At 36.7% G+C, this 144,179-nt stretch overlaps 2 protein-coding genes across 2 annotated transcripts; both read right to left on the reverse strand.

Annotated features, from left to right (window-relative positions):
• Positions 1-21,433: 21,433 nt before the first annotated feature.
• Positions 21,434-92,267, reverse strand: IQUB (IQ motif and ubiquitin domain containing). The gene is made up of 12 exons (XM_049779376.1): positions 91,766-92,267; positions 88,591-88,725; positions 84,435-84,596; positions 84,169-84,341; positions 83,823-83,978; positions 73,627-73,837; positions 62,656-62,831; positions 60,953-61,123; positions 55,521-55,697; positions 32,697-32,945; positions 26,032-26,217; positions 21,434-21,619 (listed from the first exon to the last, which is right to left on the reverse strand). Exons 1-12 carry the CDS (start codon positions 92,265-92,267, stop codon positions 21,434-21,436), a joined length of 2,484 nt encoding a protein of 827 aa, XP_049635333.1.
• Positions 92,268-100,895: 8,628 nt separating this feature from the next.
• On the reverse strand, positions 100,896-114,397 carry NDUFA5 (NADH:ubiquinone oxidoreductase subunit A5). The gene is made up of 5 exons (XM_049771071.1): positions 114,283-114,397; positions 113,933-113,977; positions 108,528-108,644; positions 106,521-106,586; positions 100,896-101,060 (listed from the first exon to the last, which is right to left on the reverse strand). The coding sequence occupies exons 1-5, from the start codon at positions 114,301-114,303 to the stop codon at positions 100,959-100,961; spliced, it is 351 nt and encodes a 116-aa protein (XP_049627028.1). The 5' UTR covers positions 114,304-114,397; the 3' UTR covers positions 100,896-100,958.
• Between the last annotated feature and the right edge of the window lie 29,782 nt (positions 114,398-144,179).

A 144,179-nucleotide genomic window follows, 5' to 3' on the forward strand; every position in this document is an offset into this window, starting at 1 on the left:
TGAAAAAAGAGTAAGTGCAGGTTTCACGTAATTCTAAGAAAGTAATTTTCCAATCTATACTTTGGGGGTCTTTAATAGGTTCAATCTGGGTTTTCATAATACCCTTGTTTCTTTCTCTTTAGTAATGCTTAACCAGCTTAGCAAGTTTTTTATTTGCTTTATGACGCTAATCTTTTGTTATTTATTCAGTAAGCACCAGTTAGGTCTCCCACATCTGAGTCTCTGCCATAATAACAAATCCTCAGATCTTTTATGCCTATTTTTATTGTTTATCTGTCATTGTCCACTTGGGTTGTAAGCCCCTGTGAACAGTAATGGATCATCAGATACCCTTTTTATGCTGTTCTGGCCTTTGATGGGTGACAGACGACCTGCAGTCACATGGGCAGGACCATATTTGATCATAACAGTTGGTGACTTGAGCTTCCTGATTGGGTGTCTAGAGAGGCTTTTGAAAGGGTCAGGTTTTCTTCTAGGAGACAGGATTTCCAGGGGCTGATGCTGCTGGAATTTTCAAAGCCTGGTATAGCTACTGGTATGGACTGTTCATATCTTTGTAGTTCATCCATGAACTTTCTATGGGTCCCATCTGACCTAAAAACTTTTGTAAATATTTTGAATGTGGAATTCCCCTATTATATCACTATTAGGGTCTCCTAAGCCCTTAAGCCCAAACATAGAGACCACACTCATAACGCAGCATGTAATTATACAAAGCCCTAGAGATGGAGGGCGAGATGACATTGTCTTGTTCTGAAAGAACATTTCTTGAATGCCCTTCCACAATTCATGGACCTTGTCATACAACAGGACTTACCAGCATGAGGCTTAATAGAATCTGCAGGGAAAGTACAAGCATATTTATGAAGTAGAAAAGTTGCTCTTTGCTTCATCAGTGAAGATCCTGTTTTAAGAGCTCCCATGTATAGTTTTCTTTAATATTTTGCCTTTCAAATTCCTGAACCCTCATTTAACCTTTCTGTTCTCCCTCTATCTCAAAACAAAGAAACACAAAATCATATAGTTCTCTCTTTTTTTTTTTAAAGCACTATCCTTGACTTTTATGTTTTAGTTGATCAGACATCTGCCATTCATACCCAAAACTTAGATTCCACTTTTGGAACTGGCATATTTTTTGCACCAGCACCAGGAACTGAACCACTATTATGGAGGCCCTTAAACTGCCCTGGCACCAACTTGCTCCAGAGTGAGTTATTATGACTCCCGGATAACTTGTAAACAGCAGCCTAACATTGAGATGAAACCTGGAGCCTGAGAGATAGCACAGTGGTAGGGTGTTTGCCTTGCATGTGGCAGACCTGGGAGGAACCCAGTTTGATTCCTGGCATTCCTTAGGTCCTCCAGCCTGCTTGGGGGGGAGGGATTTCTGAGTGCAGAGCCTGGAGTAACCCCTGAGCCTGAGTAACTCTGAGTAACTGGGTGTGGCCCCCCAAAAAGTCAACAAATAAAGTTTAAAAAAAGAGAGATGAAACCAAAAGACACTGTGATACTTTGACTTCAACATAGAATCTGTGCAAAAACCAAGATTTCTAATTACAGAAGCCTGACAAAAATAACCATGACTGAGGAGAACTTTTACTGGGACCATGAAAAAAGGCTGGGGTTAGACAACTTAGTATGCCTAGCAGCTGTATATGGTCTTATGGCAGGATGCTTCATGGATAGGGTCTTTCTGTTTTATGCCAAATGTTTTTCCTATTTTCCGCACTTTTGCTGTTCCTATGAAAAAATTGCAACCCCTTTTATAATTTTTATCATTTAAATAGGGGCACTGCCTTTATAGTAGAAAGTAGAAACACAAATTGCTTTGTTTTAGCTCATATTTTTGCATTTTTATATAAAATTAAGAAGAAAAAATGAAGGAAGGCGAAGGACCAGGATCGCAGATGGTGGAGAAAAAAAAGGACAGAACTAAATATCCAAGCAAAAGTTACAACAATAATATCAAGAGACCTACATTTTAACAATTTAAACTATCTAAATAGGACAGGGGACAAGTGTGGTGATATGGGATGTAATCTGGGAACATTGGTGGAGGGAGGTCGACACAGGTGATGAGACTGGCCCTGACTCACTGTATGTCTGAAAATCAACTATAAAGGATTTTGTAGATCACAATGTTTTCAATAAAATAATTTTTTTTAAAATAACAAAGTCCTGGAAAAACTATCAAAGAATTTACCAGACAATAAAGGCCAGGAAAAAATACTATCTTTTTTTTTGGGGGGGGGGCCACACCCGGCAGTGCTCAGGGGTTAGTCCTGGCTGTCTGCTCAGAAATAGCTCCTGGCAGGCACGGGGGACCATATGGGACACCGGGATTCGAACCAACCACCTTTGGTCCTGGATTGGCTGCTAGCAAGGCAAACGCCGCAGTGCTATCTCTCTGGGCCCCACTATCTTTCTCTTATTATAAAACTACTGAAGTTTTAAAAATGTTTACATGTCTATTGTCCTGTTTCTAAGTCCTCACATCATGTTTCTAGCTTCCTGTATCTTTAAGGTATCTTGTAAAGGTGCAATATACATATGTCATACAAATGACACATTGTTCAAGTGTCTCCAGATTTCACAAAATTCTATACCAGAAAATCTGGTTGAGTAAGACTAGAAAAAGATTAGAATTTATTTATTTTACATTTCCTTAGAATTACATTGGACCCTCTATTTGTGATCAAGGGTCAATATATGTTTCAGAGTGAAGTCAGAATTCACCCGAATGTACACCAAAATCCTAAACAAATGTCTCACCCAACTAAGAACTTTTATGGTAAAGTCTACAACTTTCAGTGTTCAAGGAACCATGCAATGAGGATCAAACCCGAGACTCCTATATGTTTGCATGTATTCCAGCCCTTTGAGCTACATCTCTCACCTTTCAACAAAGGACATGGTTTTTGATTTTTGTTTTGGGGGCACACAGAGTGATGATCAAGGGTTACTCTGGAATTTGCACTTAGAATCACTCATGACAGAACCCTCTCAGAACTGAATGGGATACTGGAGATCAAACTTGGGTAGGCCATGTGCAAGGCAAGTTATCTACTCGCTCTACTCACTATCTCTCCAGTCCATCAACCATGAAACTTAATGAATATTATGTTTTCTTATATTTGGTTCATATTTTTAAAGATAGCACTAATTCTTTAAGTATATGTGTATAATTTCCTCTTTTTCTCTGTATATCTATCTATATGTATCTTCCTTTTTCCTCATTAGCTCTTCCTGCAATTCTTTCTACTTCCCCTAAATGTAATATAAATTTATAAATTCAATATAATTTAAAATAACAGAATTTAAGTCAGTGGTAGTTCTAGAATTTGTATAAAAGAGAAACTAAAATCTAGCATCATGTAGAAAAAAGGCAAAGTCAAAAATGTTCACTTGAAAAAGGCTTGATTCTGGGAAAAGGAGAACACAGAGGACTTTCAAGGAATATATATATATATATATATATATATATATATATATATATATATATATATATATATATATATATATAAAGAACATTTAAAAAATAAATATTCTATACTGTCAACATAAATTTATAAGTTTTTCTTATATCTTAAAATCAGATATATTCTAGGAATGAGTAATAGCACAAACTTTTCGCACAGGGAGCTCTGACACTTCATGGTCCCCCAGCACCACTAGGAACAACCCCTAAACTGGAAATAACAGAACTAAAAATAATCCCAGAGAAGCACCAAGTATCTCAAATATTTTTCTCTTTTTCTCTTTCTCTTTTCTTATTCTTTCTTGCTCTCTCTCACACACAGATGATAATGTAACCCACCAGTAAAGCATTGACTTGTATGGTATGGTGAGGCCCTGAGTTCCACCTCTATTATGCCCACTACAAAAATGCAAATAGGTCCTATTTTTACATATCCCTCCCTACAAATCCATCCTTTTTCCATAAACTATACCCATAGTCCAAAGGGATTTTACAATGGTAGAAAGTTCCAAAAGGTAATGAATTGCAAATTAACAAATTAAATATAAAGAAATGTAAAAGTAATTATTACAGAACCCAATTTAATGAATAAGCACATCAAACCTATTTTAATAAAGTTCCTAATTTTGTAAGTCATATGAATTTGAGGTAATAAAATAATTTAACATTTATAAAGATCTATTGAATGGAAATGATGATTTTCTATTTATAATTTAATTCTTTCATTCCTAAACTACACCAAAAATTTTCCTCAAGGATATGCAAGTAAAACAAATGACATAAAATGTATATGTACATAAGTATAAGCATTTCTTTTCCATGTTTTTGTATTCAATACAAAAGTATGACTATACAGTAGAATGAAAAGCACTTTCAAGCAAGTCAAGATTAAGAAGTACTGTCATTCTAATTTACAATAAATAGGGGCAAAGGAGATAGAACAGTAGGCAGGGTGCATGACTTGCACATAGTCAGCCCCTTCATTGCATCTAAACCCCACCAGGAGTGATATCTGAGCACAGAGTCAGGAGTAGGGCCTGAGCACCTCTGGATTTGGCCTTCCCCATTTTTTAACAAAGAAATACATTACATTAAATGAAACCCAAAGATACAAACTCACTGTGATAATTTTTGATAGTTAAGGCATATTTAAAAACAACAAACAATTAAGGGGCTGGAGAGATAAGCCAAAAAGGCTAGCACACTTGCTCTGCTGACACCAGGTTTGATTCCCAGCACCATATGAACCTTTGAGTGCCCCTGCATGTAGTACTGATGGTCTGAAGTCTGTGCATAAGCAGCAATACATCACATCACTAGTATGATGATGGCATCGAGCCATCCAGCTCTTAATACAGTCTGGACAGGTATCAATAAATGTGACCTTTGGGTGCCCCCTGAGCAACATTTTGGAGGAACCCACAAAACACAATTAAGAATGACAAGTCTGGATATGGTTAAATGACTAAGGTGATTGCTTTGAAATTGTGAGATTAGTATCGTATCTATTATTTCTATCCTAGTACATGCTCATATCATCATCTTAGCAGGTGTCTGTGCTTCGTGATTCTATAAAGTCATTTTAGGTTGCACTAAAGACAGGTGTGAGTGAGCAGGGTAGAACCCCTGCAAAGACTAAGTACTGCAGCCAGATGTGTGTCAATTACTTTTCCATAAGCATGTGTCTTGAGTACCACAACCAATTGAATGCAACAAACAAGCACGTTTGTGCTCCCTCCAACAGCAGTTTTTACATCATCTTAATTGAGGAAAGGGAAGGAGAAAAAAATAAAATCATTAGAAACTTATGTTGTCAAATTGCATAATAAAATGTATATAGATATAGAAGATATAGTTCATAGATTATGTAATAAAATATTCATTAAAGCATGTTCCATTTTCACTGTTTAATAAAAAGGTTTATTTATTCTTATCTATTATCAATACATATTAAATAGAAACTGGTTGACCATTAGTTTTTAACAATATAATATGCACCTCATTTATTACTACTTAAGAAAAATGTAATCATAATATCTAATTAAATTAATGGATATATTGAGATTTCTGACTTTTCATTTATAATTTCTTTTAAATTATTCCTACAGTCTAATATATGCATGTATACCCATTTATTCTAGGAATTTTATGCCCTTTGGCATCCTCTTTGGTCCTGAATAAATTATAATTTTAGCCACTCATATAATACATTATTTATTAAACTTTAAGTAATGAATAATACAATTAATTTACTTGTTTTTATAATCCCCTGAAAAGGTAATTACATTAGTTACATTAATATTAATTATATTAGCTCCTATATTATTTAATCTTGAATTAACTATCTTAAATAATCTTTTTCTGAAAAACATTCCATAATTCAACTAGAGTAATTTTATTATATTCTAAAAAGTTAATTGAACATATCTCTAACTTTTTTACAGAAATAAAAGCTAATTTGATGATTGGTTAGACCTATAATATTTTCAAGTTAATTAGTTTATATTGCAAACATTATCCAGAAATTTCTATTAGTTCAGGTCATCCAAGGAGCATATACCAAAACAAGATTAAATATACAAGAAGGGTATTAAGAAGATAGTTGAAAATCAAGTAAGGGCTTACCTTGCATGTAGCAAACATGAGTTCATTCCCTAACACAATATATGAGCCACTGAGTTCCACCAATAATAATCCCTGAACACAGAGAGATAAGTAATCCTTGAGAAAAGCCATGTGTAAACCAACTCCCTCCTTTAAACATACATGATGTACTAAAGAAAAAAAACGGTAGAGAATAAATTGGAAGAGATGGAGATCCTCTTATTACCATGTTATCTATTTATATTTAAAATCAAATTATGCCAAACCATCCTTGATCTGAAATAATAAATTGTATAAGAAAATTGATCTTGGGGCCAGAGAGATAGCATGGAGGTAAGGCATTTGCCTTGCATGCAGGACTGTGGTTCAAATTCTGGCATCCCATATGGTCCCCCGAGTCTGCAGGAGCTATTTCTGACCATAGAGGCAGGAGTAACCCCTGAGAGTCACTGGGTGTGACCCAAAATAAAAAAAAATGATCTTAACTGTTTAGTTTTCAATTTGGTGTATAAATTTAGATTATTTCAAGACTTATAATCCTCAAAAGTAAAGCTATCATACACAACCATAAACAAAAATAAAATGTAGAAGACTAAGAAACTATAAACTTTTTAATTTTCTTTTCCCCCATATACTCTATAGCTTAGTGGTTGTCAATTAGGTAAACTACCAACTCCAAAATAAAATTCAATAGCTTTAAAATCTAAAACATTTAGTTATATAATATTTACATCTTTGAGCTTTATATCCAAAGCAAATGATATATTACACGTATTATTACATATGAGAAAAACTTCCTCAAGCTTTTCATTTCAGAAATGTCTTTATATGTAAATCAGAGAAATTCATAAAAACAGTATCAAATACTCAAAATGCATGTGTCTATACTTATCTTGGAATAGATAAATTTAATATAAAGAAAACATAATTTTAAATTTTATAAAATAAAGTGATACTTAAAATTCAGCATTTTTAATGGTTTAGGTTTAGGAACCACAGCCAGCATTATTAAAGGGTTACTCCTTGATGATTCCTGGGATAATATGTGGTGCTGGGGATTAAACCCAGGTCTGCTGTATACAAGCATGAGTCTTACCAACTATACTACCTCTCTGACTCCAAAGTATTAAATTTTTTAAGTAAAAACAGGCTTTTATTTGAAATTCTCAGGAAGAGGAGGAAAAGAGAGAGTAACTCAATTTGGCTTCTTTCTTCTTTAAAGGTGGAGAGAGCCATAGTACACATTCCAGTGTGAAAGTATTTAAGTACATATCTTAAAAGGAGATGCAGTCATCATTTTGGTACCATGTAAGTAAGCAACACACAAGCACCAATGTATTAGATGTTTAATGTCTAAAGTACTTCTTTGAGGAAAATTTATATCAGTAAAGGTTTATATAAGAAAAATGTGTAAATTTTCTCAATTTCTCTTCATAGAACAATTTGTTAGGATTTTTCAAAAGATAAGGAAATTAACATAAAATAAGGAGAAATGCTAATTTAATAAGAGCATATACAATGAAATAGACAACAAGCAATAGAAAAAATAAATTAGGTTACTGAAACAAAAAGGAAAATAAATTATTTTAAGGTCAGCATTACTCAAAGGGCAGAACGAATGCTTTGCAGGCTTCTGATTTCAATTCTGGACACTGTAGGAGATCCCAAGCATTATTATTGTGACCTAGGTGACTCCAGAAACCTTCAGACTATACTCTGAACCAGAAGTGCCTATAGTTCCAAATACTGCTAGGGCATATATATACTCCCTAGTATGTATACTGCTAGGGAGTTATACGCTACAATAACTTTTAAAATTTAAATTTATTTATAGTAAATTTTAAAATATAAAATTTAATAACTTTTAAAATTTGTTTTCAAAATATGGTACAATAACAACTAGATGTCCAAACTAAAAACAAACAGGTTAATCCATACTTTGATCAATATTATCTCATCTAATAGAGAGAAATTAAAGATGGTAATACAATAGATATTCAAACTAAAAGAAAACTTTAGTCAATTCAACCTTTGGAGGTCAATATTATCTCACAGAATACTGAAATTACCTCAAGGTCATGGAGTAAAGATGGCTTCTTAAAAAAATGGTGCTAGGAATACTGGTTAACTACATGTAAGAAATTAAAGCTCTATCCATATCTCACACTTTACACAAGTCAACTCAAAGTGGATCAAAGATCTTGAAATCTAGCCAAACATTTAATAGTACACTGGGAAAAAGAGAGGCAGAATGCTCCAAGATTTGACCCTCAAAGGTGTCATCAATGATATGATACTATTGGCAAAGGCACTAAAATAAAAAATAAACAATGAGACATCAAATAAAAGAGTTCCTATATGGAGTACTTACAGAAGTCCTGTCAGTCGAAATCATGCCCTTTAAACGCAATTGCCACGTCTCCATCTGCCCAGCTCCGTAGTCTCAATTTATTCTCAAAAGAGATGTAAACCAAGCCATAAAAATTTATGGGTACACGGCAATGCAGCTGAAAGTTGACGGCTTTGGGAGGAGATGAAAGCCAACTTCCCACATTGCCAATACCAGACCAGCTACACTCACCTCCTACAATCGCCATTTTGCCAATGACCCAGATTTACCACTCACCTATGGCTCTCTGCAGAAGCAACAATCTGATAAAAACTCCAGGTATGCCAGTATTTGGGTCGATCACTAGGGCTGTGATTACCTTCCTCCTGTGTTCTAATACTTCCAGATAGCATGAAAACCTAAATATGACCCATGAAAGCCACAGTATCAGAGAGTGCTTGGAATTTCTGGGCAATTCTAAATCTTTTAATACTGCTATCTTAGTAGTAATATAATGACTTGGATGCTAACATGTATTTGAAGCCAACTAAGGTTCAGAAACAAAAGAACTAAATGAAAGATTCAACTAAAATTTAAGTTGATCTAAATTGACCTAAGATCAACTAAGTTCTTTAGCAATAAGATCTTAGTAAACCTTCTGATGTCTTAATGAACTCGCTGCAAGATACAATTATTTTCACACGCTTATTGCTATATGCTTCTTTCTTCTTTCTTTCTTTCTTTTTCTTTCTTTCTTTCTTTCTTTCTTTCTTTCTTTCTTTCTTTCTTTCTTTCTTTTCTTTCTTTCTTTCTTTCTTTTTCTTTCTTTCTTTTTCTTTCTTTCTTTCTTTCTTTCTTTCTTTCTCTTTCTTTCTTTTTCTTTCTCTTTCTTTCTTTCTTTCTTTCTTTCTTTCTTCCTTCCTTGCTTTCTTTTTCTTTCTTTTTCTTTCTTTTTCTTTCTTCTTTCTTTCTTTCTTTTCTTTTCTTTCTTTCTTTCTTCTTTCTTTCTTTCTTTCTTTCTTTCTTTCTTTCTTTCTTTCTTTCTTTCTTTCTTTCTTTCTTTCTTTCTTTCTTTTTTTTCTTTTTTTCTAAAAAATAAGTTTGCTCCCAGGACTTGGAAACAAATGCATTGTGTTCAACTATGTAATACATGATCTATAAATCAAGTAAATTATATATTAAAATTTTAGAACATTTCTATGTGGCATATGAAACATGAACCAAAACTAAAATACAGCCTTAGATAAAGGTTTGATATTCAGTATTTATAAAGTATTCAAGAAGATCAACAATATTTAAAAATCTTATCAAAATGGAAAAAGGAAGACAAGTAGATCACTAATATGCTGGCACCTAAAATAGTGCTCAGCATTAATTATCACTAGGAAAATTCAAATCAAGATAAAATATCATCTCAAATCATTGGTAAATGCATATATCAAAAATATAGGAATAATATGCTGGTGAGTCTGTGGTGAAAAACAAATTTTCATCAACTGCTGGTGGGAATGTTGCCTGCTTCAACCCCTATGGAAAATGGGTATGGAGAGTCCTCAGAAAACTTAGAATTGAGGTGCTACAGGACCCAAAAATTTCACTTTTGGGTATCTACCCCAAGGACTTAAAAACATTCATTCAAAAGATATATGCCCATCACTACTCACTGCTGCATTTTGTACAATAGCTAAAATATAGAATCAACCTATATGTCCAAATACAAATGAATATATTATGAGGATGCAGCATATACATGATGGAGTACTATGAAGTTGCAAGGAATAATGAAATCATGCAATTTGTTGCAACCTGGTTGGAACTGGAAGATACTGAGTGAAGTAAGCCAGGATTAGAAAGATGAACACAGAATGATTTCACTTACCTATGGGATATAGAATAACTGGATCTCCTACATCCATTAGGAATGATTCCTGAGGACAAAGCTAAGAGTAACCACTGTGCACTGACTGGTATGGTCTCAAAACAAAACAAAAACTAGAAAATGAGATACAAAAGAAGGCATGATGGAGTTGAGGGAATCCTTGGCAATGAGTTCTTGGTAACAGAATCAAGATGTGATTTGAAAAGGTTACTCTGTCACTAAACTTAAAACAGGTAGAGCATTATGGTTAGATTTTTGTGGACACAGAAACAGAGATCTAATAAGACTCTTACTGATACCAGTCCAGCTCAGAAAAAAACTGACCCCACCACCACCCTCCGTCCCTTTCCAGCTGAACTGCTGCCTCCAGGGACTGGCAGAAGGTCTGTCCAAGGAGGCAGCATGGTGAGGCCTGAACCATGCAGAGGCTCACCACAGAGTTCTTTCATATCCAGATTTCCTATATGCCTGAGATGAGTAGAAAAGGTTATAGATATAGAGTTCCTTCAAGGCTGCTATTTCTTTCTTTCACATGTGAAATTAGCTACATGGGAAAACCTGCTTCTTTGCTAATGGGAATCAACTTCTCCCATTGACAAGAGAATCACATTCCCAGAAAATTACTGGATAAAAGTAAGTGATAGCAGCATTTTATGATAGTAAAATATAACAAATGGGAAAAACTAGAAATAATTCAAGAGAAATATCCTATTACTTAACAAAAAAAAAACACATTAACAGATGATGCTCCTAACAAAATATATTAATCTTGAAAATAATATATTGAATAAAAATTGTGATTAAGAAAAAATTAACTATATAAAAAACTTAGCAACTATTAAATATTTTGTTAAAATATCAATTTTGGGGCGGAGTGATTGCACAAGCAGTAAGGCGTCTGTCTGCCTTGCCCTGCGCTAGCCTGGGACTGACCGCGGGTCAATTTCCCGGTGTCCCATATGGTCCCTCAAGACGGGAGTAAATTCTGAATGTATAGCCAGGAGTAACCCCTGAGCATCACTGGGTGTGGCTCAAAAATCAAAAAATAAATAATTATCAATATTTTTCTCAATAATAGACATTACTAAAGTATCATTAACATAAAACAGATGACACGTCTATTTAGCAAGAAATAATTTGTTCATTTATTTAGTTGTTTATTTATTTAGTAAGGAAAAAGTTTATTCAGGGGAACTTAAAAATATTTTTTCCAACACAAGGGTCTTTCTTGGCTACTTGCTGTGCATATTAGAGATTAATAATAATGCCTATGATTTTATATATAACAAGGTAAAACATGTAAAGGAAACATAACTATGAAAATATATGATGATATCTAATAATTTATATTTATAAAACTTGCACATTTTTTGAGAATATTTGTAAAATAGTAGAGGCCAAACATTTATTACCATATACAACAATTCATTATTTTAAAACCAAATCTGTCTTCTAAAGGTGGATAGTATATAAGCTTTATAAGTTAGAAAATAAAGAATTAGTGAGTTGCTATCTTCCTATAATTTTCCAACTGCCTCTAATTTTGGAAAGATAAATGCAGGTTAGAAAGACCATTGGAAGCTGAAAAACATGAAATTAGAAGGATGACATGCTGAGTGGGAGGAGATAGATCAAATAATACATTTTCAGATCAAGTGCTTGCAAAGTAAGAAAAGTTTTGGGAATTTTACTTAAAAAACTTTCCCCAAGAAAGTGCCACAGAAACAACATAACAACTTGAACCCTTGGGATAACTTCAGAACTGTAAAATATCAATAGTGGCAGTTTACACTTTATCCCTGGAATCTGCTTCTTTATAAAGCAGAATTTTGTCTCTTGAATCAAAGAAAATAGGAAGGTAAAAGATAAATATTGGGTAGATTAGGAATCTGTGGCTGTTGAAAAAAATCCTCATTGTGCCATAAAATTCTTCTACAGTGAATGACCACCTAGGTCACTAAGAAGTGACCAGTCATCATAGTATAAACCTAATTATGCATGTCTTCCTCCAACATATTTCTTTCTTTTTGTTTTGTTTTGTTTTTGAGCCACACCCGGTGATGCTCAGGGGTTACTCCTGGCCATGCGCTCAAAAAATGCTCCTTGCTTGGGGGACCATAAGGGATGCCGGGGGATCGAACTGCAATTCGTCCTAGGCTAGCTCAGGCAAGGCAAACACCTTACACCTTGCACCACCTCTCCAGCCCCTCCAACATATTTCTTATAAAAAGTTAAATTGAGCTATCTAAATAAAACTAAAGTGAGCAAACATCAATTTGTCATTTAAAAAACACTTCTTATGTTCCACATATTTTATATATCACTATAATTTGGCATAACAGTGGCCATACCCACAGTGCTAAGGGTTTAGTCCTGGTTCTGTACACATTGGTAACTCCTAATGGTGTTTGGGATAACACGTGATAAGGCAGGGAGTAAATTAGGATCATAGACAAAGAGGCTTCATGCAAGGCAAATGCCTTACTTCCTGTACAGTCTCTGGCTATCAATTTTTAATGATCCTCTACCTCACATTAGAGCATTACACAACATCTCATTAGAGATGAAGACAATGAAAGATTGCAGTTATCTGTCTGTACACATGGGCTTCTCAAGGATATGAAAGTGTTTTGGATTGTATTTGCATGACATAGCAACTGGTTTATATTAAACTCAAATAGCTGTGTTGAGTATATGAGTAAAGGAATGAATGAAGTCTAATTGAGCTAACCTTGAAAATTATATGGGAGTGGAATTATCAAAAGAGAAAAAAGGAAAACAAGCACATACATAATACGTGAAATACATATTACAAAGAAAACTAGAATTATAAGCATATGTGATAACAATCTGAAGAACTATTGGGGGAAATAATCCAATTTTCAAATACTACTTGTTTTTTGTTTGTTTGAGGGTCACACACAGACGTACTCAGGGCTGACTTCTGGCTCTGTGCATAGGGATCACAATGCTATCTATTATAGAGTGCTAGGGATCAAACCTGGGACAGTCAAGTATAAGCAAGCACCCTACCTGATAGGCTCTCAGTCTAACCCCTATTACCTCTGCTTATTACTAATTCAAGTCACAAATCCACTGTAAACATGAAAAAACTCAATATGTTATTTTGTTCTTAAGAGTTATTTGTTATTAAGAGTTGAAAAATATAATTTGACTGGCGAGATATTACAATAAATAAGCCTTACAAAGGGTCAACCTGGGTTCAATACCTGTCACCCCATATGGTTCCGAAGCCCAACAGGAGTAGTAATTTCTTAATGCAAAACCAGAAGTAAGCCCAGAGCATGATCAAATTAAACTGAGTCAGAGAAATATGATTCTGATTTATGCTCCCCTGTATCCTTTACACCAAATCATTTGAAACAGCAATGATTAAATGTTATAAATTTGATGTTCTATTAATTTTAACATGATTCAAAATGTCAATTTTGTATAATCTGAAAACAATATTTTTTAGCATGCAGTATTGAAACTGTAAATTAAGTCTACATTGAATGTGGGGAGAAAATTCTAATTTAGTTAGTATTTTATATCTTATGGCAATCAGTGCTTAAAAGATGCTGTAAAAAGTAGATGTTACCCAATCTACAATAAGCTATACACAGAAGGGAGCAGTTAACACTGGCAGACCCGGGGGGCAAGAGAGGGAGATATGGGATGCATGCTGGGAATAGCGGTGGAGGGAGGACTACAGTGGTGGTGGGAATGACCCTGGTTTATTGTCACAATGTATCTTAAAATATTACTGTTATTGTGAAAGATTTGTAATTCACTTTGGTCACAATAAAAATTATTTTTAAAAAAGTACCATATTTTCCTATATATAAGATGACTTTTTAACCCATAAAGAGCTTCTTAAAAGTCGGGGGTGGGGGGGTCGTCTTATACACCAGTATACAGCATGCTGAAACTTACTCCAGCTTCAGAGACAAGTGATTCACCCCTTCTTACCGCCTGCATTCCCTGCAGCTGCCAGGCATCATCACTCAGTCCTCTACTTGTCCTGATTTATCTTTCAGGGCAGACAGAGGAGAGGAGCTGAGTTACTGAGCACTGCATCTCATTCAGCCTCCAGATGTCATCGCTGGTATGCAGCTTTCCGGTGCTCAAACCCTATATTTTAACAGGAAAAGTAGGGGGTCGTCTTATACGCCCAGTTGTCTTATAAGCCAGGAAACACGATAGATGTTGACTTGGCATCATCACAAATTTCATATTTGAACTTCTATTTTATGATATATTGTTCTTTCCTAATTATATAACATTTATGGGGACTTTAATAAAGCTATTTAATCTTGAATAATTTATACTGAAATTGAGTATAAATTTTAAGTGGTATTCATTGATAACTTTTAATTTTTATTTATTTTGCAACTCAGGGGATCAAACTCAGTGCTAATATATATACCTTGTTCCTTGTACCTACATGTAAGGTATGCATTTTACCAGACGCATACGTGGGCTCTGTTTTATTTAAAATCCATTTTTATGTGTTTTACACATGTTCTGTAATATATAAAATGTTATATGCAATACACTAAAGTTTAATTGGTAAAATATGTATTTTCCCCAAACCATGAGCATCCACATATATCTGGTTTTCAGTTCTAGCAAGTAAAAAATTAAAAATGACCACTTCCCTAACAAGTAACTGAAAAAATCAACATCTTATATCTGATTGAGAAGTTAGGTCATGGATTAGATCAATGTCATTAATATTGAAAATAGTTTCATAAAAACCACCAGAAAATTTTCCCTATAAGAGAATATTCAGTGATTTCCATGGCAATGCCAAGTAGAGCTAAAATACAGTGACTAACACATACACAGCCCCATCTCTAAACAATCACTTATAGATTGATTATATCCATCCTCATTATTATTGTTTTCTAGGGAAATAAAATTCTAGGATTTCATTTTCAACACCACTTTTGACTCCAATTTCAATTAAGGTATAACCAATTTTTTAGTATTACCAGTCAATATGCCAAATCCTGAATTATGAGTAAAGACATAAAATCCTGAGAAGACATAAAATTGGCTTGGTTCTTTTTTTAAAATCCTTTATAGCCTAATATCATAAATAAAAATACACACACATATTCTGACACTTCTTGTCAATTGACATAATTTTAAATGTTTTAGTAGACATGCTAGCATAGCACGACCATGTCTTGTTTTCCTCACCTTTATATAACCATTAAAACTTATCAGTTGCATATTTGGAAATATGAATTCTAAAATTATACTCATATTTCATGTTCTAATCCTAAATCACATATGCCATGTATATACAAGAAATATTTAGAGTAAGCATAAATACTTTGTTAATGTTTCCTCTGGGTTTTGTATTGGACTTCCATCTTTTTCATTATAAACATTCTCTAGTACAAGAAATATTCATTCTCTCGGGCCAGAGTAAATGCACAGTAGGTACGGTGTTTACCTTATGTGACAGACTCAGGTTTGATTCCTGGCATCCAATATGGTTCTTTGAATCCTTCAGGAGTGCTGCTTGAGTGCAGAACTAAGAGTTCTTGAGCGCTTCCAGGTATGCCCTTCCCAAAAATCAAATATTCATTCTATGCCATGATGTTTGCAATCAGTGACTATTACTGCTATTAAATCTTCCAATTCTTTTTCCCCCATTGGCACCTCCTAATATACTACGTTTTTTGATAATTTGACCAATTGTGTGATCACGTTTCATATTACCACTGCTCCATTTCCCATTCCCAAGTATTCATATACTCTTTATATATTTGAGTAGCTGCAACTGGGAATGTCATTATAGAAGGTCTTTGCTAGAACCACTCCTGGTCTCTATAACTGATTTTCTTCAGGTTTTAGGAGTATCATATCAGCACACTTGAACTGATTAATTTCAAAAGTACTTAATCTAAAAATATTGTTGAAAAAAAAGATAAGTATTTAAGGAAATTAAAAAATAAAACATCTTAAACTTAGGTATCAAAAAGGTCAAAACAAAATAAAACAAAATGCTATCATCATCAAAAGCTAAAAAATAATGAGGACTCATTTCTAGAATTTAGAGAGTTGTAGACTAAGAGCAATGACTATATAAAAAGATAATGTAAATTAAGTTCAGAGTCTGATAATATAAATGCAAGTGGAAAAAGTCAGAAAAATAGATATCTATTTACCTTTTACCTTTGTTTTAAACTTCAGATTTCCTACTGATGCTTACCATTTCCAACTGGAGTATGTTATAGGCAACCAGTATTGCATTCACTGCTTAAAAAGCAACTTCTAAAGGCAAAAAGCTTAGAAAAGAAGAATAGAAGATAAAACTAAAGAGGCAAATGAAGGTGGTCTGGTAAAATGTATATATATTATAATGTCTTTCAATGTTTTTATTTGGATTGCTAAAGTTGTATTAGGATTATTTCCTTTATATTTGATAGCATAATTCACTTATCATCTTTCTTCTTGTAGTACTCCTTTGTCAGACTGTTGTATCAAAATTATGTGGCATTCAAATAATATGACATCTTATTATTGGGTATATTCAGTATTTTTATATTTCTTACGAGAAATTCCTTAAAAATACAACAGTAACACAAGTTCATTTTATTCTTATTTCACTGGGCAAATGATGTTACCTGTTCTGCCTCATTTCAAGAGGGGAGAGAAATCAAATCAATCACCCACTTCACTGAAAAAGAAAAAAGAAAACTGCATTTCCACCTCCTGACATATTTTTATTTTCCATATACAATGCTACCTGAGATGAGAAATAAGCATCTGAGATGCAACTCTAATTACAAGCTAACAAGTTTACCTGATACAATTTTATAGCTGATAGACATGAAACCTCACCAAATCAAAGATGGAGTACAACTTAAGTTCATAGAATTTTGCCATAATTTTCTCAACATGACACAAAGTCCCAATTACATACACACTTAAAGTGAAATGCATTACAGAGACAGGAATATAATGCTTATAAACTTAATCCTTTATAGTGAATAGTAAGTATTATATCTCCCAAGGCTACTTAATACATAATCCTTTATAGTGAATAGTAAGTATTATATCTCCCAAGGCTACTTAATACATAAAAATATTATTTAAAATAAGGTTGAATAAGGGGCAGCAGTGATAGCACAGCAGTAAGGCATTTGCCTTGCACATGGCTGACCTGGGACAGACCTGGGTATGATCCCCAGTGTCCCATATGGTCCCCCTGGACAGGAACAATTTCTGAGCAGATAGTGCATAGCCAGGAGTAACCCGAGTACCAGTGGCCCTAAAACCCAAAAGCCCCCCCCCAAAAAAATAATAAGGTCGAATAAGAGGAGAGCAAGTATTTTACCCTGAAAGGCATTCAGAAACGTAAGAAGCCAATCAAAAATTGTTTTCACTGGCATTTTGAAAAACCTATTTTTGTACTTAACATTTAATTAACTATTTTTATTGTAAGTTAAAATTCTCAAAGATAAAGTAATTTACCTTATACTACTTATCTTCCATTTACAGTATTTATATCATTTTTGGGGGGGGGGGTTTGGCCACACCTGGTGATGCTCAGAGGTCCTAGGCTACTGCGCACAAGGCAGACAGACACCTTACCACTTGCACCACCACTCCGGGCCCTCTTGATATCAATATTAGCAATATTTCTCTATTCCTTTATAGGTAGTTTGACGAACAATATTTTAATCATATAAATCTTTTTATTGTGTTATGTGTCATAAAATACACAGTTCAATACCCTTTACAGGTGAATTATAGTTTAATAAAATTTATGTATTTATAACTTTTTCTTATATAAATTTCATTAAAATTGAAGAGAAACCCCTTTCTTTCACAAAATGGTTCAAGTATGCTATTTCTCTTTCTAACAATGTTCAGTATTCCATTCCCAATCAGTTACCCTCTAAGTTTTGAAGATAAGTATTGAGAATCTATTTTTCTTCCAGCATTATTTATTGGTTACTGCTTTTCCTAGGAGCCCTCTCATAGTAAACAAATGTTTTATTGAAATATGGTATTTTCCTCATGAGTTCAAATTATTACTCTTTTTTTGTAATCTTCATATTTGAAGAATTACTTTTGTTTGGTGTACTGATTCATAACCACATAAAAGATGACCAAATCAAGAAAATCCTGGTATTTAGTGTCTCCCATTTCTCATGTACACTGTCATACCTGTGTATTATTCTCCATTATTTTGAGATCATACAGATTGCAAAATTGTATTTCTTTGGATGGAAAACTAAGCTTTCTACCTAATGTCTTTCTGTGTATTTCTTCACAAATAAAACCTGTGCTTGGAATTTGTAAATATCTTAGATCATTTATTTTTTTAAATGTCAAAATTCTAAAGCAATCTTCAAAATTACCTTTTCTGCTGGTAATTGGGCTGAGAAAAAGAAATATATGATGCTGTTACCTTTTTGTCCTTACATTTTCTTGTAGCTAACATTTCCTCTACATTTTGATGTATATAATTTTCAGTATCCTTGAAATTTAGAAGTTGTATGTAGTTTTGGTCTATGTGTATTTATTTTCCTAGTACTTAAATGCTTGATAGGCCCCATAAAGCTAAATAAATAATTGCCTCTCCTTTATAACTCAATCTAGACTTACATTTTTAGTAAATCTATATAGTAAAGTAGTTATGAATACTAATAAATTAATAACTAACATTAATTAGTATAAAAATGTGTGATGTGATAACTAATTATATATATATATATATTTATTAACTATTGATAGTGGTTTTCATGGTCTCAAGTTTTATAACTTCTCAATTATACATTTCTCAATATCTTTCCCAATTAAAAGTAGTATCAGGGGCCGGGCGGTGGCGCTAAAGGTAAGGTGCCTGCCTTGCCTGCGCTAGCCTTGGACGGACCGCGGTTCGATCCCCCGGTGTCCCATATGGTCCCCCAAGCCAGGAGCAACTTCTGAGCACATAGCCAGGAGTAACCCCTGAGCGTTACCGGGTGTGGCCCAAAAACAACAAAAAAAAAATAACCAAAAAAAAAAAAAAAGTAGTATCAAGTGACAAATTTGTTTAATGAATATTTTTTCTCTTTTCTCAGAAAGCTCCCTTTGTTTTTTTTAAACTAACTTTTAGTTTTTACAAGATCTCAAATATTAGTATTTTATGCTTACAGTGGTGTTACACTGCAACAACCAACAGTGCCAGGATCCTGCCACGTTATCCTAATATTCCTTTTCCTATATCCTCCTTAACACCATCCTAGTTCTATTGACAATATCTCAATGTTTCTTCCATTGGGAATTGTTCCTTGCTTTGTTTCTTTTTATTCTGTATACAGGTGAAATTATCTTTTCTTTTTGAGAAAGTTCTCTTTAAAACCTTAATTCTGGGGCTGGAGAGATAGCATGGAGGTAAGATGTTTGCCTTGCATGCAGAAGGTTGGTGGTTCGAATCCCAGCATCCCATATGGTTCTCCTGGCCTGCCAGGAGAAATTTCTGAACGTAGAGCCAGGAGTAAGCCCTTAACGCTGCCAGGTGTAACCAAAAAAAAAAAAAAAAAAAAAAAAAAACCAGAAAAAACCCTTAATTCTGGGACTGGAGTGATACTACACAGTATGGCACTTGCTTTACACACAGACTATTTAGGTTCAATCATACACTACATATGATGTCCCAAGGCCTCCTATAAATGATTCCTGGGTGGTAGGAGTAAGTACCCCGGCCATCTCCAGATGTTGTCCAGAAAAAAAACAAATAGAAGCAAAAATTAATTTTTTACATATGTGATAACAATTCTCCATCAATCGCTTCATTAAATATTGAGGTACACAACTTTATTGTTGAAGCCTCTAAGCATACATTGCAGTACTCACAAAAAAGACAGAAGGAAACATTTTCTATGGTTTTATCAGCTAAAAGGAAATGTATTCAATAGGCTAAAAGCTAAATGAACAAAGAGTCTACAAAGGCAAAGGCTCTTCTCTGCTCAACTAGCATTTTCTGTCTAGTATATCTAACTTTTCTATTACTAAAGCTCTCTATCTAAACATCTCCAGTCACTACTGCTGTGGATTTTTGGAGACTTGAATAGGAAGATTAGTGCCAGAAGAAAGGAAAATAACTTACCAGAATATTTGGACTTATTTTTGAAGCTCTCTCTGCTATTGAGCTGTTTCCACACTTTAAGCCTATTTTTCAGTCCTCAATTAAGGTGTCAACCCTTAATTTATGCCAGTTGACATACAAGTCAATTGCTATATTTATTTCGACTCTCTCAGCTGCACTACACAAGTCTCCAGTTACTATGAAGCAAATGTGCTCCAATCAGTATTTCCTCCTCTGAGGTTACAGACAATTTTTTTCACATCCTTTGGTTACCCTTATTTCTCTTGTATTTCCAGTCTCTTCCTTCTTTTGTACTAAAGTTCTATCCTAAATTTTTTTTATGACCCATTCAATCCCTGAGCATCACTAGATGTAATTCAGGAAGCCACCCTTCCCACCCCAATACCACACGGGGAGCCTAGGGAATCATATACACCACAGGGCCTTAGCAGCACCGCATTCTCACTCAGAACCACACATGGACCCTCCTCTTGCCTGGGTGGCAGAGAACCTGAATGAGCCTCTGGACCTCCTGCATAATCCCTGAGGGACTCTTCCCCTATTTTTTTTATAAGAAACATGGAAAATACATTTTTTTCTCCTTAAAATATTAATTTAAGGGGCCAGAGAGATACCACAGCGGTAAGGCATTTGCCTTTCATGAGGCTGACCTGAGATGAACCACGGTTTGAATCCCTGCATCCCATGGTCCCCTGAGCCTACCAGGAGTGACTTCTGAGCGAAGAGCCAGAGTAACCCCTGAGCGCCGCTGGGTGTGACCCCAAAACAAATATATATTCATTAATGAATATATAAATGAATATATATTAAATGAATATACATTCATTTACATAATAAAATCATATTTATTCCAATACTAATTTTTAACAATAATGTATTTATATACAGATGTTCTCTATCATGTATTATGATATCATGGAAAACAAAAAACAATTAATAAAAGATAATATTCTAATGTTATCTTCAACATTATATTGGTGTTGGACAAAAATGCTGATCTTGAAATTAATACTTGCAGATCTTCTAAGCACTTTTAAGTTCTTTGGCCTCTAAAATGGTAGGTTTCGAATTCTTTTTATATTTGCTTCTAATATCTTTGACTTCTTCATCCTTCAGTATAAATGAAGCCAGGGCTGGAACTTGAGAAAAGTAGTTTATAGCTAGGATATGTTTGTGTTTGACCTTGTGAATAAACAAAGGTCTATATCCCTGAAAAGAAAAGAAAGTAAAATGATATTAAATGGCAGCAATATTTTTGCTTGGTAAAAGAACTTTCCTGATTTATTGCCATTGCTTTTCCATTCTTGCAGGAATAAATTTTTTCACATTTTTTTCTATCACTTTTTAGTGATCTTCTAATTTTTTTTTAATTTTTTTGGTTTGGGTTTTTGGGCCACACCCGGTGATGCTCAGGGGGTACTCCTGGCTATGAGCTCATGAATTGCTCTTGGGTTGAAGGACCATATGAGACCCCAGGGGACCGAACCATGGTCCGTCCTAGGTCACTAGTGTGCAAGGCAAACGCCATACCTCTGTGCAACCGCTCAGGCCCCTGATCTTTTAAATTTTTAACAGATGCTTAATCTAATTTTCCCTGTAACCTTTCAGAATCCAAACTTACCCGTTATTCAATATTTCTAAGTACTTCTGTGTAATTCAATTGCAGTGTTTTATTTTGTCTTTGATTTTACTTTTTGTTAGAGATTCTGTTACATTATAAGAAAAATTGCTTAAAGATTTAAACTGGGTATTTTCCATTTGTGTGCCTTTTCACACCACAAGTTACACTGATATTTTTGAATAAATGTTCTTGTCACCCAGGCTCTCTTTTTAAATCTACTTCAACAGTGATAAAATAACCAACTTGAACTATTTTTCTAAAACTTTTATTTCCCTTCATTTCTCCAGAGGTAATGTTGTGATGTAAACTTGTTCATGTTGTTCATGATGTAAACTTCTAAACAGAAATATATCCTTTCTTCCTTCCTTCCTTCTTCCTTCCTTCCCCTTCCCTCTTCTTCCCTCCCCTCCCCTTCCCTTCCCTTCCTACCTCCCTCCCTTCCTTTCTTCTTCCCTCCCTCCCTCCCTCCATCTTTCCCTCCCTCCATCTTTCCCTCCCTCTCTCCTTCCCTTTCCACTCCCTTAATCCCTCCCCCACTTCCTCTTCTTTTTCTCCTTAATTAGCTTTCAGATTTTTAGTCTCTCCATAGCTCCAAAAATACTTTGGACTCATCATCATGTGAATTGCCACATTGTATAATAACCTATTTTCAAATGAGAGTGGAAGATTGCTAACTGCCAACTTTTCCCTTTCATTTATATTTTGAGGCCTAAGTTCTTAAGTAGAAACCTCTTTTGCATTTTGTCATATATATTCAACCCTTTTTCCTAGTCTTTGGTTGTAAATAGGACAAGTTAAGAAACAGCAGAACTGGAGATACAGTCCAGCAGGTTAAACCTGAGCATTACCTGGTGTGATACAAAATCAGAATATTGTAAAAAAAAATTTATATTCATTATTTTACCTTGTTTTTAACCAAGCATATTTCATCACACATGAATGTAAATTCTTCTTGAAATAATAAATATTTCTTTATAAATATAATCAACTATTTTTAAAAATATCACAAATATTGGCTAACTTTTATAAAATTGCATGAAGCAGATGACATCTTAATGCCCGACTGATTGTAACTCACAGAACAAAGGCCATACTGGTCATTTCTTAACTCAAGTTCCCCATTATTCCTACTTTGGTCAGTCTGTACACTATGAAAAATTCATATGCCTCATTTAAGTTCAAAGCTTTTTTCATGTTTTCCCTATCATTTTTATCATGAGTATAGTGATTCAAAATTATTTGAACTTTTGAACATATATTTTTGTAATTTACTGAGAAAGGAAATATCTGTGTACCTTAAGAAAATTCTGTATATGCTTCAGTTTATTGCAAAACAACCTTTTTAAATAGACTGAATAGTAATACCTAAAGGATATAGGATACCAGTTCAAAATCATTTATAGGGACTTTTCTTTGTTTGCTTGTTGAGACCTTAGCTCTATTTACAGAGATTCAAAAAGATCAGCATCCTGAGATTAAAAAGGCATGTGAATGAAACATTTAATTGGATACTGCAGTAGTTTGATTAAATATACAAAGAAAGTTAGCTGTGTGGATTAATTGAAAAAGCAGTGAAATCAGCTTCGGAGAAATGAACTTTCATTCCTCAATGAGTCCTAGATGAACTGATAGGCTAGTATTGACTATAATCCCAATGATTAAATATTTATGAGTCAGATCAGTTTACTAAAAATAATATTTAATACAATTTTAACTTGCTGACCTTTCTATCCTTGGAGTGAAGATTTTCTGAGCTTGGCTTCTATACAATTACTGGAAAAACTTAAAAATTTAAATAGATTTACCTCTCCCCTCACTAGCAAAAAAACGCAAACAAGGAATAGTACTAATAAAAATGACTAATTTTTTGAAGTAATTTATTTTACCAAATATCACGGCAATTTTCATGGCAATTTAATTAATGAAAAGCAGAGAATGGCTTAAGATTTTAGGATCTTAGGTGTGTTTAGTGTCAATATAACTCATTAGGAACAATTCAGGGACTTTTCATTCCTCTTCATAAAAATGTTTTGTAGATTGCATCTTAGAAATTAAATGACATCTAAGTTCTGTAGTGTTGTCTCATTCTTAGCTATTTGGAAGCAAATGTAAGTAGAGCCTTCAAGCTTTATCCCATCAATGTGAATGATAAGCATAAATTACACCAAAACTGAGAATTTAGTGCCTTTTTACATAGTTTGGTAACAATTTACCAAAAGACAATTCTAAGTTTTATATTACCTTCCAAGTTATTATTACAATTATTATTTTGGTTTTGGAGGCCACACCTACTATATTTGCCGGTGTATAAAATGATCCTTCAACCTATGAAAAACTTCCTAAAAGTCGGGAGTCATATTATATGCTGGTATAAGGCATGCTGATACTTGTTCCAGCTTCAGGGACGAGTGATCGCACCCCTCTTACTTTTAAGAAGTAACTTATTTTTAAGACTTAGGAAGTTTTTCTTTTTTCTTTTTTTTTTTAATTTTTTTTATTGAGAACAATGTGAATTACAAATCTTTCACAGTTGTATTTACATCATAGTGACAGTGAATTAGGACCATTCCCACCATTGCTATTGACCCCCCACCATAATTCCCAGTATGCTTCCCATACCTTCACCCTTAGGCTTAATGATTTTTGCTCCAATCAGTTCTATTTATGAAACTTTATAAGACATTTAGCAATTTGAAAATTTTCTTATTTATAATATCTTTATTTAAGATCTTGATTACAAATATGATTGTGATTAGGTTTCAGTCATGTAACCCCTTCACCAGTGCAACATTCCCACCACCAGGGTCCCAAATATCCCTCCACCCCACCCCACCCCACCCCCATCTGTACTCTAGACAGGCTTTCCAGTTCCCTCATTCATTCACATGGTTATGGTAGTTCTCAGTGTAGTTATTTCTATAACTGCACTCACCACTCTTTGTGGTGAGCTTCATGAAGTGAGCTGAAAGTTCCAGCCCTCCTCTCATTGTCTCAGCATTCGACCCAGCTATTCCACTTCTAGGGATATACCCTAGGAACACAAGAATACAATACAAAAACCCCTTCCTCACACCTATATTTATTGCAGAACTATTCACAATAGCCAGGCTCTGGAAACAACCAAGATGCCCTTCAATAGACAAATGGATAAAGAAAATGTGGTACATATACATAATGGAATATTATGCAGCCGTCAGGAGAGATGAAGTAATGAAATTTTCCTATACAATGATGTACATGGATTCTATCATGCTGAGTGAAATAAGTCAGAGGGAGAGAGAGATGCAGAATAGTCTCACTCATCTATGGGTTTTAAGAAAAATAAAAGACTTTTAGGAAGTTTTTCATGGGTTGCCTTTACGCCAGCAAATACAGTAGTGGTATTCAGAGATTACTTCTTTCTCTGTGCCCAGTGTTTACTCTTGGCTGAGTATGAAAGACCTATATGATTGTTTATATATACATATATATACATATACATATATACATATACACATACATATATGTACACATATGTATACATACATATGTATGAATATACATACATACATATATATGTTGATATGATGACCCAGGTGATTGTATGCAAGGTAAGCATCATACCTGCTTACCAACAGGTAAGTGGCTCCTCCATAAGTAATTATAAAGCCCTTATTTGTAACAGGTACTTTTGTAGGTATAAGAAACTTAGGCCTGATTAAACTAAGAAACTAAGCAAAATTTCTATATTCATGGAGCTTACTATAAAAATAAAGTGAACTAAAGAATTATCAGGAATGAATACATCATGTTCAGAAACCTATGATATTTTATCATATGTCTTAACAACCTTTTAGTTTTAATCTCTGTCATATACCATCCACATATTTTGTTAATATGGATCCTATTTCTTAATCCTATTGAAGAATTTAGATTATGAATGGACTATATTGAAAAGTAATACAATTATCAATAATGCCAAAAATTTTTTTTTCCAAATACAGCTAAACTTAATTCTTACCTCTTCAATATTTTTTAGCTTGAGATGAGCAATGCTTTCATGTTTAGTAAGAAGAATGCAATTCCAGGGAGACCACTCCATGGACTTGTCCCATCTGACCATGACCATTTCATTGATTTCAGTACAGGAGCTGAGAATTGACTGTGATGACCAGATGTTCTCTATCAGATACTGAATATCAGGTAGCTATATGTCAAAACAAATGTCAAAAACAATATATTCTAAATATTAAAATATCTCTAAGATAGTTATATTATTAAGTAGCAAATTATATTGAGTACCATTTTGAAATAGAAACAATTATTAATAAATTTACAGTGGCTGGTAGGTTTTTTGTATTTGGTTTTACTTTTGGTTTTGGTAGAATTTTCTTTTAAGCAAAACTCTACACTTACAGCCCCAGAGTCCTAAATGCTTCTTTCACTTAGAGGAAGTTATATATTCTTCTTTTTTTTTCAGCTTATATTTATATGTTATTGGGTATATTCAAAATATCTACTATCAGAATAAGTCATTTTATTCCCCTCTATAAATAATAAAATTAATATTTAATAAAGTTTTAGCTTTTGAGTTTTATCTAAAAGGCTGGTATTTTAGTCAAAAAGGAAAAAATAGAGGAAATAAGCTACTTGAAACTTTTTAAAATTGTGTGCACTCCATTATTTATTGCAGCACAATAGCCAAGATTTGGAACCAGCCTCGATGTCCAACAATAGATGAGTGGATCATGAAGATGTGGTATTTATACACAATGGAATACTACACAGCAGTTAGAAATGATACAATCATAGACTTTGCCTTATTAATGCTTTTTACCCTCAGTTCTTAACCGACCTCCTGCCCCAATAAGCCATCACCCAGCTCACAAGCGAATGGACACCCACCCAGCCCCACATCTCATTCCCCCAGAAAAAATCTACAGCTAATACCCCTGCTGACTCATGCTCTGTGGCTCTCCTTCTCACCACCCCCTCAAAAGTGGACTGTTGTTTGATACCAAACTCAGCTCCAGAAGGTTACCGAGTGCAAGAACTCTACCCGAGCCCTTTCTGCCACAAATCATTTCTCCATCTCAACAAGTCCAGGGTGTGCTCTGGATTCCACCCTCACAAGAAAAATTCAAAAGAAAATGGGAAAGCCTATAGTTCCTTTATAAGATTAAGACCTATATAATACTACCTCTTAACCTATTTATTACCAAATGTAAGGTAGTCTCCTGCATCAGTTTGTTCCCTTAATATTTTTAATTATTTTTATTTATTTTTTCCTTTATATATATGTGAGTATATACATATATAATATTATCTTGTTTTTGTTTTGTCTTCTTCCTTAACTTCACCTGTTTTGGTTCTGCTTAATACAAAAACCTACAAGAAAAAGTCTTGCCAAGGATAATAGCTCAGGTCAAATCAAAGCACAGAGATGATGGAGCCTGACACTCTCACCCTTAAATGCACCATTAATATAATATACCACCATTTCTTCTTGCAAAGGCATACTAAAAAGGGGGAAATTTTATGTATTGAAACAAGCTCTTATCTACTAGGAATAGAAACTCATATACTTTACAATACAGGGGCACACCCACCTTGAACATATTTCATGTGGTCCTAATTTAGACTCCATGTGATTAGACAGTGACCGTTCAACCCAGAACCCTAAATATCTCGGACATAGAACTGACACAGTTCTCCGCAATACTTCCAGGAACCCAACTCCCCCTGGGACATTATTAATACTGTTCTGACATAAACATGTGCCGGTTTTGATATGACATCCTCATAATGAGGAAATGGCAACAACTTGGACTAAGAGCAGGTTGTCTTACCTCACCTCCTAAAGATAAAATGAATTCAGAAGACATATCATTCTTTGATTGGTACAAAAGCTAACTTGAATATCTACAGAAGACTGACTCTAATAACCATGACTGGGCAGAATTTATCCTGGGGCCAATAAAAAAAGACCCTGGTCTAGGCCTTGGCCTATGATCTGTACAACCACCAAGATCTCTAATTCCAGAGGTATGACTGAGACAACTGCAACCAAGCAGATCTTCTAGAAACATAAAACTCTATCGTATGCTTCATCCTAGAATCGGGGAAAAAAACCAAGACCACCAATTACAGAGGACTGATTAAAACAACAATGATGGAACAGAACTCCTAGAACCATAAGAAAGGCTCCATCCTAGGCTCTATTCTTTGTCCTGTGAAAATATCAAGATCTCTAGCTACATAGGCAGGATTTTATCATCCACGATGGAGCAGAAAGTTCCAGACACCACCAAAGGACCAAAGGGAGAGTAGAAGAACATGTATGGAGCTTGTAGTTATTCCCATGACAGTATGCTTGAAGGGCAGAGAAACCCTGTATCTCTTAGGCCATGGGAATTCCCTTTCTAATTTCCCCCAATGTATACTATGCCTATGCAAGAAAAAAAAAAAAAAAGAGAGAGAAGCACAAATTAACTTTGGGAGGGGGGGTTGTTATTGTTGTTGTATGTTGCTTGTATTTTTTCCAGGGATTTTCTTTCTTTTTTTTTTCCCCCAAAATTGTGGTTATTGTGTGGTTGGTATCTTTATTGCTGTGGTGCTTTTCAAGTATTTTGTTTTATTTTTTAAATGTTTTTAGTACTATTGTTATGTTTCTTCCTTTTTCCCTTTCTTCTCTTAAATTGATATTTATAGCCTCTAGAAGGACTCCTCCCATTTTTTGCTTGTTTGATTTTTGCCCCATTTTATTTTTTTTTCTTTCCTTCAAACAGAACCACATAATTTGAGGATTGAACCCAGGTCAGCCATATACAAAGCAAATGCCCTACCAACTGTGCTATTGGTCCAGCCCATTTTTTAAAATTATATCTTTATTTAAGCACAATGATTACAAACATGTTTGTAGTTGGGTTTTAGTTATAAAAAAAAAAGAACATCCCCCTTCACCAATGCAACCTTTCTACCACCAATGTCTCCCAATTCCCTCCTCCCATCCCCTGTTCCGCCTCACAAATTGAGGGGAAATAATGGAGGGTTCCAAGACCAGACAGTCATATGAACATTAAAAATTAAAAAATGATCAGACTTAAACACCAAATCCAAAGTCAATGACAACAGAATCGACATCCAATCTAGAACATGTTAGACACAGAGGGGACCACTTATACTAGCAACCCGGTGGGTAGAGGAGAGGGATATGGGATGCATGCTGGGAACAGGGGTGGAGGGAGGACAACATTGATGGTGGGAATGCCCCTGATTCAATGTCACTATGTACCTAAAAAATTACTGTGAAAGATTTGTAATCCACTTTGGTCAAAATAAATTTAAAAAAAAAAGAAAAAATAGAGAAAATAAGCTACTTAAAACTTTTTTAAAATTTAAGGCATTTAGCGTTTTAGCTAAATTATTTGAAGTTTTTTTCTCTTGAACATTTGAACATATTATAAGGTTTGCATATATAAACTTAAAACTTTCCAAGAGGAAAGCTCTACAAAGTTAAGAATAAAAAGAAGAGAATCATTATTTCAAAGGAATGGGTAGGAAGAGAAGAATCTTGTGTATAAAAAATAAACCTACACTGTTTACCAAAGTGTAAATAATGATGGTCAATAACATCAGTGAGGAAGGTAGGGTGCTTCCTTGCATATGGTATCACATATGGTTCTAGAGTCCTAACAAATGTGATCCCTGAGCAGATTCAAGAGGTTCACACTATGGAGTGTGGTCCAAAAACAAAACAACAAAAACAGAAATTTATCAAAAAGTTTTTCAGAAACAGGTAATTCAGCATATTAATCTCAATTTGCATGATCTATTTCTTACTAAATGCTACAAAAATATAGACAGTGCTATAAAAGCTGCTCTGGAAAAAAAATCAATCAATAGAATTTAAAAGTTTAATGTTTCATATATTTCTACTAACATTTAAAATGGACTTGGATCCCATTGCTTTTAATTTAGTTGCATCAATTATATGAATAATTTCACAGCTATATTAAAGAGAATGAAGTAGCTAGTTGCATATAAATGTCAAGTGTTATGTATAATAAACCTCTAGGAAATTGACCATGTTTTAACCTGTCATTCTTAAAATCTCTACAAAAAGTGTATAAATTATGTATACCATTAGGTTACAAGTATCTGTATAAATTACACATAAAAATATTTATGACTATTCTCTCCAGTCTGGGAACTTCTCAGCAATGATATCTTTGACTATTACTTATTCATAGGGATTATATTTCTGGACCTCTGAAATGCTTATGATTCTTATATTGTTCCTCTTAAATCCATAGAGACGAGGGCCAGAAGGATTAATCCATGGTTAAAAGCTTGCCTCAAAGAGCAGGGAAAGGGCTGGAGTGATAGCACAGGGGGTAGGGCATTTGCTTTACACGCAGCAGACCCAGGTTTGATCCTGGGAGTAACCCGAGTACCCATAAGTGGAAAAAAGAAAAGAAAAAAGAGCAGGGGAGGGCCGGGAGAGATAGCACAGCGGTGTTTGCCTTGCAAGCAGCCAATCCAGGACCTAAGGTGGTTGGTTTGAATCCCGGTGTCCCATATGGTCCCCCGTGCCTTCCTGGAGCTATTTCTGAGCAGACAGCCAGGAGTAGCCCCTGAGCACCGCCGGGTGTGGCCCAAAAACCAAAAAAAAAAAAAAAAAAAAAAAGCAGGGGAGTGCAATTAATGTAGGGGAGGAACTACTGTGACAGTGATAGTTGAAAATAATTGCTCTTGACAAGAATCAAAACTAAAAGGAAATAAAGTGATAAGCATAATACCCTGTCAGTAATAATATTGCAAACCACAGTGACTAAAAGGATCAGATAAAGAGAGAGGGAAGAATATCTGCCCTAGAGGCGGGGTAGGGAGGTGGTAGGGAGGGCAGGGCAACCAGGAATATTGGAGGGAAATATGTATTGATGAAGGAATAGGTGTTGGAATATTATACAAATGCAACTTGATCATAAGCAACTTTGTGAGTAACTTTGTAACCTTCTCACAGTGATTCAATAAAAAATTATTAATTAAAAACTGAAAAAAGAAAAATAATAAAAATCAAACTTGCAGAATAAATTGCTCCTTTTTATTTTTTGTGATTTGGCTTTCTTTTTACTTTATATCCCAGCACTTCAAATTCATTTATTCATCTTATGCACAGTTTTACTAGTTCATAAGAAAGTTTAAGCATTGACGTTAATAATTCCAAAAATATTGCTGAACGATTCATCAAAATTATCCCTATTACAGAGGAATTACTGGACATTCATTTTGTTAATAATGCTAGACTACAGATCAGTTAAAGCAAGACAAGTGCTCAACCTGCTGTACTAACTCACTAGTTCCTTAAATGTTCTTAAAACTGGTAAGTCTTATGAAAGACTCAAATTTTTTTGGTTTCATATAGTAAGGAAACAACAAATAGTAAAGAAAACTGAGACCTGATCGGTTTTCAATATCAGAAGCATACTTTTCAACATGTGCCCAATCTAGTAGCACAGCTATAATTTGATCCCAAAGTGCCACCAAATGACTGCTCAATTCTGAAAAACCCCGAGTCTTCCTACTAAAACGCGTGTCCCTTCAATTTTACTCTATTCCTAGCAATGTTTGAAAAGAAGTAATGAAGTTCATTCTCCTGGATAATTCTCAAGTAATTGTGTTAATCAAGAACTTGCAAATAGGGGCCAGCGAGGTGGTGCTAGAGGCAAGGTGTCTGCCTTGCAAGCGCTAGCCAAGGAAGGACCGTGGTTTGATTCCTCAGCATCTCATATGGTCCCCCCAAGCCAGGGGCAATTTCTGAGCACTTAGCCAGGAGTAATCTATGAGCATCAAATGGGTGTGGCCCGAAAAACCAGAAAAAAAAAGGACTTGCAAATATAGAGCATATATTTATTTTCCTGGTAAGGAAAATAGAAGTTAAACCAGGATATAATAAACATACATTGCACATGGTAATAAATGCAGTGGCACACTGTGACGTTTCTTTAAGTACTGTAGATGTGATCTTTTGTTGTCTTCTGTTAAAGAATCTAAGAAGGTTCATCTTCCAATTTGACTTGATTCCCCACCTAACAGCTGCCTACGCTCAAACTTACCACACTATACATAAAGTCACTTATTCAAGGAAACTTTATCTAGCTTTCATTGCATTTAAAAAAAGTGTTTAGGGACTGGAGTGATAGTAGAGTGGAAAGGGCATTTGCATTGCACAAGGCCTACCCAGGTTTGATCCCCAGCATCCTATGTGGTGCCCTGGGCTTACCAGGAGTGATTTTTGAGAACAGAGCCAGGAGTAACTCCTGTATACAGCCAGTTGTGCAAAAAATTTTTAGTTCTTACATGGTACTCAACAATACTTCCCACCATAATACTGAATGTATTTACTATTTTTATTGCAATTCAGTTCTTTATACTTTACCATTGTGTGACCCTAATTACTGAATTCTTTCATCTTATGAAGTTTTATTCACCAGTACATACACACACCATAGCTCATTATTAAATGTCAAGACCATATTGCCATATAAAATTCAAGAGCACTTTTCCCATGCAAAAAAAAAAAATGTTCAAGTGCACTTCCAGCAGTCCGATCTCTGTGAAAACATCCCTCTTGACAGAGAGAAATTTTATTCAATGACTGTCAACTCCTACTGACCACCATACCTGCATCAGAAAAGCAATTTTAGAATCGTCATCATAACTGGCTTCTGAATAGTAGAGCCGTTTAAGTAAACATTTATACTTCAAAAATGATTCTCGTTTTAGACTCTCATTTTCAAGGTTAATGCATTTATGACATCGGTTTATGTGATGTGAAGTAGAAGATATAGGAAAGTCCGTGGAAGGCAAATAGAGGTGGCAACTGTTGCAAAAGTAAATCTTCTTATAAAATTGCATCGGTTCTGGTGGGACCTAAATGTTGAAGGGGAAAAGGAAGAAAAACTGAAAGATACAGTTTGTCCAAATACTAACTAACTACTAGAGATTAACAGCTAAAAATAAAGGGCAAAAGATCAGTTAACTTTTAAAGCAATTATTTTCCTCCTTTAAACACCTACTCTATATAAAAGTCAACTTTCAGAAATTATTCATTTACCATTTGAGAAAATTAAATTGATATTATTCAACCTTCAGATATATGTGGAAGAATCAACTAAAAATGTTGATAGTGACTGAGTTATAAATGGAATACATCACAAAGAACATGAAAAATCCATGCTGGTGGGATGTGGAGAGAAAGGAACTTCATTTACTGTTGGTGGGATGCCATCTAGTTCAGCCTCTATGGAAACCAATATGGAGAATCCTCAAAAACCTGGAAATTGAGCTCCCATAATATCCAGCTATACCACTTTTAGGGATATATTCTAGGAACTAAAAACACAATGCAGAATTGCCTTCTGCACATCTCTATATTCATTGCAGTGCTATTCACAATAGCCAGAATCTGAACACAACCCAGATGCCCACAACAGATGACTGGCTAAAGAAACTGTGGTACATAAGCACAATGGAATACATTTTATGTCAAGAAAAATGAAGTCATGAAATTTCCCTATACATGAATGGACATGGAAACTATTATGCTGAGTAAAATAAGTCAGAGGAAAAGAGATACACAGTCTCACTCATCTATGGGATTTAAGAAAAATAAGTCATCATAGTAATAACACCCAGAGACAATAGAAATGAGGGCTGGAAGGACCAATCACAATATGAAGCTTACCAGAAAGAGTGGTGAGTGCAGTAGAGAAATGACTTCACTAACTACTATCATGGGAATGGTAGTGAGTGAGCGAAGTATGTTGGACTGTGCATAGGCATCTTCATTAAGAGGGAATTCAGTAGGCCCACCAAATGTAATTTTCCTGGAGCAGAGAACTGATAAACCCAACAAATGTTTGATCAGGAGACCCATTGCTGATGTTTTGCTCCTATGTACATCACTGGCATATTTCTGAGATTAATGTCATGGTATCGACATTACATTCCCTTCATATTATTTGGCTTATGTCTCCCTTGTAAAATTACAGGCTGAAATATGGCCTCAAATTCTTTTGCCCAGAGAAATTTCAGTACCAAATTAACAAGACAAGTTTCTTCTGTCAACCCTATTTACATCTGAAAGCCAGTCAGTCAAGTTAACTCTGAGTCTCTGTAGATAATCGCCAGCTACAAAATTTACATTTCTTTGGCTTGGCTCTCTGCTAACACAAATAGCAGAAAGCAGCTTCAACTTTCTCACTGCTAGCCTGCAGATCAAAAAATATTCTATCTAGCAACCCTCTCCTTTTTGAGATGCTAACTTCCTACTTTCTAACTCAGGGCTTCTTAGATAGATCTTTTCCAACTGAGCCTAGCCAGTCACATTTGTTATGTAAATACCAACAGGCCTACTGTTAATGTTTCTGTTTCTCTCAAACCCCCTGCTTTTGTCAACATGGAAATACCCTTTCATGCCTAAGACTGTGATTTTACCCTATATATCAGGGGTCCTCAAACTTTTTAAACAGGGGGCCAATTCACTGTCCCTCAGACCATTGGAGGGTCTGACTATAGTAAAAACAAAACTTATGAACGAATTCTTATGCACACTGCATATATCTTATTTTGCAATGAAGAAACAAAACAAATACAATATGTGGCCAGCGGGCCATAGTTTGAGGACCACTGCTAGTATATATATACTCCCAGCATGGAGATTAAATTTTGTTACATGTTTGCCATGTGGGTCCCCATACAATCCATTTGTGTGGTCATATTTTCTTCAATATTATTCTGTCAACTGGTTAATGTTCATCCACTTTCCTGTCTTAGGGTATTTCCCCACTGGATTAGAATGCCTATCTCTAATACAGGCAGGGGGTGGGAGGAGGGACTTGGGAGACATTGGTGGTGGAAAGGTTGCACTGGTGAAGGTGGATGTTCTTTTTTTATAATTAAAACCCAACCACAAGCATGTTTGTAATCATGGTGCTTAAATAAAGAAATCATTTAAAAAAAAAAAACGGGCTATACTGAAAAGGGAAGTCAACAACTAGTTACTCCACACCCCCACTTATACCTGCCTTTTTGTATCTAACCCTTTTTGTCCTAAAGAAGAATTCGTATTGAAAAGGGAAGTCATCATTACCCTGCCCCCACCAACCTTGGTGGATGTCCCGCCCTTAGGAAGTCATCATTACCCCACACCACCAACCTCGGCAGATGTCCTGCCCTTAAGGAAGTCATCACTACCGCCCCCACCAATAACTCGTATTACCTTGGCGGATGTCCCACCCTTAAGGAAGTCGTCACTACCCCTTCCTCCTCCCCCTTCTTATGGTATATAAGAAAGAACAAAGAACGCCATGTGGTCTTTTGCCTCTGTCCTGTTATGGACACACATTTGACCCTGACCGACCAGAATAAAGAACCACTTGAGCTTTTGCCTGAGTAATTGTCTCTTCATTTCTCCGCGTTGGACTGCCGGACTTTTCATTGGCGAGCCAGCCAGGAGTCCTTGATATGCCCAGAGTGGAGTGGTGAACAGACGACTTGGTGGGTTCTAAGCAGTGTGCCCTGTGTTGTTGGTTGTAATTTAATGTGTGTTAAAAACTAGCAGTATATTGTGTGTTGTTAATTGTGATTTGATGTGTGTTAAAAATAGAAATAGGAAAATGGTTGTGTGATCGAGGGCTTGAGAGTCTCCACTCAATGTGGATTCCGGGTGAAATTAAGAGTTCCCTACTTGATGTGGAATCTGAGTAGTAGCAGACTTTGTGACTGAGGGTTCGAGTCCCCTACTCCACGAGGAATCCGAGTAGTAGCAAGCTGATGGGCTCTAGTGCTATAGGTCACGAACCTGGAGGTGCCCCAGGAGGTCGTTAAAAGCAGTGGGAAGACGTTCCTCGGCTGCTGGGAGAAGTTGTCTGCCTGTAATTTGTGGAGCTCAACCAGATTTGTTGTTATTGGCATTGCTGTCTGTCTTAGATTTATTGTTGGTATTTACAGTTGAGAATTAATCTGTGAATTTTACAGTTGTGCCTCTGAATGTTCCTTTGATTCCTCTCTGACTGCCTCCTTTATCAGGTCAGAAATTGTGTGTTAAGCCGGTTTTGTTATTATAGGGACATGGTGGAGGGTGACGGAGATTGTAAACTCCAATTTCTCAATGGCCATCGGGGATAAATTTTCCCTAGAGAATTTCTGGACTTTGCAATCACCCAACTTTCCTGCCATGTGTTAAGACCAGAAAGAAAATGGGGCTAACTGGCTGCTTTCTTTTTGAGCTAACTGGCCGCTTTTTTAGCTGAAAAAAAAAAAAGTGCTTTTTAAACTCTCCAGCCTGAAGGAATTCACTGTGCCCCAGGGCAATGGCTATTGTCCTCCCGGACTCACCTGGCTGAGAAATGTGGGTGTAGGCAAAGTTATCCCAGTGGGTCTTTTACATATCAAAGAAAAATTTAGCTAATGGTTTGGAAGTCAGGAAAAAAATTTTTTGAGCGTTTAAATTTCTAACTTAAAGGTTTCTTAAAATGAACAATTGGGAAAAAAAAGATGTTGTATATTATTGTGGTTGGCCTTTTTTAAACAATATTGTTAACTTTGTGAATGCATGTTATTGTTACAGTATCTCAATTCCATGTCGAATTTATCTCACCAAACTTAATGGTGGATTTTAAGGTGGCTTAATGTGAAAATCTTGATGGTATTAGGTTGTGAATACCTAAAGAAAAAGAAATCAATAAAATCTGGTCCTGCTAGATGCAAAAATATTTAGCAAAGTAATTCTAAACTGGCAGTAGACAATTTAAAGCTCTGTTCCTAGGGCCATAAATGTTAAGTTCTAGTCTGAGTTCAGTGCTCGTGGCGGTTTTTAGCAGCAAAACCACTCCTGAAGGATGAGTGGAGAAGTTAAAAAAAAAAAAAGAAGAGAAGAAGGAGCCAGAAGATAGGGCATTTGCTTTGCATGCAGAAAAAGTGGCTGAATACAAAAAGTATAAGGATGTGCAAAAGAAATTAAAAATGTGTACTAGGAAAAATCTGTATAATCAAACTAAATGCTTATTACTGATATGCCTTTAGGTTAACATAAAAGAAGTGTAAATGTTTTTAAGCAAGGACCAGAGCAAAAGGCAGACAGTCCTGGTTTTCCTAACATATGGCGGTCCCCCCCCCCCCCCCAATGTGAATGCTTTCTGAGCTTATAATGTTTTCTCTCCCCTTCTACTTCCCTAGCAGCTCGGCTGGCCACCATCGCTGCCCTACAAAGCCAAGTCTGGAAGGGACTCAGATAGGCATATGAACCCAGAGAACTGATGGTACCTCACCCCTTCAAGCCGGGAGACCAGGTCCTGGTGAGAGACACCGTTCGCAGGCACTAGAGACTAGGTGGAAAGGACCTTATGTCGTCCTTCTGATCACCCCGACTGCTGTTAAGGTGGACGGCATTGCTTCCTGGGTTCACGCCGCCCATCAAAAACCTGTCCCTGCTGATCTCAACCATGATGAGTGGAAAGTGGAGTGCACTGAGACTCTCAAGATTAGGGTCTGGGTGCACACTCCAGCCTTGATACACTCACTGACTCTGACAATGCTCCTCCTGGCACTTGCTGAGAGAGGACTCGATCCGGCTGTACACTCAGATAAGCTGGTAAAAAGACTATATGGAAACCCCTGTGACTGCGGGGGTGGGCTATCAACTCAACAGTAGGCTTATGTACACTTGATCAGTAGACTGTGGAACTAGAACTGCTTACCTCCAGTCCCCTATTTCTTCCCATGTAGTGGGGAAGCTGGAATGGGTGTGTAAAGCAAAACCTCAGCCTTTGCCTCCCTCTTCGGGGGGTGGGGGGAATGCCCTGCTGGATGTGTGGAGCTTGATCAAGTTCACTCCCAGTGCTATAGGGAGTATTGAGAGTGAACCAAAAATAACAAGGCATATCTTGTAAGCTTACTGAGCTTACAAGGGAAGCATGGGAGGGGAATGGACAGTTAATAGCCATAAGTCCCCCTATGGAGCCGTGAGTTGCATGGCCCAAGTGGGAGACTTGGTCTGATGGCCCCTAAAGGTGCCTGTTCACATCTAGGATGGGGGGGGGGGTCAATAGACCAGGAAAGAGAGAAGGAGGTCATAGATTGGGCTACAAAGGAAGTGGAGACCCTAATGCCTAAGTGGCCCCAAATGCCTGCTGAAAAGTTAGATCCGAATACTCAAAACATCCTAGAAGAAACTCAAACTTCTTAATTTGTTTGAAGATGGGGGAAAATTGGCCTCTGGCTGTTCCTGTCCGACTAGGTGATCTAACATTTGCTTCTTTTAGTTATACTTATGTCAAACCCTTTAAGGTAGTCCCTTTTAGCTTTGAATCTTCTGATTGCTATTCGCATAATGGCACCAAATCTGTAGATCTGGGTCAGGTAAGAGCTGCTCAGTACTCGGAAATCCTACCTGCCTCCCCCACCCGAGCCCAGGGTGTTTACCTCTGGGATGGGTATGGATATGTGGGGGAAATTTGGCTTACTCTCTTTTACCCCAAAACAGGACTGGAATTTGTGCCCCAGTATTAGTACTTCCCAACATTGACATCATTCCAGGGACAGAGCCCATCCCTCTGCCTATCATAGATCTCTTAGGCGGCACTCGTCAATCTCAGTGAGCCGTGGTGTTCCTGCCCCTACTGGTAGGGGTCGGGGTAGCAGGTGGATTGGCGACTGGGGAAGCAGGGCTAGCAATATCAATAGACAGGTATGACAGACTCTCACAACAGTTAATTTCAGATGTGAAGACGGTATATAAATCTATTAGTGATCTGCAGGACCAGCTCGACTCCATGGCTGAAGTGGTATTACAAAACAGGCGAGGATTAGATTTAAACTTGGCAGAGAAAGGAGGGCTTTGCGTGGCCTTGCAAGAAAAATGTTGTTTTTATACTAACAAATCGGGAATAGTGCGGGACAGAATCAGACACCATCAAGAGGAGCTGGCCAAAAGAAGAAAGGAGCTATTAGATGGTCCCTTATGGTCTTTATGGGGTGGGATTCTCCCCTACCTAATACCCCTTCTGGGGCCCCTTTTGGGCCTCTTACTTCTGATAGCCATCAGGCCATGCATAATCAATTGCCTCACTACATTCATTCGGGCTCAGGTTGGGGAAGTCAAGCTCATGGTATTACGCCAACAGTACCAAGAATTAGCTCATGCAGGCAATTCTGACCAAGAATATCAGGATATGGAGGCCCCCTATCACACTGGCTTCTAGGATTAGAAGCCTTACTACAAGAAGTGGGGATTGAAAAGGGAAGTCAACAACTAGTTACACCGCCCCCTACTTATACCTGCCTTTTTGTATCTAACCCTTTTTGTCCTAAAGAGGAACTTGTATCACCATAGTGGATGTCATGCCCTTATAAGGAACTCATATTATCTTAACGAATGTTATAACCTTATAAGGAAGTCATCCCTACCCCCCTCTTCCTCCTCCCCTTCCTATGATATATATGGATTAACAAAGAAAGCCAAGTGGTCCTTTGCCTCTGTTCGGTTTTGAATGAGCATTGGACCCTGGCTGGCCAGAATAAAGAACCCACTTGAGCTTTTGCCTGAGTGACTGTCTCTTTATTTCTCCATGTCAGAGCAGCATCTGGACTAGCGAGCCTTACAGGACCAATAGCACAGCTGGTGGGACATTTCCCTTGTACATGGCTGATCTGGGTTCAATCCTCAATATTCCATATGGTCCCTGAGCCCCTGAGCCTGCCTGGAGGAATATCCAAGTGCAAAGGCAGGAGTAACCCCAGAATGCTGCTGGGTATATCCCCAAAACATATTTATCAAAAAGCTCGATAAGTGTTCTGAGTTATTTTAAGAATGTAAGTGCATTATTCTATGCTACATTAGTTACTCTTAAACAGGAAATAGCCATTTTCTAATATAAATAAAACCCCTCTCTGCTAGATATGGTCTTATAATGTTCAAAACAGAAGATCTGCTATGAGTGCAGGTAAAATTATAGAGAAAGGTAACTCTCATACATTGCTTGTATGAATACCAATTTGTATAGATGCCAGAAAAACAGTATAGAAGTTTTTAAAATTTAAAAACAGATAAGCTACATAATGTAACTATTCCATATGTAGGTATTTAGCTGAAGAATATAAGAAAACTAATTTGAAAATATATATTTACCACTTAAGTCACTGCAGCATTATTTACAGCAACCAAGATGTAGAATGAATCTAATTGCCCAATAATAAATGAGTTAGTGTATGTATGTATGTATGAATGTATGTATGTGTGTATGTATGAATTGTACTAAGGTGAGTATGTCTAGGCAAGATAGTCGCTGGGGAAAAAAATGACTGTTGACATGCAGTGATGGAAGAGGCTGTGGGCCATGCTGGCATTCGGACTTTAAAGCAACATTTTGAACTAAATTGAGGTGAATGTGCCAAAACAAGTGCATGACCACTCCATGTTGCTCTGTGGCTATCCATTTCTTCTAGACAAGGCGCCCCATGACAACATACAAAAATCACCAAAACACTATACAAAACAATTTAGAACTCCACTACACCTACTGAATGAAGATTGTAGTTCAGAAGACTCAAACTAATATCAACATGATTGTTGCTTCTAAATCAGGAATTTAGAGAGAAAATGTTAAGGCTGTTCAAAGAACTCAAATCAGCCAAGTAACTGATAGCCCATAAGACGCAAGAGGGTGTGAGAGTTGAAATGAGAAAAGTACAAGCAGAAATATATGAACTGAAAATTTGGTAAAATGAAAAACTTACTGGAAAGCCTCACCAACAGAGTAACAGCTGCTGAGAAAAGAATCAGTGAGCTAGATGCTGAGCTACATAACAGCTCCATTAAACAGAAGAAATTGAAAAAGGAGTCTTAAAATAAACAAATGGAAGGTGGAAAATACCATTAAAGAAAGTTAACAGACAAGAATAGAACTCTGGGGCCCGGAGAGATAGCACAGCGGCGTTTGCCTTGCAAGCAGCCGATTCAGGACCAAAGGTGGTTGGTTCGAATCCTGGTGTCCCATATGGTCCCCCGTGCCTGCCAGGAGCTATTTCTGAGCAGACAGCCAGGAGTAATCCTTGAGCACCGCCAGGTGTGGCCCAAAAACCAAAAAAAAAAAAAAAAAAAAATAGAACTCTGGGATAAACTCAATAGAATAGGAATCATTGGGGTCCCAGAGTGCCAGGAAAAAAACACTATAAAGAAACATCAGTGAAAGACATGATAGTTGAGAAACGCTCAGAGCTGAATAATGCTTACACCCACGTTCTAGAAGCTCAAAGATACAAAAAGGATACAATAAAAGAACCCCAAGGCAAGTCCAAGTCACAATGATAAAAACCCTGAAGATAGAATACTGAAAGCAGCAAGATCAGAAAGGGAATTACATACAAAGCATCCTTAATATTTACGTCAGATATCACAAGCAGCCTTCCAGGCCTGAAAGAAGTGGTGGAATATAGGGGGGGAAATGCCTTGTTATAAATACTTCACCCATCCAGAATCTCATTCAAGTTTGAAAGAACACAAAGCTTCATTGATAAACAGCTCAGGAACTTTACAGACTCAAAGAAAACCTTAAAAGTAGTAGTGAATGGTCTACTTTAAGGAAAGATAACCACAAAATCATCAAATTTATATAAAAAGATGACCAAAAATCCCATGATAATTATCTCTCAAATTCAATGGACTAAATATACATGTTAAGAGACACAAAGGGCAATATGAATCAAAAAATTGAATGCAACATTTTGCTGCCTGCAAGAAACACATTTGAATAAATAGCAAATAAACTCAAAGTCAAAGGTGGAAGACAATCTTTGAAGTAAACAACTCCATTAAAAAAAGCTGGGTTGGGGAGCTGGAGCAGTGGTGCAAGCCATAGGGCATCTGCCTTGTGTGCACTAGCCTAAAATGATCGTGGTTCGATTCCCCTGGTGTCCTATATGGTCCTCCAAGTCAGATGCAATTTCTGAATGCATAGCCAGGAGTAACCCCTGAGCCTTACTGGATGTAACCTAAAAGCAAAAACAAAACAAAACAAGACTGGGTTGGGCCAGAGTAATAGCATAGCAAAGAGGGCATTTGTCTTGCACACAGTTAACCAAGGTTTGATCTCTGAAATCCCATATAGTCCTCTGAGCCTGCCAGGAATTAGTTCTGAGCACAGAGCCAGGAGTAACTTCTGAACATCACTAGGTGTGGCCCCAACACTAAGAAAAAATGTCTTGATGACAATAGTACAATTAGAGTACAAAGACTTCAGACTTTAAAAGATTATGAAGTCATCTTCTCTGGTAGACAGCCTGAGAGTCAGTAAGGGGATTATGGCTGACAGAAGGAAGTTTTGTTTAGCTTTGCTCCAATTGTGTGGTGTCATCTGGGATCAAACGACAATGACTCAGTTACCAACAAAGCTGCCTAGGACCCGCAAACATTACCAGGACCCTATTGAGTTGTTTAAGTTGTCGGATTGAAGAATACACAGGAACTTTCTTGTCTGGCTAGAGAGTAACAGCCCTAAGGAGGAGGACCCCCTGAAGATCCAGCAGACTCAGCTCCCAGGACAAGGACAGAATATAGATCATCCTGATGCTCCTGCTGATGGCAGTGACTGCAAGAGAACCAGCAAGAATGAACACCCAATTTACTTGTACTCTTACCCAGACTGTGGATGGAGGGGTTATGGATAAACTGTCATCTCAGGTATCCCTCCCCTAAGCTTTGATTTATGTGATTTATTTGGAGTTTCTGAATATGCTTCACAAGATCTCTCACTACTGGGGTATAAGAATTAAGAATAGTGGGCACAACCTCATGAATGCAGAGCCCAAGATAAGTTGCCCTTAAGAACATTCTTATTTGGGCCCGGAGAGATAGCACAGCGGCGTTTGCCTTGCAAGCAGCCAATCCAGGACAAAAGGTGGTTGGTTCGAATCCCGGTGTCCCATATGGTCCCCTGTGCCTGCCAGGAGCTATTTCTGAGCAGACTGCCAGGAGTAACCCCTGAGCACCGCCGGGTGTGACCCAAAAAAAAAAAAAAAAAAAAAAGAACATTCTTATTTTATGCATGTTCAGAAGAGAATCCCCTGAAATGTTGGGGAGAAGCAGACTTTCACTGCAAGGTATACACATGTGTCAGAGAGTACACCTGGCAGCAAATACTCAATTTTCAGGGGTACACATACTGACCTAAGGCTGGAGGTCTTAGGTAGAGTTTGGGAGTGCTGTTAACTAGAACTGTAGGGCCTTTTGAGTGAGCTGTGCCGACTTACTCCATGTAGGGAAACATCAGTTAAGGCAAATAAGTAGGAGAAGGGAGACAGCCTTCAAGACTGCCTAAGGTTCCAGTTGAAGTCCCACCATCAAGAATGGAAGAGAGCCTTGTATCAGCTTCTGCAGAAATTGCCAAAGATAGTTGATTGTGCATATATCTAGAGCACTCCTTAACAGAAGTGGCCCTGCAGAAGAGAGAAGTTAGGACTATGGTTCTTTTCTTTGGAGGTGGGTAGGTCAAGTTCTGTTCTGTTTATTCAAGGCACAAGGTGAGGTACTTATACTCAATTTCTTGACAGATTGTAAGGTTAATTTACCCAAAAAGGCATAGGGTAAATTGTTCCAGGCATATTTCTGACACAGGTTAGTTTTACTTTTTTCCTTTTATAAAATATTTATTTAAGCACCATAAGTACAAGCATGATTGTAGTTAGGTTTCAGACATAAACAGAATACCTGCCTTCAGCAGTCCAACCTCCCAACCAACAATGCCCCTCCCCCACGCTGCCTGTAATGGAGACAGGCATTCTACTTCTCTCATTCATTAACATTATCATGCTAGTTATTAGTGTAGTTATTTTCCTAACAGAATGCTGTTACTCTTTGTCACTCTTTTTGGTGAGCTTCAGATTGTGAACCATTCCTTGCAGCCCTTAACTCTATTGTCTCTGGGCCTTATTACAGTAATGGCTTTAATTTTTCTTAAAACCCATAGATAAGTGAGATATTCTGTGTCTCTCTCCCTCTGACTTGTTTCACTCAGAAAAATAGATTCTATGTAATCCATGTATAGGAAAATTTCATGACTTCATTTCTCCTGATGCCTGCATAATATTCCATTGTGTACATGTACCACAGTTTCTTTGGCCCTTTCTCTTTTGAAGGGCATCTTGGTTATTTCCAGAGTCTGGCTATTGGTAAATAGTGCTGCAATGAATATAGGTGTAAGAAAGGTATTTTTTTGAATTGTTATTTTTGTGTTCTTAGGATATAGCCCTAGGAGTGGTATAGCTGGATAATATATAGTGATGGCTAACATTTTTGAGCCTGAGTGCCCAAACTGCCACACAAAAACAAATAATTTCCTCAAACTGCCAGCACGTTAATTAAACATTAATAACAAGATTTTACTATCTAAAATCTTTATAAATTTTATAAATTTATTAATAGCGGACCTTCCCACATGCCAGCTTCAAGGCCTTCATGTGCCACAGCTGGCATGCATGCCATAGATTTGCCATCGCTGAAATAGGAGCTCAATTTCCAGTTTTTTGAGAATTATCCATATTGTTCTCTATAAAGGCTGGACTAAACGGCATTCCAACAGCAGTGAATAGGCGTTCCTTTCTCTCCACATAAACCAGCACTGCTTGTTCTCATTCATTGTGATATGCACCAGTCTCCGTGGTATAAGATGGTACCTCATAGTTGTTTTAATATGCATCTCCTTGATGATTAGTGATGTGGAACATTTTTTCGTGTGTCTTTTGGCCATTTGTATTTCTTCTTTGAGGAAGTATCTGTTCATTTCTTCTCCTCAATTTGATGGAGTTAGATGTGTTTTTCTTGTAAAGTTCTGTCAGTGTCTTGTATATTTTGTATATTAGTCCCTTATCTGATGGGCATTGGGTGAATAGTCTCTCTCATTCTGTGGGTATCTTGTATCCTAGGCACTATTTTCTTTGAGGTGCAGAAGCTTCTCAGTTTAATATTCCCATGTGTTTATCTCTGCTTCTACTTATTTGGAGAGTGTTGTTTTCTCCTTGAATATGCCTTTAGTCTCAAAATCATGAAGTGTTTTACCTATGTGTTGTTCTATATACCTTGTGATTTCAGGCCTGATATCTAGATCTTTAATCCACTTGGATTTTACCTTTGTTCATGAGGGTGTTTGTTTTTTTGCAAGTGAATAACCAATTGTGCCAAAACCAAGGAAAGAGGCTTTCCTTGCTTTACTTTGGATTTCTTGCCCCTTTATCAAAAATTAATTGATTGTATGTCTGGGGAACATTCTCTGAATACTCAACTCTAGTCCACTGACCTGAGAGACTGTTGTTATTCCAATACCATGCTGCTTTAATTGCTTTGTAATACAGTTTAAAATTGTGGAAAGTAATGTCTCCCATATTCCTTTCCCCAAGAATTGTTTTAGCTATTCATGGGTGTTTATTGCTCCAATAAACATTCTTCTTTGAAGAATGTCATAGGTATATTTAGATGGATTCCATTAATTCTGTACAATGCTTTAGGGAGTATTGCCACTTTAATTATGTTAATCCTGCCAGTCTATGATCAGGGTATGTGTCTCCATTTCCCTTTGTCCTCTTTTATTTCTTGAAGCAATAGTCTGGAGTTTTCTTTGTATAAGAAGGCCATTGATTTTTGCATGTTAATTTTGTAGCCTGCCACTTTGCTATATGAATCTATTATTTTTAAAAGATTTTTGACTGAGTCTTTAGGGTTTTCTAAGTATAATATCATGCCATATGCAAACAGTGAGAACTTGACTTCTTCCTTTCCTATCTGGATGCCCTTGATATATTTTTCTTGCCTAATCGCTATACCAAGTACTTCCAGTACTCTGTTGAACAGGAGTGGTGAGAGAAGGCAGACTTGTCTTGTACCAGATTATAGAAGAAAGGCTTTTACCTTATCTCCATTGATGATAATATTTGCCACTGGCTTGTGGTATATGGCCTTGACTATAATGAGAAAAGTTCCTTTCATTCCCATCTTGATGAGAGTTTTTTTTAATCAAGTATGGGTGTTGGACCTTATAGAATGCTTTCCTGCATCAATTGATATAATCATATGGTTTTTATTTTTCTTGTTGTTGATACTGTGTATTATGTTGATTTATTTATGGATGTTAAAGCATTCTTGCATTCTTGGGATGAAACCTATTTGATCGTGGTAAATGACTTTCTTAGTGAGGGATTGGCTCCTATATGCCAGAATTTTGTTGAGAATCTTTGCATCTGTGTTCATCAGGAATATTGGTCTATAATTTTTTAATTTTGGCAGCATTTCTGTTTAGTTTTGGTATCAAGGTGATGTTGGCTTCATAAAAACTATTTGGAAGTGTTCCCATTTTTTCAATTTCATGAAAGAACCTGTCAAAGATTGGTAGTAGTTCCTCTTGAAATGTTTGAAAGAATTTATCTGGGCCTGGGCTTTTGTTTTTGGAAAGACATTTGATTACCATTTTAATTTCCTCAATAATAATGGGGGTGTTTAGATATGCTACATCATCCTGAATCAACCATGGTAAGTTATCTATTTCTTGCAGGTTCTCATGTTTTGTGGCATAGAGTTTCTCAAAGTAGTCTCTGATTACCCTTTGAATCTCTGTAATATCTGTAGTGACCTCCCCCTTTTATTTTCTTTTTTTGGGGGGTCACACCTGGCAGTGCTCAGGGGCCACTCCTGGCAGGCTCGGGGACCATATGGGATGCCGGGATTTGAACCACCATCCTTCTGTATGCTAGGCAAATCCCTTACCTCCATGCTAACTCTCCACCCTACCTTTTCATTTCTAATATGAGTTATCAAGGTACTCTCTCTCCCTTTCTTTATGAGTTTTTCCAGTGGTTTTTGAATCTTGTTTATTATTCAAAGAACCAACTTTTTGCTTTTGTTGACTGGTCAAATTGTTTTTTGAATTTCCATTTCATTGATTTCAGCACTAAGCTTTATTATTTCCTTCTATCTACCTATTTTTAGTTCATTTTGTTGATCATTTTTTCATTTTATAAGCTTCATTAAGGTATTCAGGTAGGCCCCTTCTTTCTTCCTGATGTGTGCTTGCAAATCTATCAATTTTCCTATCAGTACAGCTTTTGCTCTGTCCCTTAGATTCTGATAACATGTGTCTTCATTGTCATTTGTTTCCAGAAATGTTTTGATTTCCTCTTTGATTTCATCTCTGACCCACTGGCTATTTATTAGTAGGCTGTTTAATTTCTAGGTGTTAAAGTTCTTCTTCTGTGTCCCTTTGTATTTCATGTCTAATTTCAGAGCCTTGTGATCTGCACAATTTCTATCCTCTTGATTTTATGGAGGCATGCTTTATATGCCAGCATATGGTCTATCCTGGAGAATGATCCATGTACATTGGAGAAAAATGAGTATCCAGGTTTTTAGGGATGTAGTGCATATATATATGCATATATATGGTATATTACATATATATGTATATATATGTGTGTATATATATATATATACACACTAGGCCACTTTTTTCCATTTCTCTTTTCAGAGATACTATATTTTGTTGGGTTTCAGTCTGGTTGACATATCAAGTGGTAACAGGACAGTGTTGAGGTCTCCCACAATTATTATGTTACTATTGATATCTTCTTTCACATTTGTCAACAATTGTATTAAATATTTTGCTGGTCTCTCATTGGGTGTGTATATGTTTAGTAGTGTGATTTCTTCCTGTTTTATATATCCTTTGATTAGTACAAAATTTCATCTTTGTCCTTTACAACTTTTCTGAGTCTAAAGTTTGTGTCATCTGATATTAATATGGCCACTTCAACTTCTTTAAAGGTGTTGTTTGCTTGTGTGATTTTCCTCCAGCCTTTGATTTTGAGTCTATGTTTGTTCTTACTCTTCAGTGTGTGTCTTGTAGGCAGCAACAGGTTGGATTCAGCTTGATGATCCACTGTGTATCTTTATACATGCATTAACTCCATTGACACTGAGAGAGATATTTGTCATAGTATTTAGTGCCATCTTGGTGTTGAAGTTTGGTGTATCTTTTTGTCAGTCTTGTCTTAAAATATACCTTTCAATTTTTCTTTTAAGGCTGATTTTGAATCTGTAACATGTTTGAGCTGTTGTTTATCCATTAAACTATGTATCCTTCCTTCAAACCTGAATGTGAGTCTGGCTGGGTGCAGTATTCTAGACAAAGCATTCATTTAGTTGAGTTTTGTCACTATATCGCACCTCTGTCTTCTGGCTTTGAGGGTTTCTTGTGACAGGACTGCTTAAGGATGCTCCTTTGAATGTAATTTCCTTTATTGATCTTGCTGCTTTCAGTATTCTATCCTAATCTGTGGGAGTCATCATTGTGACTATGATATGTCTTGGGGTGCTTTTCTTCAGGTTTCTTCTGGCTGGTACTCTTCTGGCATGCAAGATTTGGTTGCATGCAGTCCTTATCTATGTAAGTTCCTCTGAAATGACGTCCTTGATTCTTCCTGGGGATTTTCTTCCTGGGTCTCTGGGACTCCAGTGATTCTTATGTTGTTTCTGTTGAATTTATCTAAGACTTCTATTTTCATATTTTCACATTCTTTGAGTACTTTTTCCATTGATCATTTTCTTTAAGGCTCTTTTCCAATATCTTGTTGTATGGAGTTGTTATACATATCATTTTCCAGTTAACTGATTCTATCCTCAGCTGTTGTTCCTCTGTTTGAGAGACTTTCCATAGATTTTTCCATTTCATCTATTTAGTTTTTCAGACCTGTTATTTCAGTTTGGAGTTTTATGATTCCTATCTTCATATCCTCTTGATTCTTGTTTTTGTTCTGTTCAACTTGATCTATACATTCTTTGAGTTCTATGAACATCCTCCATATTTCTTCTCTAAACTCCTTATCTGAGAGACTAACTAGGTGGTTGGCCATTTGGGGTTCTATCTGATAAGACTCCCTTGACAACCAAAGGCTCTTTAACAAACAAAGTTTGAATCGGAGTATCCCTTGACAACAGAAGTTTGAATAGAGTATCCCTTGACAGCCAGGGCTTGAATCAGAGTATCTCTAGACAACCAAAATTGAGCCAGAAAAAAATCAGTGATTAAGTAAGACAGTTTTATAATGAAATGATTGTACTGTTAATGCTTGAGGTTTCTTTTTTTATTTTGTTTTGTTGGGGGGAGGGGAACACCCAGTGATGCTCAGGGGTTACTCCTAGCTATCCCTCAGAAATTGCTCCTGGCTTGGGGGACCATATGAGACACCAGGGGATTGAACCACAGTTTGTCCTAGGTTAGTGCATGCAAGGCAGACACCCTACCACTTGTGCCACCGCTCCAGCCCCAATACTTAATATTTCTATATAAACTGCTTGAAGATTTGATTCAGAGTCCTTGGCAAGACTCCTCTGGTTTGGATGAGACTTGGACCTCAACTAGCTGAATAAACTCCCTTTTGCACTTTGCATTATCCCAGGTGGTCTTTGACTCTCAGCACAAACTTGAGTGGTCAACTCTGACCCTTACAAAGGTATCTAGCCATATACCAGGTTGTCTACCTGGAAAGGACATGAGGAAGAAGTTTTAAGGTACCCTAGAAAACAGTCAATCATTTTAAAGTTCATAAGAAGCTAGAACCTCCCTATTTCCCCTCCCTATATAATCTGATTTGTGACATTGGACATGATTGTCTCCTCTGGGTAGATGACTCTGACTGGTCATTATGGGGCTATGGCCAATGGAATTAGCATTTAGGCCAATTGTTTTTCTTTAATTTTTTTAGGCCAATTGTTTAGCTTAAAATAATGTTATACTCATTAACATTGCCATTGTATTCGTTAATGTAGTTATTTCTCTAACTGCACTCACCACTCTTTGTGGTGAACTTCATATCATGAGCTGGTGCTTCTGGCCCTCATCTCTATTGTCTATGGGCATTATTGCAGGAATGTCTTTTATTTTTCTTAAATGCCATAGATAATGAGGGAGATGGGGGGGCATTGATTGTGGGAATGTTGCACAAGTGAAGGAGGGTGTTTTATTTCTGACTGAAACCCAATTACAATCATGTTTGTAATCATAATACCTAAATAAATATATTATAAAAAGAGTTATGAGACAGAAAAGTCAATTTCTTAATAATCAAGTGATATGTATATCAGGAAGAAATCATACTCCTGAACATAAATGTACCAAATGAGGGGCCAGAAAAATACTTAAAATAATTGTTACATAGAATATTCTCCAAGATATGCCACATTCTGGGTCATTAAACATATCTCCATAAAATCAAGGAATAGAAATTGTAACAACTATCTTTCCAGACCATAAATGCAATAAAAATAGAAGTGAATTACAAACAGAAATGGAGAAATAACTTTAACAACTGGATATTAAACAGCTCACTACTGAACAATCAATGGGTCAGAGAAGAAATCAAAGAGGAAATAAAATATTCCTAAAAACAAAAGAGAATAAAGGCACAAATTGTAAGAATTTTTGGGACATAGCAAAAGTATAACTAAGAGAAAAATTTATAGCTCTAAAAGCTATAAATATAAATATAAGAAAGGATAAACATAAGAAAGGATAAAAGGGACTACAGAGATAATTTAATGGCACAGCTCAAGAAATTGGAAAATGACCAACAAAATGAGCCAAAAGCAGGCAAAAGAAAGTAAATAATAAAATTTAAGCATGAATTAATAAACTGGACACCCCCCAAAATTCAAAAGATCAATGAAAGCAGGAGTTGTTTCTTTGAAAAATATACAAGATTGATAAATTTTGTGCAGATCATTGGTCAACTACATGCAAAAAATGAATCACTTCTCTTTAACACCTTAAAAAAAGTTCAAATCAAAATGGATTAAAGACCTTAATATCACAACTGAAATGATAGGTACATAGAGGAAAATACAGGCTGAACATTCCATGACAGTAGATTAAAGGCATATTCAAGGAGGAAATGTCACTGTCCAATCAAGTGAAAGCAAAGAGACATAAGTGAGACTATAAAAAACTGAGAAGCTTCTGCATTTCAAAGGAAACAGGGACTAGGATACAAAGGCTACCCATGGGATGGGAGAAGCTTTTCATCCAATACCCATCCAATATCTAAGATATACAAGGTACTAGCAGAACTTAACAAGAATAACACATCTAACCCCATACAACATGATAATAAGGAATGAATGGATAACAGATATTTTCTCAAAGAAGAAAGATAGTGAAATATCACTTGAAAAGAATGCTCCACAGGGAGCATTTCCTCAAGGAAATGCAGAGGGCCAAAAGGACTGGCTCATGTTATGAAGCTCACCTCAAAGAGTGGTATGTGCAGTTAGAGAAATAACTACATTAACAACTATCATGACAATGTTAATGAGTGAGAGAAGTAGAATGACTCTGTCAAATACATGCAGGGGGTGAAAGAGGAGGGAAATAGGGGACACTGGTGGTGGGATTTGTACTGGTAAAAAGGGGGTGTTCTTTTTATGACTGAAGTCTAACTACAAACAAGTTTGGAATCATGGTGCTTCAATAAAGATATTATTTAAAAAATAACAAAAATGAGGTATCATCTTACATTATAGCACACATCACAAAGAATAAAAACAACCAGTGCTGACAAGGATGAGGAGAGAAATGAATTTTCATTCACTGAAGGTGGGAATGTCTACCAGTCCAGCCTTTCTGTAAAATAACATGGACATTCCTCAAAACGCCATCAAGTGAGCTCCCACATTACCAGCAATTCCACTCCAACTAATATACCTAGGAGGCCTAAAACACATTGTAGAAAAACCCTCTACATTGCTGTTAATTGCAGCACTATACACAATAGCCATAACCTGGAAACAACCCAAGTGTCTGACAACAGATGAGTAGGTAAAGAAACAGTGGTGCATCTACACAATACTATGCAGATATTAGAAAAAAATTAAGTCATGAAATGTGTTTATACATGGATGGATATGGACAGTGCTATGTTGGCAAAATGAGGAAGAGGGAGAATGACAGAGAATGAGCAGTCATTTTTGGTATATAAGGAAAAATATAATATGGTAATAATATCAAATACAAGAAAGATAAGAGTCAAGAAGACCAGTCCATGGTAAAAAGCTTCCCATAAATAGCAGGAGAGTGATTAGGGCAGAGAAGGGACCATTATGATACTATGACCATTGGAAATGATCAAATGATCACTCTGGACAAGAATTTGGTGCTGAAAAGAGTTAAAGTGATAGACATGATACCCCTCAATAACAATATTGCAAATGGCAGTTTTTAAGAGGGAGTTGGAAGGAGAAAAGAAGTGTGTGTGTGTGTGTGTGTGTGTGTGTGTGAGAGAGAGAGAGAGAGAGAGAGAGAGAGAGAGAGAGAGAGAGAGAGAGAGAGAGAGAGAGAGAGAGAGAGAGAGAGGAAAGGAGGGAAACGTGAAAATTATTTGCTCCATAGGAAGGCAAGGGAAGGGCTGGCAGAAAACTGGGGCCATTGCTGGTGGGAAAAGTGTACTGGGAAAAGTGTTGTACACTTCAGTACTGAAAGAACTTTGTAAATAAAAAACCCAACTATATTATAAACAACCTTGTATCTATCATGTTTAAGTCAATAATAATAAATATATATATAATCTATTAATTTTGCAGTTATGAAAATTAAATATGGCAATTTAAATAAAGTGCATAGCATTGAATTAGCCATATATATGGTGCTTTTATATGCAATAGAATACTAAGTTATAAAAAGAATATAAAATTGCCATCTGCAACATAAATAAAACATGAGCTGATTATGTTGTGTAAAGTATCGAAAATAAAATACTGCATGATTTTAATGACATTTGAAACATAAAACAAAATGAAAACAAATTATCGATTCTGAATGAATGTTGTTGTCAAAAGCAAAGCATGTAGAGAATGGTGAAATTAGTACTATTGTGAATGAAAACTAAACATTTCATGATCATAATATATATAAATGTTAACATATATATTTGAAATTTATGCATTAAGAAAAATTTAAATATGGTATTGGTTTTTATAGTTTCTAGCTTTAGATTTTAATTTTTTTTATCTATCCTGATTTGACTTGTGCATACAGTGTGAGATAAGGATCTTATTTAATTTTTTGGCATGTACTAACCTAGTTTACTCAGTATCACTTAAAAGAGATTAATTATTTAAATATCACTTACATTTCTTTCAAATATTAGTTAACCAAATATATATGAGTTTTTAATGGCTTTATTCTATGTTATGGACCTATATATCTGTTTTCTGTGAGTGCCAATCTGTCTTTATTACTATAGCTTTGTAAAATTGTATTTAGGGACTATGATGTCTCAAATTTTGTTCTTTCTGTGATTGCTTTGACTGATTATTAAGTATTTTATGTGGTTTATTTCATGGGTGAGTATCATGCAAATTTGACTTATTTTTGACTTATGCTAAAAGTACAGCTGGAATTTTCATTGTATTCCATTGGATCTGTGATCAAATTTGGTAGTATGGACATTCTAACATTAATTATTTCAAAAATACTTTATTTTATTTAAATTTTTGTTTTAATTTAAAATTTAATTATTGTTTAAGTAGTATGATAACAATTTTATAATTAATGATATTGATGTACAAAGTTATTTTATTCCACCATCACCAAAGTGCTCACAATTCTCCACCACTGTCTGTAAGTCATCAGTAAAAATAAATATAGAACAAACAATAAGAAATAAATTATTATTAAATAGATAAATTCACCTTCATCAAAATTTAAAATGTCTATGGTTAAAAATACTGCTAAAATTGGGCCGGCGAGGTGGCGCTAGAGGTAAGGTGTCTGCCTTGCAAGCGCTAGCCAAGGATCAGGACCGCGGTTCGATCCCCCGGCGTCCCATATGGTCCCCCCCAAGCTAGGGGCAATTTCTGAGCGCTTAGCCAGGAGTAACCCCTGAGCATCAAACGGGTGTGGCCCGAAAAACCGGAAAGAAAAAAAAAATACTGCTAAAATAATGAAAAGCAAGAAAATATTTTTGAATGATACATCTTAGGAATGACATATAAAAATACTCAAAATTTGATGATGAATAACATTATTGAACTCTAAAAGAGGGATGTGTAGAAAAATATTTGTCTTGTAATATAACCATGCTCCTAAACTCTATTTAAAATAATATAAAAATTGGACAATAGTATTTTAACTTGTGTAGTATTTTAATCTAGATGCTTAGTCACATTTGGGGTTTGGGGGGGTTGTTTGTTTTTATTTACTTGGGGTTTTTTGTTGATATTGTTTTGGGGCCATATCCGGCAGCTCTCAAAGGTTACTCTTGGCTCTGCTCTCAGAAATTGCTCCTGACAGGCTCGGGGAACCATATTGGTACACAGGTGATCAAACTTGAATCCATCCCGGGTTGGCCACATGCAAGGTAAACACCCTACCACTGTTCTATCAATCAAGTCCCCTTAGTCATATTCTTAAATAAAATATAACTTTAAAAGTAATCATTGGGCCAGAGCAATAACACAACAGTTAGGTCGCTTGCTTTGAACGTGGCTGATCCAGGTTTGATACCCGGTGAACATCCCATATGATCCCCAAGCCTGCCAGGAGCAATTTCTGAGTGTAGAGCCCGGAATAACCCCTGAGCACTGCCAGGTGTAGCCCCAAAACAAAAATTAATTGATTGATTAAAGTAATATCAGAATAGAACATCATAATTCATTAATTATCACCCCCAAACTTTACTGAAATGTTTCTCACATTTGAAAATCAGTGCATTACTATAGTCCTAGTTTTATGGAACAAAATTCCAATGAGGCTTAGGTATCTTGGAACTGAAGACAGCAGTTTAATTTCTTTTAGTGACATTTTGTTATGTGAAATATATAACTTTGATCCTCTTGATCCATAGCATGCTAGTTTTAAAACAGGCAGTTTGACTCAACTACATATTAAATTTTAAGTTCTATCAGTATATCTACCTGAATTTGTTCATAGATAATTATAACTGTGCCAAGTATTATAAGAAACATAGACAATGAATAAAAAAATCTCAGAAATGAAGAGATTAACTCATTTTCCCTCCTTCTCTCTCTCTCCCTCTCCTCTCTCAATTCTTAGGAAGAAGGGTGATATAAACTGATTCTGAGAAAATAAGTAGGAGTCGTCTAGATGAAGTAGGAGACATTAATTCACATGGAATAATTGCACATGCAAAAGCATAAAGAAGATAAGAAACTATGAAGCATTCAACACAGCACAGTATTAAATGGAATGTTTGGCTCAGAGATTAATATAGAATTCAAGATAAGATATACATACATAGAAAATAAATAAAGGTAATCTATAGGCATAAAATAACTATTCAAAAATATCTTACTAAATTGTGCTTTTACCAATGTAGCCAAGTAAAATTATAAAAAAAACTTTACTACACTTTTTAAAAATTGAGAAAATAATAAAACCGAGAAAAGCAGAGTACCTTAAGATGTCTTGCAACTTCAGGATTGAACATGGGTGTCTTGATGTAATGTAAAAAAAGTGTTGCAATTCTTTTTCTAAGTCCTTCAAGGTTACAATGTTTGACTCCTCGCATCATAAGGTCAACCTCTCTGTCAATCAATTCTAGAATGTCATGAGTCAGTTTACATTCATGTTCCTGTAAAATACAAACTAATTTGTGTATGTAGAATTTTAAAATTCACTGTTCATTTTTTTAATTATCACCCAAATTTAAAACCTAGATTTCAAAGTAAAGTAAAAATCAATGTAAAAATATATGGACACAAATAACTTGGAAAAAATTTGACACCGGGGGCCAGAACAATAGCACAGCAGCAGGGCATTTGCCTTGCACGCAGCTGCATTGGGACAGACCCATGTTCAATCCCCAGCATTCCATATGGTCCCCCAAGCCTGCTAGGAGTGATTTCTAAGTGCAGAGTCAGGAGTAACCCCTGATCACTGCCAGGTATGGCAAAACAAACAAACAAACAAACAACAACAAAAATCCCAAAACTTGTGACACCACTTAGTGTCAAATTCTATAAATCAGTAATTCTACTCTTAAGTACTTTGGAGAAATATGTAATATGGAATCATTGTAAGAGCTTAAAATTTAAAATATTCTCAAAAAGTGAAACAACAATATACTGGATAAGGCATTTGCTTTATACATAGACAGCCCAAATTTGATCCCTTGCATTTCATATGGTCACCCAAACCCTGCCAGGAGTGATCTCTGAGCACAGCAGAGTCAGAACTTAGTCCTGAACATTTCTGGCTGTGAACCAAATGCCAAACCAGAAGAATTCTCAAAACATGAATAATTATTTACATAAATAAATGATGACACTCAAGCAACAAATATTATCACATATAAAAATGAATGTACAAGAACTATATACAATAAAATATTAAATTTTACAAATGAATTGTGCTGAACAAAGAAAATATGGTACAGATAATATACATAGTTTCATTCCATATAAATAGATCCAAAGTACAAGCAATATCACACTATTATTTAAATATGTATACATACGTTGCAAATCTATAAAGAAAAATAAAGAGAATTACTATCAGGATAGTCATTACAGCAGCCACCTATTGATGATGAACTGCAATCACAAAGGGGAAGGAACATACTGATAATATTGAAAATATCTTACTGTTGGACCCAAGAATAGTTAAATATTATTGATTTTATTTTAACTAAATTATATATTCTAAGCTGTTTGTTCAAAGTAAATTAATAGAATAGAAATGTGTATAGTTAATAAAATCTCAGTAATTAAGTTGATTAATTCAGGCAGAATTATTTATAAACAATAAAACAAACTATATGAAAAGACCCAATAAATATTTTGAATGAAGCTAAAAGCAAAATCTGCAAAATAAAGTTGTCCTATAATTTTAATAAATTATATTATTTATAAACCATGATTTACATAGATGCTAATAATATATGTTTCTGCTATTCCATGTTCCAACACAAATCCCAAAATCAATGTAATGTTCTCTCCACAATTGTCCTCTTAATTTCCACCCATTCCCAAGCCTGTCCCCTTGACAAGCACAAAATCATATATTTTATATTGCTTGCTTACAGATAAGTGCTAATGAAATTATTTTTCTTAAGAACAACAAAAATAGTGGAAATTACTGTATTTTATGACAAAGCCATTAAGTCATTGTCAAACGGTTTACTAAGATGATCTTTCTGTTATGTGTTTCGTTTTTGAATATCAGATGGTCAATTCCATGTTGATCTCTAAATTAGTGTGTTTCTACTAGGATGACAGTTTTGAAAAATTTAGAGTTGTCACATAGCAGCATATGCAGCCTGGAAGTCCAGAAACTCCAAACTCTGACTGGTGTTGTTATATCTGTGGGGTGTATTTTCAGCTAAAACATGTAATATGCAGTGCTATTTACAATAGCCAGAATCTGGAAACAACCAAGATGCCCTTCAACAGATGAATGGCTAAAGAAACTGTGGTACATATATACAATGGAATACTATGCAGTCATCAGGAGAGATGAAGCCATGAAAATTTCCTATATGTGGATGGACATGGGAACTATTATGCTGAGTGAAATATGTCAGAGGGAGAGAGATAGACATAGAATAGTCTCACTCAACTATGGATTTTTAAAAAAATTAAAAGACATTATTATAATAATGTCCAGAGACTATAGAGATGAGGGCTACAAAGACTGGCTCACAAGATCACTCCTGGCAGGCTCGGTGGTTCGAATCTCAGCATCCCATATAGTCCCCTGAGCCTGCCAGGAGTGATTTCTGAGCACAGAGCCAGAAGTGACTCCTGTGTGCCACTGAGTGTTTCCCCACAACAACAACAAAAATATTTCCCATATAGAGTTATCCCATCTATTATCATGAAGTTAATAAAGATAATTCAGAAACAACCTATGTTTATGAATAACCTCCAGGTGGTATGTCACTCAAACCTAAGAGCACTCAAAATCATTTTTTTCAGAAGTCAAATATTACTACTTGAATTGCACACCTATTTATATTGAACATTACTATGCATATGTATCTTGCAATTTCTGCTGTAAAGCACAAAATCTATACCAATGATCCTCTCAATATTTTAGTATTCTAACTCACTGGAAATATAAAAATATATCTACTGGTAATAATGCTGTAATATGCTAAGCATATTAATCCCAGTTCAGAACTAAATATTCAGACTCCAAGCTGTGGATAGGATTGGAAGCAAGAAACCCTAAGCAGAGCTTTTCTCTTGATTGTATTTAGAACTTTTCTAAAAGTAGCAGTCATTAACTGAAAAGAACTTCCCTGTGGTATCTTGAAACAAATGGTTAATAAATATAGTTATAAAAATTTATACCTTCTAAGAATAAGAATGTATATGGCCACAAACAATAATGAAACTCTGGTCTCCATTCAAGTCACAGTTGTTCCACTGAGTTTACATACCACCTTATGTTTATTCCTTAGTCACTAAATATATCATTGGAATGGAGTACTTGGAAGTTGTCATAGGCCTTTTACCCTTCATTTCTTGAACTGTGAGGTCAGAGGTAATATGACAGGGAAGGACCAGTGGAAGTTTATAAAACTGTCATACTCTAGGAACCAAACTATTGAAAGTAGACCATTTCTACTTTCTAATATTTGGGGATTTTTAACTTTTGTCCCTACAATTGAAGGCTCTTTGAGTTAAAAGTTCCTAATACTGTGAGAGAAACATTTACAGTAAATGGCATAGCATTAAATTATTAAAATTTAATTTAATATTAAATTTTAAGCTGTACTAAAAGCCTGGGTTTTTCTTGTCAAAAGAGCTGGGCAAGGGAAGTATTTATTACATTAAAGGGCCAGACTCAGCTCTCATTATTCCCATCAACTTTAAAGCCACTGCAGATACTCTTTGACTCTTTCCTTCTTCTGTTATGGCCCATATCTTGAGAGATCTAAAACACTGGTTTTCAATCTTTTTATACTCATGAAACCTATAGGATTAAATAATTGTTCTTATCCAAAGAGAGCAGGAAGAATAAATCTGGCAACCAGGTAATGGTCATTTCTTTAGCGCATTCTTGTCAAATTTGGACAGTTAATGAAAGTTTAGTACCAAAGCCTACACCCTTGGATTAGTACCTATGGTTAGACCAATGATTTACTATTGCTGATCCTAAGACAAACACTATAATTTCCTGTAATGTAAATTTCCTATGAGGTCATGTAAAATTATTTCAGCTTAATACATATAATGACTGGATCATGTAATGATACTAATAGCATTCTTATTATAAAGTTATTTTATTTCTGCCTTAGTAGCCTGCAAACTATTCTATTTTTTTGGTTTATTTTATTTTGAGACTACAATTAGCTATGCTAAGGATCCCTGACTTTGAGCTCAGGGATCATTCCTACCAGGGTTCTGGGATCAAATATGGGTTAGCTGTGTGCAATCACCCTACATGCTATACTATCCCATCAGCCTTATTTATCCTATTTTTTTTAAATTAACTATTAACAAGAGAAGTTTATGTCAGATCAAGATGCAGTATACATATTCCTGCTTGTACCTACTGCTTTCATGTTTTAAATGTAGGAGCAGTTCTGAATTGGCCTATTTTTTTCTATAGGTTTATAGGTATAAAATCTGAGTTTCCCTATTTTTTCTATAGGTTCATAGGTATAAAAAGATTGAAAACCAGTGGTTTAGACCTCTTAAGATGTGGGCCATATCAACAAAGAAAAGATATAAAGGGTATCTGCTCTGGCCTTAAAGTCAATGGCAATAATAAGGGCCTGTATCTGGCTCTTTAACCAAGCTATTGTAATTTTTCCAAAAATAAATAGGGTGGTGGGACAGTTCATGGTTAATTGTTGGCTGAGATTCTCAACTTAATAAATCTGATAACTGCTTTCTAGTGAAGGTCACACCTAACTCAAAATCACTCTTCCTTGCCAGGGCAATCCATGCCCAATAAATGGTCATTTGTAGAATTAAAAACTCACCCAGGGGCCGGAGAGATAGCACAGTGGCAAGGCGTTTGCCTTGCGTGCAGAAGGACGGTGGTTTGAATCCCGGCATCCGATACGGTCCCCCGAGCCTGCCGGTAGCGATTTCTGAGCATAGAGCCAGGAGTAACCCCTGAGCACTGTCAGGTGTGACACAAAAACCAAAACAAAACAAAACAAAACTCCTCACCCTTGCCTTACTTCATGACAAACCAGAATTACCCTACTACCCTTTGTTTTATTTTAAGGTAAATACCACCAAAGCTTAAGATTTCTACCTGCCTGTCCTCTTGCTTTCTTTATTGCCTCACAGGAGTTATTCCTCCAGCTCTTCATCCCTCTTCACTTTACTTCCCACATGCAAATCACTTCTCAAAGTCTCTTTCTAGGAATTTCACCTGAGGGTTGACCTCATTTTCATTAAAAAGATGTTTAAAAATATATATACAATAATTGATGGGAAATACAATTATAATATGCTCATACTGATGTTAATCTAGTAAAATAAAATTTCCATTGAAAATTTTCAAAATATACTAACAATGACTGCAGTCTTATTAAAATAAATTGAGTATTCATTCCATACTAAATATTCTAATATATTTTAGTCCTTACATAGAAATGGGTATATTTATATATTTGTAAACTGAATATTCATTCTACTAAATTTATTCTTATATTGATAGTTTGAAAATTTTTTAAAGTGTTAATAAATGAACTATGTCCTCTCAAATTTATATCCAAACCAGATAATGACAAAATAAAATTCACATACAACTTCATATATAGTTATAAATTTATATATATATATTATTAAAGTAAAACAAAGCTTATTTAGAATTTTTCTTGGTAATTTTAGTAATATTCTAAAGCTAAAAAAGTTGACCTACCTTCACAGTATGCTTAACTGTTAAGAGAACATCCAACCTCTCATCTTGAGACAGATTATTCAGCATAATGCAATTATAGATGCTGTGCAACTCTCTGGCTCTGATGGTGAATTGTGTATCTATCTCAATTAATTTTCCATCATTTGTTCTTAGTGTCTTTGGCAATGCACACTTAAAAATAGTAAGTTTAATAAGTATCAGCAAATAAGTTTGTGTAAAAGTTAACCTTAGAATCATACTCTATGAATTAAACTATTGTTGTGTATGTAAATATTTTAGGGGATTATTATGTTACTGACCCTACCCTGATCGGTGATTGTGCCCTACCCTAGGGTGTGACCTGGCATTCTGTTCCACCCTAGGGTGGTACCTGATTCTGCTTCCACCATTGGGTACTATCTGATCCCACCATTGGGTGGTACCTGATTCTCGGGGATAAAAACAAGGGTCTGTGGAAGGCGAGAGGCTTTTGGCTGGAATTTATGCTGAGTCTTTGGACTTCAGTCTTGTCTACCGAATAAAGCTAATATTTCCACAAGCCTGACTGTCTGCGAGCTGTTTACCTGCCGTTTCACCTCCGAACCGTCGGCTGGACAGGGTGGCAGACGCGTGCTCCGAGCTGGAGGGGAAAGACCTCATCCTGCATCCCTCCATCAGTCAACCTCTTCAGGGGCTGACTTGCAACAAACTATCAGTAAAACTTGACAAAAAAAAAAATATTTGGTGGGGCCAGAGAGATAGAATGGAGGTACAACATTTGCCTTGCATGGAGGACGGTGGTTCGAATCCTGGCATCCCATGTGGTCCCCTGAGCCTGCCAGGAGCGATTTCTGAGCTCAGAGCCAGGAGTAACCCCTGAGCGCTGCCAGGTGTGAGTATATATATATATATATATATATATATATATATATATATATATATATATATATATATATATATATATATATATATATATATTCCACCTTTTGCTATGAATAAATGGAACAGAGCTTGAACCCAACTTAACTCCTTGGCCTCTGTTATCCATCAGCCAACCCTGGTGCAGACCTTTCAAGGGACCCCAGAAGATTTCTTTTTGTCATTTTTGTTTGAAGTTCTCTCATTTTTACGTTCATAACATCTTGAGTCTTATTGACTTTTTGTTGCATCATTTCTTTGAGTTCCTTCAACATCCTCAACATTACTTCTCTAAAGTACTTATCAGTGGGGCTGGAGTGGTAGCACAGTGATAGAGCATTTGCCTTTCATCAGGCTGACCCAGGACAACCCAGGTTCTATCCCTGGAATTTCATAAGGTCCGCTAAGCCAAGAGCAATTTCTGAGCACAGAGCCAGAAGGAACCCTGAGCACCACCAGGTGTGCCCCCTCCCCCACCAAAAAAAAAACCCCAAACAATAAAATTCTTATCTGAAAAACTATGTAGATTAAATCTAAACAACCAAAGTCAGAAGAAAGCTGCTTCTATTTTTGCTTTATAGACAAATATCTCTAAATGACAATATATTCTTTTCCATATTTAGGCCATAGTTAAAATCTAAATTTGTATCAGATAAATAGTAAAACATATACAAAATTTAAATAAATTCATTACCAAAATGCTAAACAAAATTCTAATTTAACTTTTTACAATATAAGTCCTTTGTGTAGGTCACTATTCTCATTTTATAAATTCAGTATACTTAAATAATTGTTATTTCACCAACCTTTTCCAGAAAAACTTGTAGTGCTGTACTTTCTCTTTCCATAAAAGCATTTTCTCTGTATCTTCCAATGGAAGCAATTATCTGGGTCTCTTTTTCCAGAAGTTCACACAAAGCAGTTTTCCTTTCAGCTCCAGTTAAACATTTGTTAATGCATAAAATTTCTTCTTGCCGCCAGGCTAAAGAAATAACATGAGATTAGTGAGTTTTTAAAATCACACATTTCTATAGGACATTTTTATCATCACAACCTGAAAAACAATTTACATTTGTACTGATTTAAATAAAATTCCCATAAATAAAATCATTCCTAGCACACACAGTATATTAAAAACATAGGAAGAAATAAAAGTTTAAACTTGAAGTAATAAAAGTAGAGTAAAAAAAATAATAGCCAAAGGAAACTAGTCTATAGTATGTCAAATTATATCCCCAAATTAGCATATACACTGCCCAATATCAAAACAAACTGTCTTAGGAGCAGGATAAATTACATCCAGGCAGGGCACTTAGCTTGCATATGGCTAAACTAGGTCCTTTCCCCAGCACTCCTCTGGTCCTTTGAGCACAACCAGATGTGGCTCCAAGAAATCAATGACATGTGTTGCACAACTGCCAGGAACATATACCACCACTTTAAGGAATTTATCCATCTCTTTTCATTCTTGCCATTGATTAAAACATGTTTTGGGTTTCTATTTGCTTTTACTTGGCACTATTTGTGTCTCTTGGATCAATGCACTAACCTTGTTCTTCAAATTAAGGGAGCTGTTACTCAACAACCATTCTTACTCTCTCCCTCATACTTTCCTTCTATAATTCTTATTATTCTGAGATTATTTTTCCTGTATTATCAATGATATATTTAGATTTTCTTTTTATATCAATCAAATTTCTATTACCCCTTCATTCTTGATGGATTTGTGTACTATGTCTTTAAAGTAACTAGTACAATATTTAGATTTATAGATTTTACTATTGAGACTTGCATCTGTTAGCTTCTTTATTTCTAATCAAATGAGTTATTTTATTTTATTAAATCAGACTCTTTGAGTTATTTCTGTTCAATTTTTTTTAAATAATTAAATATCAAGAGGATATTAAGAATTTATTCTAAATCCTTATTTACTCAGTTAAAAGAGATCTGGTGTGATTGCTGGGTTTCTGGAATTTTGTCATCATCTGTTGATGAAGATGAATTCTTCTTTTTTTCCATTGTTCTTGGTGCTATGTCATCTATGTGGTAGAGCTCCAGACATTAAGAACCAGAATCTGGAACTGACTTTCACCAGGACCATTAGTTTCTCCAGGTCAATGGAAATCAGCTTCCTCCCAAGGTTAGAAGAAGAGTCAATACCCTTCTGGTATACCAGCACCATCTTCAGAGTGAGGATCTTGTTGCTTATTTCCCCAGGAACAGCCTTTCCAACAACTTATCTTCCTTTATATTTCTAAATATCCTCAACAAAACTGAGGTAAAGGCAAAAAGAAGGCCTGATCTCATTTATTGATCCTGATTGGTGGTGTAGAGACCCTGAGGGCTGGGATTCTCACCAGTGACAACAGTTGAAAGCAGGTTACTTGACAGAACAAGGCTAAATTAAATCTCCTGGCCAGCAGTATGACAGTGCATGAGGTTAAAATTGGGGTGTACCTAGCAGTAGGAGCAGCAGATAAATTAAGAAAAAAATCTAATTTTGGAGGAGGCAGTGAGAGGAAAATATCCACCAATGCTCAAGGATTACTCCTAGCTCTACACTCAGGAGACACTCCCTGCCATGCTCAGTGGACCATATGGGACACTGAGATTCAACCCAGGTCAGTCCCATGCAAGGCAAGGACCTAACCTGCTGTACTATCTCTCTGACCTCCCAAATTCATTTTATAACATAGTTTAATGACTTCATCTGGAAAGATGTTATTTTGATAAAAAAAAAATTCCCAAATTTTCAATTACTTATGAGTCAACCAAGTAAAATGTATTTTCTTATTGCTCTATTTCAGACCCAATTATTTTCTCATCATGTTGCAAAGATATTTTATAATGTATATAATTTATATAATTACCCTTTTATTAAAGTATAATATTTACTTTATCACTAATCTGCATTGAAAGATAAATATTTAAAGCCTGAATTGTGATTCTGGTCCTATCATAACACCTCCCTTTCATGATACTGAGTTTTACATCTTATGATGAAGAGTCCTATCAATGGTCCTCAAACTACGGCCCATGGGCCACATATTGTATTTATCCCCATTTTGTTTCTTCACTTCTAAATAAGATATATGCAGTGTGCATAGAAATTTGTTCATAATTTTTGTTTTTACTATAATCTGGCCCTCCAACAGTCTGAAGGACAGTAAACTGGCCCCCTGTTTAAAAAGTTTGAGGACCCCTATGTGGTTCTCAGAGGATTTGGGAGTTATTCCCATTGAGTCCTGGCCAACTATGTGATGACTTAGAACAGTAAAAACTTTTATTATCTCCTAGACATTAACTATAACAAACTATTTTCTCAAATTTCAACTGTGATCATCCTGATCTTAATCAAGGAGTTGAAAATAATATTTTGTAAGAATATACTGTTTTACCAGAAATGCATGTTCAGATTAGGCACAGCTTGATCTGTGTATATTTAGTATATCTAAAGTATACTTTAGATGCTAAAATATACTGGTCAATGGGAAGCAAACTGGGGTGGAGGGGAGCACTGGTGTGAACACTGCTGAAGAAATTGTTGTTGAAATATTATATGATTGAAACCCAATCATGAATAACTTTATAATTTCTCAGTGACTAAATTTTGTTAACTATAATTTTAATATGCTAAAATGTATTCAGCAAAATAATTATAATATAAAAAATTATTAACTAGAATTTAATATGCTACAAATATGTTACAAAACAAGGGAATACAAGATTGATGAGTTATCATTTAGGAGAAGTTTCATCAAACAAAAAATAAACATTTTTCATAAAACCCAAATACCAAAGATAGTATATGAATGATGATATAAAATGACTTGCTTAAAAATAGCAGAATACCTTTTCAAATTATATAGTTGTTCCCAGAAAGCAAATAAAAGTTGAATGATATTAGTAAGCCTATTTTATATCTCAGTTTTATATTAGAGACTTTTAGGACAAACAATATATTTAGGCCAATAGAATATTATTTAAGCTCTCTGGTAAATGTAGTCTTCCTAGATTAATATGTAAGTTTTAGTGAACCTGGAGATAATATATACAAACATGTATGGATTTAATTATATTTTCATATTTCACAATATACTTATTGGCATGGTCTTTAAAAAGGAAACAACCAGTCAGAAAAAAAACTGGGTAAGGCACTTGCCTTGCATATGGTAGTCTTGGAATAGATCATCAGTACCCAATATGGTTCCATAATCTCTGAGAACAGATTCAAGTCTAAGCCTTGAGCATAACTGGGTGTGACCCTCCCAAATAAAAGTTAATGAATAAGAAGAAGCAACCTAATAAAGATGAAAATAATAGATCTTGAGGCCAGAACAACAGCACAGCATTAGGGCATTTGCTTTGCATGCCACCAACCTGGGATGGACCCAGGTTCAATCTCCAGCATCCCATATGGTCCCCCAAGCCTGACAGAAGCATTTCTGAGCACAGAGCAAGAAGTAATCCCTGAGCACAGCCGGGCATGGCCCAAAAACTAAAAAGAAAAAAAGAAAATAATAGATCTTAATACCAATAAAACTTGCCACTGAATAGATGACATCCCTGTAGAAATGAGCCTCTATTTAGATATATGGATTTAACCATCAAAAAAATAAATAAACAATAGAAAAGCACAAAAATCAGAAATAGTTGGATTGAACAGTTTTCAAAACTATACAAATAATACTGAAAATAAGAAATATTCTGTCCTCTCATAAAATATATGTTCCTTAGATATGACAGAAAAACAAATTGTAAAATGTTTTTAATGTTGTACTAGTCTACTAGTGCTGCAACACTAAATAACTGTATGGTTAAATAATAGAAAATATTTCCTGGGGGCTGTAGTAATAGTACAGCAGGTAGGGAACTTGCCTTGCATGCCGTTGACATAGGTTTGGTCCCAGCATCTCATATGGTCTACTGAGCCCATCGCATATGGTCTCTTGAGCCCACAAGAAATAATTCCTGAGTGCAGAGACGAGAATAACTCCTCAACACCACAAGGTGAAGTCCAAAAACAAAAAAACAAATTATTCCTTCACAATTCAAGTTCAAGACCAAGGACACAGCAGAATTCTGTAAGCCTCTCTTTCTCATTACTTCACTTATTCTTAGCTTTTCTCTCTCCATATAAATTCATATATATGTATATGTGTGTCTGTATATATATACTCTCTTCCCTTTCTTCCTTCAAAGTCAGTATCCCTTGCTGAGTTTTAGTATAATTGATTATCAAGAGGTGGTAGCATGATGTTGAAGTCTCCAATTGCTATTGTAATTCTATCAATGTCCTCCTTAAAACCTATTAAAAGTTGCTGTAAGTATTTTGCTGATCCTTTGTTATGTACATCTGTGCTTAGGAGTATAAGTTCTAGCTGATGTATATATCCTTTGATCATGAAGAAATAACCCCTTTCTGCCTCATGACTTTTTAAAGCATAAATATGATGTTGTCTGATACAAATATGGCCACCCTCACCTTTTTGGGGGAGCTATTTGCTTGTAATATTGTCTTCCAATGCATGAATTTGATTCTGTTTGCTCTTAATGGTTAAATGTATTTCTTGTAAACAACAAAAGATTTGATTTTTTTTGTTTGTTTTTTGGGGGCCGCACCTGCTTGATGGAGTTACTCCTGGCTTGGGGGATTGAACTGCAGTCCATCCTAGGCTAGCACTTGCAAGGCAGACACCTTAACTCTAGTGCCACTGCTCTGGCCCTGGATTTAATGTTTTAATTCATCCTGCCACTGTTTCCTTAAATAGTGTATTTAGATCATTTTAATTAAGTGAACTATTGAAATGAAGTTTGTGCCACTTTTTTGTAGAAAGTTGGCATTGTACGTGAGGTTTATTTCATCTTAAAGTAGCCCCTTCATTGTGTTCTTTGTGTATGCTTGCTTTGAGTCATGAATTTCTGATCTGTTGCTCATACATGAAATTTTGTTTTTTCCTTTAAATGAATGAAAGTCTGGCTTGGTAAAGTATTCATTTTATTGGGTTTTGTTTTTAACTATATCTCACCATTATGTTTAGGCCTGCAGAGTGTTGTTTGACAATCTTCTGTAAATATGGATTTCTACATTACTTTCTCATTGTACGTTACCCAGTCTGGAGATGTGTTGTGTGTGTTGTTATGTGGACAGGTAACTAGAGTTATAAGGTCAATATATGATCTCTGAAGTATGAAGAAGTGAAATATAGCATGGCCAGATAAAGCAGCTGCACAGGGGTCTTAACATAGAGACTAAATAGCAACTTCTGAGTGTGGTTCCCTAGATATTTTTGTAAACTTTGGGGAAGAGGACCTATTCATACAGCTGGCAAGTTTAACAGGGATTGTGACCTGGATAGCTAAATTTTCTTCTACTTCTTCTTTATTTTTCATTTGTTTGTTCTGGAGCCATATGCTGCAGTGCTCAAGGGCTATTCCTAGCACTGAGCTTAGGGATCACTTCTGAAAGGCTCAGGGATGCTGGGGATATAACCCAGATCAGCAGCATGCAAGGCAAGCACCCTACCAGCTATACTATTGCTTCAGCCAGCTAAATTTTCGTAGACTAATACTTTGCTTGTTTGTTTCTGAGTTACATCACCCAATGGTTCAGAGATGTCTCATGACTCTGTTCAGGAATCATTGTTATCCAACTTGGGGGAGACAAAGCCACATAAACCTCAGTGGGCTATATATAAGGCAAGCACCCTAACTTCTGCATAATGGCTCTGATCTTCAATTAAAATTTTGCTTTTATTACTAAGATACTAGTTTTTTGGAGGATGTTCATATTGTTTATGAAATTATCGTTATTAACCACAAGAGGGCAGCAGTTTCAAAGATTGGAGTTAAGGAATGAAATTTTAATAAATTGAGTTTTATATAAATTATTAAAGCTTATGAACCAAAAATTTAACTGTAAAAGAAAAAAATTTAAAAATTATTTTGGGGCTGGAGTGATAGTACAGCGGTGTGGTGTACCCCAAGACCCACCCATATCTGGGAGGGGTCTTGGGAACCGGATAATAGGTGTAACTACCTGCAAGACCTCCCATTTTTGGGAGGGGTCTGGAAAAGGATAGATAAACCTCTGAGCCAGGGGATTCGGCCCCTTTTGCCGTTTCTCTTTTGGCCCCGCTTGGCTTCCTGGCTTTTGGATCTTTGGGCCGCATGGAGCCCAAAGGGAAGATGGCTAACAGGAGATAAGATGCAGGGCTAGCAAAATATAGCTGAATGCTTAAAAGGTTGACATAGGCCACACACCTGTGGTGGCTAGGGCATAAATAAAGATGATTCTTCCTGATGGCTGCGTGTGAGTGAGTAATTCTACCTGGGCCTGGAATCCGCCAGCTGGATGGGGATGAAGCCACGTGGTTGGGGCCTAAGCACAAAGGCCTCCATCCATCGCCATCCAGCCCCGTCCTTAATTATTTTATGCTACAAATGGCGCTCCGAACTTTAACCTGAATCCTGAACCCAAGAAAACAGTGATCATGGTGAGATTTCTGCTTTTCAGTTTCATTTTGGCTCTTTTCGGGTGCACTGAGCCCAAAACCCTGGGCCACGTGCAACAATGTTCAAATATGGCCGTAACCCCTTCTAGAAAAAGAAGGGCAAATAAAACAAGAGAGGTGGAAGCTTTCATCACCTCCAGCCCAGGCCCAGGCCCAGAACTGAAACTTTGTTACAAGAAACAAAAACCTCGGCCTGTAAAAAAACTAATTAAAAGTCTAAATTGGAAAAGGAGGAGAAAAAAGACTATTAAAAATGGACTGATTTTCTGAAAATGACCTTTGGCTTGAATTTGGATTTCGACTTTGGAAATTTCGAACTGAACTTTTAGTTTAAATCACTTGGAACTCTGAACGGCCATAAGCTGCTTCCAAAGTACTCCCAGAGGGGAAAAAAGGCAGCGGTGAAGCCCCTGCCGCGAAAAGCTCCAAGCGGCAAGCTCCAAGCAGCTCGGCTCGGCTGGAATCTCGGCTGGGATCGGCTTGGCTGGGCTCAGTTTGGCCCGGAAAAGCGAAAAACCTGGAATCCACCCTCCAGCGAACCGGCAGCGGGCAGCAAAACCGGCAACCTCATGGTCTACAAAACCGTCTACGGGGCCTGAAACTATAAAAGAGAGCCACGTGGTGAGATCAGCGTGGGACAAACCAACATCTGAACTTTAAAAGTTTACAAAAGCCACATGGTGAGATCAGCGTGGGACAAATTAATCTAAACTATGGTTTTAGGTGTAGAAAATTAGTGGGTAGTAATATTTTACTCATAGTTGGTGATGGAATAAGTTTTAATTAGTTAGTGGTTAAAAAATAAAAATATAAGGGAGGTAATACAGATTAGCCCATTTTAACATCTAATTTCTAACCACCTGCATCTTTGTCTTAGTCATTTTCTTTATGATTTAAATGTGTTTTGTTGTCTTTCAAAGTTAATATTTTCAATTGCAAAATGTTTTACTGTGTATTTTAATGTACTTAGCCTGTTTTTAAAATGTATGTTATGCATGTATGCTGAAGTACTTGTGTATAAAAAAGGTATAAAAACAATTGAAGTTCCCCCAATATAGTTTATAAGTATAGGAACATGTAAGTTCCGAAATAGTGCTTGGTAAAAAAGCATTAATAGAATTTTAGGTTACAGGTGTAAAGTATATTTTGCAAATGATATGTTTTTGAAAAGGGCTGGTATATTAATTTTTACTTTATTACGTTGGCGCATGAAAATATTTAAAAAAGGGGGAAATGTGGTGTACCCCAAGACCCACCCATATCTGGGAGGGGTCTTGGGAACCGGATAATAGGTGTAACTACCTGCAAGACCTCCCATTTCTGGGAGGGGTCTGGAAAAGGATAGATAAACCTCTGAGCCAGGGGATTCGGCCCCTTTTGCCGTTTCTCTTTTGGCCCCGCTTGGCTTCCTGGCTTTTGGATCTTTGGGCCGCATGGAGCCCAAAGGGAAGATGGCTAACAGGAGATAAGATGCAGGGCTAGCAAAATATAGCTGAATGCTTAAAAGGTTGACATAGGCCACACACCTGTGGTGGCTAGGGCATAAATAAAGATGATTCTTCCTGATGGCTGCGTGTGAGTGAGTAATTTCACCTGGGCCTGGAACTCGCCGGCTGCATGGAGGTTGCAGAGCCACGTGGGCTGGATGGCATCCTCCACCATCCAGCCCCATCGTTAATTATTTCATGCAACACAGCGGTAGGGCATTTGCCTTGCAAATGGACGACCCAATGTGAACCCAGGTTCAATCCCTGGCATTGCATATGGAGACTATCAGGAGCAAATTCTGAGTGAAGAGCCAGGAGTAACCCCTGAGCACCACTGGGTGTGGACCAAAACTCAATAAATAAATAAATAAATAAATAAATAAATAAATAAATAAATAAATAAATAAATAAATGTCTTAGAATCTTAGAATTTTCAGATCAGAACAAAACTGAGGTCTCTCTAAAATTCATTTTCTTTTTTTATACTAATCATATATATAAAATCAAAATACATCTATCCTATTTTAACATAGACAATTTACATTAAAAAATTTATAAAAGAGGGGCTAGAGCACTTGTACAGGCAGATAGGGCATTTGCTTTGGATGTAGTCTACAGGGATTCTATATCCAGCATCCCATGTTTCCCCAAGCACTGTTAGGAGTAATTTATGAATGCAGAGCCAAGGGGAAGTACCCCTTGGTATAATTTAGGGCCATAATTGGATGGCCCTAAAACAAAACAAAACAAATTTCTCATACAGCAATAACAATTTCCCTACTGTTACTTAAAAATACCCTTTGTTTTCATCTCAGAAAATGGAATCAAAGTAAAATTAAAGTAAGGGCCAAAGAGATAGCATGAAAGTAGGACATTTGCCTTGCATGCAGAAGGATGGTGTTTCGAATCCTAGTGTCCCATATGGTCCCCCAAGCCTACCAGGAGTGATTCCTGAGTGTAGAACCAGGAGTATTGCCTGAGCGCAGCAGGGTGTGGCTCAAAAACCAATAAATAAATAAATAAATAAATAAATAAATAAATAAATAAATAAATAAATAAAATAAAGTAAAACAAAGTATTTCAAAAATCAATAATTAGGAGAAAGAGGAAGTAAACATGTTAGTCATGTTAAACAGCAAGATAATCTCCTTCCTTAAATACTGCTACATTTCTAATTCCAATCCATGCAAAAACCATGCTACCAAAAGAGTTAAATTTATTAACAGTGATCATATACTTAGCATGTAATTACATTATTTTAAGTTGTCTACTATCATCTGGCTTTTTAATTAATGTATATATTTTGAGTCTACACCCAGAAATGTTCAAGGCTTCCTCTTAGCTCTGAGCCCAAGGGTTACTTGTGGCAGGCCTTGGGTGACCATGTATGAAACATAAGATCAAATCTGGCTCTACAGCATGCAAATTAAGTGCTCTGCCCACTGTACTCTCTCTCCAGCCCTTCAAATGGCTCTTAAATAAACCCAGTATTTGACAACTTGAATTATTTAATGGGAAAGAAAATGGTGACTTGAATAACACATAATATCTGCAAATCATACAGAAACAAAGTTCTAGTAAGGAAATTTGCCTAACACTAATGGTCTGAATAATCATGAAGAAATCAGTGAATCTTAATTTTGCATGAAAGGACCATGTTTGGGTCTAGACTCAGTGATGGTACTGAAGGTAGGGAATTTGTCTTGCATATGGTCAACTCGGGATTGATCCCAGCATCCCATATGGTTCCCTGAGCACTGACAGGAATAATTCCTGAGTACCACCAGGTGTGGCCCAGAAAAACAAAAGTAAATAAATAAAAGACCCTGTTCAACATTTTATAAAATTAATGGATTTTGGAGGGGGGGATTTGGGGAGGCACTCCTGTTGACACTCAGGGGTTACTCCTGGTGATGCACTCAAAAATTGCTCCTGGCTTGGAGACTATATGGGATGCCGGGGATCGAACTGAGGTCCATCTGTCCTGGGTCAGCCACATGCAAGGCACACACCCTACCATGTGCTATCACTCTGACCCCAAAAATTGATGTTATTTTTAATTAAAAAAATTAGTTATCACATATCCAGTATTTCCACTTTCTGATAATTCAAATTATCTTCAAAACTAGAGAGAGAGTTGCATTATTGCATCCTAGCATTTCCCTTTCATTCATAGCTCATCCTTCCTATAATCTTTTGTTATGCATTAAAGCTAAGCACAGAAAAAAGATTAGACCTAAAACTATGAATTATTTTAATATAGCTTACAATTTATTAATGGAAAATGTGAAATAGATATTATTAAAAATTGTGGCAACATTAATGAAAAGTTTGAGGCACAATCAGAACCATGAAATGACAACAGCGTATCTAAGTTGATAGTCTTTTATAAAATCATTTCAATAGGAGTCACTTAATTGGGTGAACTAAAATTGGAAGGTGGATAATGGAAAATGGCTTTATGAAGAATAGAGTGAGTGTGTTTATCTACTAGCCTGAGTAAGAAATTCAAGGCTTGTCAAGCAATTGAATTTTCTTTTTGTATCAAGAAAACATACTCTTGGAATTGGTATAACAGAAAAATGTGTGAATAATAATGTACTTTTATATCTAACTATTATTACAAGAAAATTTAAAAGGTATTGTCAATCCATTCTTTATCAGATTCCCAAGATAGTCTTCCAAAAATAAGTCTTATTTTTATCTTTAGTAAAACTGTTTTTACTGCTAATTATCTTTAAGTTAGTACTAAATGCAAAACCCATTTCAAACTTACATTCTAGGGCATTATAAAGCAGTTCAAAATCTTCTTTTGTTTTAGGATTATGTCGTCTTATATAGTCCAATTGCTTCAATCTTTCTTTTTCTCTTTGTTTCTTTTCTTTTTCCTCAGCTTCCCATTCCAGTCTTATATTTTTTTGTCTTCTTAAATCCTCTACCACTCTTTTAGCATGCCATCGTCTATAGTTAGTCTGTATCACTATTATCTAAAATTAATTAGGAAGTAAAATTTCAAATTCATCAGAATTAACCTACATAAATATTAATCTAGTCATTATTACAGGGAGAGCTTCTCACAGTTGATAACCTTTTCATATTCTTATATTATTTTTAAAGTCTCCTGTAGTTTCTCCTTTTCTGACAGGTCCACCCTAGAGGACCTTAGAGGACCCTAGAGGAGGGACCTCAGTTGTTTCAGTTTTAAGAGTAATACTCAAAATATAATCCAACAATTTACAACTAAACCACAACTTAGTTCTTACCTTGTTTTTTAGTTCTTACCTTATTAACCAGATATAACTCTCCTCAAAACCCAGCTCCAAAACGTAAATTAAATATTGCTTATTTTATCTGACTTTCTTCTTGCAAAATAAACTTTTTAGTGGAATAATTTAATTGATATATGTTGTCACAGTTCCTTGGATTTTCAAGTAATTTTATCTGAGATGCACTGCCCAAATGCCTTGATTTATGATAACCATCAAGTGACCAAAATCACTTAAGAATTACAGTTCTAATTAATTAATTTAGCTTAGTCACTAGAACAATAAGCATAGAAGCCATTACACAGGGAAAATATACATGAAATAATGTATGTAAAATGTCCAGTTTTCAACACAACAGTAACAAAAATACATGACATATCAAAATCTTAATCATCTATAATAGAAAAAATTAAGTCAATAAAAAGTACATCTGAGATTTCTAAATGTTGAATAATAAATACTTCTAAACATCTATTATAAACATATGCAAAGAGCTAAGGGTAACAATACTGAAGTGTTTAAAGAAAGTAATAAGGTATTGGCTTGCCACTAGAGAATATAAAAATAAACCAAAAGGAAATTTAGTACTAAAAAAATACAATAACCAAAATTAAAAAAAAAAAGTTCACTAATCTCAATAGCCAATCATTTTAGGGGGGAGGGTTGGCTTTTGGGTCACACCCGGCAGCGCTCAGGGTTTACTCCTGGTTCTATGCCCAGAAATCGCTCCTGGCAGACTTGGGGGACCATATGGGATGTCAGGATTCGAACCACCATCCTTCTGGATGCAAGGCAAATCTCCGTGTTATCTCTCCAGCCCCTTAATAGCCAATCATAAAAAAGAAAAAAGTAGTAACTAACTTATTAAATAATTATAAAATATCTAATATGCTAAAGAAGAAAGGGATAAATTAGGGGCCAAAGAGATAGCATGGAGGTAAGGCGTTTGCCTTTCATGCAAAAAAATCGATGGTTCGAATTCCGGCGTCCCATATGGTCCCCTGAGCCTGCCAGGAGCGATTTCTGAGCGTAGAGCCAGGAGTAAACCTGAGCGCCACCGGGTGTGACCCAAAAACAAAACAATACAAAACAAAAAAAAGGGGATAAATTAAATAAGCAAAAATGTCAGAGACCTTTAGAACACCACATATGTATATGTGTGTGTGTGTGTGTATATAAATATATATATATATACACACACACACACAAAGAGAGCTTTTTTGAGAAAAACAAAAACAAGTAAAAAACTAGATATTTTAATCCAAATGGAAAAAGAAAAAACATTAGAAAAGGTAATTACATTGGTAATTAAGGTACTATAAAAAATACCATTTTTACTTAAAAAAATTATTGAATGGGCTGAAACTTTAACCAGGAGACCTTTCCTTGCACACTGCCAACCATATGGGAGCCTGTCAAAATTCTGAATGCTGAACCAGTAGAAACCTCTGAGCACCTCCACATTACACACAAATTTTATTAAATATGTTTAAAAACAATTATAAGTGACTGAATAGATAGTACAATAGATTCAGACACTTGCCTTATTACAAATAGAAGACCCAAGTTTGATTCCTGGCACCCAGTATATTCCCCTGAGCACAGAGCCAGAAATAAGTCACCAGTTGTGGCCCCAAGCACCTCCAATGACAAAATAATACAATGTAAAGAAATAATAATTCACAGAATAAGCCTTTAAAAATTATGCTAAGTTATACCCTAGGATACCAAAACAGAATGAAGTAAAGCCATCTGGTACTTTTTTTTAGCATTTAGAAACTTACTAGAAAGCAAATATAAATACAAGCCCATCTAAGAAACCAGAGCACACCCATTACATTCCCTCTCAGAAGCCTATAAAAAAAAGCTTTATATACACAAACACAAATACACACACACACACACACACACACACACACACACACACACAAGAGCAAAGGCTAAAAGATGCCAAGTTTTAATGTTTATTACAGCACTATTCACAGTAGCCAGAATCTGGAAACAATCCAGGTGCCTGAGAACAGATGAATGCCTAAAGAAACTGTGGTACATCTTCACAATGGAATACTATATACTTTTTTAGAAAAAAAAAGTGGAATTTGCTTATATATGAATGGGTGTGAAGAGTATTATGCTAAGCAATATGAATCAGAGAAGTATAGATGGAATGAGTGCATTCATTAGGATACTAAAATAAATGATACTATGGTAATAATATCGAGACAATAGATATGAGAGTCAAGAGTACTAGTCCATGGTAAAAAGCTTCCTAGAAATAGTGGTGGAATATAGTTAGAGCAGAGAAGGGACCAAAATGACATTGATAATGGAAAATGATCATTCTAGACAAAAATTAGATCCTGAAAAAAAATCAAGTTATAGGCATGATACTCCTCAATAACAATAGTTACTGAGCAAGCCAGTGTCTATAAGGGAGGAAATGAAAGGAAGAGGGGTCAGAGTGATAGCACAGAGGCTGGGTTGTTTGCCTTCTTGCATGCAGTCAACCAGGGTTCAATCCCCAGCATTCCATATGATCCCCAAGTCTGCCAGGAATGATTTCTGAATGCAGAGACAGGTGTAACTCCTGAGCACTGCCAGGTATTCCCCTTTGTTGTCATACACATGTAAAATCACTTTACTTTTTCCTTTCACCTTTTCTGAGTTAATTAGCACAGCACCCTTACATATAATTCTGAGCTGCATGTGATGTATGTTAAACTCTGGTTAATACAAGTGCCAAGGAAAGCAGCAGAAAAAAAGAAGTTTGGCTGGCTCAGTAAAATCCAAAAAGCTGTTGGACAAGCTCTGGCCAAAACGTGCTCTGTCTGATCAGACTTTGTCTGACTTCGTATGTAAAACTACAAGCTGAGATGCAGCAGAATTAACCCCACAGAATGGTCCCTGAATAGGAACTAAGAAACTTCAAAACAGTGAGTGAGTAACAAATTCCTTGAAGTACTAAAAAACAAAACTGGTATTGCCATGTCAGCCCCTTCTTGCTTCACTGGATGTACTAATGGAGTATTAGCTTAAACAATCCTCTTCTGAGTTGCCTCATGCTGCTCTGGAATATTTATAAAAATTTTCCAAGACAAACTGAATGTGGCAATTTGTTAAAAAAATTCTTCCATGCACATGTACCAAGAAGGAAAGAATGTTTTTACAAAAGTGAAAAGTCCTTACTCAGAATACTTTCCAATGGCCGATACTGGACCAGGTGGGGATAAGTGAAATTGCATTACAACGTCTGAAAAGTGTGTGTGGGACCCAGTTATTCTGTAGGGGTAATTTTGTGGAATTTCAGCTTGCAATTTTGCAAAAGAAATCAGAGTCATAGGAAAAAGTACATTTTGGCCAGGGATTGTTGAGCAGCTTCTTGGATCTTACTAAGCCAGCCAAGTTTCTTCTTTTTATCTGCTGCTTTCCCTGCCACTTTTATTAGCCAGAGTTTGACATAAATTACCTGAGGGTCAGGGTTGACTTAAGGGTACTTGTGTTAATTAACTCAGAAAAGGTGAAAGGAAAAAGTAAAGTGATTTTACATGTGTATGATAACACTCCTCTCCCACAAATAGGAAAGGAGGGGGGGAGGAGGAGGGGAGTAAGAAGAGGAGGAGAATGGAGAAATGGAAGAGAAGAAAGAGGAGGAGGAGGAGAAGTCAAAGAAAAAAAAGACTCCTGCATATATAAGGGAAGGCGAGAAAAATTGGAGATTTTAGTGGCAGGAAATGTGCACTGGTGAAGGGTGTTGTACATTGTATGACTGAACTTCAATCATGAATAATTTTGTATCTGACTAAAACAACTGTATTATGAACAACCTTGTAACCATGGTTACTAAAGTAATTAATAAAATAAAAATAAATTATGCTGAGTCAATTATTAAAGATAATGACTAGATGATTCTATATAAAGGAAATTCCAAAATAGGCAAACCATTAAAACAGTTATTTCACAAGCTGTAAAGTGGAGAACAGTTGCACTAGCATTCTGGGGGGTACAGGAGGGATATGTGGGATGCATACTGGGAACAGGGGCGGAGGGAGGACAGCACTGGTGGTGGGAATGCCCCTCATTCATTGTCACTATGTACCATAAATGATGCAGTGAAAGATTTGTAATGCACTTTGGTCACAATAAAAATTAAAAATAAATAAATAAATAAAACAGTTATTTAATAATTACCTAAGATTAAAAATCTTAGAAAGGTTAATGACTGCTATTAGGAATAAAATTTTATCCCATGAAATTGAAAAAGTGATGGTACTACTGTTGCATAACTGTTTATATATTAAAATCATTGTACTACACTCAATTTTAAGGTAGACTGTACTGGGGCCGGAGCAAGAGTACAGCAGTACGGCATTTGTCTTGCACACTGCCAACTCCCGAAGGACCCTGATTCAATTTTTGGCACCCCATATGGTCCCCGAGCCTGCCAGGGGTGATTTCTGAGCACATGGCCAGGAATAAACCCAGTAACCCAGGAGTAACTGCTGGGTGTGACCCCTGAAATAATTAATTAATTAAATAAGATATTTTAAACTGAAATAACAAGATAGATAACTGGTACACTAAAAATATTTAATATGAAAAACAAGGAAACAAGAGCCACAACAACTATAAAACAGAAAGTAAAATTCATATAAAATTTTAAATAGTTAATATGCATTAAATGCTCCAATCAAAAAGCAATTATATTGTCATACTAGCTAAAGGAGAATATACAATAATATGCTATTTCTTGATTTAAAGGGAGTCTATTTGGCACCTCCAGAATTTGCCTCAGCATTATAGGGTGTACTCTGTAGACATGCAAATGAAAAATTGTTTAATTTTTGGCACTATCTACCATGTAAGATGCAATCCCAGTAGCACTTCTATTTATATTTATGATCTCTGGTGCCACAATAAGTTGTCCTATGTGGCTGTTCTGTTCTACTGCAACCAAGTGTCAGAAAACCAAAGATATATTTGATATGATCAATAAATTCCATTATTAGATATTTACCTTCCAGACATAAAAACATTCATTCAAAAGAACATTTGTACACCATTATTCATTGTTGTACTTAGTATAATGGCTAAAATATGGAAAAATCCTATGACAGAAGAATGGATTATGATGTTATCCAAACACAACAGAAAATGAAATAATATGTAGTGACAATGAACAATAAAATCATGTGATTTGCTACAACCTACTTATAATTGGAAGATATGCTGAGTGAAGCTAGAAGAATGACAAACACACTTTGAGTGAGAATAATCTCACTGTGATATGTAGAATAATGTAATGGGGAAATATAGTAAAGGAGATACTAAGATCACCCTTGATCCCTGAATTTAGGGAGGAGGAAGACAAAGAAGAAAATAAATCAAGGCAGGAATAAAAAAGATGAAAATGGGAGGTAATGGGAGAATAAGGATTGGGGTTTTGGTCATATTGGTGATATGGGAGAGTGGTATAGTTAAAAATCCAAATCAACAACACTGAGACCTAAGCTGTAACCACCAAACTTTGTAAGGTGACAGGCAGGGGCTGATATGGAGGGTGAGGGTTAACAGAGTAAAAAAACACTTGTGATGGTGATTGGTTTTGAAATATTATATGCCTAAAACTCAGATATCAATAACGTTATAAATCATGGTTCTTTATTAAAATATTTAATAAGTAAAGAATAAGTAAAACAAAAACCACAATTAAAGTGTGTAATCCTCAGTGAGCACCACGACCAAGTGTATAAAACTCTGTTTATCATAACAGCTACAACAGCAGAAAAAAACCATGAGATTATATTAGCTTGATGAAAAAAGACCATGCACACAAAAGCAGAAGATTTGGAGTGACTTTATTTATAAGGAAACAGAGACTCTATGGCTCCTGGTCGGCCATGAGCAGGTACTGTCCCTTTAAGGGTGAAGACATCAGTTACCAGAAGCCTACTCCTTGTAACTACAGGATGGCAGTTGGCCCAAGGGTATATAAAAACCTGGGATGAAGTTGTGCCTAGAGGGTCAAGGAGACTGTGCCATTCCAGCTGGATGGCTGCTGACTGATTGTTGGAGAAACTGTTTAACAGACTCCTGGCTTCTGCTGCCTTTGGCCTCCTCTCCTACTGCTCCAAGCCTAAAACTAACAGTGCCCAGACAGGATGAGTAATGATCCTTTGGGTAATCCAAATGGTGATCCTGTGGAACAAAAACATGCCCTTGAGGCCTACCCAGTCCAGAGGCAGGCTAGAGGACCAGGTTGTCCATGCAGACAGCCCTGCCCAATCATGTACTGAGGCCACTTCCTGGACCTTGTCCAAAATGTGGCAAGAAAAACCATTGTAAAAGAGATTATCACTCCAGTAGGATTTTGAAAAAAACTGAGGACAAACCCAGACCTCAAAAAGCAGGGGTAGATGCTAGAATTGTGGAAAATTCGGTCACTATCACAGGGATACAAGATCCTCCCTAGATCAGCTCTCTGAAGACCACCACCTAAACCTTACCCAAAATGCAACAGAGGAGATTTCTCCAACAACCAACAGGTATCAGGAAACTGGGCAGGGGGAAACCCCAGGCTCCACAAAATCAGGGACATCAACTCATGCAGGCTTACAGCCAACAAGCTTGCTGCAACCCATCATCACAGAAAGTGTTGCCTTGGATATCCCCTGCTGTGATACCATCACATAATACAAGCTCAATGTCCCTACAAATTGAAATCCAGAAGGAAGGGACCAATACCATCAGACACTGTAGGTATACTCTTAGGAAGAAGCAGTCTATTTTTAATATTAATCAAATGAAGAACCCCATACACCGCTGAAGGACACTTTCAAGAAATGTACAGGCTCAGTAAAAAATTGATTCACCTACCTGGGTGCAAATGGATTAAGATTGGGTAGCAGGCAACCTAATCATTCAAGAGAAGACTATGCTTACATTTCTACAGCAAACAGTCACAAAGAAAGAAACTCTGGGTTCCATTACTCCTTATCAGAAGTTGACATCTCTGAGACTCTGAAAGATTTTAAGCTTTTTCATTATTACTTTAAGAAACCATATAAAGGATCTTCTTGCTTTCAAGCAGTTCAGCTTCATTTATACTTTATACAATAATCAGAATGTAATTATCTTTTGAACCCAATAAGAATCCAATTTTCTCTATCCTCTGTTCGGTAGATATCAAAAAGTGAAACTCTGGCAATCCTACAATGCCCTGTTAGCAGTAAGTAGTCAGACAGTCTCATCACCCAGCTCCTAAAAGATCAGAATTTTCACTTCTTAAAGGAAGATAATTATAATTTTAGCATTTTTTTCTATAGGTTTTAACAACCCTCTGCACCTGGGTCTCCTTTAAAATAACAGTTTTTGCTCTAAGTAGTTCCTTGAAGATTCAAATTTCCCCTTTTTAAGGATATTTTCTGATATTATTTGCTTTGGTTGCTTCTATAAATATTGTTTTTCTTTTTTACTATGCCTCTTACAATATGACACTTTATTGTTCTTAAACAAAGTTTCATTTTCTTTTCTGGTTCCTTGGAAATAGAGTGCCAAACCATCCTATTAAGAGTAAAAGAACTGGGCCCTGAGAGATAGCACAGTGGCGTTTGCCTTGCAAGCAGCCGATCCAGGACCAAAGGTGGTCGGTTCGAATCCTGAGCAGAAAGCCAGGAGTAACCCCTGAGCACTGAGCACTGCCAGGTGTGACCCAAAAACCAAAAAAAAAAAAAAAAGAAAAAGAACTGTTTCTTGCATCCAGTCCACCACCTAGATGAATCAGTTTCTTTGATTGAGGTTCTGGTTCAAAGTCATGCCTCTTTGACCTGCAGAGATCCACTGACTTCCAGATTACCCCTTGCCAATATTACCCCTGCCAATACAGATCTAATCAACCAGAAACTTGATCAGCAGTGTAAAAGAATACTTGGATACTGTTATTTATTTGTCACTCCTTCCCCCCTCCATTTTTTTTCAATGGAAAGGGGAGGAAATATAAGGGAAACAGAAACTCTATGGTCCCAGCCATAAATTGATACAGTCCCTTTAAAAGTGAAGACATGAGTTACTAGAAACCTGACCCTGTAACTGCCACAGGATGTCAGTTGGCCTAGGGAGTATATAAAGCCCCAGGCTGATAAACTGGCACAGGGGCTAAGAGATTCTGCTGCTGTCCCTGCCAAAGTACTTCTGCTGAATAGTTGCTACTGAATTGTTGGAGAAACTGTTAAATGGACTCCTGGCTCCTGCTACCTTTTGCTGTCTCTTCTACTGCTCGGGTTTAACACTGACAATATTAGTATAAAAATAGATTTGATATACTGTCAATTAACCTAAAAGTTCCAAGATGGGACAAGGAACAAAATTATTCATTATACAAGAAGTATAATGACCAGGGTCCGGAGAGATAGCACAGCGGCATTTGCCTTGCAAGCAGCCGATCCAGGAAGAAAGGTGGTTGGTTCGAATCCCGGTGTCCCATATGGTCCCCCGTGCCTTCCAGGAGCTATTTCTGAGCAGACAGCCAGGAGTAACCCCTGAGCACCGCCAGGTGTGACCAAAAAAAAAAAAAAAAGTATAATGACCAAAGGTAACATTCAGAATCCTTGGTTTGGGTGTGGGAAAGAGTAGGGGTGAGAGTAGGTGAACAGAAAATAAAAACAAAGACTACTTTTACTATCAGTAAAATATTACCTACTTTGTCAAAATTTACTCCTTGGCCACACCCAGTAATGCTCAGTGGTTACACTTGGCTCTATGCTCAGAAATTGCTCCAGGTAAACTCAGAGGACCATATGGGAGCCAGGGGTTGAACCCAGTCCCTCCTGAGTTGGTCTTGCTGCTATGCTATCACTCCAGCCCCACCTTGAAACTTCTACTCAGACTCCTCTCATCTCTTTTTGAAGTAGGTCTCATTTTCTTTGAGCTTAGTTTACCTAACATTCTCAGTGTTAGAAAGAAATGTGCTAAGTCTATTTAAACATAATCACATTGTTTTGATCTAATTCCTTCTCTTCCATCATCTCCAAATGATGGTGAAGCCATGCAATATGCTTTAACTTAGGTGGAACTGGAAGATTTTAAGTTAAAGGAGTCAGAAGGAAGCAGACAATACAGGATAATTTCATTTATCTGTGGTATAAAAAGTAACAAGGCAAAGGGTATTAAATAGGAGATACTTAGGTTAACCTTGACCCAGAGTATAGGAAAGAGAAGATTAAGGAAGGAAAGAAAGATGGAAATTAATAAGAGGAAGATGAAAACAGGGGCAAGGGTCTTTGACAAATCAGTGGTATAGAGATGTGGTGTATCTATATATCTAAATCACAATGCCAACAACACTGAAAGCATAATATTCCAAACAACAAAAAACTTAAAATGTGCCTAAAAAGGAAGGATGGGAGTTAGTAGGGATACAGAAAATTTTTAAATAGAAGCTGGACTTGGTAATAAAAATGGTAATGAAAATCACTCCAGCCTCAACTTGACCAATTCTAATAAGGCTCCTCTGATCTCTTTTCAAAGTAGGCCTCATTTTTTTGAGCTTATGTTTATCTAACATTGTCAGTATTAGAAAGAAATATACTTATTATTGAATTACTGAATATTAAATGCTTAAAATTTAACTCTGAATAATTGTAAATTATGGTGCCTTAGTAAAATTTTTTCATAGTATAAAGTATAAATAAAATTTAAAAGATAATCTTACCGCTTTTAATCTTTTAGCATGATATTCTTCTGCTGAAAAATATTTTCTTGGTGTTATTAGTTTATCACTAATATTTGATACATATACACCAATTTTAGTCATCTGTGTAGATGCTGGACAGGTAGTTTGTAGGAGCATTTTTCTCTGACCAACTGTCTAAAATTAAAATAAAAAGTAAGTCTATAAGTTCTGTATATTATGTATATGTGAATAGAATATGTTTTCCTATTATGTAAAATAATTTTATTAGATTAATTGATAAATTTGGTAGAAAAATTTAATTGTACAAAGGATATAGCATACCATTTGCTGATTCTGTATTCTAAAATTATACATAAAAATTTACCTGGGTATCTCTAGAAAATAGATTGGATTTTTCAGGTCTCTTTTTAGGTACAGTTTGTGTTCCAGCATTATGATATTCTTGTCCTGTTAGCTTATGTCTAAATCCACCAAGAAACGGTTTGTGAAAATTAGATTTTACAATTTCAACAGCTACCTCCTGGTACTGAGCAACACCTGAAAAGATAAGGCCAAGACTAAGTTCAATTGCAAAGGGTCTCCAAACACATAAAATAACTTAAATAAAATACATATAATAACTAAACTAACCTATTTGTACTTTGACAGTTATGAATCGAGAAGCTTGACTTAATTTATGTATTGTTTTGATTGGGAACATAGCTGGTTCAGTAGAAAATATTTCCATTTGAATAACATCTTGGGGCTTAACTCCATATTGTAGTAAAGTCTCACCACTTTTAAGAACATGTCCTAAAATTGAGATAAAAGGATAGGAAGTTAGGGGGGGAAATGACAAATTTAGTCCTATGCTAAGCATCTCTCCATCAAGGGAACCTCTTTTGCTTCTGCTTTATAGTAAATTTTTTTATTTCTTAAAAAAAGGAGAGGGAAGAAAGGAAGGAAGGGAGGGAGGGAGTGAAGGAAGGAGGGAGAGAGGGAAGAAAGGAAGGGAGGGAGGGAGGAAGGGAGGAAGAAAGGGAGGGAGGGAGGATAGAAGGGAGGATAGTAGAGAGAAAGGAAGGAAGGGAGGTAAGAAGGGAAGGAGGGAGGAAATAAGAAAGGAAGGGAGGAAGGGAGGGAAAAAGGGAAGGAGATAGGAAATAAGAAAGGAAGGGAGGGAGGGAGGAAGTGAAGGAGGGAGAAAAGAAGGGAGGGAGGAAGTGAAGGAGGGAGGAAGGAAGGGAGGAGGAAGGGAGGGAAGGAGCAAAGAAGGAAGGAAGGGACATAGGAAGGGAAGAAGGGAAGGAGGGGGAAAGAAAGAAGGGAAGGAGGAAGGAAAGAAAGAAGGAGGGATGAAGGAAGGGAAGAAAGATGGAGGGAGGGAGGAAAGAAGGAAGAAAGTAAGAGGAGGGGAGGGAGGAAGGAAGGAAGGAAGGAAGGAAGGAAGGAAGGAAGGAAGGAAGGAAGGAAGGAAGGAGGGAGGGAGGGAGGGAGGGGGGAGGGAGGGAGGGAAAGAGGGAGGGAGGGAGGGAGGGAGGAGGGAGGGAGGGAGGGAGGGAGGGAGGGAGGGAAGAAGGAAGGAAGGAAGGAAGGAAGGAAGGAAGGAAGGAAGGAAGAAGGAATGAAAGAAGGAAGGATGAAAGAAGGAAGGAAGGAAAGAAGGAAGGAAGGAAGAAGGAAGGGAGGGAGATAGAACTCACTTCTAAAGGGACAGAAAATATCCTCATACATATCCTTTTACAATTTAGTTATCAAATAAGAGTATCACATATTATTCTGGAATATAAGTGCAGAAAACTCTAAATGGTAAGTTAATACTACTGAATAAGCCATAACTCAAAATTACATACATATAATAACTATGCAACTCTTGAAACAAAATATATATTTTATAAGTGAGTACAATTATACCAAAGCATCTATTCATTAAAAATAAAATAATTTATGTAATCACAGATTATACTAACACAATGAGATGTCTGATTATTTTAATACCCTCCTCACCATCTCAAGTGAAAAAAAGTATGCATTCCCTTATTTGTTTCCTCTGTTGGTAACTATAAAATTAAGTCATGACAAGGAAAACTAAAACTTAAATTTGTATGTCAAGTTTTTATGTTCTATTGATTTAATGTCTACCTTCTCCCTATCACCATTGCTCTATTTTGTTCTATAATTGCCTCTATTTAAATTTTACTATTTTAAGATATACCAAAATTGTTTAATGTTACTGATGTTGTGTGTCATTAAAAACCTTCAATGTTTTCCAATATGTTCTTTACCTAAATTTGAATTAGCAATTTAAATGTGGCAAAATTTTTGTTTTATGCATGTATAGAAAGATTACATTTTTCATCTTTAGCTATGTTTAAAAAGAGCACATTCATAGATATTTTTGGTTCAATATCACATCTTAATTTTTGAGATTTTAATTTGTTTTTAGATCATACCCAGAACTTAATCCTGGTTCTGCTCTGAGGATTGCTCCTGACAGTGTTCACAAAACCATAGGGGTTCTGGAGATCAAACCTGGGTTGGTCACTCGCAAGATAATAGCCCTATCCTTACCCTCTCTACTACCTCTCTGTGCCAATATTTTCATTTTAAAGTTAATAAAAATGGGGGTAGGAAGATAGCTCAAAAGATGGGAATACATACTTGGAATGAACAGAACCCCAATTTTCATCTCTGACATCGCATGCTCATCTTCTCCACCCTAAGCACCACCAATTCCAAGCAATATGGCTTAGTCATCCCTGAGTTCCAAAAGGCCAGAACAACCAGATTCAGCATATCCGATCTCAGCACTGCCAAAGCCTCTCCCCATCAAAATTCACATAAATGCTATGTATGTTGATAAGACGAATGATGGTCCTTAAACATTATGAGTCATCTTATATGGCAAAAGTGACCAGTGATTTTACAATAAATTTTTGAGACAGAAAAAGTATTCTTAATTATCTAAGTCCTAAATGTAACTACAAGAGTCCATTTAGGTATCCTTCTGAAGGAAGAACAATATTTGCTACAAAAGAGATATGACAGAAGCAGTGAGATTTGATGTAATTCTGCTAGCAAGAAGAGATGCAGGATGGGTCAAGACCCAATGAAAGCAAGGAATGCAAGTCTAGAAGATAGAAAAGCAAGTAAAACAGATGCTCCCAGAACCTCTAAGAAATAATGACCCATCTTAATGACCTATGACTTTACTTGAACTAAACTGCTTAAGAATTTTCTGGAACTATAAGAAAAATATGTTGGGTTTGGAGATTTTGTTTTTGTTTGGGGACTACACCTGCGGTCCTCATGGATTGTTCCTGGCTCAAGCTCAGAGGTCATTCCTCATGGGTTCAGGGAATCATATGGAGTGGTAGGGATATCACCCAGGGTCCAGAGCATGCAAGGAAAGCATCCTAATCACTATGCTATTGACATGGCCTGATTATGTCAACTGTGGTACAGATGTATGTACATAATTAAATACTGTGCTGCCATTAGGAAAAATGATGTCATGAAATTTGCTTATATATCATGAACATGGAGATTAGTATGCTACTTGAATGAGTCAGAAGAATGAGTTAGAAGGAGAGGGAGAAGAATCATCTCACTCATCTGAATCATCTCACTCATCTGCAGGTCATAAAAAAAATAAAAGGCAGTATGGTAATAATGTCGAGATAATAGACATGAGGATCAAGAGGATCTGTGGTAGGAAGCTTGCCACAAAGAACAGTGAGTGCAGTTAAAAGTAGAGACGGGTCTATTCTGACAATGATAGTTCGAACTATTCACTCTAGACAAAAACTGGGTACTGAAAGGGGATAAAGTAATATGCATGGTACAATAGTGCAAACCACAGTATCAAAAAGGAGCCAGAGGGGCCAGAGCGTTAACACAGCAGGTAAGGCATTTGCCTGGCATGCAGCCTACCCAGGTTTGTTCCCAAGCATCCCACATGGTCCCCCAAGTTTACCAGGAGCAATTTCTGAGCCCAAAGTCAGGAATAATCCCCTGAGTGTTGCCGGGTGTGACCCAAAAACAAGAGAGAGAGAGAGAAGGAGGGAGGGAAGAAGGGAAGGAGGGAGGGAGGGAGAGATGAAGGGAGGGAAAGTAAAATATCTGTTCTGCCCCATAGGCAGGCAGCAGAGGGTAGGGGTGGGTGGAGGAAAACTGGGTCCATTGGTGGCAGGAAAAGTGCACTGATGAAGGGTGGTGTACATCCTATGACAGAAACTAGAAACTCAATCATGAACAATTTTGTAATCATGGTACTTAAAGTAATAAAATAAACATTATTTGAATGTGAATTAATTTTACTGTATAAATGCCTAATCAATTTTTTAGTATTCTTTTAATTCTATATATTCTTGGTAATAATCTTTATTTTTATTTAATTCCTCCCCATATACAAACTTGTTCCATACACTCTAAACTTCTTGCCAGTTCCCTGATATTCAACATTTCTCACCTTTTGAGGATTAGTATAAGTACTACTACTTTAATTAAATGAAGTTTTCTAGTTCATCCCAGTTTCCTTTCTTCATGTTCTCTTGACGTTTGGTGCTTCATTAAAGCACTAACTAGTATGGTAAATACTCTGTGTATCCTTACTAGTCAGCAAACAACAACAGAAACAAAAAAACCCAGGTACCTGGTCAATAAAAATGTGTTGAATTATTGAATTTACTATCACAACATAACACTCAAAAAGTAAATATCTAAGAATGTGGTTTCACAAATCAAAGATTTTTAGTGCTTACTTATTAAAACTGAAGGATTAAAAGTAATTAGAAAATAAGCTTACCAGCATATCTTATCTGTAGAACATGTAGTGGAATATTTAATAGTTTTGAAAAATAGTCCTTTAGGTTTAATAAATTGGAGTCAACTCTAAAAGGCCTTATAATTTCCTGGCCCACAGGAAAAAGCACAACTTTTACTGTAGATAGTAAAAGAAAAAAAAAAAGAATTATAAGAAAAAAGTCAACAAAGTACAATTCACAGAGGAAACAGAATTTTAGGCAATTTTTTAATTACATGGAACATAGATCATTTGTCATAACCCTATCAAAATCTCATGCTGAGAGTTTCTTTTAATTTTCTATAAAAAGCAACCAACATTATGCTATAAGCTCTTGCTTTGAAAATTAAAATCTCAAGAATTAGCATCAATAATCAATAATTACTACCTCAAAAACAGTTCAATAAGTTTTAGATTTCTCTTCCATTCCTTTCAATGAATATTAAAATGCATTCACAGTTGCCTCTTTTCTCAAAATGCCACAAGATAAAATTACATTGTTTTTCAATTTCTCCAATATCTAATTAATACAAGCATAAGAAGAATTTCAGAAATAAAAAAAATTGTACTCTATTAGAAAGGAATACCCTCAAAATAATTTCCCTGATCTAAATATGTACATATTTTGCATACATAAATGCTATGATAACATTGGTAAATCAGCACATATTAGTAAAACTAAGATAAAAACAATAACTTTTCAAAGAAATCTTATAGGTCTTCCAAATATAAAAGATTTCTAAGGCTAAACTCATTCTTCTTTCCATAATCAATTTATGTAAATAATTGCCAAAATGCCATAAAAGAAAAATCACTCTTTATTACATGTTTATTAAAAGAAGTATACATAGAATTAGTTCTCACAAAAACAGAATGACTTTCTCCTCTAAAAAATGGAAAATCTAGCTTAAATGTTAAGAATACGGTTAGTATATAGTGATAAAATAAAGTATTTAAAATTAGAGGTCAGAAAATAGCTCAGGGGTCAAGAGTACATGCTTTCCATGTGCAAGAATTTTATTTAATATCCTATTACCAAATCTCTTTCCCATTAACAAAGCCAGGTGACTCTGGTGATTCCCAGCACTACTGGGCCACAGAAAGGCTCTATCAACTAGCAATGGCCAGACTGGCCAGCACTGGCCAGACTAGACAAGTATCACAGTGATTGACTTCTTGGCCCTCTGAGCACCGATTGGGAGCAACCTACCAAAAACAGAAAAAAAAATTATTGGATAATTTTTTTTAAACCTGTAAGTCTTTTGTGTTTCCTTTTCTTTTCTTTTCTCCTCATAAATTTTAGACTCTAAATCTTAATGCAGAAGTTATAATAAGCTGGCATATAGATATATATTAGGTCAAATATATCTTGATATTTATAGATAATTGACAATCGGTTGTCATAAAGACAAATGATATATTTATCAATAATCTCATGATAAAATTTAATTGGGCATTTTAAAATGGAATTTAACTACGTGTTGTTAAGGCTTCGGTTTTGTTTTCACAGTTCACAATCAACAAAGAACATTTTACTGATGTCAAAATGACCAGAAGGCCGTTTTGTTTTATGGAATCAAAACAAAAAATTGGGGGAGCTGAAGTGATAGCACAGTGGTAAGGCATTTGCCTTGCATGTGGCCAATACAGGATGGACCCTGGTTGGAATCCCAGCATCCCATATGGTCCCCGAGCTTGCCAGGAGTAACTTCTGAGCAGAACCAGGAGTAACCCCTGAGTGTCGCATGGTGTGACCAAAAAAAAAAAAAAAAAAAAGATAATTGGTAACATATCTAAATTTTCTTAGCAAGTGACTATCTTTAGGAAAGGGAAATGTGTTAAGGAATTTTTGAACTACAGAGCCAATAAAACTTTTCAAAAATCACTATAAACTTATTATATATTACAGAAAATATACAAAGTGTTAAAATTTACAACAAATTATTTGCATGGACACACTACATCAAGGCTAACTACTGTCCCTAAGTTCAAAATTTCATTTTGCCTATACTGCTTTTAAGGAAAATTAATTTGCCATAATTTTTTAAACAAAATCCCATGTTCTCTGTTCTGTAAACATAAACTCTCAAAATTTATAGGATGGGGGAAGAAGTAGTTAAAAGTAGAATAGTTCTCTATTTAGTTAATTATCTTATCAGTTATCCCCAACTAAATTCTTAACATTACTATAGTAACAATTCCTACATGCCACAATCATTGTCATTATAGTGGACACATATCGAAAGAAAAATAATTTTTCAATCTAGATTTTAAGTTTAATATAAATAACAGTAAGAAAATATTTGGAAATATGTCAAATAAACATGAAATATGGAATGAGAACTATATATAAAACTAGGAAATATGGTGTCAAGTTTTCATCTGACCTTTTACTAGTCATGTACAACTAGGCCCAAACTGACATCAAAACAATTACACTCAACTATATTTTGTTCATCATATTATATAAAAAATTACAGATACTCCTTGCTTAACGACCATTTTGTTTCAAAGACTTGCTTGTTAAGCAAATTGGTCGTTAAGTGAGGAACTGCATGTACTGTATACAGTAATACAGTATATGCATAGTACTTGACAATACAGTATTCTGAATAAGTAAAATAACAAGATCAAACAGAAAACTTCCACTTGTTTTAATTTGCATAGGTTGTGTAATTTACACACAGTACTGCAATGTATTATAAAACATAAGGTTAATAAAGTAGGTACATTAAAGCACCAAAAACCACAGTACTGTACTGTAGAGTTTACAAGATGGAAAAAGAATATTTAAAACAAAATAACAGTGAAGAGATGGTCGTAAGTGCGAGTGGTTGCTAAACAGGTAGGTCGTTAAGCAAGGAGTATCTGTAATCATATTCGCTTGTACTTTCTATTTTTCTATTATTTTTTAAAGTCTACTTATTTGAAAAAATATTAATTTAAATTGAATAATGTTCATTGATTTAGAGAAGAGATAATGCAAAAGAGAAGCCACAGATATAGTTGAAGAATTCAAGTAGCATATTCACAGAAGCTAATGAATATGGGAAAATTAATGTAATATATTTTATATTTATATAAATATTTTATATTTATAAAACAAAAGTGTAAGGGAAAAAAGGCATTATTTATTCAAATAAGGGGAGGAATAAATCCTTCCTTTTCCAGACAATACCTATTGCCATAGAATTTTCCATCGATGCTTTCAAAGATTCTTTTGCAGCCTTGATTTGATCCAAAAACGTGAGTGACTGTTCTGAATCATGCATTTCTTTCAGGTATAGAGAACCTGGGTCTTCAATTTGTGATTCGGATTCACTTGGTTGTTTTTCAGAGCTTGATTCATCAGAGATGGAGGTGATTTCATCACTCTGCTCCACCTCTTCACTGAGTGTTTCCTGGTCCTTAGGGGGTGGTTGTAGTTTAGATGCTTCACCTCTAGTCTGAAAAGTCTCTGGAAACACTCTTATGGGACGCTGAATTCTGGTATCATCATATTTTTCTGATGCTGCAAGTTTATCCTCAACCTCAAACTCTCCATCCTCAGATGCTTTAATCTCAAAGTCCCCAACCTCAGACTTTCCAGGCTCAGATTCTCCCGTCACAGATTCTTCAGGCTCAGAGTCCTCAGGCTCAGGCTCCTTGGGTTCAGACTCCTTGTCATTCTCATGAGACATTTTCCTAAACTGAGAAAAATACTTATAATTTCCTAAATTGAAAACAATACACAAAAAATTCAATATAAACAAAAATAATGATGACTTTTTTTCACAGCAAAATTTTTTATTAATTTTTTATTTTTAATTATGAGAACAAAGATGCAAAGAAAGAGCACAAGGTAAAGTTACAGTGGAAGGACAATCACCCATAAACAGAATTCTCAGTAGTCCCATTGCTGATATCTTGAACTTTCAGCCAAAGAACATTAAGAAAAATAAAACAGAACCCATGTACAGTTACTTTGTCCCTCAAGTCCCAGATTGTAGTACATAATATTTCTTAGCAGCACACAAAGGAATCTAAAGACATAAAACTTAAGTAACTCCTTAAACATTGAAGGCAAAGTACTTTTTTACATTTCCATGCACATGCATATTAGTTTAAGTTTACCTCAAAAGTTTAAGTGGGTTGTTTCTCTTAAGGATTAGAGTCAAAGGAGCACAGTAAAAACAGTGTTAGAGTGGCAATTATTGTTTGCATAGGCCCACCAAAATATGAGGGACATGGAAAAAAAAGCCATGGCCTAAATACAAGGAGACCCTACCCCTGAAGTTTCCTGGCATAAGACTCACTCTAGGCTCCAGGCAAACTAGTTTGTCCAATCCAAGTCATTATCTGTAGTGCCAATACACTTTTATTTTTCACACAGTCTCTGTTGTTGGTATCATGTTTCTGTATTAAAGATCCTGGAATCTACATATCCTATATTGCAGTCAGGATGGTGCAGCGCATCCTCTCATTTCACCTCACAATTAAAGGGGAATGCAGAGAACCCTGTCCTGTAAGCAGGTCATTTTGTTGATGACTGGTTTTTTAATGTTGATTATCATAGCAAAATATGTAAAAAAAATTTATGCAAATATTTATGATTTTTAAAAAAAATACTACAGAAATTAAAAAGGTATAACAAAAAGAGAACCTCAAAACGATAAATTTGAACTTATCTGTGAAGGATATATTGAAAATTATTTAAGGATAAAGGATTAGTGACAGAGCTTATTGGCTTGCAATTGTAAAGCTCTGCGTTCAGTCTCTGGCACTTCAACAACTGAGAGTGTCTAAAATATATTAGAATCTTTCCTTTTAACAGTGAATGTGACCTTGTAAAAGGAATTTTTTAAATATATATTTTTCTAGATAAAAAACTGAAATAGAAATATAACCCCAAAATGTTTTAAAGCTGTAAGAAATAGAACTTCATAGTAATTAAACATGGGAGAAATAGCTGTATTTTTTTGTAATAGCTGTATTTTCACAAATTATAGCAAAGGTCTCCAAGGACATTTGCTCTCCAGTAATGTGGGCATTGTATGCCAGAAGCCAGAGTTTTAACCCAGCAGCACTCTTGAGCACCACTAGATACAGTCTAAATAGGCCAAACAAAAGCCATTGCAATAATGGGTTGGTTAAAAACAAAATAGCTTCAATCTAGAACTATAGACCCAAACAAAGAATCTCTTAAGAAACAAACACTTACAAATCAAATACCATAAAATATCTGCACGATAGACTGAAAGAATGCTTTTGAAGAAGAAAAACGATCCCAGCAGAAGTCTTAAATAGTAGAAAGGTGAACACATAATTAAAAATAAGATAAATGCAAACAGATACTGTTAATTTAATAAGAGTGAAAACTGATTATTAGATAATAGTTGCAAAGAAAACTAAACTCTCAAATTCTCAAATAATTGAGAAAATTAAACACAAATTCTCAAAAAATTGAGGGATATATTCTTAATCCTAGCATTTGTTAAATTGAATATGCATAAATTAAATTTCAATTACAGATAATAAGAATGAAAAATTTTAGAATCCCAAAGCAATACATTAAAAATTGAACAACAAGTAAAATCTACATTGCATTCTCCCTACACACTCACACACACACACACACACACATATATACACACACACACACACACACACAAACACACACAATATACTTTATTTGCTCCTGTAAGAGGCTGTGCAGCTTGATTAGGAAAATATAAAAGAAGCCTGATTCCTTGCAACATATTCATCCATTCTTTTGGAGGTAGGTGTTTGAGGCAATGATCTTGTATCTATGTGCGTAGTGGGGCTGATAGGACTTGGTGTTTGTATCTTGTGAGGACTTATAGCAGACATTATCTACCCTAGCTCTACCGAGATGCCCCCAGGGTGGCAGAGGTAGAAAGAAAATGGTATGTTTCCCTCCCAGGCTGCTGCCTCTCCCTTTACCACTTCACCTAGGTCACCCAGGAGACTTAACAGGCCAGCCATTATTAATGATGATGTTATTCAAGACCTGTTGTACACAAAGAGCAGGACAAAGACCTCTTCGTGACTGAGGATCTTCTTTCTGCTCCTGAATTTTGGACGTAGTTTCCTCATTTGCCTCCCTCCAGAGATTGAGAACAGAGAACACGGAGAACAGCATATGAAAGATGCTCAGTGTCATGCATTTGAAGGACACAACTTGAAGCCACAGTGAAATTACCTTATACAGATATTAGAATGTTAGGCTATACAGTAGAAGGACAAGACCATGTAACTGAAACAAAGCAAAGCAAAGCGTTATTTCCATCTACCTGCATGCCCCATGCCACAAGCTGACAGTCCAAGTTACCTCTCAGAGAGGTAACCCCTCCCAACCCCCCAATGGGCTACAAGCAAATTTATATAGGGTTTTGCACAAAAGGCTACTTCATTCCATTATCCTTGAAATTGATTGGTTAATGTCTAAGGGACTTTTCAAAGTTCCTGCTATATTAGCCTTTACAAGGTATCAGCTATAGCCAGATGTTCTTTGGCAGTGTTTATGGTTCCTAAGGACCTTCAGAGCTATCTGAGATTTTTGCAAATGGAAAAAGCCTAGTAGGAAATGGAATTCTTAACACTGGAGCCTTCTTGCTCTAAGCTCCATAAGAATAATTTATATATGTATAATTTAAAAAAAACGATGCTTATCACTTTAGATCAACAACATCAAGAACCGGTAAGTATAAAGTTCTTAGATCTTATTGGTACAATAAACACACACACACACACACACACACACACACACACTTGCAAAAACTACTTTGCAGCACAAAACATGTCACAACTATATTACAGGTTAAAACAACAAACAGAAACTCAGGGCCATGGGGCCAAAGAGCCTTGCATGCAGAAGGTCTATGGTTAGAATCCCGGCATCCCATATGGTCCCCTGAGCCAGCTGGGAGCGATTTCTGAGCATAGAGCCAGGAGTAACCCCTGAGCGCTGCCAGGTGTGACCAAAAAACCAAAAAGAAAAAAGAAAAAGAAGCTCAGGGCTAGAGAAATAATACAGTAAGGCACTTCCCTTGTTCATGGTTGACCTGGGTTTGATCTCTGATATCTCATGAGAACCCTGAACACAGCCAGGAGTGATTCCTGCATCAGGAGTAACCTCTGAGCACTTTCATGTGTGGCCAAAAAAAAAAAAAAAAAAAAAGACAACATTCTATATAGTTCTATAAAGATATTGATTCTCCTTTGCAATTTCAAGATATGACCATCATTTAAATGCAACAATATTCTTACAATAAGGAAAATTTTAAATTGAAAGGAAGAAACTATTACCACAATGTATGTATTTTTAGGGAGAAACTTTAAAAACATCTCAGCTATATATTAAAAATGTTAGATCACCATTTCCAAACTTGATCTATTATACCACTCATTTTCAGAAAAACTATCATTAAAGTATCCCTTGGAAATCAGTCTTTAAGGAACAAGCAGAAAGCAAAACCAGTTGCCTAATGGATCATTTTAATGCTATCTCAGGTGAGGTGTTATTGGCCACTTTGGAAAAGACTGGGTTGAATAGCTGCAACTAAATTCAATATGCAACACATAAACTTATTTCCAGAGACCAGCTACAACTGAAAACCAAAATAATAAAATAAAATAACATTAGAGGACATAATGTAAAGGCTGGGTTGATCTTAAAAGCATGTGCTTTATGTATATGTTTAAACATACTAATCAGACTATTAAAATATGAATATGAGGGTGGTGGGAACATATACCCTAGAGAACAAGGGTGAAGGGTTAGAAATCTCCAATAACCAGTGAGGACCAAGCACTCATCACTCCTAGAAGACTTCCTTCAACAAAAGCAGAAAAGCAGTATAATGTTACAGGAACAAGTAGAGTTTGCAGGGAAGGGGACAGGATTTGGAAGAAAGATTTTTCAGTCATCTTTTTTATGTCTGATCGCTTAAATCATTTATATAGTTTTAATTCAAATGTAAATGTTCTAATCTTTAAAAATTGTTGGAAAAGAAAGTTATGAGATGAATGAACTAAAAAAACGCCCCCCTTTCATCTACAAGGCCTGCCTTCATTGCTGTATCAAGAATTTTTAGTATAGGGGTTTGAGCTTTTAAAGAGTTTTCAGCAGAACAAAGACCCTGCATAAAGACAGGTGACTGTGGGTGAGTTCAAGACCTCATGCCCTCTATCTAGCAGCTCAACCCTGCAAATAATCACTATAGGAGGCTAGATGTTTGCTAAACGCATCTCAGTGTAAGTTTGTGAGGGGGATAGAGGTACCTCCAAACTTGAAGCTTCTTGCTTAGCTGTGCTGCGAACCCAGAAAAGGAACCAAATAAGATGGGAGGCGTTTGTTTGTTTTGTTTGGGGGCCACACCCGCAGGCCTGGGGGAACTGCATGGGATGCTGGAGATTGAACCAGGGTCAGCCCCGAGCAAGGCAAACAGGCCCTACTACCCCTAGGGATAACACTCTGGCCTCAAAGGGAAGCTTTTCAGTTAAGATAGAACATTTCCCCCAGCAAGAAGGCAGCCCCCAGAGTCCAGAAGGGATCAGCGCCACACACAGTGCTCGGAATCCAGCGCTATAGATAAATGTCACCAGCTCTAGGCTGGGTTGACGGTCGGTTTAGGACAGGGACCCTGCACCAGTCCTCCTACCTAAGGAAGAAAGGACGCTGCTCCTTTAAAGAGCGGCTTCTCCGGAAGCAGAGCGGGACTTCCTCCGATTCCGTTGCCAGCCGTAACCTAGCAACGAAGCTTAGGCCACCTCCCCCTCTTCACCGAAGGCTCCGTCCCGCGAGAGGCGTCAGGGTGGGCGGAGTCACTGGGTAATGGGCGGGGCTAAAGGAAGCGAAGTTAGCAGCCAGTTGACTGAATTGAATTGAATGATGACCAGTCTCCCTGACCTTGGACACTTCTCTGACAATTTACACCTTTAGGTTTTGGCTACTCTATATTTTATATGTTGAAGCTCTTCTCTATAAAAATTGTAACAATATAAAGTATTAGGATGAGCATATCTACCTGCTTTCATTAAGCTTTATAATTTGAGGTCTGGAGTTACAGCTCATTAAATAGGCACTTCTTTGCACTCAGCTGGCCGGGCGCTATCCCATATGGTCACTAATGCCCTCCAGGAGTGATTCCAAAGTGCAGAGTAAGCCCCGAGTGCACACCGGGTGTGCCATCCCCACCCCCCAATAACAATGAAAAGGATACTTAGAACTCGATTCTTCGCGTAAAAGCAAGATTGGCACTATTACACCATTCCCTTTTCAAGTCAAGAAAGCTTCTGCTCATCTTCCCCCACCCCCCACCCCCCCCTCACTTTTTTTTTTTTGCCTTTGGAGCAGACCTAGGTTACTCCTGGCTCTATACTCAGGATCACTTCTGGTGGCGTGGGGGAACAAATGGGATGCCAGAGACTGAACCCAGGTAAACTGCGTGCAGGTGCCTGACCTACTACTGTACTACCTCTCCAGCCTCTTATCAATGACTTTTAAAGACAGATTCATAACTTTGTTACTAAGTATTTTAGATATACTTCTAAATTAATCCTTACGTATTTTTACCAACGCGGAAAGGATTAACCCCATTTCGCTGATGAATCAGGCTCAGAAAATTTGGGAAGTGGAGGGAGCAGGATTAAATCCAGTTTCAATTTTAAGTTACTTTAATTAATGCAGCAATGTTTAGCATCCTGGCACTTTAAAAGGATGTATAGTTAATAAAATTAACTTGTCATAAAGGACCTTTCTTTCAAACTATTCAACATCCTTTCTGATGAAATTATATTGGCATCCCCCCAGTGGTAAAAAAGAAAAAACTTCACATAACGATTTTTAATGTAATGAATTACATCCATGTGTACTTTACTGTAGAAGTAATCTTGTACCTTCTTCCAATATGATTTAATACACACACAGTGTCATAGACTATACAAAATAAAAGTATAAGCTAAAAACAAATCTAGTTTAACTGGGTGCATGCAAAGTATAAAGAAGCAATTTTAAAGACAACCGAAGAGCCAAGAGTAATGTCTATGAGTTGGACCCAACTACCAACAAAAAAAAACTCAAAATAAAAATCTACCTTAGCTCAACATTTGTTTCAGTGTCTTTCTTTTTACAATAATGCCATCTAGTGACTTTTTGAAATCATGCATCTCAAAGTATTTCCCATTGTTACTTTAGTCTAATATGTACTTGAAATAAAAATTAGGGTAAGAATTTCAGTTAACTAAATTTTTCGTGTGTGTGTGTGTGTGTGTGTGTGTGTGTGTGTGTGTGTGTGTGTGTGACAACTGGTGATACATAGGTTACTCCTGACCTGCCTCTGCTCAGGGACTATTGCTGGCAGGCTCAGGTATGCCAGGAATTGAACCAAAGTCTGCCTGTGCAAGGCAAAAGCTCTTCTCACTGTACTATTGCTATGGTTCCTCCAATTTACTGTTTTTACTCACATTTATTCTCTATAGGTACTTTGACCTAGTATTAGATCGAGCAGGATCTAGATTCTGCTTATGCAGCCCAAACAAAATAGGCACGTAACAACATTCCAGATATATACAAGAAATATTACAAGAATTCTGGAGCAAGAACTTTGAGGACCAAAATTTATCTCCACAGCTGTCACCTTGGGTGTCTTAGAATACTATCTTATCATTAGTTCTTCAGGTACCCCATATAGCACAATTACAGAGAATTGTTCATATTGAATTCTAGTTTATCTAGAAAGATATAATTTATTTATAGTAACCCACTCTCATAAGAACTTAGATCAATGCCTATCAATTGTTAATAAACATTAGCTATTGAGACTACTACAATTCTGCAACTAATAATTCTACTGCAAATATCAATAAGGTTGCCATTTATTAACATCTATAGGATTTCTGTTGGTGAAGTATCCAAGAGGAAAAGAACCAAAAGAAAAGGTGGATTCAAGATATGACAAAGGCACATCACGTGTTGTTTTTATGTGCCCAAAGGACCTGAAAAAAACAGCTAGAAAATTATCTTGAAACAATCTATGCGCAGACATGACTTTAGAATTACAGATTGAACTCATGAATATGTTAAAGCAAGCAGTTAGAATTATAAAGGAAGTTTATAGAACGTTTATTATTTATAAGTAATAAATCCTACTTCATTTTCAAAGAAGGAAATAGGCTATTCTGAGAGGCTGGCAACTTCCCTCAAATTACTGAGTTCACATAGTGCCATAATCATGAAAATGAGAAACCCTGGATTCTTCTGTTTTTCCAAATTATCTTACAGAAATTTTCTTGCAAACTGCTAAAAAGCAAATTAATATAGTTCATTATTTAGTAATTTATTTATGTAGCTCCCCAAGAAACATTGAGGGAAAAATACAGCTCTTTTGGTTCTTTTGGTTCTTCTGAATATTCTGATTCTGTGATCTAGATAGCAAAATATACTCCCTCTCTCTCTCCTCCCTCTCTCTCTCCCCCCAAGGCAAGATATCCAAATAAATATAAAAATGATATGGGACTATTTAGAAAAGGTGAAGACAAATGAAAAGTGATTCTTTTTTACTTTAAACTTGATACACAGCTAGACTCAAGTTGGAAAAAGTAACAACACCACTAATTTTGAAATTATATTTCTAAGAGTAAGATGCTTTTAACATAAGCCTATGTATATGCCAGGCAAACTTGTCTTTTTTGGTTACCCAGCTGTGCTTAAGGCTTACTACTGACTCAGAATCACTACTGGTGGTACTCAGGGGACAATAAGTAGTGTAATGAATTAGGGCCAACTACAAAGGTAAGAGCCTTACCTCCCCATACTATATCTTATCTCCAATTCCAAACTTTAAGAACTCTTAATATCTCTTCTTTTATATACATCAAAAGACTAAGGATTATAAAGCCGACTTAAATAATACAAAAGAAAATTTTTCTAATTACTACTATAAATAAGAAACCCTTATTTCAAACACTAAATTAATTCCTTAACTGTAATGAATTCTACTTTATGAGAATACTTCAGTGCCTCATAAATGTATTTAAATAATAATCAAAACATGTTTTATTCACAATTTTTATATGTTAGATACTTCTTTTGTATACAGCTCCTATACAAATAATCTATAGGAATTTGCCCAATTTCAGATCGCCTATTTCTTCTTTGTTAAAGGAAATGTCAGGTGCAAAATAAATTAGCCTAGACAATTTAAGATTGACTTATATTCTTTATATTCTTAAAGTACAATTTCAACAAGTTTCCTAAATGCTTCTTTATCAGTTTCCTGATTATAAAATATCAACAACACGAAACATTTAAATTATAATAGAGCATTTAATTACACCAGTTTCCCATCAACACAGTAAATATTTAATGATTATATTGGCCATTTCCATTGGTTGGCAGGAGGTTCCTCTACTAAAGGCTCCCATGGCTTCCACTGCATCATTTTTCTTGCCAGACTTAGTTCATTCTCAGCCTGTTAATAAAAAAAAAAAAAAAATTCCTTGATTATACTGTTTAATAGATGTTACCATAACTAAAAATTAACTATTACACCTAATTTTATATTAACAAGTGATGCTGATCAGTATCAAAGTTGAATTAGGTTCTATAGTAAAGGTTATACCTCATTCATGCCAGTAATGTCAAAGGAGTCATTACATTTAAGAGCTAACAGTCCAAAATGTATACAAAAAAATTTAATAGAAAACTGTGAATAAATCTATTTACTAATATGCTGAAATAACAAAATAAATGTTTTAAACATTAAGAATGATTGCTTTGCTGAATTGCATTTCTGCCCCAGTTTCTTGGATGTTGGTGCTTTTTCAATGGCTGAGATATTATACATGATGAAAGGGTGCCTAGTTCCTAACAATATTAATGTCAGTCATTATTTCAGAGTACTGGCTCTAGCTAGGGCGGTCCCAGCTGCCTTCTCTAACTTCTAACATACTACTCTTTCTCATTCCCTATAAACATTATACCCAATATGGTAGCTTTACTTACACTGGGTACTGAGTGAACATATAAAATGTAGTCCTAATTCAAACACACTGGAAGTATAAAATCAAATACTTGGCAGATTTTAAAGACTTCAAAACAAAACAAAACAAAACAAAAAAACAAGGAAAATGGGTTCTGGAGAAATAGTTCAAAGAGCTGGAGCATATAACTAGCATGTGCAAGGCCTGAAGTGGCCAGCATGACCACCCCTAGAGCTACTTTGCATAACTCAAGCAGTCCCCAGCACTGCTGGACATAGACAATACCACACTGTTCACTAGACCTGACTATCAACAAGCCCACATGTATGCTAAGAAGTAATAGCCAGTAGGTCCCTGTGCACAACTGAAAGGCACAAAATATTTAAAAAAAAGAAAAAAGAAAAAAAAAAAGAGAAAAATCGCTAGATTTTTATATAGCTTATTCAGTGATTTTTTATGTTATTCTGGGCTGTACATTATTAAAATTGTCTTACTCAGATTGGATGGTGGTGGATGGTAACCTGACATCTGGTAAGAAAAGTGTGGCATACATACATAGTTGTGGAGGTAGGGTGGTATATATGTGCAACATACCAGTTTTATATGCCAATAATTCTATTAAAAAATTAATTTGCACCAGATCAGCTCCATAGACTTACTCTTTTTTCAAAAAGAGATGTAAACCAAACCATGAAAAAAAGGCATGGGTACACCAGTCATGCAGCTGAAAGCTGGCAATCTCAGTAGGTGGGCCAAGGCCCCATACTGCCAAAAAATCCGTTGCTTCCATCATCCATAATTGTCACTTTGCTTATGGTCCTACTTTATCACTCCTCTACGATTCTCTGGAGACACTAATTTGACCAAATTCTGGATATGCCGGCTGGTGTTTAAGCTGATATTACCAGGACTTTTTTGAAGTGAGTGCAGGTACCCCTCCCCCAATATTCTCTTACGTAAGACATGACAACTGAGTATATGCTCTACAAAAGCAACAATATCAGTAATAACACTTTGAATTCCTGGAACATAGGCAGTGTGACAACTTCATTTGTTTGATACTGTCATTCCACAAGAACACACCCATTTAAATGCCAATGTGTGGCTGATATCACTTAACATTCGAAACAAATGGCATAACAAAATGGTCAGCTAGCAATAAGTTTACTAAACCTTTTGTCAATACTTCATTGAAGATACAATAATTTTCACAATTTTGATTGTCGCTGTACTTCTTTTGTAAATTTTCTTCGCTTCCTTTTTCTTTTTTATTATTTCTATTCTATTTTAAATTATTTTATCTCACTTACTTGAAAATAAATGGATTACAGTCAACTATGTGATACATGTTGTTCAAATAAAAGTAAAAATATATATATGTATTAAAAATATATGTGCAAAAAATGGCCAGAGCAATACTACAACGAGTAGGGTGCTTGCCTTGCACATGACTGACCCAGATTCAATTCCCAGCACCTCATATGGTTCCCCTATGCACCGGCAGAAGTAATTCCTAAGCGCAGAGGCAGGTGTTATCCCTAAGCATTGTCAGGTGTGACCCAAAAAGACAAGAAAATATTACAAATAATAGTATAAAAATATTAATGGTAAAATCTATAAAACATGAAATATAAGAGCATGTTTTAAAAGTCTAACGAGTAATAACTAAGAAAAGCACAAACGAGGCATCACTTCCTTTATTTACCAGTAGTTAAAAATATTAACATTCTAATCAACATTGATGTGTTAAAAATGGTATTTTGAAAAAGTAGTGTGGCACTAATTAGTTTTAGAAAATAATTTGCAATACAGGCCACTGCGGTAAAAGATGTTAACTTTTTGTCGAAGTGCTTATTCCAAAAAAATAATACAAAAATGGAAACTACATGTACAAATTAATCAAAGCGTTCACAGTAACAAAAAACAACTATATTTAAAACTAACCATTTGTAAAAATATATAAGAAATGTAATTATTATTCCCTAGGTTGTCAGACATTTCATTTATTTAAAAAAGCCATTTCCAGGGTCAGAGCAATGGTGCAGTGGTAGGTCATTTGCCTTGCAAGCGGCTAACCCAGGACAGATCGTGGTTCGACCTCCCGGCATTCCATATAGTTCCCCAAGCCAGAACCAATTTCTGAGCACATAGACAGGAGTAACCCCTGAGCATCACCAGGTGTGGCCCAAAAATTAAAAAAAAATCCATTTTGCTAATGTTAAGAATTTACTGATATTAAGAATGTACCAATAGGAGTCCTGCTCTAGGAGTAGGAAAGTGCTTTCTTATCTGAGAACTTCTCTACCTTACTCTCCTTTCTATTTCCCTAAAATCTAAAAAAAAAAAAAAAAAAAAAACAACTTTTCATTAATATACAGCTAATTTTATCATGTACTTTGGGTCAGTACAAATCCAATGCAATATTTTAATACATCTAAATCTAGAAATAGAAAAAGTTTAATCATAACTTTATTAAAGATAAATTATTTTAGTATGTTTCTAATAAAAAAACTATTTTAACAATAAAAAGTAGATAAGGATCATAATGTTAGTAGTGAAGGAATACTTGCCTTGACCCAAGCCAAGACCCTGACCTAAGCAACACATATGGCCCACCTCACTCTTAGCCCTGCAAGGAATGATTCCTTATCCAAAAATAAATCCTAAGAACCAATGGGTATGACATTAAAATAAAAAGAAAATGTTAGTCAATGATATATTGACTTATAATATCAATACACAAAATATATTTGCTCCCAAGATAAAGAAATAGTCTAGTGGATAAGGTACTTTTCTCATAGGCAGCCAACCCATTTTCAATTCCTACTATGGGTTTATGATCCCCATAGCCCCACCAGGAATGATTTCTGAATCATGCATAATTCCTGGGCACTGTAGGGAATTATTTTAATAGATAAAGCAAAAAAAATTTTAAAGTATTTTTCTAATCTATTTACTTCTATTGAGTATTTTTATTTATTTACTTATTTTTGGTTTTTGGGTCACACCCGGCAGTGCTCAGGGGTTACTCCTGGATCTACGCTCAGAAATCACCCCGGCAGACTCGGGGAGTCATATGGGATGTCAGGATTCGAACCACCGTCCTTCTGCATGCAAGGCAAATGCCTTACCTCCATGCTATCTTTCTGGCCCTTCTATCGCATATTTTTTAATGGAGTGGAGAATTGAAATTCAGTTGAACTTGTTTTCTTACATAAGTAGTAGAAAATGAAACAAATTCTCAAAGTGAGTACTTTCAGATTAAAATATTCTAAAAGAACATTAAATATTCTAAAAGAATCTGAAGATGTTAAAAAATGATTTTCTCAATTCCAATGTTCTTTCATAAACATAATTATAATAAACTATTTAATAAATCAAGTAATATGAATACTTATTTAAGTTAATAATTAATACTTAGTATCAAGTAATATTAATAATCAAGCAATATCAAACTCTCAACATAAAATACAACTGAAAATTACTTCTTCCAATAGACATCACTTGGTCAAGTTTCAATATTCAAAATTTATAATGTATCTTAATTTTATGATTTAAAACATTTTCCCTAAAAACACACTCTACTGTAAAATAAATCCCCACATTGTGAAATCACGCCACATGCATATTTCCATCCGCAGGAAAATGGGTCTAATACAGCTGCAAAGGATTAATAAACCACGCCAGTCAGGAGAGAGTCATGGAGTCAGTGGCTTCTTCTCTTGGTATTTCTGCATGCCCAAAGCCAGACTGCTCATTTTTTATTAAACCATTCCCAATACACCAGGAGGGAGAAGGTCCAGAGAGAGACAAAAGTATCTTTAAAAGGTGGGCTTTTATATATCAAAGAGATAGATTTAAAGGGAAGAGGAAACTGGGGGAACACCTTTATTTTAGGTTAATGGCTGAGTGTATTACTCTCTATAAATTTTAAGTACTGATATCTAAACATATAACTACATTAAAATAAGTTATAATACATATTAGCAATTCAAACTTAAAGGCTAACATACTAATTAAAATCAGAATATAAATACTTGGGGTGGAAGAGATAGCACAGTGGTAGAGTGTTTGCCTTGCATGAGGCCAACCTGGGAGGGACCCAGTTTGATTCCCGGCATTCCATATAGTACTCAAGCCTGCATGGGTGATTTCTGAGTGCAGAGCCAGGAGGAACCCCTGAGCACCACTGGGTGTGACCCCAAAACCAACCAATCAACCAATCAATAAAGTGTAAAAAAAAAAACCCAGAATATAAATACTAATTAAAATCAGAGTATAAAACTCTACTCTTGGGGCTGGAGAGATAGCATGGAGGTAGGGCGTTTGCCTTTCATGCAGGTCATTGGTTTGAAACCCGGCATCCCATATGGTCCCCCCCAAGCCTGCCAGGAGCGATTTCTGATAATAGAGCCAGGAGTAACCACTGAGCGCTGCCGGGTATGACCCCAAAACCAAACAAACAAAACAAAACAAACAAACAAAAAAAAAAAACCTCTATTCTTCCCATAGAAGGCTCAAAATTTCAAATTATAATCAATAATAAAATATTCAAATCAACACCAGTATTTTTTAACTCTTTAAAAATATTTTCTAAATGATACTAAATGATTCTAAATGATACTAAAAAGCCAGGGCAGTAGCACAGTGGTAGGCCATTTGCCTTGCACTCAGCCAACCTGGAAGGGACCTTGGTTTGATTCTCAGAATCCCATATGGTGCCTGGAGCCTGCCAGGGGTAACTTCTGAGAGCAAAGCCAGGAGTAACTCCTGAGCGCCACCAGGTGTAACCCAAAAACAATAAAATATATAAATGGTTGATTTTAAATGTTTTATTTATTTCTGTAGCATGTCTTACATATACTGCTTAAGTCTTTTTAAACATCACTTTACACATTCTGCCTCCAAATATGCAAAGATAAATATCTAAATTTAAACTTTTTCCTTACCTGCAGGATCACCTCTTCTATTTGACCACCCTGAAGTCGCTCTTCTAATCTTTTAACATCTGGTTCCTATAATTTAAGGAGGAAAAAAAGAAGAAAATGTAAATAAAGGGCACAATAAATGATCCAATACTCTATATTTTAAAGACTGATATATTAAAAGCACTTAATTTAGCAATTTCTTTCAGTGTGTACCCTACTTTCCCCCCAAATTTTGGGGGAACCCATTTCATTATTTTTATTGCTTTTATCATTATTTTATATTTTTATTGCTTTTCTTTTTTACTATTTTAAAATATTATTTCTGACTTGATTAGTAATTAAAATATGTCTAATTCATGGGGCTGGAGCAATAGCACAGCAGTAGGGTGTTTGCCTTGCATGTGGCTGACCCAGAAAGACAGAGGTTTGATCCCCAGAGTCCCATATGGTCCCCAAGCCAGAAGTGATTTCTGAGCGCACAGCCAGGAGGAACTCTTGAGGGTCACCAGGTGTGGCCCAAAAACCAAAGATAGATAGATTTGATCCCCAGCATTCATATTGTCCCTCAATTACCTCCAGGAGAAATTCCTGCATGCAGTATCAAGAGAAACCCCTGAGCAGTGCCAGGTGTAGCCCCAAAACAAAAGAGAAAGGCAGAGGAAGCCTCAAATCCATAGAGGCCGGTGAGGTGGTGCTAGAGGTAAGGTGTCTGCCTTGCAAGTGCTAGCTAAGGAACAAACTGAGGTTCGATCCCCCGGCGTCCCATATGGTCCCCCAAAGCCAGGGGCGATTTCTGAGTGCATAGCCAGGAGTAACCCCTGAGCATCAAATGGGTGTGGCCCAAACAAACAAAAAAACAAAAGAACAAAAGAGAATATAAATACTAATTAAAATTAAGAGTATAAAACTCTACTCTTCCCATAAAAGTCTCAAAATTTCACATTATAATCAATAATAAAATATTCAAATCAATATTTATTCAAATTTGAATAAAATATTCAAATTTTAGATTCAGGGCACTGTTCGTAAGACTTCTTAATCTTAAGAGCTGTTAAAGGTATAGTGGGAATAAAGGTTTGAATATAAGAATTTAACTGGAAAACCAACAATTGTCCCATAACAATCTTCAATGTAAACTTTTAGCACTAAAGGGATTAATGTGGTTCGGTTTCTGCAACAGAACTCGGAAAAAAAGTTATTATCATTACATTTTTTTCAAATACAACAAATACTTTTTATTCTTCTTTTGGATTCATTCTTTAAAATTTATAGAACTGGGGACAAAGCAATAGCAAAGCGGGTAGAGCATTTGCCTTGCACATAGCCAACACAGGTTTGATCCTAGTTCCATATGGTCCCCCAAGCCTGCCAGGAGTAATTTCTGAGTGCAGAGCAGAAATAACCCCTGCTAATAACAAACAACAACAAAATAAAACCTGGAGCCGAAGCCATAGCACAGCCTGTAGGGATAGGGCATTTGCTTTGTACATGGCCAACCCAGGTTTGATCCCCACATTCTAATACGGTGCCAAGCCTACCAGTAGGGATTTCTGAACACAGAGCCCAAAGTAATGACTGAGCACCTTCAGGGGTACCCCACAAACTCCTCCCCAAAAATCACAGAAGTGAGATGAATATTGGTGTATCTTCAGACAAGAAACAAAAGGTCAATAAAGAACTACAGAGTAAAGTTTATTAAGTTAGAACATTAATTTAAGAACCTGGTCTCATTCTTTTATTCCAGTGTATTTATTTTATTTTATTTTATATTTTGATTTCGTGGCTACTCTCAGCTTTTATGGTACTAGGGTAATTGTATGGGGCCTCACACTGAGCTTGATCTCTCACATTCAAAGTTATCTCATCAGCCCTTGCACTCCGGTAGTAATAGTGCCTTGCAACAGCAAATGGGAAAGAACAAGATGAGCAGAATGTATAGAAAATGCAAAAAATAATCAACTGGATTATTGTGTGAAAAATTGCACTGGAAATCATAAATTAAAAAAATAAATAAAATCGATCACTTACCGCTTTAACCATTCCCAGCTTCTCATTTGTAATCTGTTCTGTGTACTTCCTATAGGCTGCATTTGTAGGCATTTGCTCAAGAACATCAATTATCTTTGTGTACAGAATTCTTAGTCTCTAAAAGAACAAATCATACAAATTTAGTTTAAAATATAAAAAATTAAGGAAGCCTTTAAATGAAGCTTTTAAAAGTACCTTCTAAAGTTACCAAAGACTTTTAAAAGCTGTCTTTTTTAAGTTAACTCTTCCTCTTGCACTTAATATCATGTTCTACCTACTCCTTTACAATTTAAATGAGTATAATAAGTAAATCTTTTCCATGTTATACATACAGCAAAAACTGAATATGAGTAAAAAGTATAATAGCAAATAAAATAAGCAATGGTCAAACTTATTGTGATTTTTGTTTATTTGTTGTTTGGGGCCACACCAAGAGGGGCTCAAGGGTTCCTCCTGGCTCTGCAATCAAGAATCACTCTTCGTTGGTCACACGCAGCATAATGCTACCCACTGTGCTATCATCGTGGCCACACTAGATTATTATTAATAATTTGACAATCACTTTTTAAAACAGGACTTATTAAACTAAAGTCTTAGGCACCACAAAATTTCAGTTTCTAAATTTGCTCTATTTGAGGTTTTTTCTTCTATTTGAATTTCTGTAAACAAAATAGATTTACATATACAAATATCAATTTCATCAAATTTAAAAGGCTGTAGCTCTAATAAATGCTTGTAATTATAATCAGTTTGCTCTATATACACATAAGTTTCACCAAAAACTCAGTCAAGTAGCAAGAAAACTGAGTCACCACACAACATACAAGGAAGTAGATGGAGCTCAAAAATTTAAAGTTCAATACAGGGATGGGGATATGGTCCAAGTGGCTGAGTGTAGACCTTCCATGGAAAGGCTTATTTGATACAAAAACATTTAGTCCACCTGAGCACTGCTTGATGAGCACTCTGAGAACTATAAAAAAAAAATGAAGTATCACAGTTGCATGTCTGATGTTGTCACAGCAGATCTTAAGTTACAACAATTCATCTATAATAAATATAATTATATATATACATATATAATAATCTACACACACATACTTCGTGACAGTCAAGGCCCAAGGATGAAGTGCTGCCTGGGCCCCCTGAGTAGTAACTTGAATGATCACTTCAGAAATTTCCATGATCACACCTGGCCATACATGGGGAGGCCATGTGATGAAAGGAATCAAACCGGGGTGTCCTACATATAAGGTATGCACCCCTTCATTATCTCTCTGGCCTTGTCTCTTTTTATTATTTATCTGCGCAGTATTTAACATTTAATTTTTATTTATGCAATTCACAGGAATAAAAACCTAGTTTTATATATATATATATATATATATATAATCAAATAAACTGAGGTCATCTAAGAATGACAATGGTATGCACATTTAAACTTTAATATTTATCATTGAAAAATGTTTATTATTTTAAACATTCAGATAAACACATGTGGATTTGGGGTAGGGGGAGTTAAGCCTCATTTCTTAATTTTAGTTAGTAAAAAGTAAGACAATAAAAAGACCTGACCAAAGAATCTGGAAACAATCCAAAGGCCTGAGAACAGTAAGTAGATAAAGAAACTATGGTGCAGCTACATAATGGAATACTATGTAGCTGTTAGGAAAAATAAGGTCATAAAATTTGCTTACACATGAATGAATATGGAGAGTATTATTGCTGAATAAAATTAGTCAGAGGGAGAGAAGGATAAGAGGGATAGGATGATCACTTATTTGTGGGATATAAATATATAGCATGGCATTAGTATCCAAAGAAAATAGACAAGGACCAGAAGGATCAGTCCAGGGTAAGAAGCTTGCCATGAAGAGTAAGGGAGTGCAGTTAAGGTAGAGAAAGGTCTTTCCACTAAAACAATGATATCTGGAAATGATCACTCTGAACAAGAACTGAAAAGAAATAGTGATAGGCATGATACACCTTCAGTAACAATACTGCAAGCAAGCCAGTGTCTAAAAGGAAAGACAAGAAAAAATGTTTGCTACAGAGACAGGGCGGGAGGGAAGCCAGACAGTGGTGGCAGGAAATGTGCACTGCTGAAAGGTGTTGGACATTGTATGACTGAAACTCAATTATGAACAACTTTGTAACTGTATCTCCAAATATTTTTTTTTAAAAAAAGAACAACCCAGAGGTCAGAGCAATAGTACAGCGATAAGGAGTTTGCTTTGCAAGCAGCCAATACAGGGCAGACCATAGTACAAATCCTGCCATACTGCATGGTCCCTAGACCCTGCCAGGAATGACTTCTGAGTGCAGAGCCAGGAGTAACACCTGATTGCCGCTGGGTGTGGCCCAAAAACCAAAATAGTAAAAAAAAAAAAAAAAAAAAATGGCCTGGTCCATTTATTTGTTTTTATGCTATTCAAAATGTGAGCAACTGTATTCAATATTTACTTTCTCATAGATTAGGATGAAAAGATGGTATAAAATTGTAAACAGAATAAAATGAAAAGTGTGTATGTTTGCAGAGGCAGGAAAAGATCAAGAGCAGGATGAAAGCAAAATACTGTATTATTCTACAGATAAAGAGTTGTCACTTGAGCAATCATGAGAGAATTTCACAGAAAAAAATAGCTGAGATATGGGGATGGTAGAAATTGGAAATTTACTTTTTTGTTTATATTTTGTTTGGGGGCCACACTCAACGGTGCTCAGGGGTTATTTTTAGCTCTGCGCTCAGAAATTACCTCGGGCAGGCTTGAAAGACCATGTGGAATACCAGGAACCTAACCCGCTGTATTGTTTCTAGTTGCCAAAAGTGGATAATCTACCTGTGATGTGCCACACAAGTGCAAACTAATTTTAAAATTTTCTTAAAATTAAAAAACTGAAATAGCAGTAATTTTTATACTGATTATATGTTGAAATGATACTATGAATGTTAAATAAAATAGATTAAGTTTATTTTGGGACCTTATCCAGAACACTGGTGCTACTCCTGGCTCTAGGAATTACTGGCCTAGAGACTGGTACCATATAGAATCCTGTGGATTGAACCCAAATTGGCCATGTGCAAGACAACTGACCCACTATTCTATTGTATCTTTGGTCTGAAGTTTGCTTTTTTACTAAAAATAAGAAAAGTGACTCCTAAGAAAAATTCAAATTATAAACATGGCCTACAATATGCCACTAATTTTTGGTTTGTTTTGGTGGCCATACCTGTAATACTTGGGGATTACTCCGGGAAGGGTTCAGGGACCAAGTGGCTGCTAGGAAGGAGGCCATGTGTAAGGCAAGCTCATGTATCTCTGCAACCCTGCATTCTGGGTTTTTTTTTTGTTTTTTGTTTTTTTTTAAAGCATATGGTTAGAACGCAATAGGAGAATCAATTGGGGAAAAGTGAATTTGCTTTTTAAACAGCTAAAGTTTTAGAAGTTTTATTACGTGGTAGTCAAAAAACTTAGGGAAACTATTATTAAATTTGTTTCAGAAAAATTAACCGAAAAGTAGTGAGTTAAACAAATAAATGAAGGAGCAATAGCAGAAATATCAAAATGTCAAGGTTATAGTAATTGTCTAAAGAAGAGAAAAGAGAAAAATACTGTTGTGGTTAAAAAAAATAATTTACTATAGTAACTATCTGTTCTTACTTGACAAGGGGTCTGAAGCAACAGTACAGTGAGTAAGGTGATTGGCCAAGCTAGGTTCCAGACTCAACATTCCAGAGAAGAGGCAGAGTGATTTCTGAGTGAAAGAGTGAGTGAGTGAGTGAGAGAGAGAGAGAGAGAGAGAGAGAGAGAGAGAGAGAGAGAGAGAAAGAGAGAGAGAGATGGGGGTAGGGAATAGAGAAAGGAGGGAGGGTGAGAGGAAGGAAGGGAGAAAAGAAAAGTCAGGGGGAGCTGAGGAGATAGGAAGATAGCTAAAGGAGCTAGAGAGCATAATTTGCATTGCAGGAATCCTGGTTGTTCTCTGCAATCACCTGGTTCCCAAGAACTGAGCTTGAAGTAACCCATGATTTTAAATGAATGTAATTCCTTCTTGCTCTCCCCAAAAAGTCAGATTAGAGAGCTATTATAGCAAATGATTATAATAGTAAATGGTTAGATTAGAAGCAACTGTGATGTCCAAATGCCCAGCATAAGTAGAGTTTGATATTAAGTAAAATAGCTTCAACATTGAAGAAACAGATTTAGAAAGATAAATACATTAATTCCATTTTTGGATAATAAGCCAAGTAAAATCAAGAACTAACTCACAATGAGTATTAAGCTTCTAAGAAACATTCTTCACCGAGCACTTATATCTGGCTTTAACCATGCAGGAAAATGGCAGTGAACAAAATAGTTAAAAACCCTGCCTCAATGGAACCTACATTCTAGTAGAAACAAGATAATTCTGTCAATTAGTGATTTACAGCAGCCCCCACTGGCCTTCAGGATAGTCCAAAGGAAGGGGTCACAGATAAAAATCTTGCAATTGGTAGGGGTGGGATACACTTGAGATTAGGAGAGCAACTGGTAACAGAGGGAGTCAAGGGAAGGAAACACATGAAGAAAACTAAGTCCTAGAAGTCCAAGATGTAGTAGTGATAGGAGGGCTAACAGGAAAATTAAGTCTGAAAGAGTGGCCATCACAGCAGGCTAAATAAAAAACTATTTGCTAGAAGACAACCAGGGCTGCGTTCCCACACCGAGTTACCTACTGAACTGGTTCTAAAAGTATTGAGAAACCAAGCCTAATGACAGAAGAAATCAGCACTCAAGGCAATGTATCTAGTGGGTCCACAAGAGAAACAGCAGCAGCACAGACCAGGCACTGCAGCTACCTGGAATATAATAAGCCTTTCCTCTTAATTAAGAAAGTAAACATAAACCAAGAGAGAAGAACATAAAAAAGGAAGCAAAGGCAGGCACCCTGAAGTGTAAACCCAGCATCCGCGTCCAAAGACGCGACTGAGTCCTAAAAGACAAGCTATCTAAGCTGGATCGTCGGGTTACAGCAGCCAAGGACTGGGACGACCTTGAACAACAACAAACAAAAGGGCAACCGTGGCCAACTCTAGAGAGGGATCAGAGCCACAGTGGGGGGGCGCGAGTTCAGATTCAGCTCCTTGGCGATGTCTTTCAAGACACGTTGGGAAAAGGGTCTGCAAAGACGCTAAGAGTTTGGAGGTCTCGAGAAGATTGACAGGACGGAGGGCAGAGACCGGAAGTCCCGGGGGTGGGCGGGACGGACGCACCAGCTTGAAGAACTGAAGCGATTAAAATCCCGTTTCGGAGCACTCGGAGCGGAAGTCCCGCCCCTCACGCGCCGGCTGACCTTTCAACCCACCCATCAGGTCAGGTCGGACTAGGTCGTGAACCCGAGAGGGACGAGGAAAGCGCGGCACAAACCTCGTGCGGACTCTCGCAGACCGCCAAGCCCACGAGGCCGGTCGTCTGTTGGAAAACACAAAAGCAACGATTAGCTACGCCGACCCGTGAGCCCCACCCAATGCCGCGCGGTCACCAAGGAAAAGCCGGGACCACCAACCAGGCCGTGAGGCGACATTTCCGCTACCCAACCCGCTCAGGGTCGCGGGTCGGACCTTGCTGCCCCTCTCCGTAAACCACCCGTGGGCATCACCCAAAGCACCTCCCGCCTCAGAACACGGCGAGTTCTGCGCCACACACTCCCGCCTGCTGAGGCAGGCTGCCTCTTCCCCACAGTCTCCATTGCAACCCGTGACCTCCAAGCCACTCACCTTCTTCAGCAAGCCCGCCATCGAAGCGCCTGACAGCCGCCGGCGCGGGGCCTTCTGGGAGCCTCGCTCAGACCCGCTCAATCCGCCACCGGAAGCGCCGACCCGTCGCCTAGGAAACAGCGCTCCGATAGCTCCACCCCCTTGAGGGCGTGTCCCTCCGCCGGGGGAGGGGGAGAAGGGAAGTGGACGCATGCGCACTCGATACGCAAGGCTTCACGCTGTAACTGGGAAAGGTTATGAGAGTTGTTGACTTTGGCCTGGGGTCAGGTTCTGACCGGACCCCATCCTTTGCCCAAAGCTTGAGGGTCACACTCACTCCAAGCTACAGAAAAGTCCGAATCTGCGCTCCACTTAGCCTTCCAATTCGTCGCCGCCACTTGGGTAGAAATTAGTCAAAATTAGGTGTCAAGGTTCTGCAGGCTTTAAAGATTTACTCTTCGCACAAGGAAGCCTGTTTATTCCTCTTCTGAGTCAAAAGTAGTGAGGTGACTTCACTTCGCAACTCTCTATTCCTAACCACTCGCTGAAGTACTTAATCCATTTTCTCCCCCCCCCCCCCCATAAAATGATTTTAGATCATTTGCCTCCACTTCACCTGAGGCTGGCTCGCTCTCGCTCTCTCTCTCTCTCTCTCTCTCTCTCTCTCTCTCTCTCTCTCTCTCTCTCTCTCTCTCTCTCTCTCTCTCTCTCTCTCTCTCTCTCTCTCTCTCTCTCATGGTTTTCTGCTGGGATGAAATTTCTAAGGAAGATCTCACATCTTAGAGGTCAGGGAATAATCATAAAGTCATGCATGATTAATAAACGAGTGCTTTGTGAAAAGTGTTAAGTTCAATAATGATAGAGAAAAGAAACTAAGCCCCAAATGGTGGGTGACAATTTTTTTTACTATTTATGTATACATAAATTATAAATACATAGTATTTACTATGTATATAGCCACATATGCATATTTATTTTTATTTTTTCTTTGTACATATGAGCATGCATTTTACTTGGTGCATGTATGCACATTTTGTACACATGTACACAAAAGAAATAGCTTAAATGGCAAGACAACCACAGAATAAAAGGATATTTGTAATTACATATAATCACTAAGAGATAAGTGATCATTGAACTTTCTAAGGAACATCTATAAATGAGATTACTAATGGTTAGATCAAGTCTTCCTGCTTTTTGTCTTGCCTTCATTCTGAAATATACTAAGGAATTGAAACATATAAAGGGTCTGATCAACCGCACCTAAAAGACATCACCACAATGTGTGATTTTTTACTCAGGGAGAAAAACTTAAAGGCCTTACCTTGTTTATCAGGATCTGGTCAAGACTATCTCTTCTACCCCTCATCTCTCAAATCTAGCTTTCTAGTTCCCATACTTTGTACACATTTGCTGCTACCTCCTCTTCTAATAATTTTCTTGGAAATCCCTTTCAGAGATGGTCCATTGAACCCTTTCTTGCCTTTTTCAGGTTTTCAGATAAATATTTTCTCCTCTGTATAACTTTCCAGGGGCTTGTGGTTTAAAACTGTGAATCTGGGCCAGAGCGATAGCACAGCGGAAGGCCATTTGCCTTGCACATGGCTGACCCAAGATGGACCGGGTTCAATCTCCTGGCATCCCATATGGTCCCCAAAGCCAGGTGCAATTTCTGAGCGCATAGCCAGGAGTAACCCCTCAGCGTCACCAGGTGTGACAACAACAATAACAACAAAAAAAATCCCTGTGAATCACCAATAATATACTCCTAACCTCCTCTGCTTATAACTTTCTAATATTCTATCAAAATATTTTATTTTTGTTGTTTTTGTATATCACTTCCAAGAATATAAGAATATATGCCATTATATAAATATAATTTCCTACCATATCAAAATGCCTAACATTATGCCTGGTACATAATAGAAACTAAGTATTGTTTTAGTGCCTAAAGTAGAAACATTGGCAAAAAGGAATTAAAAAGCGGGGCCCAGAGAGAAAGCACTGTGTTGGGGGCGTTTGCCTTGCGAGCGGCCAACCCAGGACTAACGGTGGTTCGAATCCCAGCATCCCATATGGTCCCCTGTGCCAGGGCCAGGAGCGATTTCTGCATAGAGATCAGGAGAAACCCCTGAACGCTGCCGGTATATGACCCCCCCACCACCACCGAGAAAAGGAATTAAAAAAAGCAATTAACAGGAATGGAAATATAAACAGACAATAGACATAAAACTGCTTCAATCTTTCAAGTAATCAGGGAAATGTTTTAATTATAAGTTCACCACTGTCTTATGGGAGGAGCAAAAATTAAGGGGAAAGACAATTAAGTATAAACAAAAATTATTGAACTACTAGCCATAAAACATGCCAATGTTTATCGTGTGATAAAAGTGTAAATGAACTTTGAGAATAATAAATTGTTAGTTAACAATTGTTAGTTGAAGATATAAAAATCTATAACTGAAAAAAAAACTATAACTGAATGTTATTGGTTGAATTACATTTTACCAGAAATCATATGTTGAGATTCTAACACTATTTCAAATGTGACCTTAAATGGGAATTTTATTCCAATTTATGGGCATATTTATTCTAATCCATTTTTTATTTATTGAATATTTAATTACATTGAGTTAATTATAGTGACTTTGTCCAATAATGACTTCCAGTCTTATTAAAATTGAGAAATTTGTACTTAAGCACATATAATTAATTAGAACCAAATATGCAATGACTGAAGACAGAAAATGAAGTTAAGACTTTAATAAGCCAAAGCATTAAGCAAGAGGATAGGCTAGAATTTACTATTAGGTAGAGGAGAGATCTGGAAAAAATTTTTGTTAGTCATTGGAAGAAGAAATTTTTGACATTTTGATTTTGGAGCTTCTATTACTTTATGCTATTCAATAACTCACTTTTGAGGTTATTTGGCATTTTTGTTAAAGCAACCCACTAAAAACTAACCCTAAAAACAACCCTAAAAAACTATGTGTATATATGTATAAAAAATATATATACATATATAATTTATAAAATATATATTTTAATTGTACTCTTGTCGCTCACATTATGGTAGCTGTCTGTGTAAATAAGAGCTAATGGAGATAAAATCATATTTTAAATCACTGTATTTTTTCGGCGTATAAGACGACTTTTGAAACAAAAAAAGTCGACCCGAAAATCGGGTCATCTTATACTCAGAGTATATCCCGAAAAATGTTTCACATATGCCACTAACAAAAATTCGTCTGAATATTGCCACAAAACGAATTATCCAACTCAATCAGCACAATCACTGCAAGGTTGCTCCGACCGCCTCTCTAATTCAGGCCAATCCAAGCGGGCTTTTTTTTTTTTTTTTTTTTGGTTTTTGGGCCACACCCGTTTGACCCGCGCAGGGTTACTCCTGGCTATGTGCTCAGAAATCGCCCCTAGGCTTGGGGGGGACCATATGGGACGCCGGGGGAATCGAAACCGCGGTCCTTCTTGGCTAGCGCTTGCAAGGCAGGACACCTACCCTCCAGCGCCACCACCTACCCGGCCCCCAAGGCGGGCTTTTTATGCATGCAAATTAGACAATGTTCTGTACCGAATCTATACTGTAAAAAGCCTGCTCAGATTGGTCAAGAGAGGAAGTCCTACTTACAGTAGAACCTTTTGAACCTTTGCTCGTTGTAATTGGCTCAATGTGGTACAAGAGCACAGGAACACATGCAGCCATGCAGCACAGGAACATTTCGCTGATACAGCGAATATAGGCCTAAACCTATATTTAACTGCAAAATTAGGGGTCGTCTTATACGTCCCAGTCATCTTATATGCCGGAAAATACGGTACTTGGGACTTATAGTTGGCCATAACTTGCATCATAATTTGGGGATCTCAGTGCTGAAATGATCTTCAATTGTAATTCAGAAAACATAAGACAAATTAAGAGGTAATTCTTATTTTAATAGCATTTTGAAGATACACATATACATGAAAATATATATGTACATAAATACCTATACCATCAAGTTTTCAAAAATTAGCTCAGGTGACTTTGCTTTTACAAAAGATTTATATTAGTATTTAGAGAGATATACAGGCAGAAAGGTGCTGACCTGTTTTTCATCTCCAGCGTTACATATGATACCCTGAGCACCACCAAAAGTGATCCCTCAGCACAAATCCAGGAATAAACATTGAGTACAAACTGGGTATATCTCTAAAAACAAACTAAAAAAAGATGTACATTGATACTTGTTTTTACTAACTAAAGAAATCTGTGGATATGCATAATGACCAAAGTGTAAAAAAAGTGAAAATAGTGTTTAGTGTTGATTTTACAGCAATCTTTCAAAAGGCACAGGAGAGACTGTCAAGTTCTTTCCTTGACCCCCTTATAATGCAATGTGTATAAATATTATTCTTTTAATATAGTATATTACTGGTAGTTATACTTTACTGTTACTTTGATTTATGCATTACTTGATATAATTTGATATTTATTCTGAAAAATTTAAAAATGCTCAAACATGGCAATTTCTTCTTTATTTCATACCATTCCAGTTTACAACAGATTTCACAGGAACACACTCTACTTTTGGAAAGCAGGCAAACCTATATAAAGAAGTTATTGAACTGGAACCAAGCATCTGATGCAGTTATTCACGCCTCTGTGAACTGAAATATATTTGAACAAACTAAATTTTCTTTTTAGAAAATAATTATTATTGGAAAAAATTGTTACTGTTTTTGCAAAGCAGATCATGCTGAATAGTAACTAGAACTTAGATAATGAGTTTATGAGGTCACAGTCTTTGTTCTACCTTCCCCTTTGATGCTAATATACAATTCTGCAAATATAAAAGACACTTATTAGAACCCTGAGTTCAGACTTCTGCCATATGGATTGCTGAAGACACAATAGTTAGACTGACTTTGTGGATCCTGGAATGTACTGAATGGTAACCATTTCAAATTTGGGGAAATATGTCCAGTTTTGGAATCAGTTCTTTGTAGAGCAATATATATGTGATATCTGAAGGGACTCTAGTCACTTTTTTTCTCTCTCATTCTTTCCTTCCTTTCTTTTTTATGGCTATCATTTATTAATAATGCATAAATGAGGAAGGAATGGGAGTCAGCTAGAGTCGGAGAGGCCGACCTCCTCCAGCATGTGAGCAGGGAAGGGCTATTTTTTTCTTTCCTTCCTTTCTTTCCTCCTTCCTTCCCTCCCTCCTCTCCTACCTTCCCTCCTTCCTTTCCTCCTCCCTCCTCTCCCTCCTTCCCTCCCTTTTCCCCTTCCTTTCTTCCTCCCTTCCCTCCTCTCCCTCCTTCCTCCCCTTCCTTTCTTCCTCCCTTCCCTCTTCTCCCTCCTTCCCTCCTTCCTTCCCTCCTGCCCTCCCTCCATCATTCTCTCCTTCCCTCCTACTTTCCCTCCCTCCTGCCTTCCCTCCTTCTCTCCCTCCTTCCTTCCCTCCTTCCCTTATACTTTCCCTCCTACTTTCTTCTCCTTCCTTCCTACTTTCCCTCCTTTTTTCCCTTCCTTTCCTCCTTTTCTTCTTCCTTCCCTCCTTCCCACCTTCTCTCCTTCCTTCTTCCCTCCTTCCTTCCCACCTTCTCTCCTTCCTTCTCCCCCTCCTACACTTCTTCCTCCCCTCCTTCCCTCCCTCCTTTCTTCCCTTCTACTTTCCCTCCTTCCCTCCCATTTTCCTTCTTCCCTCCTACCTTCCCTCCTACTTCCCCTCCTTCCTTCTTCCTTTCCCTCCTTCCCTCCTCCTTTCTTCTCCTTCCTTCCTTCCTTCCCTCCTTCCTTCCTTTCCTCTTTCTTTCCCACCTCTCCTTCCTTCTCTACTTTCTTCTTTCTCTCCTTTCCTCCTTCCCTCCTCTCCTTCCCTCCCTCCTTCCTTTCTTTTTCCCTCCTTCCCTCCCTCTTCACTCCTCTCCTTTCCTCCTTCCTTTCACTCTTCCCTCCTTCCTTCCATTCCTCCCTCCTTCCTTCTATCCATCTTTCCTTCCTTCCTCCCTCCCTTCCTTCCCTCCTTTCCTTTTATCTTCCTTCTCTCTATTTCCTTCCTTCCCTCCCTCTTTCCTTCCTTCTCTCCTTTCCTCCCTCCTTTATTCATTCCCTCCTTTCTTCCTTATTTCCTTCCTTCCTCCCTCCCTTTCTTCCTTCCTTTCTTCCTCCCCTCATAAAAAAAGAGAGGCTTCAAGAGAATCTAAAGATTAGGAAAAAATGGTAACAACGTAAGATTAGGAATGGTCTGCTCTAATATTTTATATATGCAGAGAATTCCAGGACCAGACAATTTGGAAAGTATCCATATAGTCTTATTTCTAGAGCTATTCAAACTTGTTCACCCTCTGTAGTAACCCATGTTCTTTATCTGTATCTCTGTCTGCTTGTCTCTTTCTCTAAATAAATATATCTAAATATTCTCTAAATGAATATCCCTCTACTATTTCAACTTATCCTGAAATTCTTTTATAGAAGATAAGGTTATATTTCTGGAAAATCTGGGCATCAGAACTGGATTTCATTTTTCCTTCAAAGAACAATTCCTTACTCCATCCTTGAGTTTGCGACCTCCCCAGAACTTGGATGGTGAAAAATTCTTAGTTACTTCTTAATGTTTGGCCTTTTGTTTTAATAACCACACCCAAGTTACTTCTTAATGTTTGGCCTTTTGTTTTAATAACCCCACCCCACACCATTTTTTAAAATGATCTCTTGTCACTCAAAAAAATCTATTCTTACAACTAGGCCTACTGTGTCTTTCCTCAAAAATTTTTGTATATGGACACATTTTTTTCTTGGAGATATTAAAATCTTTCCCAGTTAATAGGAAGTTCATAGCATATTAAGTAATTGCATTTTTCTTCTTCACGATGTTCTTTTCCATTTTAAAAAAAAATTCAAATTTACAGATTTTTTTGGTTTACATTCTACTATTCTGTTAACTTCCAGTTCCCTGGTCTATTCAAAACACATAAGGGAGAGAAATGTAAAAATCTACTATAAATTTTTCTAATTGATTATAGGACTATTAACTTTAATATGCCTAATACATGAACTTTATGTTATATAAATTTTAATATATTGTTGTATGTTAAATATTTTCATACTTACTTTATTTGGTTTGTTTTTTACTTTTTATCATTTTATTCTCAACAATATCCATGAAGTCATCAGCAAGACTTACCTTCTTTACTTCTTCCTCAAATTTGTTAGTTTATACTTTTATGTTTGCTTGTCTTATCTTGTATTATGAAATTTTTGCTTTTTTAATTTGAGGGAACACTAAACATTTGCTGAAATTTGCTCTTTTTAAGTCTTTAGACCTTCAATCAAGTTCTCAGTTTTGTATGCTTACAACTGTGCAAACCCAATGCGCTACACCTCAAATCCCCAGAGGTTACCATTATAAAACATGTTGTTAAAAATGAACAGAAATAATTACAAGATAAAAATATATAAAAGGAAACTAAAGGAGAAATAAGATGAGTTCTATGGAGATTAGAAAAGCTTTATAGAGTTATCAGAATAAAAGTTAAAGCTGGGTCTTAAAGAATCAGAAGGATTTATAAAGAAGTGGTGAGTGACAGAGAAGGCATTTGTGAGAAATGACTGAGTTAACAGAATAACAGAGAGAAGAATATGCATAGCTGGTTCAGAGAACAAACAAGCTAAGGTAGATCAAAATGTCTTGAAGTGCATAGTAATCCTTAGTTGCTGCAGTTTTGCTAAATTTGGAGGTGGGCTTATTGTTGAATTGCTTGAGTCATGGTACAGCCGTTACATACTGATTGCTGTGGACAAAAACAGGGTGCTGAAAGGGGATAATGTGATATACATGGTACTACAATAGTGCAAACCATAATGTCAAAAAAGTAAAAAGAAAGAGAGAGAAAGAAGGATCAGAGGGGGAGGAGAGAAAGAGGGAGGGGAGGGGGAGAGAGATGTAAAATGTTCAGAGGCAGGCAGTGTGGAGGGGGAGAATTGGGGGCATTGGTGATGCAAAATGTGCACTGGTAAAGGATGGTGTACATTGTTTGATTAAAATTCCACCATGAACAATTTTGTAACCCAGTGCTAAAATAGAGTTGAGAGAGAGAGAGAGAGAGAGAGAGAGAGAGAGAGAGAGAGAGAGAGAGAGAGAGAGAGAGAGAGAGAAACTGGGGCCAGAGCAATAGTACTTTTGCACACAGCTGACTTGACTTTGACCCTTGGCATCCCATAAGGTCCCTTGAACACTCAAGCAATTTCTTTTTTTTTTTTTTTTTTCAGTAAAAAATCTTGATTTTACTGTTTGAATGAGAGTTTACAAACAAGAAAGTTCAGCAAGCTAAACTTAGCCATGTGCTAGTCTTTTGAATTGGAAAGTGCAGAGCTAGGAGTAACCCCTGAGTGCTGCCAGGTGTGACCCAAAAAACAAACAAACAAACAATAAAAGATATCAATCGTTCCTAGGGGCCTGAGCAGTGGCGCTGATCGGTAAAGCGTCTGCCTTGCCCGCACTAGCCTAGAACGGACTTCGGTTAGATCCCCCAGCGTCCCATATAGTCCCCCAAATCAGGAGTGATTTCTGAGCACATAGCCAGGAGTAACCCCTGAGTATCACCTGGTGTGCCCCACCCCCAAAAAAATGTTCCGCAGAAGAAGTTCATGTCAGTAATCAGTATAAAGGCTGATGAGATTTACTTCCCAGGGCTCTGGAATATGATCACCAGTGTTTATACATAATAATATTTTTGTACTATCTGAAAAAATAAAATATTTTAGCTGTAATAAAAAAGAACAGCCATCACAATTGCACTTGGCAGTCAGATGGACAGCTCAGTACTTGCCTCTCTTTTGAGCCTCTTGACCTGATACTATCCATAGTAGGAGGGTGCTTCACATAATCTCTTAATACAGCATTGGCAAGGATTGACAAAGAAAGTGGTTCTACATATAAACAGAGACAAATACACTCACAAATTCACACTTCCTGGAGAACTCAAACACTCTGGTCTAGCTTGTCCAGATTATAGTCCCAGCTCTATTTGTCATTAGCTATATAATTCTAGGAGATTTATTTAACATACCTTAAGCTGTCCTTTCTCTTTCAAAAGTGGTCAAAATACATAACATTTATATTGCAAAGATGTTGTCAGTATTAAGTGTGAGGCGGTACACATACAGTTCCCAGAACTGCCTTTATACAGTTTAATTTGTCACGAGTGAACTTCAATAAAGCATACATGTCAGTGAGTGGAAGTGAAGAGGGTGTTAGTCCTGGAAACTCTTTGCCCAAACATTCTTGTACCAGGAACAACTACACACATATTCTCAGAAGCTTCAAGAAAAGGACTTAATAAGGTTATAAGATGAATCCAATAAATATTACTCACTGTTATAATTTTGAGTGTTAAATAGTGTTAAAGTTTACAAGTATGAAAATTTACAATAAAAAAAGTTTACAGTTATGAAGTTCTAAAATTCTGTCCTAAGTCTTAGAAAATAGTTCAAGATACATAAATATGAATGAAGAGACAGTACAGAGGTTAAGGCGCTCATTTTGCATGCAGCCAACCTAGGGTTGAGCTCCTCCACAAAATATGAACCTCCACGTACTGCCAGGAATAGTTCCTGAGCACAGAAACTGTAGAGAGCCTTAAGCACAACAGGGTGTGGCCTCAAACTCACTCATAATAAAATAAATAAAAGATAGTACAGAATCGGAAAGCAAACCTAAATTAGGGTATCCATACTAATGCAATTTTCCTACCACTAGGTGGTGCTGTTTTCCAGGTTTTTCTAGTTGCCCTGGAACTGACCTTTTTAAAATTGCCTCTATTTGGGGCCAGAGAAATAGCATGGAGGTAGGGTATTTGCAGAAAGACAGCGGTTGATTCGAATCCCCGCATCCCATAGGGTCCCCTGAGACTGCCAGGAGCATTTTTTGTTTGTTTGTTTGTTTTAGTGCCTCACCCGGTGATGCTCAAGGGTTACTCCTGGCTATGTGCTCAGAAATCTTTCCTGGCTTGGGTGACCATATGAGACTCTGGGGGATAGAACTGCGGTCCGTTCTAGGCTAGCGCCGGCAAGGCAAACGCCTCCCCCTGCACCACCGCTCTGACTCCCACCGGGAGCGATTTCTGAGCATAGAGCCAGGAATAACCCCTGAGCACTGCTGGGTGTGACCCTACCCCCCACCCCCCCAAAAAAGTCTCTATTTACTCACCTACTTCTTGGGGGATGGTTTGTTCCCCACAGTCGTCCTCCAGCTCTGTGCAAGATCGGTGGTGTAATTTCTCTCAAAGCATGAACGCGGTACAATATACTAAATACTGCTTTAAGAAATGATTCTTAAATAGAAGCATATGGGTTCTAGAAGCTGCTATAAAGAATCTCCATTATCTTCCTGATCCTGAAATTAAAAACAGAGTATCATTAACAATCTACAAAATAACGGCATCAATTTTGATTTCTATTGCTATTATTATAATGTGAAAAGGGAAGAGTGCATATTAATTTAACTGTGAAATTTTCTGTTATTCTTCAGCCACCTAGTATGTATGTTTCAATGCTAGAGGATAAGAATCTTAATAACTATATTCTAACAATCCTTTTTTTTTTTTTTTTTTTTTTTTTTTGGTTTTTGGGCCACACCCGGTAACGCTGAGGGGTTACTCCTGGCTGTCTGCTCAGAAGTTGCTCCTGGCTTGGGGGACCATATGGGACACCGGGGGATCGAACCGCGGTCCGTCCAAGGCTAGTGCAGGCAAGGCAGGCACCTTACCTTTAGCGCCACCGCCCGGCCCCTATTCTAACAATCCTAACAATTCTAACAATCTAAAAATCCTAACATTATACTTCAAAATTTCTCTTTATGTATCTAATTTCAAAGAACCTGGAGCCAGTGAGATAGTACAGTGGGTGCTTGCCCCCGTATGTGGCTGGCCCTCAAGATAGAGCCAAAGATACAAGTAAACCCTGACTGGGTGTGGCCCAAACACATTATATTAATTTTAATACACTTTTTGTAAACTAATTTTTTATTTTATTGCTATTTAAGTTCAATTAGGAACATACCACATGTGTATATTTTCTCTATTTTTGTTATTTCTAAATCTGACAAGACTGTTTTGAGGTTAAACTAAACTTTGAGACCTCAATGGTATTTTTTGTTTTGTTTTGTTTTGTTTTGTTTTTTGGGTCACACCGGCAGCATTCAGGAGTTACTCCTCGCAGACTCGGGGGACCATATGGGATAGTGGGATTTGAACCACCATCCTTCTGCATACATCCTTCTGCATGCTATCTCTCCAGCCATCATGGGTATTCTTTAAAAGCTTTCTGTAAATAGTTGTTTTAATTAAATTTATTATTATTGAGGTAGCATAGTTTATAATAATTCTATGTTTATTGATTTTGGCATTCAAACTTTGTGCAGCTCTACCAATTAATGAAATGCCCAAATCCCTCAAAACCTGCCTCTAGGCCCTTTCTAGTCTACCCCATCCCACCCACATCTGCATGGTAATCTCCATTCTTTAATCAGAGTTCAGGGTTTTTGTTTATTTTTATTAGACTGTCCCTATCTGCTGGTTTCTTTCTTATAGCACATATGAATGAGATCATCTCTCTCTGACTTTCATCTAATGTGACACTCTCCCTTTCAAGTTGTATCAAAGGCAAGATACATCTTTTTTTTATTATTTTATTTAAAGAAAATGTATTTCATAGTTGACATAGTTAATCATAATACATTTGTTTCCAGATAAGTGAAAGCAAAGTTATTGAAAAAAAAATAAAATGGAAGAATAAAAAAGAAAATAAAAAAGAAAAGGATAACAGCAAGCTAATTTGTAAAATATTAATGTACCACCAATGAAGTCATTAATACAATAGCAGGAGGTTTATTAGTTCTTGTTATATGCCCAGTCTGTTAAATTGGGGTGTTCATTTAGGGATGTCAGCGTCTAGCAAATGATGTTGTCCAGAAATTCAAAGTATCATACAATACTATGAATTTTAGGGGTATATACTCAGATGCAGGGCCTCCTAGAAGAAGGTCTGGTTCAAACATGGCAACTGCTTTTGTGAATGTAATTACAGCTGCCAGGCTTTCCAGGGAGAAGGAAGATATGCAAGAGGATGCTCTCACTCACATCAAAAAAGACTTGGTGATATCAGCCTAGCAAATAGGTCAAATGGGGATCCCCATAGGAAATTGAAGAGGGTGAGTGATGAAACAGGCAATTGGGGAAACGATGATTCTGGGTGATGGAAGCAGCAAGTGTGGCTTCATCATAGTGGGGGTTGGCTGACTGTCTCCTCCTGAGGCCAGCTTTGTCCTGTGTGAATTGGTGTAGTCATAATTTTTCACAGCTCAGTTTACATCTTGTTGGAGAAGAGTGAGTTTATGGGCCTGGCATGGTTGAAACATGGTAACTGAGTTTTAAGATACATCTTTTTTTTTTTAAGTTGAGTAGTAATTCTTATAGTCTAGTATTTACTTTGCGTATTTATACCAACATTTTTTCATCCACCTTTCTGTTATCAGGTAGTTGTATTGTTTCCAGATATTGGCTATGATAAATAGCATCATAATGAACATAGCATCATAATGAACTATATTTCTTCTAATTAATTTTTTGGTACTCTTTGAATTGATGTTTAGGGATGGATTTATAAGATAATATATGGTAGGATATGTTTTGGGGGGTGGTTTGTTTATTTTGATCTTTGGGCCATACCCAGTAGTGCTCAGGGGTTTCTCCTGGCTCTGCACTCAGAAATCACTCCTGGCAGGCCTGGGGGATCAGATGGGATACCGGGGTTCATCCCAGGTCAGTGTCGTGCAAGGCAAACACTCTACTGCTGTGCTATCACTCAGGCCCCTAGTAGTCTTATTTTTCATATTTTGTTTTGTTGGTGGATCACCTGAGAGTGCTCAAGGTTTACTCATGGCTTGGCATTCAGCGATCACTTTGGGTGGGGCACAGAATCATATATAAAGTAGGGGGCTATGGAAATGAGGTCATATGCTTTCAAGGCAAGTATCATACCTACTGTATTATCTCTCTGGCCCATATTTTTCTTTTTTTAAAAAAGAAATCTCCATATTGTTTTCCATAGAGAGTGAACCATAGCACAGTAGTGTGTGTGCCTTGCACACAGAGGACCTCGAACGAGCCCAGATTCGATCCCCAACATCCTATATGATCCCAAGAACTTGCCAGGAGCAATTCCTGAGCACCACCAGGTGGCCCCAAAACAGAGAATGAACGAGTTTTCACCTAAAGTGATTGAGGGTTCTTTTGATCCACATCCCTTTCAGCAATATTTATTTTTTGGTTTTGCTTTATTTTGTTTTGTTTTTATATAGGCTATTCTCATTGGCCTGGGCCTGATTTGCCTTTCACTGATTATACACATTAATAATTTTTTTTCATATATCTGTTGGCAGTTTGTATGTCTTATTTATAAAGTTCAGCTCCCATCTTTTTTTAGATGGATTGTTTATTTTTTAAATTATGAGTGCTTTAGTAAGTGTATTTTCTGTTCAGTTTTTGTGTAAATATTTTATTATGTATTAATCTGCCTTTTTTATTAGTTTTCAGTTATAGTTTCCTTTGCAGTACAGAAATTTTACTCAGATAGTAAGAAAATAAATGCAAACATTGCAAACAAATAAAATTGCAAACTCTGAAACTTTAAGAACCTAGTCAAGCTTTCAAGTCATCTCTGACACTGGGTTTCCTGTTACAGTTCTGACTATCTATCACCTCTTCCACTTGCTCAATGATTTTCTAAGGAATTATAATTGAACAACTTGAATTTGATATAGCTTTATATTCTATGGTACTTTTTAATTCTAAAGTATAAATAAACGTTTATATATTTAGTAGTAAAAATAAAAATCAGAATCAGAAAAATGAACTAAGACTTTTTTTCTAGAGACAAAGGACATTGAGTATTAATTTACATGGGGCTGGAACCATAGCACAATGTTTATGGCATTTGTCTTGCATACGACTGACCCGGATTTGATCTCTCGCATCCTAAATAGTTCCCCTAACCTGCCAAGAGTGATTTCTGAGAGCAGAGTCAGGAGTAAGACCTGGGCTCCACCAGGTGTGGCCCAAAAACCAAAAAAGAAAATAAAAGAAAAAAGGTAGTTACATTCTTAACTGAAGGATGCTTTATATGGATGTTACAAGTCTGTCAACATCAGAACACAATGTTTCTCTTCGTCCTGTCAAAGTGGTATCAACAAGGAAACTCGCTGAAAATAAGTCTACTCAGTTGGTGAAATGGCATGGGAATAGAAAACAGACCTTAGGGTTACTAAGCCCAACTGTCAATTCTTAGTCCTCATCTTCTTGCTCCAGAAGCAGAATTTTATTCAGTAAATCACTACTTACTGCTTTAAATATTTATCTCCTCTTGACTTTTATTCTTTTATCATTTTTATCAATCCTTTCATTCCTGGATTCTTTAATTTTACTTTTACACTTAAATATAGATAAACCCACCCAAACTCATGGATCAAAATATTATCAATTATTTCTGAAGAATAGATATCCTCCATAAATTTAGGCACAATTTCATCTGCCTATTTAACCTTCCCACTTAGACACTTGTAGGTATTTCAAAATTACATAATCCAAATAGAACTCAGATACCTCTTCTCTAAATTAGTTTTCTGGAAATTTTTATCTATATTTATATATGTTCTTATCTATCTTGCACTCCCTTGTCACAAATTCACGTCCAATCCAAGAAAGGTACATATTTTACTTTCAGAGTAAAGAATATGACATATTCAATGACAATAAGTCCTATTTATTACTATATACTGAGAACTCATAGTAGTTTATCTAGAATACTATTTATAAAATAACTAAAGAAATTAATAATATGAGATTCATGGAAAATAAATATGTAACAAAATTTTTGTTAATTAATAAATTTGATAAGGCAAAGGATAAAGTTGGCAATCAGGAATAAGAGAAATAATTACTTGACAATCAGTGTATTTGAATCACTCAATAGCTATATTTTTTGGCAACACATTACAGTCATTTGCAGAGTTTTCAACAACACCAATGTCAGGAATTAAATGAGTATCTAAGGCAGAGGTCAAGACATTCTTGTTTTCTTTTCTTTTTTTTATTTATTTAAACATCTTGATTACAATTATGATTGTGATTAGGTTTCAGTCATGTAAAGAACACCCCTTTCACCAGTGCAACATTCCCACCACCAATGTCCCAAATCTCCTTCCAGCCCACTCCACCCCCACCTATACTCTGGACAGGCTTTCCAGTTCCCTCATTCATTCACATGATTATGATAGTTCTCAGTGTAGTTATTTCTATAACTGCACTCACCACGCTTTGTGGAGAGCTTCATGAAGTGAGCTGGAAGTTCCAGCCCTCTTCTCATAGTCTCTAAGGATTGTTCAAAAAATGACTTTTATTTTTCTTAAAACCCATAGAAGAGTGAGACTATTCTGCATCTATCTCTCTCCCTCTGACTTATTTCACTCAGCATGATATTCTCCATGTACATCCATGTATAAGGAAAATTTCATGACTTCGTCTCTCCTCATGGCTGCATAATATTCCATTGTGTATATTTACCACAGTTTCTTTAGCCATTCATCTGTTGAAGGGCATCTTGGTTGTTTCCAGAGCCTGGCTATTGTGAATAGTGCTACAATAAATATAGGTGTGAGGAAGAGGTTTTTGTATTGTATTCCTGTGTTCCTAGGGTATATCCCTAAGAGTGGAATAGCTGGGTCGAATGGGAGCTCAATTTCCAGTTTTTGGAGGAATCTCTATGTCACTTTCCATGGAGGTTGGACTAGATGGCATTCCCACTACCAGTGGATAAGAGTTCCTTTCTCTCCACATCCAGCCAGCACTGATTGTTCTCATTCTTTGTGATGTGTGCCAATCTCTGTAGTGTGAGATGGTATCTCATCATTGTTTTGATTTGCATCTCCCTGATGATAACTGATGAGGAGCATTTTTTCATAGGTCTTTTGGCCATTTGTATTTCTTCTTTGTCAAAGTGTCTGTTCATTTCTTCTCCTCATGTTTTGATGGGATTAGATTTTTTTTCTTGTAAAGTTCTGTCAGTGCCCTGTATATTTTGGATATTAGCACCTTATCTGATGGGTATTGAGTGAATAGTTTCTCCTGGGCACTTTCTTTTGAGGTGTAGAAGCTTCTCAGCTTAATGTATTCCCATCTGTTTATCTCTGCTTCCACTTGTTTGGGAAGTGCAGTTTACTCCTTGAAGATGCCTTTAGTCTCAATGTCATGGAGTGTTTTACCTACGTGTTCTATATACCTTATAATATCACGTCTGATATCAAGGTCTTTAATTCACTTGGATTTTACCTTCATACATGATGTTAACTGGGGGTCTATGTTCGCTTTTTTGCAAGTGGCTAACCACTTCTGCCAGCACCACTTGAAGAGGTTTTCCCTGCTCCACTTAGGATTTCTTGCTCCTTTTCAAACATTAGGTGATCATATGACTGGGGAGCATTGTCTGAGAACTCAAGCCTATTCCACTGATATGAGGGTCTGTCTTTATTTCAATACCATGATGTTTTGACAACTATTGCTTTGTAGTACAGTTTAAAATTGGGGAAAGTAATGCCTCCCATTTTACTTTTCCCTAGGAGTGCTTTAGCTATTATAGGGTGTTTATTGTTCCAGATGAACTTCATAAGTGTTTGATCTACTTCTTTGAAGAATGTCATGGGTATCTTTAGAGGGATCACATTAAATCTGTACAATGCTTTAGCGAGTGTTGCCATTTTAATGATGTTAATCCTGCCAATCCATGAGCAGGGTATGTATTTCCATTTTCGTGTGTCCTCTCCTATTTTTTGGAGCAGGGCTTTATAGTTTTCTTTCTATAGGTCCTTCACGTCTTTGGTCAAGTTGACTCCAAGATATTTGAGTGTGTGTGGCACTAATGTGAATGAAATTGCTTTCTTTTTTTTTTTTTTTTTTTTGGTTTTTTTTTTGGGCCACACCCTGTGACGCTCAGGGGTTACTCCTGGCTATGCGCTCAGAAGTTGCTCCTGGCTTCTTGGGGGACCATATGGGACGCCGGGGGATCGAACCGAGGTCCGTCCTAGGCTAGCGCAGGCAAGGCAGGCACCTTACCTCCAGCGCCACCGCCCGGCCCTGGAATTGCTTTCTTGACGTCCATCTCTTTCCTATCATTATTGGTGTATAAAAAGGCCATTGATTTCTGTGTGTTCATTTTATAGCCTGCCACCTTGCTATATAAGTCTATTGTTTCTAGAAGCTTTTTGGTTGAGTCTTTAGGGTTTTCTAAGTAGAGTATCAAGTGAGAGCTTGACTTCTTCCTTTCCTATCTGGATTCCCTTGATATCTTTTTCTTGCCTGATCGCTATAGCAAGCACTTCCAGTACTATGTTGAAGAGGAGTGGTGAGAGCAGACAGCCTTGTCTTGTACCAGAATTTAGAGGGTAGGCTTTTAGTTTTTCTCCATTGAGGATAATATTTCTCATTGGCTTGTAGTAGATGAATTTAACTAGATTGAGAAAGGTTCCTTTCATTCCCGTCTTGCTGAGAGTTTTGATCAAGAATGGATGCTGGACCTCATCAAATGCTTTAACTGCATCTATTGATATAATCATGTGATTTTTATTTTCCTTGTTGTTGATGTTGTGCATGATGTTGATAGATTTACGGATGTTAAACCATCCTTGCATTCCTGGGATGAAACCTAATTGGTCATAGTGTAAGATCTTCTTGATGATGCATTGGATCCTATTTGCCAGGATTTTGTTGAAGATCTTTGCATCTGCATTCATCAGGGATATTAGTCTGTAATTTTCTTTTTTGGCAGCATCTCTGTCTGATTTTGATATCAAGGTGATGTTGGCTTCATAAAAGCTGTTTGGGAGTGTTCCTGTTTTTTCCATTTCAGGGAAGAGCCTGGCTAGGATTGGTAGTAGCTCCTCTTGAAAGGTTTGAAAGAATTCATTAGTAAATCCATCTGGGCCTGGGCTTTTCTTTTTGGGTAGATGTTTGATTACAGTTTCAATTTCCTCAGTAGTGATGGGAGTGTTTAGATATGCTACATCCTCCTTATTTAACTGTGGAAGGTTACAAGTGTCCAAGAATTTATCCATTTCTTCTGGATTCTCATGTTTAGTAGCATAGTGTTTCTCAAAGTAGTCTCTAATTATCCTTTGGATCTCTGCAATATTTGTCGTGATCTCTCCCTTTTCATTTCTAATATGGGTTATCAGGTTTCTCTCTCTCTCTTTCTTTTTGAGTTTTGCCAATGGTCTATCAATCTTGTTTATTTTTTCAAAGAACCAACTTCTGCTTTTATTGATTTTTTGGATTGTTTTTTGGGTTTCCATTTCATTGATTTCTGCTCTCAGCTTTGTTATTTCCTTCTGTCTCCCTATTTTTGGGTCCTTTTGTTGAGCTCTTTCTAATTCTGTAAGCTGTGTCATTAAATCTTTCAAGTAGCCCCTTCTTCCTTCCTGATGTGTGCTTGCAAAGCTATAAATTTTCCTCTCAGGACGGCTTTTGTTGTGTTCCATACATTCTGGCAGTTTGTGTCTTCATTATCATTTGTTTCCAGGAAAGTTTTGATTTCCTCTTTGATTTCATCTTGGACCCACTGGTTGTTCAATAGCAGGCTGTTTAATTTCCAATTGTTAAAGTTTTTCTTCTGTGTGCCTTTGTAGCTCACATCTTATTTCAGAGCCTTGTGTTCAGCATAGGTAGCCTGCAAGATTTCTATCCTCTTGATTTTATGAAGGTATGTTTTATGTGTCAGCATGTAGTCTATCCTGGAGAATGACCCATGTACATTGGAGAATAATGTGTATTCAGGTTTTTTGGGGGTGGAGTGTCTCTTTCTTCCATTACTCTTTTCAAAGCAAGTATGTTTTTATTGAGTTTCAGTCTGGTTGACCTTCAAGTATTGACAGGGCCTTGTTGAGCTCTCCCACAATTATTGTGTTCTTATTAATGCCTTCTTTCAGTTTTGTCAGTAATTGTATTAGATAATTTGCTGGTCTCTCATTGGGTGCATATATGTTTAATAGTCTGATTTCTTCCTGTTGCACATATCCCTTGATTAGTACAAAGTGTCGATCTTTGTCCCTTACAACTTTTCTGAGTATAAAATTGGTGTCATCAGATATTAATATGGCCACCCCAGCTTTTTTAAGAGTGTTGTTTGATTGGATGGTTTTCCTCCAGCCTTTGATTTTGAGTCTATGTTTGTTCTGACTATTCAGGTGTGTTTCTTGTAGGCAGCAGCAGGTTGGATTCATCTTTTTGACCCATTTTGCCACTCTCTGTCTTTTAGTTGGTAAATTTAGTCCATTGACATTGAGGGAGATGATTGTCATAGGATTTAATGTCATCTTTGTAGATAAGTTTGCTGTGTTTGTTGGTCTCTCTTGTCTTAAAGTAGACCTTTCAGTTTTTCCTTTAAGGCTGGTTTATCATCTGTGAAGTTTCTGAGCTGTTGTTTTTCCATGAAGTTATGTATCCTTTCTTCAAACCTGAACGTGACTTGGGCTGGGTGCAGTATTCTTGGTGAGGCATTCATTTCATTCAGTCTTGTCACAATATCCCACCACTGTCTTCTGGCCTTGAGAGTTTCTTGTGACATGTCTGCTATAAATCTTAGGGATGCTGCTTTGAATTTCCTTTTTTGATTTTTTTTGGGGGGGGGCCACACCAGGCGGTGCTCAGGGGTTACTCCTGGCTGTCTGCTCAGAAATAGGTCCTGGAGGCACGGGGGACCATATGGGACACCAGGATTTGAACCAACCACCTTTGGTCCTGGATCAACTGCTTGCAAGGCAAACGCTGCTGTGCTATCTCTCGGGGCCCACCTTTTTTGATCTTGCTGCTTTCAGTATTCTATCTCTATCTGTGAGATTTGTCATCATAACAAGGATGTGTTTTGGGGTGTTTTTCTTTGGGTCTCCTTTAGCTGGTACTCTTCGGGCATGCAGGATTTGATTGCATGTAGTCTTTAACTCTGGGAGTATCTCTTTGATGATGTCTTTGACAGTTGATTCTTCCTGGAGATCTTCTACCTGGACCTCTGGGACTCCAATGATTCTTATGTTGTTTCTTCTATTTTCATCTGTTCACATTCCTTGAGTACTTTTTTCATTTTCTGATCATTTGTCTTAAGGTTCTTTTCCAATTTCTTCTGCTGTGTTTAGTTTTTCTGCATCTCACCTTTCAGCATGCCGATTCTGTCCTCAGCTGCTGTTACCCTGCTGGCAAGGCCATCCACTGAGGTTTTCAGTTGTGCTACCGTGTTTTTCAGATCTGTTATTTAAGTTTGGAGTTTTCTGATTTCTGTCTTTGTGTTCTGTTCAGATCAATCTATGCTTTCTTTGAGTTCTACAAACATCTTCCATATTTTTATTCTAAACTCCTTATTTGAGAGGTTAATCAGATGGTTGGAATTTTTCGTCATCTGCGCTATCATCTTCATTTTCTGTGCATGGTGTTTGCCTGCGAGGTTTCCACATTGTCATGCTTGTAGTGTGATTTTTTTCTGTGTGTTGTAGTGGGGTTCATTGGTTAGAAAGAGTGCACGGCCTCAAAGCAAAGCAGATCAGCCATGCTCTTCTGGAGCCTCTGGGAGAGCTATTTTTCTGGGCCCTTTTTGGCCCACTCCCAAGAGGTTCAGGAGACAGGACAGTGGAAAAACACGCACAGGCAACACTCACAGTTTCTCACAGTCGGGAACCACTGTGCGGGTGTAGATATTCCCAGCCTGACGTCACATACAGGGGACTTGCCTTTCTGCAGAATACTGCGGATTGCTGGTTTTCATGGTCGGACACAGTTCCTTGGTGTTCCAGCCCTTGGATGAGCCTCTGGGAGAGCTATTTTTCTGGGCCCTTTTTGGCCCACTCCCAAGAGGTTCAGGAGACAGGACAGTGGAAAAACACGCACAGGCAACACTTAGAGTTTCTCTGCATCCTTGTTTTTTAATCTCTCCGGTAGTTACACTGAGATTCAAATCTACGACTTACTGCACAATATAAATCATACGGAGTTAGTGCTTGTTTAACTATTAGTTGTTCTAAATGTTTCACATAAGAGCTCTTCTCATCACCATATAATATTTTAGCCATATCCCTCATAAAGTTTCCAATCATTTTAGCATAATGTCATTGTGTATAAAATGTGGAGCATACAAGATAATTGGCCTAAAAACCTTTGAAACAAAAGAAGGTTATGAAAAGCAATAAAATAGATTCAAAAAGAAGATTGATATTCTTTGTATCCTAAAAAACCAATTCGAGCATGCTAAGGAATATTAATTTTATTTTCAAAGAGAAGAAAAATTTAAAATTTGAAAACTTGAAAACTTAAATATTCAAGACTAATTAAAACTATAATAGTTTATATATTTAATTTCAAAAGAACAGTTTTGAGGGACTGGAGCAATAGCACAGTGGGTAGGGCATTTTCCTTGCACATGGCCAACTTAGCTTCAATTTCAGGCATCCCTCCCATATGGTCCCCAGAGCTGCCAATGCAATTTCTGGGTACAGATCCAGGAGTCACTCCTGAACATGGCAAGATGTGGCCCCAAAACAAAAACATATAAATAATCTCTGATCTGAAATATGGCTATATACTATAATGAACAAAAAAAAATTTAAAGAGGAATGTCTGACAAGATTTAACTGACAAGATTTAATGCCATTAATGAACTTAATGTTCTCTAAATGAATATCTTGCTTCTCCATGTAGTTTTCATGCTTTTTAACCTAAATATGTTTTCAAAAAGCCAAAGGAAGGAAGTAAGGAAGGAAAGAAAGAAGGAAGGAAGGAAAGAAGGAAGGTAGGAAAGAAGGAAGGAAGGAAGGAAGGAAGGAAGGAAGGAAGGAAGGAAGGAAGGAAGAAAGGAAGGAGGGAGGGAGGGAAGGGAAAGAAGGAAGAAAGGAAGGAAGGAGGGAAGGAGGAAGGGAAGGAAGGAAAGAAGGAGGGAAGGAAGGAGGGAGGGAAGGTGGGAAGGAGGGAAGGAAGGAATGAGGGAAGGAAGAAGAGAGGAAGTGATCTATTTGTACTCGAGGAAAAGGTCTAGGGTTGTCCTCTTTATTAGATTTTCCTAACTGCAATGGAGCGACAATCTCTTGCCCAATGATTATCCTTGCCACATTTCAGATAAGGTTCAGGTTGTACCTCAATAATACACAGTTGGGCAGAACTGTATAATCTCTGCGAATGGATAACCTGGCTCTCTAGCCTGCCTCTGGACTGAGTAGGCTTCAAGGGCTTTACACAAGTCTGGTAACTATGATCTGGCACGCCTTCATATAGCCCATCCAATCCTTCCTTTCTCTGATTGGCCATAGAATTGACTGGCAGTCCTCGTTCATGTTTTCAAAGGCCAGCTGCCTTATTAAGTGTTCCTGGATTTTCTTCCCTTTTACCTGACTCTGGACAGCATCAGGTAGTTTTCCAATACATTGGGCAAAATGCTCTGTAACCCCATGGAAGATTTTTGTAAAGCTGCCTTTGAGTTTTGCATCTGCATCGATAGTTTTTTCCCAAGCGCCCAATGCTCTCAAACACAGGTTAAGATAGTATGAGGTTTTCTCATATTCGTCCTCCCCTATTAGCATGCCATACATCATTCTTAACCCCAGACAGTCTCCTGCTAGAGTGATCTAGGTTTTGCAGTTTGGCTTTGGCCTCTTCAACCACATTCTCTACTACAAGTAAGTACTGAGAGGGGCTTAGGTATACGTTAGCCACTATTTGAAAGCATTGAGGGGTCCAAGGCACACTTTTACTACAACCAGTTAGATATGTTTTACAATATGGAATAGTGGGTTTGTAAGCAGCACAAGCTTTTTCTTAAAAGGCCAAGATCATTTTTATTTAGCCCTTGGTAAGATGGAAGCTCACAAGGCCTAGACCTTCTGGGTTCTGACCTTATTCTATGAGGTGGAAGAGAATGTTCAGACTCCGAGTGTGAAGAGAGGTTAACTGGCTCATCATCTGAGATGCTGAAGTTTGAGATATACCAGGGAGATGTAGTTCTCTCTAGGTTGTTATTAGTAGTATTTGGAATATTATCAGACCTAGGTTTGGTTTGGGATTGAGCACTAGTTTCTACTGAAAAGAAACCTTTCCCCTCTGATGGAATTTGTTCTATAGAATTCTCCTGTATATGGGGAGTGGGAAGAACACTCTTTATTGGATTTGATCTAAGTCCTGTGGGAGGAGTTCTCTTTATTCAAGGCATAGGCACAGGAGGGGCTGAAGAGGGTAACATTCTCAGTTAAATTCAGTCTCGTCTCCCCTACTGGGGGGTGGGCCTGAGAGGGACCGAAAGGGTAATATTTTAAAGTAATTTGGTGAGTGCTGTGTTGTTTCTTTTTTTTTTATCATTACTTGGAAATATATATTCCAGCATGTTATCACACCTAATAAAATGAAAAGCAGTAGATCTTAAAAAGAGATAGAATCAGGTAAAAAAAACTTTTATTAAATAGCCAAGAGGCCAACATAGATTTAATTTGCCACAGGATTAGGGCCTTGATCCACGTCTGATTCTCCAAAGGATCATTACTTACTGCCTGTTATGAGCACCAACTGTTAGGCCTGGAGCAGTAGGAGAGATGGCAAATGATAGCAGGAACCTGGAGTCCCATAAACAGTTTCTCCAGCAATTTGGCAGCAACCACCTAGCAGGAACAATCCAGCAAGGGTGGTAGCTGAGTTTCCTATCCCCCTCCCCAGCACTTCAGCCTGTAGCTTTATATACCCCCTGGGACAACTGCCATCCTGCAGCAGTTATAAGGGGTGGGATTCTGGTAACTGATGCCTTCATCCTTTAAGGGATAGTGCCTGTTTATAGCTTGACAGAAGGCCATAAGAGCCTCTGTTTCCTTATAATGACCCATTATTTTGGAACTTAATATGTAATATTATTACCAACTATTATCATGACATTTTCTCCATAGAATTGATCAATTTCCTTTCTTATTAAACATTTCTTTATTACCAATGCAAATTTCTTAAGTACATGCATGTGGAAAGTCATAGACGGTAGGGACTGTGTGTGGCTATGTATATGCCCAGCCTATTTCTTAAATATAATATTGATAAAATTATCGCTTTATCTCACTGGGTCTTTCCACTCTTGACTTTGTAACCAGCAAAGGAACTTAATCACACCAAAATAAGATAGTATAGACTATCAGAATTGAAAAATTGTCCCATCAGAGCTACATAAAATATCTATACAAAACCTTAAAACTCAGTTTTTAAAATTGTAATATCCTATATGCTATCACATTCACATATGCCTTATTTTATGTTAACTACATAACAGTTTGTCAAATCTTGATTCAACTAAGCTGACTACTTAATAGTGATATGATTTTTGAAAACCCAAAGTAGGGCAGGAGTGGTGGCACAAGCAATAAGGCGTCTGCCTTGCCCATCCATGCTAGCCTAAGATGGACCGCAGTTCAACCCTTGGCGTTCCATATGGTCCCCCAAGCCAGGAGCAATTTCTGAGCACATAGCCAGGAGTAACCCCTGAGCATCACCTGGTGTGGCCCAAAAACCAAAAACCAAAACAAAACAAAAAATAATCCAGTGTTTTGTTTCATTACTTGTTGTTTTTCTATCAATAAATTTAAGTCTAGCAGAGATAATTGCATTTTTCTAGTTTCCTGAAATAATTACTATATGTATAGTTTTTATGGAAATTACTAATCATAAAATGATGGTCAAATTTAAAAGGTAAGAATAAAAATCTTTACAAGAATAAAGAATAGTTCTTGCAAGAGGGGCAAGAGTGGAAGCTTTTAATGATAGAATAATGGGTTTACAGTGAACTTATTACATTTTAGCATGGTAGGTTTCCTTCATCAAATTCATGTAATTTTATAACAATCAATGTTAAATATATCTTTTATGTGAGAAAGTATTAATTTATGGAATACCTTGCATTATTAGGTAGCTTCAAAAACCTTAAGCACAGAAAATGCAAAGTAAGAGGTAGGTTGTTGTCAAGAACAAAATAAACTAAATTTTAATAATTAAAACTTTATTTTGGTTAGCAATATAAATACATAGTATATCAAATTTATATTTTGTTTAGTTTATATTAAATAAGTGGAAGTTTCCTTGCCTTAACATTATGAATTTGGAACATATATGTTCATAGTTATAAAATTCTACATGAAAAGATGGGCTCTTAAAGAATTTTAGTGATTTATTAATGTAAAATGACTTTAAAATTCAGATGTATGTGTGTGCATGTGTATTTATATTTTTGATCCAATCCACTGCAGTTTACTTATACTATTTTTTTATCAAATTATAAAATATTATCTACTATCTTCTTTCCCTATATAGTACACTTTTAAAGAATACTCAGGAGGTCTGGGTCCTTAGTGAGGATTATTAGAAAATCTGCAGTTTTTTAATACAAAGTTAAGGACATGATGGCCCTCCAGGGCCATACCCAGAGATACTAGGTGGAGGTGTGTGGGGCTCTAAGGCTGCATCCAGTGATGTTCAGGAGACAATTTTTGCCAGGAAACAAACCACTGTACTGTTTCCTGGCCTCTTTATTAAACTTTTAAAGATCTAGAACTGTGTGTCCTACCCATCTTGATACATATATTCTGAAGTGGCCTAGCACCAGTCTACGTCTATTAAGTCTGTGTATGTACACAATAGTTTCCTTGGTTTCTACTATATGTCCCAAGAATGTGGCACTATATAAGAAAGTATAGCATCTATAGAATGATAGTATTTCAAAACTGCTATGATCATATTATTTTATAACAATAACGTGAAATAGCAAGAATAGTATTATTACAAAGAAAAACCCAAGGTAGACCATTTGAACTATTTGCCTTAATTTACAAAGATATTGACTGATCTGGCACAGAAACACACACTCCTAAATCTTCATATAGAGTTATTTTATTTATGACAAAGGAACCAAAAGCGTAAATGGAAAAATCAAAGTCTTGTCAACAAATGTTGGAATTATCACCACATGCAAAATAATGAAACTGGAGCACTGTATCACCTGATGCACAAAAGGGAGCTCAAAATAGAATAAAGGGGCTGAAGAGATAGTACTGGAGTCAAGATTCTTTACTTACATGCACCTGGCCCTGGTTTGATTCTCCATATCACATAATGTTCCCTGAGTCCTACCTGGCATTTCTGAACTGAGTCAGGAAAAAGCTTTGAGCACTGCTGGGTACAGCCCAAGTAACTATTAAAATATGTTAATAATATCAACACCAATTGCTATAAGAGTTAGGAGGGTCAGTCTTTGTTAGAAAGCTTCTCACAAGTAGTGGGAGAGTGAAGTGAGGGCAAAGAAGGGATCACTAGGACGATGATAGTTGGAAAATATCACTCTGGCCAAGAATTGGGTGCTAAAAGGAGATAAAGTGTTAGGTATGATACCCCTCAGTAACAATATTCCAAGCCACAGTGTCTAAAATGGGGGGAAGGTAATAAAATGATATATAGAAAGATAGAGACAAACTGTCTGCCCATAGGCAGGCAGTGAGAAGGTTGGGAGGGAAACGGGAGACATTGGTGGTGAAAAATGTGCACCAGAAAAAGGTCCCTGTTGTACATTACGTAACTGAAACTCAATCATGAGTATTTGTATCTGTGGGGGAAAAGCTATATTATGAACATCCTTGTATTGTGCTTTGTTTGGGGGGGTTGGGCCACACCCAGTGACACTCAGGGGTTACTACTGGGTCTACACTCAGAAATCGCTCCTGGCCTGGGGGACCATATGGGATGTGAGGGATCGAACCAAGGTTCTTTCTGAGTCAGCGTGTGCAAGGCAAACACCCTACCACTGAGCTATTGCTCCAGCCCTGTATCATGATTTTTTTTAAAATTAAGTAATTAGTAAAATAAAATTTAAAAATATTAAAGCAAAAAAGATTAGGGAATAATACTAAACTTTACTTTTGTATTTAATTTATTTTATGTAAAGAGCATACATAAGGCTGAAGCAATAGCGCAGTGGTAGGGCTCTTGCCTTGCACATGGCTGACTCAGAAAGAAATAAAAGAGGACACAGGAAATGGAGACACATACCCTGCTCATGGATTGAGAGGATTAACATCGTTAAAAATCCCCAAAGCATTGTACAGATTTAATAAATGCAATCCCTCTAAGGATACCTATGACATTCTTCAAAGAAGTGGATCAAACACTCCTGAAATTTATTTGGAACAATAGACACCCACAAATAGCTAGAGCAACCCTTTGGAAAAGGAAGTATGGGAGGCATCACTTTCCACTACTTTTAATTGTATTACAAAGATATAGTATTAAAACAGTATGATACTGGAATAAAGATAGACCCTTAGATCAGTGGAATAAATTATTTTAGTATTCAAAGAATGTGCCTCAGATATACAATCAATTAATCATTGATAAAGGGTCAAGAAATTCAAAATGGACTAAGGAAAGCCTCTTCAACAAGTCAACTGGTCAGCCACTTGCAAAAAAGCAAACTCAGACTTCCATCAAACACCATGCATAAAGGTCAAATGTAAATGGATGAAAGACCTTGATATCAGACCTGAAACCATAAGGTATATTGAATAACATGTAGGTAAAGCACTCCATTGTTGCATTAAATAATTAACGATGGAGCTGGATGGCGATGGGTGGCGATGGATTTCTCTCTGCCATCCCAGGCCACGTGGCTCCGCAACCCCATTTAGCCGGCGGGTCCCAGTCCCAGGTGAAAGGCGAAATTAACTCACTCACAGGCAGGCATCAGGAACCATCAGCTTTATTCATGCCCTAATCACCACAGGTGTGTGGCCTATCTCATAACCTTTTAAGCATTCGCCATTCTTAGCCCTGCATGTTATAATTCAGCCATCTTCCTTTGGCCTCCATCCTGGTCAAAGACCAAAAGAGGCAAAACACCTAAAGCCTGTGAGCACAGCAGGGCAGAGAGGCCAGAGAGCTCAGCAGGGCCGAAAGGGCCCGAATCCCCTGGGTCCCAGGCTTATCTAACTTTTCCAAGACCCCTCCCAGGAATGGGCGGGGTCTTGCAGGTAAGGTCACACATAATATCTGGTTCCCAAGACCCCTCCCAGAAATGGGTGGGTCTCAGGTAGCTACACCGGACACTGTACATCATACTGTAATATTGACTCAAGACAACACTGGATCAATTTTGATGACAAGAAGATCAAGAAATTCCTACTGCATCGGTAAAATCCACAGCAGCATACATCATGTTTTATACTTCTCAGAGATCTACTATAAATGCTTAATAATTATTTATTTTATTTGTTAGTTGTCATTAATGCTTTATGATTCATTTCACAGGTATTCCCGCTGAATAGGATTGAATATGATGAATCCCCATTGTAGTTGCTTGTATGATGTATTTATGTCTTAATACCACTATTGATCCAGGCTCACTCGAGAGAAAGCTTCCTCATCGTACTAAGGGTCTTTATATTTCAGAAAAAGGGGAAATGTAGGTGTCCCTATCTAAGACCCTGGATCTAGGTGTAGCTATCTGAGACCCGCCCATTTCTGGGAGGGGTCTTGGAAACTGAATATTAGGTGTAACCTTACCTGCAAGACCCGGCCCATTCCTGGGAGGGGTCTTGGAATAGGTAGATAAACCCTGAAACCAAAGGATTAGGGGTGGGCTATGGCTCTTTGCCCTGCTGCACTCCCTGGCTTTTGGGCTTTGCCTCTTTTGGTCTTGGACCAGGATGGAGGCCAAAGGAAGATGGCTGAATAATAAGATGCAGGGCTAAGAATGGCCGAATGCTTGAAAGGTTATGAGATAGGCCACACACATGTGGTGAATAGGGCATGAATAAAGCTGATGGTTCCTGATGCCTACCTGTGAGTGAGTGATTTCGCCTTTCACCTGGGCCTGGGACCCGCTGGCTGAATGGGGTTGCGGAGCCACGTGGCCCGGGATGGCAGAGAGAAATCCATCGCCATCCATCGCCATCCAGCCCCATCCTTAATTATTTCATACTACATTCCATGACATTGAGACTAAAGGCATCTTCAAGGAGGAAACAGCACTCTCCATACAAGCAGACACAGAGAGAAATAAATGGGACTATATTGAGCTGAGAAGCTTCTGCACCTCAAAGGAAATAGTGCCTAGGATACAAAAGCCTACTACAGAATGGAAGAGACTATTCATTCACTCAATACCTGTCAGACAGGGGGCTAATATCTAAGATATACAAGGCACTGACAGAACTTAACAAGAAAAAACATCTAACCCCATCAAGAAATAGGGAGAAGAAATAAACAGACACTTCCTCAAAGAAGAAATACAAATGGCCAAAAGGCACATGAAAATATGTTCCACATCACTAATTATCAGGAAGATAAAAATCAAAACAATAATGAGGCCATCTCACACCACAAAGACTGGCACACATCACAAAGAACAAGAATAATAAGTGCTGGTGGGGATGTGGGGAGAAGGGAACTATCATTCACTGCTTGTGGGAATGCCATCTAGTCCAGCCTTTATGGAAAGCAATATGGAGATTCCTCAAGAAACTGGAAATTGAGGTCCAATATGATCCAGCTATACCACTTTTAGGGATATACCCGAGGAACACAGAAATGCAATACAAAAATCTCTTTCTCACACCTATATTTATTGCAGCACTATTTACAATAGCCAGACTCTGGAAACAACCAAGATGCCCTTCAACAGATAAATGGCTAAAGAAACTGTCAGATGTATACTCAATGGAATATTACATAGCCATCAGGAAAGATGAAGTCATGAAATTTTCCTATACATGGAAACTATTAAGCTGAGTAAAATAAGTCAGAGGGAGAGAGACACACAGAAAATA

Source organism: Suncus etruscus, chromosome 1 (genome assembly GCF_024139225.1).
Source record: "Suncus etruscus isolate mSunEtr1 chromosome 1, mSunEtr1.pri.cur, whole genome shotgun sequence".
Classification (NCBI taxonomy): Eukaryota; Metazoa; Chordata; class Mammalia; order Eulipotyphla; family Soricidae; genus Suncus; species Suncus etruscus.

What these genes read in the sequence shown, in the direction of transcription:
- IQUB (XM_049779376.1), bottom strand. Translation starts at nt 92,267, where the DNA reads ATGTCTCATGAGAATGACAAGGAGTCTGAACCCAAGGAGCCTGAGCCT. An exon ending in GCTTTATAATGCCCTAGAAT is followed by an intron (nt 62,832 to 73,626) that starts GTAAGTTTGAAA and finishes TTATTTCTTTAG; the next exon opens with CCTGGCGGCAAGAAGAAATT. An exon ending in CAGTTAAGCATACTGTGAAG is followed by an intron (nt 55,698 to 60,952) that starts GTAGGTCAACTT and finishes TGTATTTTACAG; the next exon opens with GAACATGAATGTAAACTGAC.
- NDUFA5 (XM_049771071.1), bottom strand. Translation starts at nt 114,303, where the DNA reads ATGGCGGGCTTGCTGAAGAAG. An exon ending in TCTGCGAGAGTCCGCACGAG is followed by an intron (nt 108,645 to 113,932) that starts GTTTGTGCCGCG and finishes TTGTTCTTTTAG; the next exon opens with AGACTAAGAATTCTGTACAC. An exon ending in TAGAAGAGGTGATCCTGCAG is followed by an intron (nt 101,061 to 106,520) that starts GTAAGGAAAAAG and finishes TTTTATTAACAG; the next exon opens with GCTGAGAATGAACTAAGTCT.